Source organism: Salmo salar, chromosome 04, assembly GCF_965601325.2.
Source record: "Salmo salar chromosome 04, fSalSal1, whole genome shotgun sequence".
In the NCBI taxonomy this organism is placed as follows: Eukaryota; Metazoa; Chordata; class Actinopteri; order Salmoniformes; family Salmonidae; genus Salmo; species Salmo salar.
Window position 1 is genome coordinate 24,156,248 of NC_138294.1, and position 130,406 is coordinate 24,286,653.

Here is a 130,406-nt window from a genome sequence, read left to right on the forward strand (position 1 = left end):
CAGCTGGGCTGGGGATTTGAAGTTGTCAACTGGAGTGTTGCGGTATTCAAGGAGACTGAGGTAGGGGTCTCTCTTGTCTGCTTTTGCTTTGTCCATGAGTGATTTAGCAATCTGCACAGATTTTTCAGCAAGGCCATTACTTTGAGGGTAATGTGGGCTTGTGGTGACATGTGTGAACTCCCATGCTTTTGTGAAGGATTCAAACTCATTTGATTTGTAACAGGGCCCATTGTCAGATATTAAAGTCTCTACAATGCCATGCCTGGCAAAGGCTGCTTTCAGCTTGTGTATCACAGCTGCAGATGTGGTGCTGTGAAGCTTGTCGAGTTCGAAGTATCTGCTGTAGTAGTCCACTGTTACGATGTAGTCCTCGTTGTTCCAGGTGAACAGATCGGTTGCCACAACCTGCCAGGGTCGGTCTGGGATACAGTGAGGTAACATTGGCTCTTTGGTGTTTGAGGGGCGTCTTTCAAGACAGATGGTGCATCTACCAACAATGTCCTCTATTTGTTTGCACATTCCAGGCCAAAACAAAATGTCCGGTGCTCTCTGTTTGCACTTTTCCATGCCCATGTGTCCAGCATGGATCTTTGTCAAAATCTCTTCTCTGAGACTGGTAGGAATAATGATTTTCTCTCCTTAGAGAATTATTCCGTTGATCTGTGATAGTTCATCACGATGGTTCCAGAATTCTGAGACACTCTGAGGGCATTTTCTCCTTTCCTCAGGCCATCCATCCTGTATGACTTTCCTTAGCTGTGTGAGTTGTGAGTCCTTGTCTGTTTCTGCTTGGATCTCCTTCAGTTTCGTGTCACTAACTGGTAAGATGCTGTACACAGTGTGCACTTGCATGTCCATGCCCTCACTAAGGCTGCTGTCCTTGTAGGTAAGAAACTTCCTGGAGAGTGTGTCTGCAACAGGGATGTCTTTGCCTGGACGGTGAGTGATTGTGAAGTCGTATTTTTGTAGTTGAAGGATCATTCTCTGTAGCCTTGGCGGGGCTGCAGCTAGTGGTTTCCTAATGATTGACTCAAGGGGCTTGTGGTCGGATTCCACAATGACTTGTCGTCCATATACGTACTGATGGAAACATTTACATCCGAACAGAATGGCATAGAGCTCCTTTTCGATTTGAGCGTAGTTGATTTCACAGTCTGTGAGAGATTTGGAAGCGTAGCCGATGGGCTTTCCTTCTTGCAGTAGCACTGCACCTAGTCCATACTTCGACGCGTCCACTTGGAGTCTGAGCTCTTTGTTGGGGTCGTAGTAGGCAAGGATTGGTCCTGGTTCTCTCGTGATCAAGTCTTTCACATTCTGGAAAGCAATGTCGTGTTGCTTGTCCCAAAGAAACTCACTGGACTGCTTTAGCAGTTGATGCAGGGGTGCATTAGCATTGGAGAGGCTGGGTGCGAACTTGGCTAAGTAGTTGACCATGCCAAGCACTGTTTCCAGCTCTGCACGGTTCTTTGGTGGCTCCATTTCTTTTATGGCTGAGATCTTCTGTGGATCTGGCTTGATTCCATTCGCTGTGAGAAGATGTCCGAAGTAGCTGACCTCTGTAGCGCTGACTGTGCTCTTCTCGGGGTTGAGCCGGACTCCTCTCTCGCGGGACCTTTGCAGCATCGCGCGGAGGTTTCGGTCGTGCTCCTCTTTGGTTCGACCATAAACAAGGATGTCGTCCACAATTGCCACAACTCCGTCGAGGCCTTCATACACTTCGTCAATCTTTCGCTGAAACTCGTCTTGGGCTGAGATAATCCCAAAAGGCAGGCGACGGAACCTGTAGCGTCCAAACGGTGTGTTGAATGTTGTGAGCTTAGATGACTCTTCTGTGAGCTTGATAGCCCAGTAGCCTGATCTAGCGTCCATGACACTGAAGTAGTGTGCTCCCGCTAGCTTGTGTGTGATACCATCTAGCGTCGGTAAAGGGTAATGGGGCCGTTTGATAGCCTTGTTCAAGTCTCTTGGGTCGAGACATACTCAGAGCTTGCCTGTGCGTGGTTTCTCCACCACCACCACTAACGCGTTTACCCAGTCAGTCGGTTCTGTAACCTTGGTGACTATGTCAGATTGCTCCATGCTCTCCAACTCTTTCTTCAGACGGGCACGGAGAGCAAGGGGAATCTTTCTCTGTGGGTAGACCACAGGGGTTGCGTCTGGGTCAAGGTGAATGGTACATTCTCCTGGGAATAATCCTATTCCTGTAAAGACATCAGCAAACTCCTCCAGTACATTTTCTGTCTCTACTGGTGCTGTTACTGATAAAACTAGCTTGATGAGGTCCATGTCTAAACATGCTTTAAGACCTAGCACTGCAGGTGCTCTAGTGTCAACAACGTAAAAGTCCAACATCATGACACTTTCCTTGTATTTGCATTTGAAAGTGCATGTGCCTTTTACTGGGAGCTGTTCACCACCATAACCAGTCAGTCTGCGCATGGTGGGCTGTAGCTCGCACTCAGATGTCAAGCTGCGGTACTTATTCAGAGGAATAATGTTTACTTGTGCACCAGTGTCTAGTTTGAACTTTAGCTTTGTGCCTTGTGTTCCTATCTCAATGTCAGCAAAGGCTTGCTCTGTCTCTGATATGTGACTTTTCTGTGTCACTGAATCAATAAACAGTTCATCATCATTTGACTCTTTGATTGACATTTCATCTTCACTCACTGTGTGTACTGTTTTTCCATGGTAAGCTCTGCACACTTTTGCAAAGTGATTCCATTTACCACATTTAGTACACTGTTTGCCTTTAGCTGGGCAATTTCCTTGTTCGCCATGCACTTTGTATCCACAATATCCACATGTTTTGGGGCGTTTTGAGTCTGTGTCGCTCTGTTTTGGAGTTTTCGCTCTCTGGGCACCGGAGGTAGGCTTTGATGTCTGCCTGACTGCGTGCACTGCTTGTTCACGTGATGCGCTCGTGCTGCGGCGCGAAATGGTTTTCATCTGAGCCTGTGCTAGCTCGTGAGATATGGCTATGTCGATAGCTTTGTCCAGCGTTAGCTCAGACCCAACATTCAAAAGTTTCTCTCTCACTCGCGGTGAGTGTATTCCAAATACAATACGGTCCCTGACCATCTCATCCTTGTTTGCATAATCACAGTCTTTCACAAGCAGACGCAGCTCAGTCACAAACGGTTCAAAAGACTCGCTAGCTCCCTGTACTTTCTCATGGAATTTGTACCTAGCGAACATTGTATTAGTCTTCGGCACAACATATGCTTCAAAACGATCGTAGTATGTTTTCAGTAACTTTGATTCAGCCTCGGTAAGTGTCCATGTGTTGTAAATATCTCTCCCTTTTTCACCGATCCAGAGGAGCAGGTAGCTGCATTTTTCCTCTTCTCTTGCCTTCAGAGGACCCGTGAACATTAGCTCCACATGCTGTTTGTACTTACGCCATGCATCGCGTAAGTTTGTAGACTCCCAGTCCATTCGGGGTGAAGGAACTCCAGAAAAATCCATCTTTTAAGACCATTTACTCTGACACCATGTCTTGTTTTGTACGCTTTGTACAAAATAATACAACACAGAACTACAGGATGTTTCTTAACATAACTCTTTATTAACTAGCTACAACAGCATTTCGCCTATCTCCAACCATGATCAACTGGCCATGACCTAACCGTCTGGGTGGTCTTAACCAATCACTGCACAGTATGATACGGCGGTAAAATGCATCCAATTATAATTCAGTATGTGTTCACATTTAAATCCTGCATAATGGAACAACATTTCATAAACTTTTCTGTGGTAAAGTTGATATGTAGAAATGTTTCAGTACCACCATATGACTGGTTTCACATTTGTCTCCAGCGATTATTAGGTCAAATAGATCAAGATGCTATTATCATACTTAAGGGAATTACACCCATTTACACATGCTTAACTCGGGTCAGAATTCCCCCTATTATGCATTAGCTAGATTGATAAATATAATATGCTGCTAGTTAGCTGTGTAATTGATTAATCTAACAGTTAATGTAGTTAGGTAACAGATGATGTAATGTCTTAAACTTTTTCAGTATACCCAATGATGTCTATAGCCCTATACAATCACTGCAAATGGCAGATGTGCACATCTTGCGCACCGTTCCGTATAAGCTATATCTCAAAGCCATAGCCTACCAGACACTTTGGTTAAAAAACAGTGCTTCAGCGGTCCATATGGACAGTTGAGAAATAAATGTAATAACTACAGAAAGCTGAGACCACCCTCTCTCCAACAGTCACAACAGTAGAACTATTTGCTTTCAAAACTGTCATTTTCCTGCAATTTGAAATGTTGCAATCACAATGTAAACCACACTCTCTCTCTCTCCTCTCCCACTCACTCGGAGCCCAGAGAGAGAGAGAGAGAGAGAGAGTGTGGTTTGGAGGATGGATGAGACATTTCGGATAATAAACTCAGCAAAAAAAGAAACGTCAACTGCGTTTATTTTCAGCAAACTTAACATGTGTAAATATTTGTATGAACATTACAAGATTCAACAACTGAGACATAAACTGAACAAGTTCCACAGACATGTGACTAACAGAAATGGAATAATGTGTCCCTGAACAAAGGGGGGGTCAAAATCAAAAGTAACAGTCAGTATCTGGTGTGGCCACCAGCTGCATTAAGTACTGCAGTGCATCTCCTCCTCATGGACTGCACCAGATTTGCCAGTTCTTGCTGTGAGATGTTACCCCACTCTTCCACCAAGGCACCTGCAAGTTCCCGGACATTTCTGGGGGGAATGGCCCTAGCCCTCACCCTCCGATCCAACAAGTCCCAGATGTGCTCAATGGGATTGAAATCCGGGCTCTTCGCTGGCCATGGCAGAACACTGACATTCCTGTCTTGCAGGAAATCACGCACAGAACGAGCAGTATGGCTGGTGGCATTGTCATGCTGGAGGGTCATGTAAGGCAGGTCCTCACAGGTACCACATGAGGGAGGAGGATGTCTTCCCTGTAACGCACAGCGTTGAGATTGCCTACAATGACAACAAGCTCAGTCCGATGATGCTGTGACACACTGCCCCAGACCATGACGGACCCTCCACCTCCAAGTCGATCACCCTCCAGAGTACGCCTCGGTGTAACGCTCATTCCTTCGACGATAAACGCAAATCTGACCATCACCCCTGGTGAAACAAAACCGTGACTCGTCAATGAAGAGCACTTTTTGCTAGTCCTGTCTGGTCCAATGACTGTGGGTTTGTGCCCATAGGCGAAGTTGTTGCTGGTGATGTCTGGTGAGGACCTGCCTTACAACAGGCCTACAAGCCCCAGTCCAGCCTCTCTCAGCCTATTGCGGACAGTCTGAGCACTGATGGAGTGATTGTGCGTTCCTGGTTGTAACTTGGGCAGTTCTTGCCATCCTGTACCTGTCCTGCAGGTGTGATGTTCGGATGTACGGATCCTGTGCAGGTGTTGTTACATGTGGTCTGCCACTGCGAGGACGATCCCTGTAGTGCTGTCTTATGCGTCTCACAGTACGGACATTGCAATTTATTGCCCTGGCCACATCTGCAGTCCTCATGGCTCCTTGCAGAATGCCTAAGGCACGTTCACGCAGATGAGCAGGGACCCTGGGCATCTTTCTTTTGGTGTTTTTCAAAGTCAGTAGAAAGGCCTCTTTAGTGTCTTACGTTTTCATAACTGTGACCTTAATTGCCTACCGTCTGTAAGCTGTTAGTGTCTTAATGACCGTTCCATAGGTGCATGTTCATTAATTGTTTATGGTTCATTGAACAAGCATGGGAAACAGTGTTTAAACCCTTTACAATGAAGATCTGTGAAGTTATTTGGATTTTTACGAATTATCTTTGAAAGACAGGGTCCTGAAAAAGGGACGTTTCTTTTTTTGCTGAGTTTAGCAGTGAGTCTATTTAAATACAAAAATGTGGAACTTAAAATTGAATGCCATGGTCAATACACCTGTATTTTCATAATGCAACACTATCATTTTAACTAGAGCACTGAGTATCAGGCTATTAGCGAATTGATGCTGTTAGCAAGTTTGGCAGGCTTCTAACGCCCATCAGCGCCATTCATTTACAGAGCGCAGTTTTGGAGTAGCCTAGTTACCGTGAGGGACGTAGAATTAAACTGAGGTCATGACTCGTTACTGCTAGTCTGGGAGTAATACTGGGCCCACTCTCCTGTGTGGACCTTCAGGTGCATCTTCAGCTGGTGCTGGTGGGAGAACCTCTTCTCACACTGGGGACAGCTGTAGGGTTTCTCCCCTGTGTGGACCCTCTGGTGCCTCTTCAGGTTGCAAGTCTGGGTAAAGCGCATGTGACACTGGCTACAGCTGTAGGGTTTCTCCCCTGTGTGGACCCTCTGGTGGATCATCAGGTTCCAAGCCTGGGAGAAGCGCATTTGACACTGACTACAGCTGAAGGGTTTCACCCCTATGTGGACCCTCTGGTGGATCTCCACCTTCTGGGGGCAGTTGAAGCCTTTGTTACAGAACATGCAGAGGAACCGTTTCTCTTTACTACCGCCAGATGTTGCTCCCACTTCCCGAGCCTGGACTCTAGTCTTGTCGTTTGAGTTCAATACCTGATCAAAAATGATGCGGCCGTGAGAATCGGAAGGTGCCATCGACGTGGACACTGGGTCGCGATCCCTGAGCACGTGTAAAGGGGAGTGGGCTGCGATATTTGGATTTGGCTCTAAGCTTTCCCTGTAGTCTAAGAAGTCACTAGTGTTGCCCTGCGACTGTCCTCCTAAGTGAGTCTCGTCTTCATTCCATGTCAGAGGAGCGTCGCCCTCCTTTGTCACAGTCACCTCATCTACGACCAGACCCTCCCCTTTCTTATCTAGGCACCCTTCAGAGTATACATTACTACTGTACTGGTTCCAGTCCCCTCTTATTGGATTAGTCTGTGTATCTAAGCCCACAGGCACGTCACCAGGTATCATCTCTGTAGCGTATGAACAGGTCGGATCATTGCCAGTCTGTAACGCATCACCTGAGTCCTGATGGGACAGAACTGTCCTCTGGCTCGGGTTACCGTACAGTAAATACTCTGAGCGGGGAGTAGGAGGACAGCCCAGTCTCCCCAGCCTCATTAAAGTCTCTGTCTCAGACTTGAGGATGGCGTTCGACGTTCTACTGATGTCCCTGGGCTGCGCTGGGGTGGTGGTGGGGTCCCTCGTGACTACATGGTGCTCTCCAGTCTGGATGTCGCTGCTGTGTCGTGAATCCTCCTCTCCTTCAGACCTCTCCTGCTTGACTCCAGGACCTGCAGCCTCTGTATCTGCAGACTGACACAAGAGGAAAGAGGTTATTATCGGTACATCAGCTGAATTAGATAACAATGTCATAGGTAAGTCTCACAAGCTCTCCTATGGGCAGGGCCATGCAGAGACCCCCCAAATTTCCTCAGTAGCGAAAATAAATAACGAGCATAGGCCTATTTATTTCTGCAACAACTCACTCACTCATCATCACAAATTGTAAGCAAGCTAGTTACAGTGACTCCTGAAGACATGATTGGCATTGGGAAAAGAAGTTGGGCTATAGGCTGATCATTTGTGTTGATGATTGATGTAAATCTTTCTTTTACTGATTGTGGTTTACCTCTGTATTTTTGCCTCTCTCTGCTGCTTGTATCAGCCAACCAGACCAAATATTGGCGATGATGTAGGCTAAATCATGTGTTATCAAGTGTTAATAAAATGTTATGCTGCTGTGGCAACACTGTTGCTATTTAGTAGCAATCTCCGTACAGGGCAGACTGGGAAATAGGCATAACCGGGCGTGCGCAAGCTCCGTACAGGGCAGATCAACAGGAGCAACCAACAGGGTGGGGGGTGGCAAGCTTGACAACAACTTGCGATCAGTGCGTACTGAACAACAATGACAAAAAACTGTACAAACAAAAAAAAGTTTTGGAGGAAATTATACCACCACCCAAAAGGACACTTTGGAGAATTGAAGGGCTCTGCACAGGTGGAGCCCTATCTGTGTACGTGCCTGCTTATGGCAGATATATGAGGATGTACATGTAAGCAAGTGAATAGCTGAGGGGAGCCTTTCTGAAATAAACGGCCACATTTGATTTACATTTTCAATTCAACACTATTACACAAACCTCTATCACAATAATGTGCTGGGTTGAGGTTCCACTCCCCTCATCAACAGTGATTGGTAGGTCATCTCTCACTGGCTTCACAAAACTCCTGTGGCCTCCAGTGAGATGTCCTTCACCTGAGAGTGTGATTGGGGCAAAGGAAGTGGTTTGGTTAGCTACTTTCAATGCTTTCATACTCTCCACAGAGCTGGGCTTTACGGAAGAGTGGCCAGAAAAAAGCCATTGCTTAAAGAAAAAAATAAGCAAACACGTTTGTTGTTCACCAAAAGGCATGTGGGAAGACTCCTCAAACATATGGAAGAAGGTACTCTGGTCAGATGAGACTAAAATTGAGCTTTTTGGCCATCAAGGAAAATGCTGTGTTTGGCGCAAACCCAACACCTCTCATCACCCCGAGAACTTCATCCCCACAGTGAAGCATGGTGGTGGCAGCATCATGCTGTGGGGATGTTTTTCCATCGGCAGGGATGGGGAAACTGGTCAGAATTGAAGGAATGATGGATGGTGCTAAATACATGGAAATTCTTGAGGGAAACCTGTTTCAGTCTTCCAGAGATTTGAGACTGGGACGGAGGTTCACCTTCCAGCAGGACAATGACCCTAAGCATACTGCTAAAGAGAATACTCGAGTGGTTTAAGGGGAAACATTTAAATGTCTTGGAATGGCCTAGTCAAAGCCCAGACCTCAATCCAATTGAGAATCTGTAGTATGACTTAAAGATTGCTGTACACCAGCAAAACCCACCCAACTTGGAGCTGAAGCAGTTTTGCCTTGAAGAATGGGATAAAATCCCAGTGGCTAGATGTGCCAAGCTTATAGAGACATATCCTGTGACTTGCAGCTGTAATTGCTGCAAAAGGTGGCTCTACAAAGTATTGACTTTGGGGGGGGTGAATAGTTATGCATGCTCAAGTTCTGTTTTTTTGTCTTATTTCTTTCACAAGAAAAAATATTTTCATCTTCAAAGTGGTAGGCATGTTGTGTAAATCAAATGATACAAACCCCCCCAAAAAATCTATTTTAATTCCAGGTTGTAAGGCAACAACATAGGAAAAATGCCAAGGGGGGTGAATACTTTCACAAGCCACTGTATATAGGCTAAACACCAGTCATGTTTGACAAATATAATGTAGGATCATTATTAATATCTAAAGGCTCGATTCTGTCAAATACTTGACGCACTGTTCGTTTTGACAGGAAAGGCCAGTGCCTGTTGTGCACTGCAAAATCACCCACCTTGCAAACTTAGCTGAGGCAGTCAATATTTTGAAATGATTTAACCATAAAGGTAACTGTTTAAAGCCTGGATGTTTTTTGTCATTTTATGAGGCATGTCTTACCATGTTCCAACCATAGGAATGTTAAGGGGATTCTTTTATAAACACTTCCTCATATCCCATTGAAACCAGTAGGACCCATTTTACTCATGTTCTCAACGTTCTTTCATTGTCCAGCAGCCAAAGACACAATCCTAGTCATATTAACAACCCATGCTTGTTGTTGCATCTTTAGATCTTCCCTCTTTGTAAAGGAATTTTGAAGGATATTTTCATCTCTGTCATATGAAACCGCTCACATTTGCAGTGCACTTTGAGAACGGTATTTTTCTGCTAATTGCATTTGGAACATTCACGCTTATAGCCTACACATTGCTGCGTTCGTAATGTGAAGAAATAACCTAATAGTTCAGTAACATTTTAAACTAAACCTTCTGATCTGTTGCATCAGCCTCATTGCTTTTAAAAGGGTTTTTGATGTACAGGCGTTGTATTAATTTGGGATCCATCACGTCCCACAACATGTTCGGAATATATCTTTCTCGCACATAAGGACAAGATGGCCAATAGATTAGGTCAACTTCAGTACTATGGGGGATAGATTGGCATTGGCTGTTTGTTAGGCCTACTCATCTTGTTGGCTGACAAAGTAAATGTGAACAGTGCTAACATCTTCAATATGCGCCTTGGAATTCGATAAAAAGGACACGCGCTGTTGCATCCCAGATATGTCTCTCTGATGACCACCAGGACTGAGGTTGTTCAGTCCACCTGTCCACTGGTTGTGTTCTGTGTGCTGGTTGTGGTGGAGTCTGCCCCTCGTGGTTCAGTCCTGGTTCTGACTCCTGATCCATGGCCAGGGTTTGTGACCTGCCCGATTCAGAGGTCCAGTGTCTCCTGCCAGCAGCACCGGATATCAGCAGGTCCTCATGGACTGCAGACTGTAAATACAAATTGAACAGAAGAGAATAAAGGTTTATATAAGAAACTCTTTGCTGTACACACAGAAACATGACATTATAAAATGTTAATCACAGTCAAGCCTCTAACACTGTGATTCAAGTACCTAACAATATGGAGCCATTGGAGTTTATTATAAATAATGTCCATATGTGTTGATTCAAGAATTAAGTATAATATTTTGGTTTGACTGAGAGAAGGAAAACTCAGTCGCTGCAATGACACAAAAATAACCCAGTCAGTCAGCACTCCATTGTCCATTGTGTATTTAATTTCAACCAAATTGTCATACACTCGCATAACGTAGAACTACACAGGAGTAGAATAATTGTTCTCACTGTGGTAAGTTTTTTTTCCTGTAAATCTGGTACCCACGCTTTGATCAAATTTAATTCTAGAATACTTTGGAAAAGGTTCAACATTACACAGATCTTCAATACTTTGTCAAGTAAACATGAATTAAGGCACTATCATTTCCTCATTATAAAACACCAGCATCAAACAGGACAAAGTTGTCACTTTTCACCAGTGAAGCATTTTTATAGACACCATCACCATATCATATACTCTGCCTCATCATTGGGGGAGAAGGGCCTTGGTCAGTGAGATGACCAAGAACCCGATGGTCACTCTGACAGAGCTCTTGAGTTCTTCTGTAGAGATGGAAGAACCTTCCAGAAGGACAACCATCTCTGCAGCACTCCACCAATCAGGCCTTTATGGTAGAGTGGCCAGACAGAAGCCACTCCTCAGTATAAGGTTCATGACAGCCCACTAGGAGTTTGCCAAAAGGCACCTAAAGGACTCTCAGACCATGAGAAACAAGATTCTCTGGTCTGATGAACCCAAGATTGAACTCTTTGGCCTGAATGCCAAGCATCTGGAGGAAACCTGGCACCAACCCTATGGTGAAGCATGTTAGTGGCAGCATCATGCAGACTGGGGCGAAGGTTTACCTTCCAACAGGACAACGACCCTAAGCACTGGTTCGAATCCAGGCTGTATCACATCCGGCCGTGAGGTGCTGCCAAAGGTGCTTCAACAAAGTACTGAGTAAAGGGTCAGTTTCTTTGTATTTGTTTTTATAAATTTGCAAATATTTTTTTTTAAAAACAACAGTTTTTGCTTTGTCATTATAGGGTATTGTGTGTAGATGAATTAGGGAGAAAACAATTTAGTCAATTTTAGAATAAGGCTGTTAACAAAATGTGGAAAAGGTCAAGGGGTCTGAATACTTTCCGAATGCACTGTATTTAACCATGCATTTAGCCTATGCTATCAGATGTGGCTATAAAATGTACATACGCTGAAGCATTTTTCAACAAATGCCAAAACTGCTTTGAAAATACATTTGACAAAACTGCTTTCAAAAGTGTTTTCCCGCGATTGCATTAAGAATTGTTGTGCATTGACTGCTTGTCAGAATACATGTGGCCCTCCTATTGCTCTTAAAACTTGAATGAGCCTCGAGGAGGAATATTTATCTCGCATAGAAAGGGAAGGGAAAGGGGGATATACCTAGTCAGTTGTACAACTGAATGAATTCAACTGAAAATGTGGTATTTAACCCAACCCCTCTGAATCAGAACACAACAAGGTAAACAGATGTTCCTGCAGGAACAGGATCCGGCACCTCTCCGTTTTGGACTGTTTTGTTCCGGAACCTATTTGGCAGGATCCGGTACCTCTTTTGCCCTGGATTTCTCTCTCTCTCTCTCTCTCTCTGTTGCCATTGTTTATTCTCCTGCCCCCACAAAAAAACGTAATGTGAAAAAGTAGATTTTCAGCACGGGTCTAATATTCTAAGAGTTGATTTGGGTTGGGCCGGCCCAGGTTTAGAGTTTGTGCAACATTGTAACCTATGTTTGAGACCAACCCGAGGCGGTGGCTATGTGAGAAGCGCGCCTGTATCTCTCACATAACTAGAGTGAGATTCACTTTCTATGACCTCTCGCCCTCTGATCGACATGAGCCTGCAACTCATCTCTCCAGCGTTGCACTTCATCATTTATTTCCTTATAGAATCATAACCGTGCGAAGGGTTCTGGAGGAGCTGCAGCAACACTAATAAATTGAAATACATTTGTCAAAGTTATAGAATTATTGCCGTCTGTTCAGAAATAAATGAAATCATTCAGAATAGCCTACTACACCATGATAATTACAATAATTTAGCAACAGAGGATCAATGGCTTCTTTTTTAAATAGCCTAGCTGTCTGTGGATTGTAGCCCAATAACAAGGAATAGACTATAGTCGGGAACGCGCAGAAAATCTGTCAGTGAAAAATCAGCAGGCACACAAAACAGGCCTTAAGCAATATTTCAAATACAATCGAGGGAAAGCACAGGTTGGAAAGCAATGGCTCCTGCTGAAAAGAGAAGACTAATCTCTAAGCTGTAGATTACCAAAATATTTGATCAACTTCCAAATATAGTTTTTACAAAAGACTTTCGGCATGAGCGCATAGACAATCATCAGCGAGTAAGCTGCGCATCATTGGGTGAGTCAGTTAAACTGGAAAGCATTTTTAGGACTATAATTTCCTCATATTGTAGTGTACAATATGTCTCCACACACCTAGACCTAGTCTATTGACGGATTCAAGACAAGGTTGTTTTTATTGATCTCAGATTCTCGGTTTGTCAGTGACAAAGTAGCCTGGCATTTCGATAATTTGTGCAGTATTAAAAAAGATTCTGCCAAATTCTCCAGTCATATAAATGATGTATAATTGCATGAAATGCGTTTATAAAAAGGCCAACATTTTCCCGAACCCTAGGCTACTAAAAATGTTCCCCATGTGTGAAACTTCTGTAAGTGCCTCTACTCTACTGCTCTATGCCACTTCTCAAATGCGATGATATGCATGCAACGCTTTATTATAAAGGTGATTTTTTTTCTCATGCGTTCTAGTACCTCAGAACTCCCCAAGTCACCCCCCTCTAGGGCTCACTTTGTTCCAGCACCTCCTGATTTACAAAGTAAGCACTGAATAGGTACACTATTCTACTATTGGGCTGTCTGATTTGGTTTGAACAATAACATTACATAGAAAAAAAATTGTAGCACTGGAAAGTAACATCCTGAGTGATAAAGTAGAGGCGTTGAATTACTTTGCCAGCAGCTACAGTAAGTTACACACCACTGAGTTGAACGCTGCTGTGGTGCCCTTTACAGACCATTGAATTCCTTTTCCATCTGAACATTGGAGTGTCATCAACAATCATGCATGTCAGTTCAGTGCACACAGTTTAACAGTGAAAATTCTATATTTGGGAATATATTTCGTAGAACAGACATGCTTCTGTCTGTATTAGGCTATGTCATCTCTAAACCAGAATCCATATGACTGAAATCCATCGCAGTGACTGAGAACTTCATGTAACTATACATGGGCCATGTGCGTTTTCTGCTGGTGTATCCTGAGGTATCTCCTCTCTGAGAACCTTTTCCTGCAGTGCGTACAGATGAACGGCCTCTCTCCAGGTGCATCTTCAGCTGGTGGGAGAACCTGTTCTCATACTGGGGCAGCTGTAGGATTTCTCCCCTGTGTGGACTCTCTGGTGCCTTGTCAGGTTGGACAAGTGGGAGAAATTGGCCCAGCACAGATGGCAGCTGAACGGTTTCTCCCCTGTATGCATCCTCTGGTGGATCTCCACCTGTTTGGGGAAACTGAAAGCTTTCCCACAGAATGAACACGGGAAGCGCTTCTCTTTGCCACTGAATCTACTGATAGCATTACTACTACTTTAATTTGTGTAGCAATTTGGTGTTGAAGCACTGGCATTGTCTGAGGTCTGGTTTAACATAAGGAGAGTGTGAGGAGGACGAAGTCCAGGGAGTGTCTGTGTTGTCGCAGGGTCCATGTTCCAGTTGATAGATCCTATAGAAGGCAGGCTGAAGGCAGCACCTGTTAGGGGGTTAACCTGAGGCGCCATCAGTCTCTCTGAATCACAACTATAGGAGCAGGATGGAGCATCGCTAACCGAGTCTGTGTCTGCTCTCTCCCCCTGCATATGGACACCTCCCCGTCCCCACAGACAAAATCTACTCCTCGCACTGGTCTCAGCCTGTCGTCATGGAGATTATGTTCAGTTGTTGTTTGTGTTCCACTGTTTCTGGTTGTGGTGTTGATACCCAGACCAGAGTTGAGGATGCTGTCTCATCCACTGACCTCCACTATGTCACCTCTGGTCCTGGCCTGCTCAGTGATGTTGTCCCCTGGGCTGCATCCGTCTGGGTCTGGGAATCCAAGATGGCCGCCCAGTCTCTTCTTTTAGCCTCCAGCCAACCACCTGCAGGAAGAGGTTTAATTTAAAAAAAATACTTAAACATGGCAGAGAACTCTACATATGCAGTTGTCAATGGTAAAGTTCATACATTGTTTGTTTTAGTATCTAAACAAATTTTATTGATTTCATTGTATGCCCATTAGTAATATAATAATAATAATAATAAATGACATTTAGCAGACGCTTTTATCCAAAGCGACTTAGTCATTCGTGCATACAATTTATGTACGGGTGGCTCCGGGAATTGAACCCACAACCATGACTGTGCAAGTGCCATACTCTACAGAAAGTATTCATACCGCTTGTCTTATTCCACATTTTGTTGTGTTACAGCCTGAATTCAAAATGCTTTAATAGATTTTTTTTCTCTCACCCATCTATACACAATACCTCATAATGAATGACAAAATGAAAACTGTTTGCAAATGTTTTGAAAATGAAATACAAAAATCTCATTTACAGAAGTATTCACACCTGAGTCAATATTTTGTATAAGCACCTTTGGCGACGATTACAGTTTTGAGTCGTCTTGGGTAGGTCTGTATCAGCTTTGCACATCTGGATTTGGGGATTTCCCCCATTCTTCCTTGTAGATCTTCTAAAGCTCTGTTAAGTTAGATGGGGAGCGGCGGTGAACAGCAATCTTCAAGTCTTAACACAGATTTTCAAATGTGATTCAATCAAGGACATTCACATTCTTGTTCTGAAGCCATTACAGCGTTGTTTTGGCTGAAAGCTTGTAGTCATTGTCCTGTTGGAACGTAAATCTAAGGTTGTTTGCATTCTGAAGCAGGTTCTCATCAAGGATTTGCCTGTATTTGGCTCCATTTATTGTTTTCTCTATCCTTACCAGTCTCCCAGTCCCTGTCGCTAAAAAGCATCACCATAGCATGACGCTGCCACCACCATGCTTCACGGTAGCGATGGTGTTAGAGGGGGGAAGAGTTGTGCCTGGTTTTCTCCAAACATAGCGCTTTGCATTCAGGCCAAAGAGTAACATATTTTTGTCTCATCAGACCACAGAATCTCAGTCTTTCACATGCCTTTTTGCCAACTCCAGGTGTGCTATCATGTGCCTTTTTCTCAGGAGTGGCTTCCTTCTGGCCACTCTCCATTAAAGCCCAGATTGGTGAAGTCCTGTAGAGACTGTTGTCCTTCTGGCATGTTCTCCCATCTCAGCCAAATAACTCTGTAGCTCTGTCAGAGTGGTCATTGGGTTCTTGGTCACCTCTCTGAACAAGGTCCTTCTTGCATGGTTGCTCAGTTTGGTTGGACGGCCAGTTCTAGGCAGAGTCTGGGTACTTCCATATGTGCTCTTGGAAACGTTCAACACTCTAGAAACTGTTTTATAACCTTCCCCAGATACGCCTCATCACAATTCTATCTTGGAGATCTACAGACCATTCCTTGGGCGTCATGGTATAGTTTCTGCTCTGACATGCACTGTCAACTATGGGACCTTACACTGAGTGTACAAAACATTAGGAACACCTGTTTCCATGACATGGACTGACCAGGTGAAAGCAATTATCCCTTATTGATGTCACCAGTTTAATCCACTTCAATCAGTGTAAATGAAGGGGAGGAGACAGGTTAAAGAAGGATTTTTAAGCCTTGAGACATGAATTGTGTATGTGTGCCATTCAGAGGGTTAATGGGCAAGAAAAGATTTAAGTGCCTTTGAACGGTGTATGGTAGTAGGTGCCAGGCGCACTGGTTTGAGTGTGTCAAGAACTGCAACGCTGCTGGGCTTTTCACACTCAGCAGTTTGTGTGTGTATCAAGAATGGTCCACCACCCAAAAGGACATCCAGCCAATGACAGGCCATTGTTCGAAAACGGGTCATTGATGAAAGAGGACAAAGGAGGCTGACACAAATTGTGCAGAGAAACAGACGGGCTACAGTTAGTCAACTGACACTCCAGTACAACATCAGTGCCCAAAGACCCATAAAATAATGCACAACTCATAGTACCTTGACACAAAGGGGTTATGGCAGCCGACAACCTTACAGAGTTACATTTCTTTCAGCAAAAAACGAATAACTGCGGCTGCAGTGCGGCAAGGAACGAAAACACTGGACACTGGAGAAGTGGAAAAACATTGCCTGGTCTGATGAATCCCTGGTTCCTGCTGTTTTACACTGATGAGAGGACTAGCTTACGGAGAAAACCACGAGTACATGCATCCATCATACCGCGTGTCAACATTGCAGACTGGTGGTGGTGTGATGGTGTGTTTTCATGGCACACATTTGGGCACTTGATAAAAGTGGAGCAACGTTTGAATGCCACAGGATATCTGAACATCATAGCCAATCAGGTGCATCCCTTCATTTCCAGCAGGATAATGCCCCATGCCACAAGGCTAGGATTGTCCAGGAATGGTTCCACGAACATGACAGTGAATTCAGCTTACTGCAGTGGCCTGCCCAGTCACCAGATCTCAATCCAATTGAGCATCTGTGGGATGAGATAGAACAAGCTATTCAGAGTAGAGATCCACTACCAGCCAACTTGATACAACTGTGGGAAGCATTGGAGTCAACATGGGCCAGCATCCCTGTGGAACGCTTTCGACACCTTGTAGAGTCCATGCCCTGACAAATTGAGGCTGTTCTGAGGGCAAAATGGGGTGCAACTCAGTATTAGGAAGGTGTTCCTAATGTTTTGTACACTCAGTGTATATAGATAGGTGTGTGTCTTTCTAAATCATGTCCAAACAATTGAATTGGCCACAGGTGTACTCCAATCATGTTGTAGTGACATCTCAAGGATGATCGAAGGAAATTGGATGCACCTGAACTCAATTTGGAGTGTCATAGCAAAAGGGGTGTGAATACTTATGTAAAATTAGATTTCTGTATTTCTCTTTCAATAAATGTGAAGAAAATACTAAAACACATGTTTTCACTTTGTCATTATGGGGTATTGTGTGTAGATGTGGAATAAGTCAAGGGGTATGAATACTTTCTGAAGGCACTGTATATTAAGTTCTGTATATGTATGTCTCCCTTACCTTACCCTTACTTTACTATTCACATTGAAGATCTATTACTGTATGTAGACCATATTATTACTCCCTTACCTTGCTCCCCCATCTTTAGTCCACTCAGCAGATCAATGCTCTCTGGTCCATCTTCTATTGTCTCCTCTTTGACTAGTAGCAGATCAGGCTTCCCATCCTCCATGTCTACTGACTGTAAGAGATACAGAGTGAGAGGATGTTGGATCAAGAAATATGATATGAGCACCCTGCTATGGAGCATCTTCTGATTGGGCAATGAGGGATTGCTATGAGTATTACGCAAATGTGTTAGTTGATTTGATTACTTGACACTCTTTAATGGATTGATAATTCAAGGGCATGGTCCCACACTTAAGATAAATGTATCAAGACCTGGGCCTATATCCACAAATTGCTAATCGAGGATCAGTTCCCCGCCTGTCTTCATAGTCTTATTCATTATGATCTAAAAGGCTAAACTGATCCTAGACCAGCACTCCTACTCTGAGGCTTTGTGTATACGGGCCCTGACCTAATACAATGCAGACAGTATTTCACAGTGGGCTCACCTCAGTGAGACTGTGTGTGGTCCTGTGCTGCTCAGCTGGTTCCTCTGTGGGTACAGGAGGAGGTATAGTCTGGTTGTCCTCCCTGACAATGGTCCCCTCAGGGTTACCCAGACCCTCATACCCCTCCTCATTCACCAACAGCACCTCAGGACCCTCCTCCTCCTGGAAGAGAGATGTGATACAGATTACATAGAACACCTCTCCCTCAGGTACGTACACACAGATAATCAACACACTTTCAACATGGAGTGTTTACCCATCCCCACTATGTTTGAGTTCTATACTGTAGTTACAGAATTACTTCATTGTTGTTAAATCCATCATGGTGGATATAAATATGATGTGGGTAAATAGTCAGCTATGATAAGTCAAAAGTCAGACAGACCTGACTAAACTATTTTGACTTGTACAGTAGGTGTTTGTTAGTGTGTGTGTGCGCGTGTAGGTATATTTAATGTATATTGGTTATAAAGCGCTGTCGGGATGCAGAATAGGGTGAGATCAGTTACTGTCTTACCTCAGTTACGAAATCCCTAGTTTGAAAGCAACAAACAGTTTTCTGGAAGCTGTGCTGCGCCATTTTCCCTACATTTCCCCCCACACTTCCCCCCACACGGAACAGCCCCCTAGCAATTCAAGTTCCAGCCAATGACATTCACTCCCTCAACGTAGCAAGAATCACACACAGCAGAGCAAGAGAGAGCGCAATGACGTGAATTGAACATGCACTATATATACAAAAGTATGTGGACACCCCTTCAAATGAGTGGATTTGGTTATTTCAGCAACACCCGTTGCTGACAGGTGTATAAAATCGAGCACGCAGCCATGCAATCTCCATAAAACAAACATTGGCAGTAGAATGGCCTTACTGAAGAGCTCAGTGACTTTCATTGTGGCACCGTCATAGGATGCCAGCTTTCCAACAAGTCAGTTTGTAAAATTTCTGCCCTGCTCGAGATGCCCCGGGCCAACAGTAAGTGCTGTTATTGTGAAGTGGAAATGTCTAGGAGCAATAACGGCTCAGCCGTGAAGTGGTAGGCCACACAAGCTCACAGGACGGGGCCGCTGAGTGCTGAAGCGCATAAAAATTGTCTGTACTTGGTTGCAACACTCACTACCGAGTTCCAAATTGCCTCTGGAAGCAACATCAACACAAGAACTGTTCGTCGGGAGCTTCATGAAATGGGTTTCCATGACCGAGCAGCCACACACAAGCCTAAGATACCATGCACTATGCCAAGCATTGGCTGGAGTGGAGTGGTGTAAAGCTCGCTGCCATTGGACTCTGGAGCAGTGGAAACGGGTTCTCTGGAGTGATGAATTAGGCTTCACCATCTAATAGTCAAACGGAACGAATCTGTGTTTGACAGATGCCAGGAGAAAGCTACCTGCCCCATTGCATAGTGCCAACTGTAAAGTTTGGTGGAGAAGGAATAATGGTCTGTGGCTGATTTTCATGGCTCGGGCTAGGCCCCTTAGTTCCGGTGAACGTAAATTTTAACGTTACAGCACAATGACATTCTACATTCTTCTGTGCTTCCAAATTTGTGGCAACAGTTTGGAGAAGGCCCTTTCCTATTTCAGAATGACAATGCCCCCATGCACAAAGCGAGATCCATACAGAAATGGTTTGTCAAGATCGGTGTGGAAGAACTTGACCTGCCTGCACAGAGCCCTGAACTCAACCCCATTGAACACCTTTGGGATGAATTGGAACACAGACTGCGAGCCAGGCCTAATTGCCAAACATCAGTGCCCGACCTCACTAATGCTTGCAGGTGAATGGAATTAAGTCCCCGCAGCAATGTTCCAACATGGAAAGCCTTCCCAGAAGAGTAGAGGCTGCTATAGCAGCAAAGGGGGGACCAACTCCATATTAATGCCCATGATTTTGGAATGAGATGTTCGACGAGCAGGTGTCCACTTACTTTAGGTCATGTGAGGTAGTACGCAATTTTCGGGGACCACTTTTGGCTCGTGGGCTACTTTCAGAAGTACTGTCTAAAAAGAATAATGAAAGTCTTAGAATGAGATGTCCCATTTTGTGTTTATTAAACAAACGCATTTTAAATACTCCATATGAAAACCACAAATACACATCTCAACTAAAAATCTGCATGAACTTGATAAACTGCATACATTTTCTCATTAAAAGTGTCTTGGGATTTTTTATAGTAATTTGGGAACATCATATAGCCTACACCAGGACTCTCCAAACCTGTTCCTGGAGAGCTATTGTCCTGTAGGTTCACTCCAACCCTAATCTAGCGCTCCTGATTCTAATAATTAGCTGGTTGATAAGCTGAACCAGGCTCGATACAAGTAGGGTTGGAGCGAAAACCTACAAGAGACCCTTGACTTACAAAGTACAAACACAATATGTAACAGACTTTTTAGGCTTATATACTGTAAGCCTTATATAAATCACACAATGTCTGGATACAATATTCTACCCAGGAAAATTCAACACTGAAATGTGTTACTCTCGTTTTTTCCAAATGCATCTGTGGATCTTTCTGTTGACAACAATTAAAATTAATCTTTGTCTTTAATGCGGGGTTTGATCTAAACGTTAGAAGCTATCGGGTGGAATGGTTACTTTATATATTATAGAGTGGAATGGTTTTTCTGCTGGTGTATCCTGAGGTAGCTCCTCTCTGAAAAACTCTTACTGCGACGCGTACAAGCAAACGGCCTTTCTCCCGTGTGGACCTTCAGGTGCATCTTCAGCTGGTGTTGGCGGGAGAACCTCTTCTCACACTGGGGGCAGCTGTAGGATTTCTCCCCTGTGTGGACCCTCTGGTGCCTCTTCAGGTCACCAGCCTGGGCGAAGCGCATGTGACACTGGGTACAACTGAAGGATTTCACCCCTGTGTGCACCCTCTGGTGGATCTCCACCTTCTGGGGGCAAGGGGAGTGGGTTGAGACATTTGGATTTGTCTCTAAGCGTTCCCTATAATCTAAGAAATCTCTACCTTGTGAGTGTCCTTCTCCTGAGTGAGACTCGTCTACATTCCATGTCAGAGGAGCGTCGCCCTCCACTTTCACAGTCACCTCATCTACGACTATAACCTCCCCTTATCTAGGCACCATTCAGAGTACACACTACTACTGTACTGGTTCCAGTCCCCACTAGACAGATCAGTCTGTCTCTCTAAACCGAAGGATATGTTGCCAGGGTCCATTTCTGTTGTGTAAGAACAAGACGCATCATCACTGCCAGTGTCTAACGTGTCACCATCTCCACAGGAATGAACCATCCTATGGCTCTGGTAAAATACAGGTAGGTATTCTGAGCCGGGAACAGTAGGAGAGCCCAGTGGCCTGAGCCCTAGTCTCTCTGGGTCTGATCGATGGTCAGATCCTGTGTGTAAGAGCCTGTCTGTTACAGTCTTTGTATCTGTCGCTGACTTGAGGATGGCGTTCGGCGTTCCACTGACCTCCATGATGCTGCATCGAGTTATGGCCTGTGGCGAGACGGAGGTGGCGAGGTCCTCCGTGGCTACAGGGAGCGCCACTCCAGCCGCTGCGCCTGTCTGGATGTCTCTGCTGTGTCGTGAGTTCTCCTCTCCTTCAGTCTTCTCCTGCTTGCCCCCAGAATCTGCAGCCTCTGCTGACTGACACAAAAAGAGAGGAGGTTATTACCGGTACAGTGGAATTGGATAACAACGTCGTAGGGCTCTCACATCCTGAGGATGCACATGTAAGCAAATTAATAGTTAAGAGGAGCCTTTCTGAAATAAACAGACAAAATTTTATGAAGTGCCATTTTCAATGTCACCATGAAACAAACCTCTATCACGATAACATGCTGGGTTGAGGTTCCACTCCCCTCATCAACAGTGATTGGTTGGTCATCTCTCAATGTATTGTGTTCCGCTGGCTTCACAAAGCTCCTTTGGCTTCCAGTGAGACGTCCTTCACCTAAGAGAGTTATTGGGGAAAATGGGTTGGTTAAGTTAGGTGCTGCCAATGTGCAACGCTATATTGTACAGTCTACAATTGGCAAGGTAACACTTCTCATAACTTCTTGATATACTATTGCTGAATTGATTATGTTCCATGCATCACATTATTTTAATTGAGTATGATAATAGCAAACTCAGTAAATCAAGAATTTGGTTAGAATATGAGTCTTTGTGCAAGATGAATTTGTTCTTCACCTGGTAAAAAAAAGAAGCTAAACCCCCCAAAAAGCTAGATAATCTGGGGTAGTATTGGATACTATCCAAAAATGTAACAAAACCCAATTCTAGATAACACATCTGAACCCATGCACAGAGGGGAAAGAAAGGGGCATAGCCCTTGCCTTCTGCAAAATGTACCTCTTGCCGTTCCTCTGTATCGGTAGAGGATCTTGACACTACTAGGACGACTGGCGAGGACGCGCTCCCGTGCCACCTTCAGTTCCTGTAGCTGTAGTTTCCTCCGCAATGTCCTGTTTTCTTTCTGGCTTTGAGTTATTTCCAAACGAAACACTGCATAGTCGTCGTCTACGAGTTTACAGATCTCTGCTACGGCTGAATTCGCTACCTCCATGATGGAGGCTATTTGAGCATGAAAAACCATACAGTTTGTCGGGTTGCGTCAATTCGATTCTGGTATTGGAATAAAACAGTTAACTCAATAGAATTCCTTTAGTTATGTATTTAATGAAGCAAACATTTAAATGGTAAATATGAAGTTCGTATATACGGGCTCACTGTGACACCACGCAGGGCAGACAGAGAACTGGAATGACATCACAAGTTTTTCTTTAAATACTTCTTGACAGACTTAGTTCCCTCTCCCTGAGGGCCTGTCATAGTAGAGGCTTGGGTGTGGTTTAGACTTACTCCAGCCTATCGATGGCATGCAGGCTGGTCCCAGCCTCTAGACGCATCTTTGTTGCCAAGCATAGTTGTCTTCTAGCTTATCTTCGTGTGTGTACCCGAGAGTCAGACACCCAAGGACAGTGCCTGTTCTTATGCCACAGCCATTCTCCCCTCTATTAGTTCCTCACATACACCTGTCCTTGAGCGGCCCCACAACCAGGCATTGTGTGTGTGTGTCACGAGTCTACTCAGCCTACACTACTAGTCAGCAACCCTCCCGTTAGTCATGTCTATTATATGTTGCTCAATCTATGTTAATATAATATAAACCTCTTATGTTTAGCATTAGTTTTCATAAGTTATGCACCACAACTAGTTTAAGAAAATATAACCCAACAATCCCCCTTTTCACACCCACTGGGTGTGAACATTTCCCAGTAAGAAATTTTTGAGAAATTTAGGATTCCCCCTTTTGACACCCACTAGGGTGTCACTCACTAAAATACAATACATACACTTTTATTAATAGGCAATAACGATAACAAAAAACCTTCAGTCCTCCAGCTACACCTAAATTGTACTAGGTTGACTACCAGCCACCCAGGAACTTCAAACCTTCACATAAGGAAAGACAAATAGTACACAGGATAAATTCAGAACATTATTATTTAAAAAACGTATAAAAATAAGACCTTCTTGCGTCAGTGGCTACACCTAACATGTGTGGGACAGACTCTTTGTCCCAGAACTTAAAACCTTCACATCCACCTGCCGCTACATTCAACACATATGAGAACATTTCGGATAGGCTTTATTCAACCACTTCCTCAACAGCAAACCAAGGATCGTCCTCAGACAGACCCATCTTTTGCCCCGAGCTGGATTCAGTGTCCTCTGGGGTCACTTCCATCAAAGGCATCATTCCGGTTGCTCATCTGCTCCGTTATCAATCTCTCCAGAACCCTGGAAATGAGACCTCTCGCACACGGGACCAAACAACAACCACACAACACAAACACACTCATACAGGTGAAAGCAGCCCATAATACAGTTCTTACAACACTTTTCCATTTTCCATTTCCCAAACATGAGCTGTGTTATCAGGAATGTACGTACAGCAATGAACCTAATCATTCTACCTACACCGCCCTCTTCTGCCAATAACATATCGAGAGTCAATCTATTTTACCAGGTCATGAGGGAGGTGGCGGATAATTGGTCAGAGAACCTCTTTACTGCATCCCCGGTTTCATTCATGAATCTCTGATGATTATAAAATATTAAGTCATTAATCCAATCCACATTTTTATTTATTGTCCCCCACCAAAATAATGTAGTGTTAAAACCTTCACATATTTGATTCATAGCTTTGTATTCATCTGGAACTTCCCTGAGGATGCCAATAGCATCCATCTAGACAAAGCTACTCCCATCCTGGTCAAAACTCCTCCAGTGCCTACTTTAGCCTCTTAAAACTGGCCTCTGATGACTAACTTGACTTGGTTGGACCTATAACCCCAGGGCGCAAGCTCCTAACCACCCTTTGTGGTCATTTCTGTCGTATGCATCCTTTGCTGGTACTAGCCCACCCTTCATCAGTTATAGGTGCTGTGAGGTTAAGCATTTTCTATTTATCTTTCAAACCTAATTCAGTCACATTACGATTACTTTCAGCCATTAAAATCATCTAAGTTCTCGGTGCCATTTGTGTATCTATAACACTGGTACTCATCAGGAGTTAAGGTGAACCGAGGTGGGTTGGCTAAGCACTTCTATCTGGCCAACCCCAATTCCTGTACAGTAGTCTGTACAGTACCAGTTGTCCTGACCTTCCAACAGATAAACCACTCGTTTTGCCTATTCTGGAGCAGGAAGGATATTTCCTCCCTTAATACTGGCACTAAGGCCAGGAGAACAGTTGACGTGATGACGCCGCAAAACACGGGGGGGATTCGTACAAAGAATTGTAGCCTGTAGTCACTGTTCGCATGACCCAGGATGACAGTGCACATGTGCACCATTGGTTGGAATTGGCAGCGAGTCTCCTGTAAAGTGCCATCTGAGGGGGCATGACACCCCCAGTAGTGGCCTGGGAAAAATACGTTTCCACCACTCTCAACAAACTTGTGTCTGACTGTGGAGGAACATGTTTTATTGAACTCACATGTGGAATACACAACACTCTTGAAACTCACAAACAATGGGGTTGAAACAATGTGTTTAGGTGGAAACATTTGCCTGAGGTATCCTTCCCCGCGCCGTGGCAGGACCATGTCACCCCTGGCAGGCAGACTGACGTTGCGTCTGGCAATCAAGCCAGTCTGACCTTGTGCTGGGCCGGGCCCCCAGGACAGCCCACTTAGCAGGCCCAGCATCCCCAAAGGACTTCAGAGGGAGAAAAGCGCACTGCTCCTCTTCCTTCTGGCCTTGAACCAGGTGTGCATGGCCTCCAGGGCCGAACCGGACAACCTCGGAGGACATTTGTCTGTCCCTCTCTATCTGAAAACGTCAAAGACGACAGTGTGCCACCACAGTAGCGCCCCTGCTCTTCCCGAGTGCCATAACGGTGCACCGGGACGTGCACAGAATGAAGTCAGCCGTAACAAATCTCATCCAGGAGCTCTGCATGGGGCTCTCCTGCGGCCAAAGAAGTGCCCAGTCCGGCAGCAACTCTTTCTGGTAGATCTGCAGTACAGCTACAGACGACAGAGATCAGCCACCCCCTCTGCACGATACATCTTATCCAGCTGAGCAGCTGAAAAACAACAGTGCTTGTTAGGGAGTGTAGGATCTGTATTAGCCACACCCTTGTTATCCAACAGGCTAGGTAGCCAGGTAGCTTGCTATAAACTGGAGGTGTGTGCAACAGCCCCGTCCAATCCATCCCCTCCAGATCCATGAAGGGGGCATACCATGCAGCATCAGCTTAGCTGAATGCGGGTTGGACCAGGTTGTCGTAAATTCTTCGAAAATCCATAAACAGGGGTAGGTGGTACTTGACTGTGGCAGCCACAGGGGGCAGGTACTTCCCACCGAACCTTGATGACTTCTGCCACGGGTGTGAACATGGCCACTTCAACTCCAAATGTATAGCCACCCTGCAGCACAATTCTATGAACAATGTGTTGGATACCAGGGTTTCCCCCGCTACTCACGTAGCGTTAGGGGGTGGCTGTCCCGGAACTAAGTCCTCTTCCGAGAAACTCCTGGAGCATCCAGAACACCAAGTAATCATCCGAACCTGTGCCCTGTATGTCATCATGGGAGACAAACCAGCCAGCTCACTACCTCCTAGCTGGGAGGCTTGTTCCACCAAAGCCCCAAGTCTCTCTCTGCTTCTTGCACCTCAGTCCCAGGCGAGGTACCGGCATCCGGGAAAGGAAAGTTGCCATTGGTAACTCCAAGCTTCCTCAAGAGTGCGACGCGTCTTACCAAGGAGTTTGCACCCAGTATGTGGCAATGCGCACACGGACTGGTTCGAGCGAGGGCCACCTGAGCGTGCTCCAAGCAGAGACAAAATACACATAAATCGTGAGTATCTTTCAGAGAAATAGTATAACTGCATGACTGGGGGAATGTACACATCGTCGTCTCGGTCGCTTTCTTAACCGCTTTACTCATTTTCTTCTAGCAAATTGAAGCATAACTAATTGTTTGTGATTAGGAAACTTATGAGAACAAATACAAATTAAAGCACACAACGTCCAGGGGGTGAGCGCGCTCTACCACTATGGGACAGTTTAGTTGGTGCAACGTAAGTCTTGTTTTCCAATTGTTTGTTTTAGTAGTGTGAATCATTCCTGTTCACACCGAGGTGAAGAGCAGAATAATTGAAGGAAGGAATCTGTGCCTCATGCTTATCACCTGTGGAAGGCAGGGCTTCCAGCGAGGCACGTATTTCATTGGCCTTGTCAGGCGTGATTGTAGATCTTCAACCGAAGACGCGAGAGTGCGACTCCCCACATAGTATGTTGAACCAAAGTTGATGAAGGGAAACTCATTCATTTTTTTTGTCAATTACCTGGTCAAGTTCATACATTATAATATGTGTTTTTGTATATAAGCATAAGTTGTATTGGTTTCATTGTATAAATGAAGAATAATAACCAGGTGCATCACTATTCTATTATTGTATGTAGGCTATATGTATTACTATTCACATTGAAGGTCTATTACTGTATGTAGGCTATATGTATTACTATTCCCATTGAATATCTATTACTGTATGTAGGCTATATGTATTACTATTCACATTGAAGATCTATTACTGTATGTAGGCTATATGTATTTCTCCCTTAACTTGCTCCCCCATCTTTAGTCCACTCAGCAGATCAATGCTCACAGGTCCATCTTCTATTGTCTCCTCTTTGACCAGCAGCAGATCAGGCTTCCCATCCTCCATGTCTACTGACTGGAAGAGGTACAGATTGAGAGGATGTTGGATCAAGAAATCTGCTATGAGCATCTTCTGATTGGGCAATGAAGGACTGCTATGAGTACTATGCAAAATTGTTAGTTGATTTAATTGCATGACACTCATTAAAATGGTTTGATAATTCAAAGGCATAGTCCCAGACTTAAAACAAAATAAATTATGATCTGGGGCGTCTATCAATTCATTTTATGCTCTATCGTTTATTTCGTTGTGTCGCAAATCGCACTCTTTACGGCAATATTTTTGGTCAATTGGACGTCGCTTTGCCATGCGGAAGGAAATTTGCAAAACAAACAAACATGGAGGAGAGTGAACGCGACACAGAGCGCGGAGACCGTACCTAAAAGAGGGCAACTTCGGTTGCATAGACGTGGTTTGGGTATGAAAAGTCTGACACGGACCAGAAAACCGCCCTCCGCAAAATATGCCGCAGGCCGGTCACGACAAACAAGCTCAAACACCATTAACCTCTTTTACCACCTACCCAAGAATCATGTGAAACAGCACGGAGAGTCTACGGATGAGACCCAAAAAAGTACAGTCGAGTGCTCAAAACAAACCCCAGACTCAGATGTTGCAAGAGGCTTTTGACCGCGGCACACCATATGGCAAAGAATCACGAAGATGGAAGGAGATAACAGCTGCCGTTACAACTTACATCTGCAAAGACATGGCCCCAATTTACACGGTCGAGAAACGGGGGTTTCGTGAGTTGGTGCGTATAATTCAAAATGTAATAAGAAATAGGCCTTTAAATGTGCTTATTTTATATAAATTATTTATTCATTGAATTTACAGAAAATGTGTATATCGTGATATGTATCGTTATCGGGATACGAAATGACCTATCAGGATATGAGATTTTGGCCATATCGCCCAGCCCTAACCCAAGCCAGAAGACTCCTAAACATCTAATCAAATGGCTACCAAATGCATTGAACACTCCCCATTTTTACACTGCTGCTACTCTCTGTTTATTATCTATGCAGTCACTTTACCTCTACCAAAATATTACCTCAAATACCCCGACTAACCAGTGCCCCCGTGCATTGACTCTGTACCGTTACCCTCTGTATATAGCCTTGTTATTGTTATTTTGTTGCTCATTAATTATTTATGTTTCCATTTTCTTGTTTTTTTCGTATTTATTTACTGTTCACTTAAGTTTATTTAGTAAATACTTTAACACTTTTTTATTAAAACTGCATTGTTGGTTAAGGGCTTGTAACTAAAAATGTCACTGTTGTATTCGGCGCATGTGACAAATACAATTTCATTTGATCTAATACCATTCAGACAATAGTTCACAGTGGACTCACCTCAGTGAGACTGTGTGTGGTCCTGTGCTGCTCAGCTGGTTCCTCTGTGGTTTCAGGAGGTGTAGTCTGGTTGTCCTCCATGACCATGGTCCCCTCAGGGTTCCCCAGACCCTCCTCACACCCCTCCTCCTTCACCAGCAGCACCTCTGGACCCTCCTCCTCCTGGAAGAGACAGGTGATACAGATTACACAGACATACAGACACATGCACACACAGGAAATACACACTTTAATGATGAATGGGCCATACTCGTGAACATTAGAAACAGTTTAAATTCAAAACAGTTGCTCTGTCACAATGTGCATCAGCCAATTAAAATCGTCAATTTACTTGCACGTGATAGAACGCACACACAGATAATAAACACATTCAACATGGACTGTTTACCTATCCCCACTACATTTGAGTCCTGTACTGTAGTTACAGAGTGACTTCATAGTTGTTAAACCCATCATGGTGGACATGTATATGATGTGGGTAAATATAAGTCAGCTATGATAAGTAAAAATTCATCAGACAAACCTGACTAAACTATTTTGAAGTGTACAGTAGGTGTTTCAGACTCCTTGCAAATGTATTAAAAATAAAAAACTGAAATCACATTTACATAAGTATTCAGACCTTTTACTCAGTACTTTGTTGAAGCACATTTGGCAGTGATTGCAGCCTCAAGTGTTTTTGGGTATGACGCTACAAACTTGGCACACCTGTATTTGGGGAGTTTCTACCATTCTTTTCAGCAGATCCTCTCAAGCGCTGTCAGGTTGGATGGGGAGCGTTGCTGCACCGCTATTTTCAGGTCTCTCCAGAGATGTTCGATTGGGTTGAAGTCCGGGCCCTGGCTTGGCCAATCAAGGACATTCAGAGACTTGTGCTGAAGCCACTCCTGCGTTGTCTTGGCTCTGTGCTTAGGGTCGTTGTCCTGTTGGAAGGTGAACCTTCGCTCCAGTCTGAGGTCCTGAACACTCTGGAGCAGGTTTTCATCAAGGATCTTTCTGTACTTTGCTCCATTCATCTTTCCCTCGATCCCGACTAGACAACCAGTCCCTGCCGCTGAAAAACATCCCCACAGCATGATGCTGCCACCACCATGCTTCACCGTAGGGATGGTGACAGGTTTCTTCCAGATGTGACACTTGGCATTCAGGCCAAAGAGTTTAAATCTTGGTTTAATCTGACCAGAGAATCTGGTTTCTAATGATCTGAGAGTCCTTTAGGTGCCTTTTGGCAAACTCCAAGCGGGCTGTCATGTGCCTTTTACTTTTGAGGAGTGGCTTCTGTCTGTACACTCTACCATAAAGGCCTGAATGGTGGAGGGCTGCAGAGATGGTTGTCCTTCTGGAAGGTTCTCTCGTCTCCACAGAGGAACTCTGGAACTCAGTCAGAGTGACCATCGGGTTCTTGTTCACTTCCCTGACCAAGACCCTTCTCCCCTTATTGCTCAGTTTGGTCGGGCGGCCAGCCCTAGGAAGAGTCTTGGTGGTTCCCAACTTCTTCCATTTAAGAATGATGGAGGCCACTGTGGGGACCTGCAATGCTGCAGACATTTTTTGCCTCGACACAATCCTGTCTCTGAGCTCTACGGACAATTCATTTGACCTCATGGGTTGATTTTGCTCTGACATGCAAGGTCATCTGTGGGATCTTATATAGACAGGTGTGTGCCTTTCCAAATCTTGTCCAATCAATTGAATTTACAACAGGTGGACTCCAAGTTGTTGAAACATCAAGGATGATCAAATGGAAACAGGATACAACTGAGCTCAATTTCGAGTCTCATAGCAAAAGGGTCTGAATACTTATGTAAATGAGGTATTCATGTTTTTCTATTTTTAATAAGTTGGCTAACATTTCTAAAAACCTGCGATCGCTTTGTCATCACGGGCTATTGTGTGTTGATTGATGAGGATTTTTATTTCATCAATTTAAGAATAAAGCTGTAAATAACAAAATGTGGAAAAAAGTCAAGGGGTCTGAATACTTTCCGAATGCACTGTATATTGTGAACACCTCCACAGGACCCTGAACACTTCTACCCCCAAGCAATAAGACTGATATTACCACGTACCCCTGCACATTGACTCGGTACTTGTACCCCATGTATATAGCAAAGTTATCGCTACTCATTGTGAATTTATTCCTCATGTTATTATCTTTTATTTGTACATTTTTCTCTCTGCATGGGAAGGGCCCGTAAGTAAGCATTTCACTGTTAGTCACAAAGCACATTTTATGTGACATAACATTTGATTTGTAGGCCTTAAATGTAATGGTTAAAAAGCGCTGTTGGGTGTATGCAGAATAGGGTGAGATCAGATGTAATGTATAGTAAAAGAGCAGTAGTGTAAAGTACTTAAGTAAAACTACTTGAAAGTACTGCTTAAGTAGTTTTTTGGGTTATCTGTACTATTTATATTTTTGACTACTTTTACTCCACTACATTCCTAAAGAAAATAAATGTACTTTTTACTCCATACATTTTCTCTTGACACCCAAAAGTACTCGCTACATTTTGAATGCTTAGCAGGACAGGAAAATTGCCTAATTCACACACTTAACAAGAGAACATCCCTGGTGGACTCACTAAACACATGCTTTGTTTGTAAATTACTTTTGATACTTAAAGTATATTTAAAACCAAATACTTTTAGACTTTTACTCAAGTAGTATTTTAGTGTGTGACTTTCACTTGATAAATGTTCTATTAAGGTAGCTTTACTTTTACTACAGTATGACCTTTGGGTACTTTTTCCACCACTGCTAAAGAGAGCCTCATTCAAAGTCTTAGAAGTTCCATTTTGTTTTTATTAAAAATAAGCATTTTAAATACACCATATGAACATTGCAATGTGTTGGTCCCATGTTTCATGAGCTGAAATAAAAGCTCCCTGATATTGTCCTTATGCACAAAAAGCTTATTTGTCAAAAATGTTGTGCACAAATTGTTTACATCCCTGTCAGTGAGCATTTCTCCTTTGCCAAGATAATCCATCCACCTGACAGGTGAGGCATATCAAGAATCTGATTAAATAGAATGATCATTACAAAGGTGCACCTTGTGCTGGGGACAATTAAAGGCCACTCTAAAATGTGCAGTTTTGTCACACCGCCACAGATGTCAAAATCTTTGAGGGGGAGTGCGATTGGCATGCTGACTGCAGGAATGTAAACCAGAGCTGTTGCCAGATAATTGAATGTTCATTTCTCTACCATATGCCGCATCCAACGTTGTTTTAGAGAATTTAGCAGTACGTCCAACCGGCCTCACAACCGAAAACCACGTGTAAACATTGCCAGCCCAGGACCTACACATCTGGCTTCTTCACATGCGGGATAGTCTGAGAACTGCCACCTGGAAAGCTGATGAAACTGATGAGTGTTTCTGTCTGTAATAAAGCCCTTTTGTGGGGAAAAACTCATTCTGATTACCTGGGCCTGGCTCCCCAGTGGGTGGGCCTATGCCCTCTCAGGCCCATCCATGGCTGCACCCCTGCCCCGTCATGTGAAATCCATTCATCGGGCCTAATTTATTTATTTAAATTTACATATTTCCTTATATGACCTATGACTCTTTGAAATTGTTGCATTTATATTTTTGTTCAGTGTAAGTAGTTGAATGGAAGCAAAGAAATAGACATTTGTGAACATCATATAACCTACACAGTACAAACAATATGTAACAGACCTCTGGATACAATATTCTACCCAGGGATATTCAACACTGAAATCTGTTACTCCCGTTATTCCAAAGGCATCTGTGGATCTTTTCTGCTGACAACACTGAAAATTCATCTTTGTCTTTAATGCAGGGGTTGATCTAAATGTCAGAAGCTATCGAGTGGAATGGTTACTTTCTATGTTATAGAGTGGAATGGTTTTTCTGCTGGTGTGTCCTGAGGTAGCTCCTCTGTGAGAACCTCTTTCCACAGTGCGTACAGGCAAATGGCCATTCTCCCGTATGGACATTCAGGTGGATTTTCAGATGGTGCTGGTGGGAGAACCTCTTCTCACACTGGGGGCAGCTGTAGGGTTTCTCCCCTGTGTGGACCCTCTGGTGCCTCTTCAGGTGGGTCGATCGGGAGAAATGGGCCCGGCACAGGTGGCAGCCGAACGGTTTCTCCCCCGTGTGTACCCTCTGGTGGATCTCCACCTGTTTGGGGGAACTGAAAGCTTTCCCACAGAACGAACACGGGAAGCGCTTCTTTTTACTGATTCCGTCTCTACTACTGTCATTTGTCAATGGGCTTGTGTAGTCATTTAGTGTTGAAGCATTGTCTGAGGTCTGGTTTAACATTAGGAGAGTGTGAGGAGGATGAAGGCCAGGGAGTGTTTGTGTTGTGGCAGGGTCCATGTTCCAGTTGATAGATCCAATAGAAGGCAGGTTGAAGGCAGCACCTGTTGTGGGGTTAACCTGAGGTTCCATCAGTCTCTCTGAATCACAACTATAGGAGCAGGACGGAGCATCGCTAGCCGAGTCTGTGTGTGTTCTCATACAGACACCTCCCCGTCCCCGCTGACCAAATCTACGCCTCGCTGTGGTCTCAGCCAGTCTGTTGTCATGGAGACTAAATTCAGTTGTGGTTTTGTGTTTGGCTGTCTGTTTCTGGTTGTAGTTAACAGTGTTGATCCCAGGCCCAGAGTTGAGGACGCTGTCCCATCCACAGACATCTACTATGTCACCTCTGGTCCTGGCCTGCTCAGTGACGTTCTCCCCTGGGCCCTTAACTGCATCGGTCTGGGAATCCAAAATGTCCGTCCAGTCTCCTCTGTTAGCCTCCAGCCAACCACCTGCAGGAAGAAGTAAAAAAAATGCTTTTACAAACATGGCAGAGAAAACAAAGTTGTGACTATAACTACTGTTCCCTGTAGGAGTGAAACTGGATTGATTCCTTCCATTTAATACCGCTCTTTATCGAGCCCAGAAACAGGTGACGCGGGGCCAAACAGGTGTTGTACATAATTTCTCTCCTTCGGGGAACAGTATTATAGTCATAACATTACGTTCCCTTTCAGTCAGTCCACTTCAGTATAACATACTATGGGGAAATATAATCACGCCCCAAGCAGAACCCAACGGATACTAAATTAAACATCTCATGGCAGACCACCCAGACCTGGGTATTGCGCACACAGCGCGCTGCCTGGTTACTTCCTGTCCCAGCCGTAAGCACACTGTGGGCTACACTGGGAGCTGTGACATCCAAGCAATAAAATATCACGTGCGTGGTGATGCCCAACTCGCCAAAGCATTAATATCTCCTCTAGTCAACCTTTTAAACAACGCCCAAGACGCTGCCAGACCCCTTGTGAAGTGGGAGCTGCCACAGCTAGGTAACACTTGCCGCTATATGCCAGGGAGATAGCCTCCACAACCCAGTGGGAGAGACTCTGCTTAGAGAGCGCCTTGCCGCGAGCTGGATTAGCAACACATACAAAAAGCTGGTCACATAACCGGATATCCCAGGTCAGTTCAAAGTACGTGCGTAAAGCACACACCGGACATGTAACCTCTTTTGCTCTTCAGAAGCAAAACGAGGAGGCAAAAAGGGAAATAGCTCTAAAGCTAAAGGACATGACTTTCGGGACGAAGGCCACATTGTCACCTTAGTCGCCCAGGGTGAACTGAGTCCAGGAAGAGTGTACGGATAACGTGTGGAAGTCCAACAAGTTTAACTGAGGCCAAAGCCATGAGCAGAGACCTTTTGTAGGCGAGGATCTTCAGATCCACTGACTCCAGAGGCTCAGAGGGCAGCACATAGTGCCTCTAAAACCAGAGCCAAGTCCCATGTGGGCGCAATAGGTTTAGAGACCGGTCTGAGACGTTGTACACCTTTCAGGAACCGCACAATCAGGGGGTGGGCCCCTGGTGAGGCTCCGTCAATTCCCAAATGATACGCTGAGATAGCGACCATGTACACTTAAATGTTGAGGATGCCCGCCCCTGCTCGAAAAGCTCATGCAGGAACATAAGGATGTCCCTCCAAGAGCACTGATAAGGAACAAGTCCTTTATCTTGGCCCCATAGCTCAAACGCTTACCACTTACACGCATACAGCCCTGTCGTGGAGGGCGCCCTTGCAGACTAATGGTAGCAATAACATTTGACGGTAAACCTCTAGCCATCAGATTGGCCCTCTCAGGGGCCAGGCCCATTGGAACTGAATATCCGGCCTCACGCGCTAAACCTGCCTGTGCGCCTGAGACAATAATTCCCTGCGCAACGGGAGTTGCCACAGGTCCCCACCTAAAAGGTGAATGATGTCTGCAAAACCAAGGCTGCCTGGGCCAACAGGGAGCCACAAGAATCAATGGTAAGTCCTCCCGGCGCACCCTCTCCAACGTGTGCTGAACCAGAACCACTGGTGGAAATGCGTAAAGGAGGGTGAGGCCACTGGTGCACCAGAGCGATCGCTTCCAACTGGGCACTCTGGTCCCTCAATGAGAGAACTAGACGACAAGGTGCGTTTTCTGGCGATGCATAAAAATCTACGATGGTCCTAGTCTCCACTCTTGAGTGCCAAGTACACTGTCAGAAGTTACAGGTAATTGATATGCCGGGCTCTATGACACCGTCATCAACCCCTGGGGGGATAAGTCTTTTGTGACCACCTTGTGGGACAACACCAGGCCCATGAGAACCCCTTGCGACAGTAGCTGGGGATCCCTCCACTGGGCCAGTGCCCGAAGGCATGTCGGGGACACCGGAATTGACCGGTTTAGGTGACGAGATGCATCAAAGCGCGTTACTTGGACTCAGCACTGGAACAGCTGCATCAATAATAATCCAGAGGGAATGACCACCATCATAGAAGCCATCATCCCCAGTAGGCAGATGAAACTTACGAAAACGTACTGTGCACCCAAACCAAAATTGGGCCAGACAGAGCTGGAACCCGAACACCCTCTCCGGGGATAGAAAAGCACAATTTAAGGATGAGTCTAACTAGCTTCGATGTGGGTAACACTGCTTGTTCCTTTGACTGCTATCAGCCATCGTCCAGATAGGCCAACACACTCAGCCCCTGATGGGTACCAGAGCTGCCTCCACCACCTGTGAAAAGACGAGGCGAGAAGGACAAGCCGAACGGGAGTACCAAAAACTTGTAGGTTATAGCCTCGAAATGGAACCTCGGGAACTTTATGTGACGTATAGACCGTAACAGCCTGGAGCAGGAAGGATATTTCCTCCCTTAATTCTGGCACTGAGGCCTGGAGAACAGTTGAAGTGATGACGCCGCAAAACGCGGGGGGGATTCGTACAAAGAATTGTAGCCTGTAGTCACTGTTCGCATGACCCAGGGTGACAGTGCACGTGCGCCATTGCTTGGAGTTGGTAGCGAGTCTCCTGTAAAGTGCCATCTGAGGGGGCATGACGCCCCCAGTAGTGGCCTGGGAAAAATAAGTTTCCACCACTCTCAACAAACTTGTTTCTGACTGTGGAGGAACATGTTTTATTGAACTCACATGTGGAATACACAACACTCTTAACACACAAATGGGGTTGAAACAATGTGTTTAGGTGGAAACATTTGCCTGAGGTATCCTTCCCCGCGCCGTGGCAGGACCATGTCACCCCTGGCAGGCAGACTGACGTTGCGTCTGGCAATCAAGCCAGTCTGACCTTGTGCTGGGCTGGGCCCCCAGGACAGCCCGCTTAGCAGGCCCAGCATCCCCAAAGGACTTCAGAGGGAGAAAAGTGCCCTGCTCCTCTTCCTTCTGGCCTTGAACCAGGTGTGCATGGCCTCCAGGGCCGAACCGGACAACCCCGGAGGACATTTGTCTGTCCCTCTCTATCTGAAAACGTCAAAGACGACAGTGTGCCACCACAGTAGCGCCCCTGCTCTTCCCGAGTGCCATAACGGTGCACCGGGACGTGCACAGAATGAAGTCAGCCGTAACAAATCTCATCCAGGAGCTCTGCATGGGGCTCTCCTGCGGCCAAAGAAGTGCCCAATCCGGCAGCAACTCTTTCTGGTAGATCTGCAGTACAGCTACAGACGACAGAGATCAGCCACCCCCTCTGCACGATACATCTTATCAAGCTGAGCAGCTGAAAAACACCAGCGCTTGTTAGGGAGAGTAGGATCTGTATTAGCCACACCCTTGTTATCCAACAGGCTAGGTAGCCAGGTAGCTTGCTATAAACTGGAGGCGTGCGCACCAGCCCCGTCCAATCCATCCCCTCCAGATCCATGAAGGGGGCATACCATGCAGCATCAGCTTAGCTGAATGCGGGTTGGACCAGGTTGTCGTAAATTCTTCGAAATCCAGAAACAGGGGTAGGTGGTGCTCGACTGTGGCAACCACAGGGGGCAGGTACTTCCCACCGAAACTTGATGACTTCTGCCGCGGGTGTGAACATGGCCACTTCAACTCCAAATGTATAGCCACCCTGCAGCACAATTCTATGAACAATGTGTTGGATACCAGGGTTTCCCCCGCTACACACTTAGCGTTAGGGGGTGGCTGTCCCGGAACTAAGTCCTCTTCTGAGAAACTCCTGGAGCGTCCAGAACACCAAGTAATCATCCGAACCTGTGCCCTGTATGTCATGGGAGACAAACCAGCCAGCTCACTACCTCCTAGCTGGGAGGCTAGTTCCACCAAAGCCCCAAGTCTCTCTCTGCTTCCTGCACCTCAGTCCCAGGCGAGTACCGGCATCCGGGAAAGGAAAGTTGCCATCGGTAACTCCAAGCTTCCTCAAGAGTGCGACAGGTCTTTCCAGGGAGTTTGCACGCAGTATGTGGCAATGCGCACACAGACTGGTTCGAGCGAGGGCCACCTGAGCATGCTCCAAGCCGAGACAAAATACACATAAATCGTGAGTATCTTTCAGAGAAATAGTATAACTGCATGACTGGGGGAATGTACACATCGTCGTCTCGGTCGCTTTCTTAACCGCTTTCTTAACCGCTTTACTCATTTTCTTCTAGCAAATTGAAGCATAACTAATTGTTTGTGATTAGGGAACTTATGAGAACAAATACAAACTAAAGCACACAACGTCCAGAGGGTGAGCACGCTCTACCACTATGGGACAGTTTATTTGGTGCAACGCAAGTCTCGTTTTCCAATTGTTTGTTTTAGTAGTGTGAATCATTCCTTGGTTTCATTGTATAAATGAAGAATAATAACCAGGTGCATCACTATTCTATTGTATGTAGGCTATATGTATTACTATTCACATTTGAAGATCTATTACTGTATGTAGGCTATACAGTGGGGCAAAAAAGTATTTAGTCAGCCACCAATTGTGCAAGTTCTCCTACTTAAAAAGATGAGAGGCCTGTAATTCATAGGTACACTTCAACTATGACAGACAAAATGAGAAAAAAAAATCCAGAAAATCACATTGTAGGATTTTTTTATGAATTTATTTGCAAATTATGGTGGAAAATAAGTATTTGGTCAATCACGAAAGTTTATCTCAATACTTTGTTATATACCCTTTGTTGGCAATGACACAGGTCAAACGTTTTCTGTAAGTCTTCACAAGGTTTTCACACACTGTTGCTGGTATTTTGGCCCATTCCTCCATGCAGGTCTCCTCTAGAGCAGTGATGTTTTGGGGCTGTCGCTGGGCAACACGGACTTTCAACTCCCTCCAAAGATTTTCTATGGGGTTGAGATCTGGAGACTGGCTAGGCCACTCCAGGATCTTGAAATGCTTCTTACTGTTGGGTTATATTTTCTTAAACTAAATGTGATGCATAGGTTATGAGTAAATTAATGTTAAACATAACAGGTTTGTATTGTACCAACATGGATTGAGCTATATATAATAATGTGTGACTAACTGGAGGGTTACTGGAGTGTTGGCTGAGTAGACTTGTGACACACACAATGCCTGGTTGTGGGGCCGCTCAAGGACAGGTGTATGTGAGGAACTGATAGAGGGGAAAATGGCTGTGGCATAAGAACAGGCACTGTCCTTGGGTGTCTGACTCTCGGGTACACACACACACGAAGATAAGCTAGAAGACAACTATGCTTGGCAACAAAGATGCGTCTAGAGGCTGGGACCAGCCTGCACGCCAACGATAGGCTGGAGTAAGTCTAAACCACACCCAAGCCTCTACTATGACAGGCCCTCAGGGAGAGGGAACTAAGTCTGTCAAGAAGTATTTAAAGAAAAACTTGTGATGTCATTCCAGTTCTCTGTCTGCCCTGCGTGGTGTCACAGTGAGCCCGTATATACGAACATCATATTTACCATTCAAGTGTTTGCATTAATTAAAGTACAAAGAAATCAAAGTTACTCTGTGCTGACTATTTTTGTTCTGATACCAGATTCGAATTGACGCGAACCCAACATTACGAAGCCACTCCTTCGTTGCCTGGGCGGTGTGTTTGGGATCATTGTCATGCTGAAAGACCCAGCCACGTTTCATCTTCAATGCCCTTGCTGATGGAAGGAGGTTTTCACTCAAAATCTCACGATACATGGCCCCATTCATTCTTTCCTTTACACGGATCAGTCGTCCTGGTCCCTTTGCAGAAAAACAGCCCCAAAGCATGATGTTTCCACCCCCATGCTTCACAGTAGGTATGGTGTTCTTTGGATGCAACTCAGCATTCTTTGTCCTCCAAACACGACGAGTTGAGTTTTTACCAAAAAGTTATATTTTGGTTTCATCTGACCATATGACATTCTCCCAATCCTCTTCTGGATCATCCAAATGCTCTCTAGCAAACTTCAGACGGGCCTGGACATGTACTGGCTTAAGCAGGGGGACACGTCTGGCACTGCAGGATTTGAGTCCCTGGCGGCGTAGTGTGTTACTGATGGTAGGCTTTGTTACTTTGGTCCCAGCTCTCTGCAGGTCATTCACTAGGTCCCCCCATGTGGTTCTGGGATTTTTGCTCACCGTTCTTGTGATCATTTTGACCCCACGGGGTGAGATCTTGCGTGGAGCCCCAGATCGAGGGAGAATATCAGTGGTCTTGTATGTCTTCCATTTCCTAATAATTGCTCCCACAGTTGATTTATTCAAACCAAGCTGCTTACCTATTGCAGATTCAGTCTTCCCAGCCTGGTGCAAGTCTGCAATTTTGTTTCTGGTGTCTTTTGACAGCTCTTTGGTCTTGGCCATAGTGGAGTTTGGAGTGTGACTGTTTGAGGTTGTGGGCAGGTGTCTTTTATACTGATAATAAGTTCAAACAGGTGCCATTAATACAGGTAACGAGTGGAGGACAGAGGAGCCTCTTAACCTGTTAGGGCTAGGGGGCAGTATTGACACGGCCGGATAAAAAACGTACCCGATTTAATCTGGTTACTACTCCTGCCCAGAAACTAGAATATGCATATAATTATTAGCTTTGGATAGAAAACACTCCAAAGTTTCTAAAACTGTTTGAATGGTGTCTGTGAGTATAACAGAACTCATTTAGCAGGCCAAAACCTGAGAAGATTCCATGCAGGAAGTGCCCTGTCTGACAATTTCTTGCCCTTCTTGATTATCTCTATCCATTACAGAGGATCTCTGCTGTTACGTGACACTTCCTACGGCTCCCATGGGCTCTCAGAAGGCGGCAAAAAGCTGAATCGTGGCTTTGCAGGCTCTGGCTGAAAAAAAGTAGTGCGTTTGGGTAGTGGCTGGTTACAGTACTGTGAGACTCAGGCGCGTGCCCGAGTCGACCTCATGCTTTGTTTTCTTTCGTCTGTTTACCTAAACGCAGATTCCCGGTCGGAATATTATCGCTTTTTTACGAGAAAAATGGCATAAAAATGGATTTTAAACAGCGGTTGACATGCTTCGAAGTACGGTAATGGAATATTTAGAATTTCTTTGTCACGAAATGCGCCATGCTCGTGACCCTTACTTACACTTTGGATAGTGTCTTGAACGCACGAACAAAACACCGCTATTTGGATATAACTATGGATTATTTTGGACCAAACCAACATTTGTTATTGAAGTAGCAGTCCTGGGAGTGCATTCTGACGAAGAACACCAAAGGTAATCAAACTTTTGTAATAGTAAATCGGAGTTTGGTCAGGGCTAAACTTGGTGGGTGTCTAAATAGCTAGCCGTGATGGCTGGGCTATGTACTCAGAATATTGCAAAATGTGCTTTCACCGAAAAGCTATTTTAAAATCGGACACCTCGATTGCACAAAGGAGTTCTGTATCTATAATTCTTTAAATAATTTGTTTTTTGTGAACGTTTATCGTGAGTAATTTAGTAAATTCACCGGAGGTGAACGTCACATGCTCATGTAAAAAGCTGGTTTTTGATATAAATATGAACTTGATTGAACAAAACATGCATGTATTGTATAACGTCCTAGGTGTGTCATCTGATGAAGGTCATCAAAGGTTAGTGCTGCATTTAGCTGTCTTCTGGGTTTTTGTGACATTATATGCTAGCTTGAAAAATGGGTGTCTGATTATTTCTGGCTGGGTACTCTGCTGACAATCTAATGTTTTGCTTTCGTTGTAAAGCCTTTTTTAAATCGGACAGTGTGGTTAGATTAACGAGAGTCTTTAACCTGTTAGGGCTAGGGGGCAGCATTTGCACGTCTGGATAAAATTTTTTTACCCGATTTAATCTGGTTACTAATCCTACCCAGTAACTAGAATATGCATATACTTATTATATATGGATAGAAAACACTCTAAAGTTTCTAAAACTGAATGGTGTCTGTGAGTATAACAGAACTCATTTGGCAGGCAAAACCCTGAGACATTTTCTGACAGGAAGTGGATACCTGATGTGTTGTATTACCTTTAAACCTATCCCATTGAAAAACACAGGGGCTGAGGAATATTTTGGCACTTCCTATTGCTTCCACTAGATGTCACCAGCCTTTACAAAGTGTTTTGAGTCTTCTGGAGGGAGATCTGACCGAACAAGAGCCATGGAACGATGATGTCCCATTAGACACCTGGCGCGCGAGTTCATGTTGGGTACCCTCGTTCCAATACGTTATAAAAGAGTATGCATTCGTCCACCTTGAATATTATTCATGTTCTGGTTAAAAAAGGCCCTAATGATTTATGCTATACAACGTTTGACATGTTTGAACGAACGTAAATATATTTTTTCCCCTCGTTCATGACGAGAAGTCCGGCTGGCTTAGATCATGTGCTAACAAGACGGAGATTTTTGGACATAAATGATGAGCTTTTTTGAACAAAACTACATTCGTTATGGACCTGTGATACCTGGAAGTGACATCTGATGAAGAGAATCAAAGGTAATGGATTATTTACATAGTATTTTCGATTTTAGATCTCCCCAACATGACGACCTAGTCTGTAACGCAACACATATTTTTCTGGGCGCAGTGCTCAGATTATTGCAAAGTGTGATTTCCCAGTAAGGTTATTTTTAAATCTGGCAAGTTGATTGCGTTCAAGAGATGTAAATCTATAATTCTTTAAATGACAATATAATATTTTACCAATGTTTTCTAATTTTAATTATTTAATTTGTGACGCTGACTTGACTGCCGGTTATTGGAGGGAAACGATTTCCTCAACATCAATGCCATAGTAAAACGCTGTTTTTGGATATAAATATGAACTTGATAGACAATGCATGCATTTTTAGTTCTAACATAATGTCCTAGGAGTGTCATCTGATGGAGATTGTAAAAGGTTAGTGCATCATTTTAGCTGGTTTTATGGTTTTGGTGACCCTGTCTTTGAATTGACAAAACATTACACACAACTCTTGTAAATGTACTGTCCTAACATACTCTAAATTTATGCTTTCGCCGTAAAACCTTTTTGAAATCGTAAAACGTGGTTAGATTAAGGAGATGTTTATCTTTCAAAGGGTGTAAAATAGTTGTATGTTTGAAAAATTTGAATTTTGACATTTATTTGGATTCAAATTTGCCGCTCTTGAAATGCACCTGCTGTTGATGGAGTGCACCACGGGTGGCACGCTAGCGTCCCACCTAGCCCATAGAGGTTAAAATGGTGTAAAATAGTCATATGTTTGAGAAATTGAAGTAATAGCATTTCTAAGGTATTTGAAAATCGCGCCACGGGATTACACTGGCTGTTGCGTAGGTGGGACGATTTCGTCCCGCCGGCCCTAGAGAGGTTAAAGAAGTTGATACAGGTCTGTGAGAGCCAGAAATCTTGCTTGTTTGTAGGTGACCAAATACTTATTTTCCACCATAATTTGCAAATAAATTCATAAAAAATCCTACAACGTGATTTTCTGGATTTTTTTTTCTCATTTTGTCTGTCATAGTTGACGTGTACCTATGATGAAAATTACAGGCCTCTCTCATCTTTTTAAGTGGGAGAACTTGCACAATTGGTGGCTGACTAAATACTTTTTTGCCCCACTGTATGTATTTCTCCCTTACCTTGCTGCCCCATCTTTTGTCCACTCAGCAGATCAATGCTCACTGGTCCATCTTCTATTGTCTCCTCTTTGACCAGCAGCAGATCAGGCTTCCCATCCTCCATGTCTACTGACTGTAAGAGATACAGAGTGAGAGGATGTTGGATCAAGAAATCTGATATGAGCAACCTGCTATGGAGAATCTTCTGATTGGGCAATGAGGGATTGCTATGAGTACTATGCAAACATGTTAGTTGATTTAATTACATGACACTCATTAAAATGGTTTGATAATTCAAAGGCATAGTCCCAGACTTAAGACAAAATAAATCAAGATCTGGGGCGTCTATCAATTCATATTATGCTCTATCGTTTATTTCGTTGTGTCGCAAATCACACTCTTTACGGCAATATTTTTGGTCAATTGGACGTCGCTTTGCCATGTGGAAGGAAATTTGCAAAACAAACAAACATGGAGGAGAGTGAACGCGACACAGACCACGGAGACCGTACCTAAAAGAGGGCAACGTCGGTTGCATAGACGTGGTTTGGGTATGAAAAGTCTGACACGGACCAGAAAACATCCCTCCGCAAAATATGCCGCAGGCTGGTCACGACAAACAAGCTCGAACACCATTAACCTGTTAGGGCTAGGGGGCAGTATTGACACGGCCGGATAAAAAACGTACCCGATTTAATCTGGTTACTACTCCTGCCCAGTAACTAGAATATGCATATAATTATTGGCGTTTGATAGAAAACACCCTAAAGTTTCTAAAACTGTTTGAATGGTGTCTGTGAGTATAACAGAACTCATATGGCAGGCCAAAACCTGAGAAGATTCCATGCAGGAAGTGGCCTGTCTGACAAGTTGTGTTTCATCTTGGCTCTTTGCTATAACGTGACACTTCCTACGGCTCCCATAGGCTCTCAGAGCCCGGGAAAAAGCTGAACGATATCGAGGCAGCCTCTGGCTGAAACACTTTATCGCGTTTGGCAAGTGGCCGATCAGAGTACTATGGGCTTAGGCGCGTGCCCGAGTCGACCCCATGCTTTATTTTCTTTTGTCTGTTTACCTAAACGCAGATTCCCGGTCGGAATATTATCGCTTTTTTATGAGAAATGGCATAAAAATTTATTTTAAACAGCGGTTGACATGCTTCGAAGTACGGTAATGGAATATTTAGAATTTTTTTTTTTGTCACGAATTGCGCCATGCTCGTCACCGTTATTTACCCTTTCGGATAGTGTCTTGAACGCACGAACAAAACGCCGCTATTTGGATATAACGATGGATTATTTTGGACCAAACCAACATTTGTTATTGAAGTAGAAGTCCTGGGAGTGCATTCTGACGAAGACAGCAAAGGTAATAACATTTTTCTTATAGTAAATCTGACTTTGGTGAGTGCTAAACTTGCTGGGTGTCTAAATAGCTAGCCCTGTGATGCCGGGCTATCTACTGAGAATATTGCAAAATGTGCTTTCACCGAAAAGCTATTTTAAAATCGGACATATCGAGTGCATAGAGGAGTTCTGTATCTATAATTCTTAAAATAATTGTTATGTTTTTTGTGAACGTTTATCGTGAGTAATTTAGTAAATTCACCGGCAGTGTTCGGTGGGAATGCTAGTCACATGCTAATGTAAAAAGCTGGTTTTTGATATAAATATGAACTTGATTTAACAAAACATGCATGTATTGTATAACATAATGTCCTAGGGTTGTCATCTGATGAAGATCATCAAAGGTTAGTGCTACATTTAGCTGTGGTTTGGGTTTATGTGACATTATATGCTAGCTTGAAAAATGGGTGTCTGATTATTTCTGGCTGGGTACTCTGCTGACATAATCTAATGTTTTTCTTTCGTTGTAAAGCCTTTTTGAAATCGGACAGTGTGGTTAGATTAATGAGAGTCTTGTCTTTAAAATGGTGTAAAATAGTCATATATTTGAAAAATTGAAGTTTTTGTATTTTTGAGGAATTTGAATAACGCGCCACGGGATTACACTGGCTGTTGAGTAGCGTCCCACCTAGCCCATAGAGGTTAACCTCTTTTACCACCTACGCAAGAATCATGTGAAACAGTAGGGAGAGTCTACAGATGAGACCCAAAAAAGTACAGTCGAGTGCTCAAAACAAACCCCAGACTCAGATGTTGCAAGAGGCTTTTGACCGCGGCACACCATATGGCAAAGAATCACGAAGATGGAAGGAGATAACAGCTGCTGTTACAACTTACATCTGCAAAGACATGGCCCCAATTTACACGGTCGAGAAACGGGGGTTTCGTGAGTATAATTCAAAATGTAATAAGAAATAGGCCTTTAAATGTGGTTATTTTATATAAATTATTAATTCATTGAATTTACAGAAAATGTGTATATCTTGATATGTATCGTTATCGGGATACGAAATGACCTATCAGGATATGAGATTTTGGCCATATCGCCCAGCCCTAACCCAAGCCAGAAGACTCCTGAACATCTAATCAAATGGCTCCTGAACACCTCCCATTTTTACACTGCTGCTACTCTCTGTTTATTATCTATGCAGTCACTTTACCTTTACCTACATATTACCTCAAATACCCCGACTAACCAGTTCCCCCGTGCATTGACTCTGTACCGTTACCCTCTGTATATAGCCTTGTTATTGTTATTTTGTTGCTCATTAATTATTTATGTATCCATTTTCTTGTTTTTTTCGTATTTATTTACTGTTCACTTAAGTTTATTTAGTAAATACTTTAACACTTTTTTATTAAAACTGCATTGTTGGTTAAGGGCTTGTAAGTAAAAATGTCACTGTTGTATTCGGCGCATGTGACAAATACAATTTAATTTGATCTAATACCATTCAGACAATAGTTCACAGTGGACTCACCTCAGTGAGACTGTGTGTGGTCCTGTGCTGCTCAGCTGGTTCCTCTGTGGTTTCAGGAGGTGTAGTCTGGTTATCCTCCATGACCATGGTCCCCTCAGGGTTCCCCAGACCCTCCTCACACCCCTCCTCCTTCACCAGCAGCACCTCTGGACCCTCCTCCTCCTGGAAGAGACAGATGATACAGATTACACAGACATACAGACACATGCACACACAGGAAATACACACTTTAATGATGGATGGGCCATACTCGTGAACATTAGAAACAGTTTAAATTCAAAACAGTTGCTCTGTCACAATGTGCATCAGCCAATTACAATCGTCAATTTACTTGCACGTGATAGAACGCACACACAGATAATAAACACATTCAACATGGACTGTTTACCTATCCCCACTACATTTGAGTCCTGTACTGTAGTTACAGAGTGACTTCATAGTTGTTAAACCCATCATGGTGGACATGTATATGATGTGGGTAAATATAAGTCAGCTATGATAAGTAAAAATTCATCAGACAAACCTGACTAAACTATTTTGAAGTGTACAGTAGGTGTTTCAGACTCCTTGCAAATGTATTAAAAATAAAAAACTGAAATCACATTTACATAAGTATTCAGACCTTTTACTCAGTACTTTGTTGAAGCACATTTGGCAGTGATTGCAGCCTCAAGTGTTTTTGGGTATGACGCTACAAACTTGGCACACCTGTATTTGGGGAGTTTCTACCATTCTTTTCAGCAGATCCTCTCAAGCGCTGTCAGGTTGGATGGGGAGCGTTGCTGCACCGCTATTTTCAGGTCTCTCCAGAGATGTTCGATTGGGTTGAAGTCCGGGCCCTGGCTTGGCCAATCAAGGACATTCAGAGACTTGTGCTGAAGCCACTCCTGCGTTGTCTTGGCTCTGTGCTTAGGGTCGTTGTCCTGTTGGAAGGTGAACCTTCGCTCCAGTCTGAGGTCCTGAACACTCTGGAGCAGGTTTTCATCAAGGATCTTTCTGTACTTTGCTCCATTCATCTTTCCCTCGATCCCGACTAGACAACCAGTCCCTGCCGCTGAAAAACATCCCCACAGCATGATGCTGCCACCACCATGCTTCACCGTAGGGATGGTGACAGGTTTCTTCCAGATGTGACACTTGGCATTCAGGCCAAAGAGTTTAAATCTTGGTTTAATCTGACCAGAGAATCTGGTTTCTAATGATCTGAGAGTCCTTTAGGTGCCTTTTGGCAAACTCCAAGCGGGCTGTCATGTGCCTTTTACTTTTGAGGAGTGGCTTCTGTCTGTACACTCTACCATAAAGGCCTGAATGGTGGAGGGCTGCAGAGATGGTTGTCCTTCTGGAAGGTTCTCTCGTCTCCACAGAGGAACTCTGGAACTCAGTCAGAGTGACCATCGGGTTCTTGTTCACTTCCCTGACCAAGACCCTTCTCCCCTTATTGCTCAGTTTGGTCGGGCGGCCAGCCCTAGGAAGAGTCTTGGTGGTTCCCAACTTCTTCCATTTAAGAATGATGGAGGCCACTGTGGGGACCTGCAATGCTGCAGACATTTTTTGCCTCGACACAATCCTGTCTCTGAGCTCTACGGACAATTCATTTGACCTCATGGGTTGATTTTGCTCTGACATGCAAGGTCATCTGTGGGATCTTATTTAGACAGGTGTGTGCCTTTCCAAATCTTGTCCAATCAATTGAATTTACAACAGGTGGACTCCAAGTTGTTGAAACATCAAGGATGATCAAATGGAAACAGGATACAACTGAGCTCAATTTCGAGTCTCATAGCAAAAGGGTCTGAATACTTATGTAAATGAGGTATTCATGTTTTTCTATTTTTAATAAGTTGGCTAACATTTCTAAAAACCTGCGATCGCTTTGTCATCACGGGCTATTGTGTGTTGATTGATGAGGATTTTTATTTCATCAATTTAAGAATAAAGCTGTAAATAACAAAATGTGGAAAAAAGTCAAGGGGTCTGAATACTTTCCGAATGCACTGTATATTGTGAACACCTCCACAGGACCCTGAACACTTCTACCCCCAAGCAATAAGACTGATATTACCACGTACCCCTGCACATTGACTCGGTACTTGTACCCCATGTATATAGCAAAGTTATCGCTACTCATTGTGAATTTATTCCTCATGTTATTATCTTTTATTTGTACATTTTTCTCTCTGCATGGGAAGGGCCCGTAAGTAAGCATTTCACTGTTAGTCACAAAGCACATTTTATGTGACATAACATTTGATTTGTAGGTATATTTAGTAGGCCTTAAATGTAATGGTTAAAAAGCGCTGTTGGGCGTATGCAGAATAGGGTGAGATCAGATGTAATGTATAGTAAAAGAGCAATAGTGTAAAGTACTTAAGCAGTACTTTCAAGTATTTTTACTTAAGTAGTTTTTTGGGTTATCTGTACTATTTATATTTTTGACTACTTTTACTCCACTACATTCCTAAAGAAAATAAATGTACTTTTTACTCCATACATTTTCTCTTGACACCCAAAAGTACTCGCTACATTTTGAATGCTTAGCAGGACAGGAAAATTGCCTAATTCACACACTTAACAAGAGAACATTCCTGGTGGACTCACTAAAAACATGCATTGTTTGTAAATTACTTTTGATACTTAAAGTATATTTAAAACCAAATACTTTTAGACTTTTACTCAAGTAGTATTTTAGTGTGTGACTTCCACTTGATAAATGTTCTATTAAGGTAGCTTTACTTTTACTACAGTATGACCTTTGGGTACTTTTTCCACCACTGCTAAAGAGAGCCTCATTCAAAGTCTTAGAAGTTCCATTTTGTTTTTATTAAAAATAAGCATTTTAAATACACCATATGAACATTGCAATGTGTTGGTCCTATGTTTCATGAGCTGAAATAAAAGATCCCAGATATTGTCCATACGCACAAAAAGCTTATTTGTCAAAAATGTTGTGCACAAATTTGTTTACATCCCTGTTAGTGAGCATTTCTCCTTTGCCAAGATAATCCTGACAGGTGAGGCATATCAAGAATCTGATTAAATAGAATGATCATTACAAAGGTGCACCTTGTGCTGGGGACAATAAAAGGCCACTCTAAAATGTGCAGTTTTGTCGCACCGCCACAGATGTCAACATTTTTGAGGGGGAGTGCGATTGGCATGCTGACTGCAGGAATGTAAACCAGAGCTGTTGCCAGATAATTTAATGTTCATTTCTCTACCATAAGCTGCCTCCAACGTTGTTTTAGAGAATTAAGCAGTACGTCCAACCGGCCTCACAACTGAAAATCACGTGTAAACCTTGCCAGCCCAGGACCTCCGCATCTGGCTTCTTCACATGCGGGATAGTCTGAGAACTGCCACCTGGAACGCTGATGAAACTGATGAGTGTTTCTGTCTGTACTAAAGCCCTTTTGTGGGGAAAAACTCATTCTGATTACATGGGGTTGGCTCGCCAGTGGGTGGGCCTATGCCCTCTCAGGCCCATCCATGGCTGCACCCCTGCCCAGTCATGTGAAATCCATTGATCGGGCCTAATTTATTTATTTAAATTGACATATTTCCTTATATGACCTGTAACTCAGTAAAATCTTTGAAATTGTTGCCTTTATATTTTTGTTCAGTGTAAGTAGTTGAATGGAAGCAAAGAAATATACATTTGTGAACATCATATAACCTACACAGTACAAACAATATGTAACAGACCTCTGGATGCAATATTCTACCCAGGGATATTCAACACTGAAATCTGTTACTCCCGTTATTCCAAAGGCATCTGTGGATCTTTTCTGCTGACAACACTGAAAATTCATCTTTGTCTTTAATGCAGGGGTTGATCTAAATGTCAGAAGCTATCGAGTGGAATGGTTACTTCCTATGTTATAGAGTGGAATGGTTTTTCTGCTGGTGTATCCTGAGGTAGTTCCTCTCTGAGAACCTCTTTCCACAGTGCGTACAGGCAAATGGCCTTTCTCCCGTATGGACATTCAGGTGCATTTTCAGATGGTGCTGGTGGGAGAACCTCTTCTCACACTGGGGGCAGCTGTAGGGTTTCTCCCCTGTGTGGACCCTCTGGTGCCTCTTCAGGTTGCAGGCCTGGGCGAAGCGCATGTGACACTGCGTACAATTGAAGGGTTTCACCCCTGTGTGGATCCTCTGGTGGATCTCCACCTTCTGGGGGCAGCTGAAGCCTTTGTTACAGAACATGCAGAGGAACCGCTTCTCTTTACCGTCTGTTGTTGCTCCCCCTCCCTGAGCCTTAGCCCTTTGGACCTTTGAGTTCAATACCTGATCGAAAAGGATGCTGGCATGTGAATCAGATGGTGCCATCGATGTGGACACTGGGTCGCGATCCCTGAGTGTGTGTAAAGGTGAGTGGGTCGCGACATTAAGATTTGTCTCTAAGCTTTCCCTGTAGTATAAGAAGTCACCGGTGTTGCCCTGCGAGTGTCCTTCTCCTAAGTGAGTCTGGTCTGCATTCCATGTCAGAAGAGCATCATCCTCCACTTTCACCTCATCTATGACCAGACCCTCTCCTTTCTTATCTAGGGACCCTTCAGAGTATACACCACCACTGTACTGGTTCCAGTCCCCTCTCATTGGATTAGTCTGTGTATCTAAGCCCACAGGCATGTCACCAGGTATCATCTCTGTCTCTGTAGCGTATGAACAGGACGGATCATTGCCAGTCTGAAACGTGTCACCTGAGTCCTGATGGGACAGATCCATCCTTGGGCTCGTGTTACCATAAAGTAAATACTCTGAGCGGGGAGCAGGTGGACAGCCCAGTCGCCCCAGCCCCATTAAAGTCTCTGTATCTGTCTCTGACTTGAGGACGGCGTTCAGCGTTCGACTGACCTCCGTGATGCTACGTCGGGGCCTGGGCAGCTCTGGGGCAGTGGTGGGGTCCTCCGTGGCTACAGGGGGGGCTACTCCAGCCACTCCAGTCTGGATGTCTCTGCTGTGCAGTGGGTCCTCCTCTCCTTCAGACCTCTCCAGCTTGACCCCAGGACTTGCATCTTCAGACTGACAAGAAAAAAGGAGGTCATTACCGGTACATGAGTAGAATTGGATAACATTGTCATAGGGAAGTCTCACAAGCTCCCATATGGCAGATAAATGAGGATGTACATGTAAGCAAGTGAATAGCTGAGGGGAGCCTTTCTGAAATAAACTGGTCACATTTGATGTACTGTAATTTTGATGTAATACTATTACACTAACCTCTATAACAATAACGTGCTGGGTTGAGGTTCCACTCCCCTCATCAACAGTGATTGGTTGGTCATCTCGCCATGTATTGTGTCCCGCTGGCTTCACAAAGCTCCTGTGGCCTCCAGTGAGATGTCCTTCACCTGAGAGTGATTGGTGGAAAAGAGATGGTTAGGTAAGCTACTGTGTGCGGCTTTCCTTTATTTTCTAGGTAAGCTACTGTAAAATGCTCAATGCTATATTAAAAACTGAGTGTACAAAACATTAGGAACACCTTCCTAATACTGAGTTGCACCCCTTTTGCCCTCAGAACAGCCTCAATTCGTCGGGGCATGGACTCTACAAGGTGTCAAAAGCGTTCCACGGGGATGCTGGTCCATGTTGACTCCAATCCTTCCCACAATTGTGTCAAGTTGGCTAGATATCCTTTGGGTGGTGGACCATTCTTGCACAGTGTGTCAATAGACTTAATTAGATATTGAATTATCTTAATTTAGGATGATCCTAAATTAAGCAACTCACAGATTTGTACAATAATCATACATATCACTATTGGCAGTTTTGACACTGTAGAATTAGTAAGGATGTAATGTAACACTTTGCCTAACTTGTTGATATATTCAGTGGTATAGTGGGGGGGTATACGCAGGTATATGCTTATACCCACTTATTTTTCATTGGGCACTGCATATACTCACTTCGAAATCCCCACTGATACCTATCAAAGTAGTGTGGTGGAGGTATACGCCGTATCTATTAATAAGGCTGATGGAACAGATGTTTTATTTAGCCTTTATCTTAAAATGTTGATAAACTATTATTTCTTAACATTTTAGACGCAGCAATGTACACACGGTGGTAGGACCTATGCGTGAAAAGATCGAAAATGTAATTGCAGGAAAACACTGTTCTAAAATGTGCACCGCATACGTGAGTGGTTTCATGGACTGAGATAAAAATATCTGTTAGAAATGTTGAAAGAGGGGAGATCTAAAGATGCAACAACTATCATGGATTGCTAATATGACAAGGATAATGCCTTTGGCTGCTAGACAATGAAAGACAGGCAAACCAATAGAACAGGATATAAGGAAGTCTTTATAAATCTGTCAGAACATAATTATTTGAAACAATCCACTAGCCATTTATTCTCCATCTCATGTGAAACAAAAACACAGCTAATCAAACAGTGCTAGGTGCCTGCGTACTGAAATTAAAGGGTAACGACACTAAAAACAAAAACATCTTAGATTTTTCCCAGACTTAAAAAGTGGTCTCCTTATGTGGTTCAAGCATTGTTATGGACTTATAACATACAAATGTGTTGTTTTTCTGTTAAAAAAAAGTGTGACTTTGAGAGCAAAAACCAGAAGAAAAAAAATGAGGGGAAATCTGAAACCGGGGAATTTCTGACTCAGTTGACTTCCTAATTGATCTGTTTCAATAGTAGGCCTACTATTAGCCTACTTGCACAGTACAGCTAGGGTTGGCCTGATATTGAAAGACCAATATGGGATTCATGATTTTAGGTCATTCTGTCAGGGTTTCTCATACATTTTCACACTGGGCGCCTTTCCTTCGCCAGGCAGACCGTTTGGAACTGTTTGGGCAAAATGTAAGTATACCCACTTCTCTAAGCACTACTACACCACTGGAGATACTTTTTATAGATCAAGTGATTATGTTCCATGGATCACATTGTTTTCAATTAGCAAATAATAGGAAATGCAGTAAATATCATAGCTAGCTACAGTATCTTGCACAAAGACACTAAGTAATCAGGAGAATTATTGCAAACCTTCTCAACACTGACCAAGACCCCCACCCACGCAAAATGTACCTCTTGCCATTCCTCTGTATCGGTCGAGGTTCTTGACACTTCTGGGACGACTAGCGAGGACGCGCTCTCGCATTGTCTTCTCTGCGCGCTCCCGTGCCACCTTCAGTTCGATTAGCTGAAGTTTCCTCTGCAATTCCCTGTTTTCTTTCTGGCTTTGAGTTATTTCCAAACGAAACACTGCATAGTCGTCGTCTACGAGTTTACAGATCTCTGCCACGGCTGCATTCGCAAGCACCTCCATGATGGAGGCTATTTGAGTGTGAAAACCCGTGGCCATTGTTACAGCTAGCGTTACTTACTAGATATCATAGCGTTACTTACTATCATCCAAATCCTGTCTCCAACGCGAATTAAATATTATCTGTGGTAAGTATTTAGTGCTGTGCAGTTAAATTCGTCATATTTTAAATTCCATGGTTGTTAAAATGTCTAAATGACAAACGCAAAAGTGAAAATTGTTCTTGGTCATGTTTACTTCCGTTAAGCCTTTGGAATTTGGTTGGCGGATCGCATCCAAATTTTAGGTGCCTACACCGCCACCTACAGTACTGGAGTGTGAGGCCAGGCCTACCTACATAAAATGCTCTTTAATTTAACCTTTATTTAAATAGGCAAGTCAGTTAAGAACAAATTCTTATTTACAATGACAGCTTACTGGGGAACAGTGGGTTAACTGCCTTGTTCAGGGACAGAACGACAGATTTTTACCTTGTCAACTCGGGGATTCGATCTAGTAACCTTTCGGTTACTGGCCCAACGCTCTAACCTCTAGGCTACCTGCCGCCCCTTAATTAGTCCTGGTTCTCTAAGAAAGTTACATATAGCTGTAGACACCTACACTCATTAAAAACCCATTACCCCATTCCACTACTTTTACCCTATCGTCTCCTACACCATACCAACGGCCTGGGAGGACGGGACACCACCCCTCAACACACCCAGTAACTCTAATGAAGTCAAATCTTATATACCCAAATACATCTCTGCAGCTGCCACCAGATCTATTTTCTGTGATTTACTTACCATTTCTGAAGGTACAGTTGATAACCATCGCTAAGAAGCCAAGCTTACTGAAGCATAACTCACTCGTTACCCTATCCCTCTGTGCTGCACTACTCTCACTGGGATCCTCTCAGGGCTCTCACCGGGGACCCATCCTCCTACACTTTCTTCACTGCCTCAGAATACGACCCTCTGCACTACACTGACTCTGGCCACTTCAATCTGCCTCTCTCGCACCGGACACTCCCAATCCCCAGCAACATGGGCACCCCTACAGTTAACACACACAACTATACAATCCTCTGTCCCATGCCCTCCTGCACACTTCCCACATCTTGGAATCTCCCTCCTACACACTGCTGCACCTGAAACAATGCAGTGGATTTGGCACAAAGGCTCTAACAGGATGACTGATATATCCTAACATTACTTTGTCAGGTAGAGACAAACAGAGTAGTTTCACCACCCTCCCCACTTGGTCTGCGACGCACCAAATGGCAGGCGTCACAAAAACCAGGAATCTTCAACTTCAATTGCTCCATCTCTACACTTAAAGCTACCCCAGAAATCACTCCTTTCAGTGGTGCCCTCTTCCTAAGAGCAAAGCAAGAAACAGATTTTGACCCAAGTTGCTGACACGGAGCGCCTGCTCCCTCTAATCAGAAGTAACACAAACAAATATCACAAGTCCTCTACAGGTTACCTTCACTGATTCAACTGCACCCAACTCCTTTTACCATTGGTTGGCGTCATTGCTCAAAGGGTGTAGTTAAAATACGGTACTGTTTATTACATTATGGTCGTCACTAGTTACCACAATTCAAAGTCATAAACCCTGCCTATTTCTAGAATTTCTCTTTTTAAAATCCGATTTTAAACCTACTAACCTTAACCACACTCCTATTAACCTTATACATAACCCAGGAATATAAATAAATATGCAAGTATGTGAATTGTGCGTATAGACAGTATGGACAGTATATGACTAGAACAAACTTGTACAGCAGTAACTACAGTGCATTCGGGAAAATATTCAGACCCCTTCACTTTTTCCATATTTTGTTACGTTACACCCTTATTCTAAAATGGATTGAATTATTTTTTCCCTCAATCTACACACAATACCCCATAATGACAACGCGAAAACAGAAATACCTTATTTACATAGGTATTCAGACCCTTTGCTATGAGACTCAAAATTGAGCTCAGGTGCATCCTGTTTCCATTGATCATCCTTGAGATTTTTCTACAACTTGATTGGAGTCCACCTGTGGTAAATTCAATTGATCGGACATGATTTGGAAAGGCACACACCTATCTATATAAAGGTCCCACAGTTGACAGTGCATGTCAGTGAAAAAAACCAAGCCATGAGGTCAAAGGAATTGTCCGTAGACAAAAGTTCATCTTCCAACAGGACAATGACCCTAAGCACAGAGCCAAGACAACGCAGGAGTGGCTTCGGGACAAGTCTCTGAATGTCCTTGAGAGGCCCAGCCAGAGCCCGGACTTGAACCCGATCGAACATCTCTGGGGAGACCTGAAAATAGCTGTGCAGCGACGTGCTTCAACAAAGTACTGACTAAAGGGTCTGAATACTTAAGTAAATGTGATATTTCAAGTACATTTGCAAAATTTTCTAAAACTGTTTTTCCTTTGTCATTATGGGGTATTGTGTGTAGTTTTAAAAAAAAAATCAATTTAATCCATTTTAGAATAAGGCTGTAACTTAACAAAATGTGGAAAAAGTCAAGGGGTCTGAATACTTTCCAAATGCACTGTATTTTGCAGAATTGCCCATTGTTGATATGCTGTACGTGTGTGAGTGAGATTTAAACATGAACACACAATGAAAAGCTATTTGGCTTCAGCTTTTCAAACAGGCATGGCAGTGGCACTCAAAGTCATATATACCAAGAGCCTTATGAAACCCTTTTAAAGACTGAATAACACAATACAAAATAATAAAGGGCAATTTATAGTCAAATGGTATTATGGCAGCCATATTGGATTTTGTGGGTCCCGTGTAGCTCAGTTGGTAGAGCATGGTGTTTGCAACGCCAGGGTTGTGGGTTCGATTCCCACGGGGGACCAGTACGGAGAAAAAAAATTATGAAATGTATGCATTCACTACTGTAAGTCGCTCTGGATAAGAGCGTCTGCTAAATGACTAAAATGTAAATGTAATGTACCCATTGGATTTGAGGCAAAATACATGGAGGCCCTAAAGAAAATATTTGGTGGCCTGACTTTAATTACAAAACTAGGAGCTACAGATACAAAATCTTTCAAGCAACCTCAGAACCCAAAAAATCTAATTCCGATGTCTGAGTCCACTTGTTTTGAGCAGATTACAATAGCCACAACATAAAAAATTAACGTGTAACTATGTATTTTTGTCAGGCAGGACCATACAGCACTGAATGAGAGCACATGACTTGGAAAGTTGTCTATTAATCAGATACCAAAAAGTAAAGCTTACATTCATGAACGGATGATCTATGCATGTGTGTTTCCCACCATGAAGCACAGAGGTGATGGTGCTTTGCTGGTGACACTGTCAGTGATTTATTTAGAATTCAAGGCACACTTAACCAGCATGGCTACCACAGAATTCCGCAGCGATATGCCATCCCATCTGGTTTGCACTTAGTGGGACTATCGTTTGTTTTTCAACAGGACAATGACCCAACACATTGAGGTGGCAGGTAGCCTAGTGGTTAGAGCGTTGGACTAGTAACCGAAAGGTTGGAAGATCAAATCCCTGAGCTGACAAGGTAAAAATCTGTCGTTCTGCCCCTGAACAAGGCAGTTAACCCACTGTTCCTAGGCCGTCATTGAAAATAAGAATTTGTTCTTAACTGACTTGCCTAGTCAAATAAAGGTAAAATAAAAAACACTTCCAGGCTGTGTAATGGCTATTTGAACAAGAAGGAGAGTGATGGAGTACTTCATCAGATGACCTGACCTACACAATCACCTGACCTCAACTGAATTGAGATGGTTTGGGATGAGTTGGACCGCAGAGTGAAGGAAAAGCAGCCAACAAGTGCTCAGCATATGTGGGAAGTCCTTCAAGACTGTTGGAAAAGCATTCCTCATGAAGCTGGTTGAGAGAATGCCAAGCGTTTGCAAAGCTGTCATCAAGGCAAAGGGCAGTTACTTTGAAGAATGTAAAATAGTTTGATTTGTTTAACTTTTTTGATTACTACATGATTCCATATGTGTTATTTCATAGTTTTGATGTCTTCACTATTATTCTATAATGTATAGAATAGTAAAAATAAAGAACCTTGAATGAGTAGGTGTGTCCACACTTTTGACTGGTATATATAAACACATACATACATCCATCCACAAATACATACATACAGTTGAAGTCGGAAGTTTACATACACTTAGGTTGGAGTCATTACAACTTGTTTATCAACCACTCCACAAATTTTTTGTTAACAAACTATAGTTTTGGCAAGTCGGTTAGGAAATCTACTTTGTGCATGACACAAGTAATTGTTTACAGATTATTTCACTTAAAATTCACTGTATCACAATTCCAGTGGGTCAGAAGTTTACATACACTAAGTTGACTGTGCCTTTAAACAGCTTGGGAAATTACAGAAAATGATGTCATGGCATTAGAAGCTTCTGATAAATGACGTCAATTAGCCTGAGTCAATTGGAGGTGTACCTGTGGATGTATTTAAAGGCCTACCTTCAAACTCAGTGCCTCTTTGCTTGACATCAAGGGAAAATCAAAAGAAATCAGCCAAGACCTCAAAAAGAAATAGTAGCCTCCACTTTTCTGGTTCATCCTTGGGAGAAATTTCCAAACGCCTGAAGGTAGCACGTTCATCTGTATAAACAATAGTACACAAGTATAAACACCATGGAACCACGCAGCCGTCATACCGCTCAGGAAGCAGATGCATTCCATCTCCTAGAGATGAACGTACTTTGGTACAAAAAGTGCAAATCAATCCCAGAACAACAGCAAAGGACCTTGTGAAGATGCTGGAGGAAACAGGTACAAAAGTATCTATATCCACAGTAAAACGACTCCTATATTGTCATAACCTGAAAGGCCGCTCAGCAAGGAAGAAGCCACTGCTCCAAAACCGCCATAAAAAAGCCAGACTACCGTTTGCAACTGCACATGGGGACAAATATTGTACTTTTTGGAGAAATGTCCTCATGTCTGAGGAAACAAAAATAGAACTGTTTGGCCATAATGACCATCGTTATGTTTGGAGGAAAAAGGGGGAGGCTTGCAAGCCGAAGAACACCATCCCAACCGTGAAGCACAGGGGTGGCAGCATCATGTTGTGGGGGTGCTTTGCTGCAGGAGGGACTGGTGCACTTCACAAAATAGATGGCATCATGAGGAATTAACATTTTGTGGATATATTGAAGCAACATCTCAAGACATCAGTCAGGAAGTTAAAGCTTGGTCGCAAATGGGTCTTCCAAATGCACAATGACCCCAAGCATACTTCCAAAGTTGTGGCAAAATGGCTTAAGGACAACAAAGTCAAAGTATTGGAGTGGCCATCACAAAGCCCTGACCTCAATCCTAGAAAATTTGTGGGCAGAACTGAAAAAGCGTGTGCGAGCAAGGAGGCCTACAAACCTGACTCAGTTACACCAGCTCTGTCAGGATGAATGGGCCAAAATTCACCCAACTTATTGTGGGAAGCTTGTGGAAGGCTACCCTGAAACGTTTGACCCAAGTTAAACAATTTAAAGGCAATGCTACCAAATACTAATTTAGTGTATGTAAACTTCTGACCCACTGGGAATGTGATGAAAGAAATAAAAGCTTAAATAAATCACTCTACTATTATTCTGACATTTCACATTCTTAAAATAAAGTGGTGACCTAATTGGCCTTAGACAGGGAATTTTTACTAGGATTAAATGTCAGGTATTGTGAAAAACTGAGTTTAAATGTATTTGGCTAAGGTGTATGTAAACATCTGACTTCAACTGTATATATAAACGAGTTTTAGTGATTCCAACCTAAGTGTATAAACTTGTACATACATGTACTGTACATACACACATACATACATACATCACACAATGGCTGAATTCAATATTCTACCCAGGAATATTAATCACTGAAATCTGTTACTTTCGTTATTACAAAGGCATCTGTGGATCTTTTTTGCTGACAATGAAATAAAAATTCATCTTTGACTTTAATGCAGGGTTTCAGGTATTGAGTGCAATGGTTACTTTCTATGTTATAGAGTGGAATGGTTTTTCAGCTGGTGTATGCTGAGGTAGCTCCTCTCTGAACCTCTTCCCGCAGTGCGTACAGGCTAACAGCCTTTCTCACGTGTGGACCTTCAGGTACATCTTCAGCTGGTTCTGTTGGGAAAACCTATTTTCACACTGGGAGGCAGCTGTAGGATTTCTCCCCTGTGTGGATCCTCTGGTGCCTCTTCAGGCTGGACGAATGGGAGAAGTGCATATGACACTGTGTACAGCTGAAGGGTTTCACCCCTGTGTGGACCCTCTGGTGGATCTTTAGGTTGCCAGCCTGGGCAAACCGCATGTGACACTGGGTACAGCTGTAGGATTTCTCCCCTGTGTGGACCCTCTGGTGGATCTCCACCTTCTGGAGGCAGCTGAAGCCTTTCTTACAGAACATGCAGAGGAACTGTTTCTCTTTACTATTACCTGATGTTGCTCCGGCTCCCTGAGCCTTTGAGTTCAATACCTGATCGAAAAGGACACGACTGTGGGAATCCGAAGGCCCTATTGACGGGGACACCGGGTCGCAATCCCTGAACGCGTGTAAAGGGGAGTGGGTGGCGACATTTGGATTTGTCTCTAAGCTTTCCCTATAATCTAAAAAATCTCTGCCTTGTGAGTGTCCTTCTCCTAAGTGAGTCTTGTCTGCATTCCATGTCAGAGGAACATCTCCATCCACTTCATCTACAACTATAACCTTCCTTTTCTTATCTTGGCACCCTTCAGAGTATACACTACTACTGTACCGGTTCCAGTCCCCTCTAGACAGATCAGTCTGTGTCTCTAAACCCAAGGGCATGTTGCCAGGGTCCATCTCTGTAGTGTAAGAACAAGACAGATCATCACTAGTGTCTAACGTGTCACCATCTCCACAGGAATGAACCATCTTCTGTCTCTGGTGAAATACCGGTAAATACTCTGAGCCGGGAGCAGGAGGACAGCCCAGTGGCCCCTGCCCCAGCCTCTCTGTGTCTGATCTGTGGTCAGATCCTGTGTGTAAGAGACTGTGTGTTACAGTTAAAGTCTCCGTGTCTGTCTCTGACTTGAGGACCGCGTTCGGCGTTCCACTGACCTCCATGATGCTGCGTTGAGTCCTGGGCGGTGCTGGGGCGGTGGTGGAGTCCTCCATGGCTATAGTGTGCGCTCCAGTCTGGATGTTTCTGCTGTGCCGTGGGTCCTCCTCTCCTTCAGACCTTCCTGTTTGACCCCAGGACCTGCAGCCTCTGCATCTGCAGACTGACACAAGAAGAGAGGAGGTTATTACCGGTAAATTTGTTTAATTGAATAACAATGTAGTAAGGAAGTCTCACAAGCTCCCATATGGCAGATAAATGAAGATGTACATGTAAGGAAGTGAATAGCTGAGGGGAGCCTTTCTGAAATAAACCGGCAACATTTGATGACAGCCAACAATGACAGCCTAATAAACTGGCCACATTTAATGTACTGGAATTTTTTATGCAACACTATTACACTAACCTCTATCACAATAACATGATGGGTTGAGGTTCCACTCCCCTCATCAACAGTGATTGGTTGGTCATCTCTCCAAATATTGCGTCCCGCTGGCTTCACAAAGCTCCTGTGGCCTCCAGTGAGATGTCCTTCACCCGAGAGTGATTGGGGGAAAGAAAGAGGTGGTTAGGTTAGCTACTGTCAATGGTATATTGTACACTATAGACACTATCTAGAATTGACAAGGATGTAAGGTAACACTTTGCATAACTTCTTAATACACTACTTATAGATTGATTGATTATGTTCCATGCATCATATTGTTTTCAATTAGTAAATGATAGGAAATGTAGTAAATCAAGAAAGTAGTTAGAATGATAGTGTCTTTGAGCAAGATAGTAAACTAATCACGGGAATTATTGAATAATACCCCAAAACTGAACAAGACACAATACTGGTTAACACATCTTAAGTCACATATGGGGAAGGGGGCGATAGGCTCCGCAGCTTGGCCTTGTGAAAAATGTACCTCTTGCCATTCTTCTGTTTCGATCGAGGATCTTGACACTACTTGGACGACTGCCGAGGACGCGCTCTCGCATTGTCCTCTCTGCCCGCTCCCGTGACACCTTCAGTTCCTGTAGCTGTAGTTTCCTCCGCAATCCCCTGTTTTCTTTCTGGCTTTGAGTTATTTCCAAACGAAACACTGCATAGTCGTCGTCTACGAGTTTACAGATCTCTGCCACGGCTGCATTCGCTAGCTCCTCCATAATGGAAGTTATTTGAGTGTGAAAAAACATAGTTAGCCATTGTTAGCTAACGTTAGATAGCGTTACCTAGATAACGTCTATTAACCAAGTCCTGTCTCCAACACGAACTAAACATTACCTGGGAAAAGTATGTGATGCTGTGCCGTTAAATGAGTAATATTTGGAGTTACATGGTTTGAATAAACGCTAAAGTGGAAATTGTTCATGGTCAACGTTCACTTCCGATTAAACGGAAGAGAAAGGATCTATTGGTGGCGTCATAGCTCAAAGGGTGTGGTTAAATGTGCGTTTTGAGGTGTTTTGACTGATTTCATGTCAATACTAATATGGCCAAAATTCCTTAGCTAGCTAACCAACAACTTTAACGATGTATTTGAGATACAACAAGTGCTCATTGTACAAATGTATTTATGTTTTCAATAAACATTGGACACAAAATATACCTTACATGTTGTCAACAATCTAAGCCAACCCCATCTGTTTTTCCCCATAGTTGTGCATGTGTTGGTTTTGATGCTGATCAAAACCTTGTGGTTGGGATTGTGTGCTGTGTTATAGGCTCGGTACCTCTTGTGGTGAACGTCCATCCTTACCCTGTCTGTATTGGTTGGGTAACTCATAGGGAGGCTAGACCCAGGCCCAGGCTTTGTATGAACCCAGGCATTAGATGAGATCCTAAAAGAGAAGACGGACTTCCTGTTAAGTCTACAACCACTTTCTGTGAATCCTGGAGCCCAGGCCAGAGTGACCTGCTCGGTTCATCATGGATACTGTGGTGTTTGTATCATAGTAACAGGAGGGTCTATCTTTATCAGCTTCCCCCCTCCACTGTGAAGAGAGAGACTGCCATACATATTTGCCCAATGTAGAAGTGCTCAGAAAGTGACTTTTTGGACCTGAATGCCAAAACATTCAAGAGGTTTGGAACCGGTTCAGGGAATAGAACCAAAAACTGTTAAAGAATGAAACAGAACCGGGAACAAAAGTGATATCTAGTGTTCCGGAATAGAACCGTTATTTTCAAATCTTGAGAACCGGGTAATAACATTCTTTGAAGTTCTGAGCCTTTTTTTCATTCCCATAGATAATGCCATCATAGCATCTATGCTAATAACTCACTGATACTTCTCCTTCCAGTGTCTGCATATCAGCTTTTTCTCAGTTAAGGATACTATTAGTTATCAAGTTTGACAAAGTTCCTCCATATTAGCTGCTCCTCCGTAGGTAACTAGCTATTATATCCTGGGTGGTTCCAGCCCTGAATGTTGATTGGCTGACAGCAGTGGTATATTTAAGCATTAAAGCACGAGGGGGTGTGGTATATGGCCAATATAGCACGCATTGCGGTGTGCCTAGACACAACCCTTAGCCGTGGTATATTGGCCATATACCACAAGCCCCCGAGGTGCCTTATTGCTATTATAAACTGGTTCCCAACGTAATTAGAACAGTAAAAATACATGTTTTGTCATACCCGTGGTATAAGGTCTGTTATACCACAGCTATCAGCCAATCATCATTCAAGGCTCGAGCCACAGTTTATAAAAGACCATATACCATGGGTATGACAAGACATTTAATTTTACTGCTCTAATTACTTTAGTAACCATATTATAATAGCAATAAGGCACCTCGGGGGTTTGTGGTGTATGGCCAATATACCACGGCTAAGGGCTGTATCCAGGAACTCTGCGATGCGTCATGCATAAGAACAGCCCTAAGCCGTGGTATATTGGCAATATACCACATGGTCTTATATGGTCTTTTATAAACTGTGGTTCGAGCCTTGAATGATGATTGGCTGTGGTATATCAGACCTTATACCACTAAGACAAAACATTTATTTTTACTGTTCTAATTACGTTGGTAACCAGTTTATAATAGCAATAAGGCACCTCAGGGGTTTGTGGTATATTGGCAATATACCACACCCCCTAATGCCTTATTGCTTAAGTATATAATTATAATGCAAGTCATATCATGATGCTAAGCGCTTCAAGCCAATCCTCCTCATCTATGGCCACACCTCTCTCTTGCTCTCTTCTGTCCATCAAGCATGTAAACAATTAGCTTGCTTGGTCTATAGCAAGCTGCTCTGATTGTTGGAGTAATTTTAATGAGCTAAATGTAAAAACGATGTTGATTTCACAGGATGAAATGGAACAGAAAGGAACAATATAAACCTGTATTTTTCGGTGGGTTCATCATTTTATTTTGACCAGTTCAGAACTTTATATGTTGGTCGGAACATTGTTTGAGTATGATATGTTGGATAAAGAAATAAAGACAGACACCAATGTCAAGTTCAATAGCCTTGTTCATGCATTGTACAAATCCCTACACACGGAGTCCGGGGAACAGTCCGGTTAGTCGATTACCGATCAACTAGACTCCGTAACATCCCTTTCAATATGAAAGTGCAAACATAATGGCACAACTTTAAGTTCTTTTTTTTCAAGTTAAAATGTTTTTTATTTGATTGAATATCCGAAACATATATACTTGCAGTGAAGCCGCTCAACAACTACACCATACCAGTCATCCAACAGACTCCCATTCAGATCGACACACAGAAGCATCCAGGGTCAATGCCCTGCTCAAGGACATGTTGACAGATCTCCCACCAGGCAAAAAAATGTGAACCCGAACCCTCCAACAGTTCCCCAATTGCTGTCCCTCAACCATTTGAGACCCCTCCCACAGCCCCCCCTCCCCTCAGGAAGAAAAGAAAATACAATTAATTCCATTCCCCACCCCCAAGAATCCCCCAATGCACCAACAACCAACAGAACAAACTAAAGAGAAAAAAAAACAGAAAAAAACAGCAAACAACAATGAATAAAAAAGGACATCAAGGACAACTAAAATCATAACAGCAGTGCCAACTGTATATGTTTGTGTTCATGTCTGGCACTATTACATGTATGTGTGTGTTCTTGTATGCGTTTATTTGAATGAGTGTGTGTATATGCATGTGTACAAACACCTGAACAGCATCAGCCTCAGGCAAACCGGCTTTAGCAGTAAAAACACTGCCCCTCAGTGTCATTCAAGCATATTTTTTATTATGTTTTATTTTGACTTTATCTTTGACCATCATTCTATCTCCCGCACAGCAACTCCACTCTCACTTGTCTCCAATTCCACATCCCAACCCTCAGCCCATCCCACCTATCTCTGCTGGTCACTCTCTTCGGGTTTCTATGCAACACCTATCTTTCAACTATGCTGTGACGTTTAACATACAATTTCAATCTATCTAATCGAATCCACAGATTGCGAGTTGAAGATAAATACTTTTACTAAGAGTATTAGTAATTGACTGACCCGGTCTCTCCAAATCTCCTAACAATACTATTTCTAGGGTCAATTTTCGATCAGTCCTATGCATTTTCAGCCATTCCTGAACCTGAGACCAGAAACAGGCTACCTGAGGGCAATACCAAAATAAATAGTCTATTGATTCTGTGTCGTCACAACAAAATCTGCAGAGCTTCAATGATTTTATGCCCCAAATATTCAACATTTTGTCAGTGGTGAGAATTCAATATAATATTTTTAGCTGAAAAGCACAGTCTTGAATCTTGCGTTGTTTTATATATAAACTTATACACCCTGTACCATGGAATCGGTACATCCAAAATCTCTTCCCAACTATTTTGCAATCTGTATGGCACAGTTGTCAACATCCTGGTACTCAAATGAAACTTGTATACTTTCCTATTTATGCTATTTTTATTCCACCGCCAGTTTTGATCCTTTATATTGGGCAGACAGACCAGTTCCCTACTTCCTCCCGCTGCCACCTGCCTCCTCCATTTTTGGGGTAATGCTGTAATCAATTGGTTGTACTCTTGGAATGAGCAGACCTTCCCATGAAGGACATAACGCTACCATTCCAATTTCCAATATCATTTAAGAACAAAATACCCTTTTCAAACATCTTTCCCATAAATACATTTATTTTATCAACCAGCATATTTGAGTTCAGCCATAATATTTGTTCTATCTTTTCAGGGGGATGAAATTGAAATTGTAGCCAGCTCTGCAATGCTTGTTGGAAATTTTGCTTTTTTTTTTTTAAATGCCATTTTTAAACAATGGATGAGCTTTTCTTAGTAATCTACTTGAGAACCATTTATGGTTCAAGTAAAACTTTTGAATAAGTGAAGCTTTTAGAGAGAGGTTTAGTACTTTTATATTTATTAATCTCAACCCACCCAATTCATATTCATTATATAGATAGGCATGCTTTATTTTGTCTGGTTTAGCATCCTAGATGAAGCGAAATATTTTTTGGTCATATGATTTGAAAAATGAATCATCAGGAGTAGGCAGCGCCATAAGTAAGTGAGTAAACTGAGATATGACTAAGGAATTAATCAGGGCAATTTTTCCATAAATAGACAGGTATTTACCTCTCCATGGTTGCAGGATCTTGTCTATTTTTACAAGTTTTCTATTGAAATTCATTGTGGAGAACTTAATTATATATTTTGTGATGTAAATACCAATATGTCTACTTCACGTCAGCCCATTTTATAGGTAAACTGCAGGGTAATATAAAATGTGTATTTTTTTAAAGATCCAATACATAATATTGTAAACTTATAATTAGGTTTTAGTCCAGAGAGTACAGAAAAGTTATCTACAGTTGAAGTCGGAAGTTTACATACACTTACGTTGGAGTCATTAAAACTTGTTTTTCAACCACTCCACAAATCTCTTCTTAACAAACTATCGTTTTGGCAAGTTGGTTAGGACATCTACTTTGTGCATGACACAAGTAATTTTCCCAACAATTGTTTACAGACAGATTATTTCACTTATAATTCACTGTATCACAATTCCAGTGGGGCAGAAGTTTACATACACTAAGTTGACTGTGCCTTTAAATGGCTTGAAAATTCCTGAAAATTTTGTCATGCCTTTAGAAGCTGCTGATAGGCTAATTGACATCATTTGAGGCAATTGGAGGTGTACCTGTAGATGTATTTCAAGGCCTACCTTCAAACTCAGTGCCTCTTTGCTTGACATCATGGGAAAATCAAAAGAAATCAGCCAAGAACCTAGAAAAATAAATTGTAGACCTCACAAGTCTGGTACATCCTTGGGAGCAACTTCCAAACGCCTGAAGTATAAACACCATGGTACCACGCAGCCGTCATACCGCTCAGGAAGGAGACGCGTTCTGTCTCCTAGAGATGAACGTACTTTGGTACAAAAAGTGCGAATCAATCCCAGAACAACAGCAAAGGACCTTGTGAAGATGCTGGAGGAAACAGGTACAAAAGTATCTATATCCACAGTAAAACGAGTTCAATATCGACATAACTTGGAAGGCCGCTCAGCAAGGAAGAAGCCACTGCTCCAAAACCGCCATAAAAAAGTCAGACTATGGTTTGCAACTGCACATGGGGACTCATACTTTTTGGAGAAATGTCCTCTGGTCTGATGAAACAAAAATATAACTGTTTGGCCATAATGACCGTCTTTATATTTAGAGGAAAAAGGGGGAGGCTTGCAAGCCGAAGAACACCATCCCATCCGTGAATTAAGGGGGTGGCAGCATCATGTTGTGGGGGTGCTTTGCTGCAGGAGGGACTGGTGCACTTCACAAAATAGATGGCATCAAGAGGAAGGAAAATGATGTGGATATATTGAAGCAAAATCTCAAGACATCAGTCAGGAAGTTAAAGCTTGGTCGCAAATGGGTCTCCCAAATGGACAATGACCCCAAGCATACTTCCAAAGTTGTGGCAAAATGGCTTAAGGACAACAAAGTCAAGGTATTGGAGTGGCCATCACAAAGCCCTGACCTCAATCCCATAGAACATTTGTGGGCAGAACTGAAAAAGTGTGTGCGAGCAAGGAGGCCTACAAACCTGACTCAGTTACACCAGCTCTGTCAGGAGGAATGGGCCAAAATTCACCTAACTTATTGTGGGTAGCTTGTGGAAGGCTACCCAAAACGTTTGAGCCAAATTAAACAATTTAAAGGCAATGCTACCAACTACTAATTGACCCACTGAGAATGTGATGAAAGAACAAATGCTGAAATAAATCATGCTCTCTACCATTATTCTGTCATTTCACATTCTTAAAATAAAGTGGTGATCCTAACTGACCTAACATTTTTACTAGGATTAAATGTCAGGAATTGTGAAAAACTGAGTTTAAATGTATTTGGCTAAGGTGGATAAACTTCAGACTTCAACTGTATAAACAGACTTTTTAGGCTTATATATCTACTATGTCTGGTGGCAATATTCTACCCAGGAATATTCAACACTGAAATCTGTTACTCTCGTTATTCCAAATGCATCTGTGGATCTTTCCTGCTGACAACAATGAAAATGTATCTTTGTCTTTAATGTAGGGTTTTATCTAAACTTCTAACGAGTGGAAAGGTTACTTTCTATGTTATAGAGTGGAATGGTTTTTCTGCTGGTGTATCATGAGGTAGCTCCTCTCGGAGAACCTCTTCCCGCAGTCCATACAGGCGAACGGCCTCTCTCCCGTGTGGACCTTCAGGTGCATCTTCAGGTTGCCAGCCTGGGCAAAGCGCATGTGACACTGGGTACAGCTGTAGGGTTTCTCCCCTGTGTGGACCCTCTGGTGCCTTTTCAAGTCACCAGCCTGGGCGAAGCGCATGTGACACTGGGTACAGCTGAATGGTTTCACCCCTGTGTGAACCCTCTGGTGCCTCTTAAGGCTGGACGAGTGGGAGAAGCGCATATGACACTGGGTACAGCTGAAGGGTTTCATCCCTGTGTGGACCATCTGGTGGATCTCCAACTTCTGGAGGCAGCTGAAGCCTTTGTTACAGAACATGCAGAGGAACTGTTTCTCATTACTATTGTCTGATGTTGCTCCCACTGCCTGAGCCTTGGCCTTTTGGCCCTTTGAGTTCAATACCTGATCAAAAACGATGCTGTCGTGTGAATCGGAAGGCCCCATCGTCGTGGACACTGGGACACGATCCCTGAACGCGTGTAAAGGGGAGTGGGTGGCGACATTTAGATTTGTCCCTAAGCTTCCCCTGTAGTCTAACAAATCTCTGCCCTGTGAGTGTCTGTCTCCTAGATGACAATCTACATTCCATGTGGGAGGAGCATTGCCCTCCACTTTCACAGTCACTTCATCTACGACTATAACCTCCCCTTTCTTATCTAGGCACTCTTCAGAGTACACACTACTACTGTACTGGTTCAAGTTCCCTCTAGACAGATCATTCTGTGTCTCTAAACCCAAGGATATGTTGCCAGGCTCGATCTCTGTCGTGTAGGAACAAGACGGATCGTTGCCTGTCTCTAATGCGTCACATGAGTCCCGATGGGAATGAACCGTCCTCGGACTTGGGTTACCGTAAAGTAAATACTCTGAGCCAGGAGCAGGAGGACAGCCCAGTGGCCCCAGCCCCTCTGGGTCTGACCTGAGGACAGATCCTGTATGTAAAAGCCTTTGTGTTACAATTAAAGTCTCTGTGTCTGTCTCTGACTTGAGGACCTCGTTCATTGTTCCACTGTTCTCTGTGATGTTGCGTTTTGTCCTGGGCTGGGGCGAGGCGGTGAGGTCCTTTGTGGCTACAGGGGGCGCCACTCCAGCCGCTACTCCAGTCTGGATATTTCTGATTTGTTGTAGGTCCTCTCCTTCAGTCCTCTCCTGCTTTACCGGAGACGATCCTCCAGGACCTGCAGACTCTCCATCTGCAGACTGACTCAAGGAGAGCAGAGGTTATTTTCAGTACATGAGTTGCATTGGATAACAATGTCATAGGGAAGTCTCTCTATAAATTAGGATGTACATGCTAGCAAGTGAATAGCTGAGGGGAGCCTTTCTGATTTTTTAAAATTGTATTTTTAATTGAACCGTTATTTAACTAGGCAAGTCAGTTAAGAACAAATTCTTATTTACAATGACAGCCTACATTAATAATGACAGTCTACAATGACAGCCTAATAAACTAGCCACATTTAATGTACTGTAATTTATTATGGTACATTATGACACTAACCTCTATCACCATAACCTGCTGGGTTGAGGTTCCACTCCCCTCATCAACAGTGATTGGTTGGTCATCTCTCCATGTATTGTCTCTCACTGGCTTCACAAAACTCCTGCGGCCTCCAGTGAGATGTCCTTCACCGGAGAGAGTGATTGGGGGAAAAGAGGTGGTTAGGTACTCTGCTGTCAATGCTCAACACTATATAGTACACTATTGACAGTTTTGACTGTGGCCGTGTCCGAATGCCCATACTTGCGTCCTAAATAGTATGCTGTTTGAGTATGCGAAAACAAAGTGTAATAGTATGCGACATTTAAAAAAATCTAGTATACCTTAAATACTAATTCTGCCTTTGACAACAGCCGATCAATTAGATAAGCGGATGCGCTACCGAAATCAACGAATAGCGTGAAACAATGCAATCGCGCATTACACATTTTCAGTATGCGAAAATAGAATGTTCTATATTATGTGAATTTTTTTAAATCAAGATGGTTTAAATGCAAGGATGTTATAGTCATCTCAGCTCTTTATATAGTAGAATTAGATGCACACTTTTCCACAATGCATTGGAAGAGGTGGGCTGCAAGTGATTGGCTACTCAAAGAGAAATAGGGAAAAACAACAAAACTAAGCTACTTAATTGGGAAGATGTAGACTTTGTTCTCCTTAAAATAATTGAGTATTGAATCGTAGGCACTACATCATTGAAACGTGTTTATTGTTCTCTTGGCCATCGTCAGAGCTTTTAAACTAAATACTACAACATCTTTTGATTTCTGAACGTGTCGGCACTGGGGACTCGGGATGTGTCTGCGTTATTGATGTCATGTTAATCAGGCCGTTTGATTTTAACATACGGATTGTTTTCGTTTTGCAGGCTAGGCTACATATTTAATGATTTAATATATGGATGAAGCCTTACCAGTGATTCTGATCTCGTTCCCAATGATCAGTGCTTTAGTTTATGTTGATGTCCAGGGGTTCTGAATTTGCCATGCATCTGACTGTCCACGGTTTTCTGTGAAATAGCCTTTTTAATTGAACATTTGAAAAGTTTTGGTGTGTGTACTAGGCTATTTTGATTTCATGTATATACAGTGCATACGGAAAGTTTTCAGACCCCTCGACTTTTCCCACATTTTGTTACGTTACTGCCTTATTCTAAAATGGCAAAATCATTTTTGTTCCCCTCATTCTACACACAATACCCCATAATGACAAAGTGAAAACAGGTTTTTAGAAATTTCTGCAAATGTATTGCAAATAAAAAACTACCAAAGGTGCTTCAACAAAGTACTGAATAAAGGGTCTGAATACTTATGTAAATGTCATATTTCATTTTTTTATATTTTTTATATACATTTCCACATAAAATATATGTTACAGCATTTTGGTTTCACTAATAAATATGTTGAAATGGAACCAAATTCTGTTTTTGTCTTCAGTCCTTTTTAAATAGGACATATGGGCTATGGCAGGGGTAAGCAACCCTGTTCCTGGAGTGCTGCAGGTACTACAGGATTTTGTTCCAACTAGGCACCACACCTGACCAACTGAGCTCATTTATCAGTTCAGTGATTGCCTAAATTCAACACACATGGTCTTCCAGGTCAGTTAAAACAAAACCATGAAGTGCCTGTAGCACTCCAGGGTTGCCTAACCCCTGCAACCTTGTCTCAGAGCATTTCGTTTGATTCTGTACATAAATCCGAGACGCTCTATTTAGAATTATATGTTACATTTCGTATGGTATGTATTAATTTGTGGATGCCCATCACCCATTTTGTGTGATATGTTACGAATTTGCAGAACTTACAATATGTTACGAATTTTAGCTAGGGGGCTAGCTGGCTAAAGTTAGCTAGGCTAGGGGTTAGGGTTAAGTTTAGGAGAAGGGTTAGCTAACATGCTATGTAGTTGCAAAGTACCTAAAAAGTAGTTAAAGGTAGCTAAAGTTGTCCATCATGAGATTCAAACTCACAACCTTTGGGTTGCTAAATGTTCGCACTAACCGGCTAACATTTTTGCCTTAAATAACCATCTGCCATACCTAACATATCATACTAATTTGGTCTCCTGGATTTACAGTTACTATGTTATGTCTAGTCTATGAGACCAGGCTGACCCCTGGGCTACAGTGTAGGTCTAATGTGACAAGTTTCCTATAACCAGCCTGAGTAGGCCTTAATTAAGCTCTATTCCTATTCTATTTAGAGTTTAGAGAAATTAATCAAATTGGAAATTAGCCATTATCAGGTTGATTAACGTAATGTCTGTTGAATTTATAAAAATCCACCAGCACTCAGCCCTGCCCCACCTACTCAGCCAGTCAGAAGCAGTTACTGCGTTGCATATTGCATATTTCTTTACTAATGGTATTTGCTAAATAGTACGCGACAATGAGTACACAGTATGCAGTTTAAGTATGTAGTATGGGTATTCAGACATATACGCTGTCTAGAATTGGCACGAATGTAAGGTAACAAACACATAACTTCTTGACATACTATTTATTTATAGATTGATTATGTTCCATGCATCATCTTATTTTCATTGAGTAAATAATAAGAAATGCAGTAAAAAAATAAATCTGGTTAGAATATGATAATGTGTCTTTGTGCAAGATTGCTAAGTAATCAGGGGAATTATTGCATAACATCCCAAAACTGTCAAAGACCCAATTCTGGTTAATTAACTATGTGGTTAATAACGCATTAAAGTTACACATGCGCAGAGGGGAACGGGGCGACAGGCCCAGAAGCCTCGTCCTTCTGCAAAATGTACCTCTTGCCATCTCTCTGTATTGATCGAGGATCTTGACACTACTAGGACGACTGGCGACGACGCGCTCTCGCATTGTCCTCTCTGCGCGATCCCGTGCCACCTTTAGTTCCAATAGCTGTAGTTTCCTCCGCAATCCCCTGTTTTCTTTCTGGCTTTGAGTTATTTCCAAGCGAAACACTGCATAGTCGTCGTCTACGAGTTTACAGATCTCTGCCACGGCTGCATTCGCTAGCACCTCCATAACGGAGGCTATTTGAGTGTGAAAAACCACACAGTTAGCCATTGTTAACAGCTAGCTAACCGTTACCTAGATAACATCTATCAAAAAAGTCCTGTCATATTTTGAGTTCCAGGGTTAATAAACGCCTATAACCGTATAAATAACAACAAAAACGTTGAAATTATTATTGGCCGCTAGTCGTTCTTGATTCCGTTTACTTCTTCTTTGGTAGATTGGCGGTCTTAAACAAACGTTTAAAGGTGCATGCTGCCACCTATTGTGCTGGAGTGCGTGGTCAATTACGATTCCCAAAGCTCTACTTTGGTAAAAAAAAAAAAAGAAAACAAACCCATAAACCTAAATCCTCATACTACTAAGAAAATAAAAAAGAGCCCTACTAACTTCCAAAAGACCTTTTCCCATCCTCCAAACCTTAAAATCTCTCCCTCTCCTCAACATACTTGCAACAACACAACATTTAGTAGACACTCTTATCCAGAGCGACTTACAGTAGTGAATGCATACATTTCATGCATTTTTTTCTTGTTGTACTGGCCCCCCATGGGAATCGAACCCACAACCCTGGAGTTGCACACACCATGCTGGCATTGCAAACACCATGCTCTACCAACTGAGCCACAGGGAAGATCACATACTCCACCATTACATCAACCATGTATTCCAGACACAAAGCATTCATATGCTGACCAAACACCACCTCTAACTTCCTAATCTGACCTTTGAATCTTGGTCCACCGACCTTTCTTTAGAGGGCATATAAATCCTGGCCCTTGGGCTCAGAGTCACACCTCTTCTGCCACACATCTATCAAAACAGCTCTGAGCTTACATTTGGCCTCTCCTCTACCCAGTGGTAGAGTTAATCTGTTTGTCCTCTACATACATACATTTCTGGGATTTCCGCTCCATCAGTGCAGTGCAGTTGATCACCATGGCTATAAACGCAAGAAATCCAACCTTTCTAAAACGTATCCTCTCCGGATCTCTTTTATTCGCTCTAAGTTATTGTCTAAACTTGTTGGGAAAATGGTCAAAGTAGCTGATTTGTGTCAAAAGTTGAATGTTGGAAGTCATGTCACAATGGGCCATTTGGAATGATGTGTAAATCCCATGAAAGTAGATGGATAAAAAGCTTAATAGTTTAAAAAGTAGAAAATATATCAAACACTTGTTTTAAAGTTTGAGTGGCGTTTCTATCTTAAATGGTGTAAGAGGAGTAAGAGTGTTAAATAATAATAATAGCTAGATGGTAATTTTACATGAAGTAAAATTGTGGGACTTGCTTTACCTGTTTAAAAGTATTTTTGCAGTTTTAAGCAGTTAACTATAGTCAAAGTTAAATGTAGTAAAATAATTGGTCTGATTACTTTGATATACCACTGTCAACCTTATTACTTTGGATTGTGGGGCAATTAGATCACAAATTTCATCAGAAATATTTACTCTGACTCATAGACTTGTATACAGTCTCATACTAGAATACCACAGTACATGACAACTGTAATAATAGAGAAGAGAAGACAATGAGGCATTGTTGAAGCTAAGTAAATGAAAAAGCAATTTTTTCACAATGTATTTGGACAACAGCTGGATGTTCATGAAGTCCTCTCTGGGCTGTGCCTGGAACGGGGAAGCCCTTCCCTTGGGGCACCTCTCAGTTAACTGAGCAGAGCACACTGTACATCTGAGAGTCATTCTTTTAAATGCAAATGTAGATTGTTCATTTTATTTGGACTTTTGTTATTTATGCTAACATGAAGACAGAACTAATGCAAGCAGTGAAATGTGATACCAATGTTTTGGTCAAGAGTCATACCTGGGAGATGTCTGAAGTGGAATTGCAATACACTGGGTTGTGATAGCTTTAGTATCTCTGCAGCACATCTGAATGGAATCAACTTTGGGGTCGAGAAATGAACACTGGATCCAGCAGGGTATTCTTTTTTGTGGTAGCAGCTTGTATCAACTGTGCGTACCCTCTCTCATGAAAGAACGTCAAGATGGGCTTGTCGATCTAGACAGCAGATCCTTGTGGAAGGAGTGTGTGTGTACTGGTTTAAATGATTTTGTGACTTCTTACCTGTAGAAAACGATAATTGTGGCACTTCTAACAGACTGAGTAAGCAGGGCTATTAATGCAAAGTGAGACCAGATGGTAAAGTGAGACCTATGGTAACCAGGGAAATGTCACCAGCAAAGTTACATAAGTGGGAAGTTAGCTCAATGAAAGCAGTTGATGCGGTTACTAAAACAGCTCTCTAACCTTTGATTGGTAGAAGCTATTCCTGTTCTGATTTCATATTTGAAAAGCAGAGGAAGATTTCCCTCACTAACTTTTTGTCTAACTTCTTGGCAAAGTGTTCAGAATTTCAGTTGTTGAATTTTTTGGGGATGAGGTTACCAAAACAGCTGTGTAGTTCTTTTTGCTCTGATTTCAGATTTGAATAGCAGAAAAGTAGAAGAAGAGTTTATACACACTCCCTTTGTCTAACTTGTTGGGAAAGTGGTCAAAGTAGCAGATTTTTGTCAAAAGTTATTGTTGTTTACAGTGAACAGAATAGAATGTTGGAAGTCATGGTGTCACAATGGGCCCTTTAGAATGATGAGGAAATCCCATGAAAGTGGATTTCCAATGCCTCACAAAGAAGGGCACCTATTGGTAGATGGGTACAAATAAAAAAAAAAGCAAACATTGAATATCCCTTTGAGCATGGTGACATTATTAATTACACTTTGTATTGTGTATCAATACACCCAGTCACCACAAAGATACAGGCGTCCTACCTAACTCAGTTGCCAGAAAGGAAGGAAACCACTCAGGGATTTCACCATGAGGCCAATGGTGACTTTAAAACAATTACAGAGTTTAATGGCTGTGATAGAAAACTGAGGGTGGATCAACAACATTGTAGTTACTCCAATACTAACAGAAATTACAGAGTGAAAAGGAAGCCTGTACAAAATAAAACAATTCTAAAACATGGATTCTGTTTGCAACAAGGCACTAAAGTAATACTGCAAAACATGTGGCAAAGCAGTTAACTTTTTGTTCTGAATACAAAGTGTTAAGTTTGGATACCACTCCATATTTTCAATCATAGTGATGGCTGCATCATGTTGTGGGTATGCTTGTAATCTTTAAGGACTGGGGAGTTTTTCAGGACATAAAAAAGAATTGGAATGGAGCTAACCACAGGCAAAATCCAATAGGAAAACCTGGTTCAGTCTGCTTTCCATCAGACACTGGGAGATGAATTCACCTTCAGCATGACATTAACCTAAAACACAAGGCCAAATCTACACTGGAGTTTCTTACCAAGAAGACAGTGAATGTTCCTGAGTGACCGAGTTACAATCTATGGCAAGACCTGAAAACAGTTGTCTAGCAATGATCAACAACCAATTTGACAGAGCTTGAAGAATTCTGAAAATAATAATGGGCAAATGTTGCACAATCCAGGTCTGGAAAGCTCTTAGAGACTTACCCAGAAAGACTCACAGTTGTAATCGCTGCCAAAAGGTGCTTCTACAAAGTATTGACTCAGGGGTGTGAACACTTATGTAAATTAGATATTTCTGTATTTCATTATCAATACATTTGAAAAAAATGTCTAAAAACACATTTTTGAATTCAGGCTGTAACACAACAAAATATGGAATAAGTCAAAGGGTACTTTCACTGTATATTCCGGATAAGACTCATTCTAATATGTTTTAATTTCTTTATTTTTACTTTTTGGATTATGTGTGTATTGTTTTGTATTACTAGGTATTAATTACTGCACTGTTGGCGCTAGAAACACAAGTATTTGGCTGTACCTGCGATAGCATCTGCAAATCTGTGTATGCGACCGATTTGATTAGATTTGTTAACGCGCTGTCGGGTGTATGCAGAATAGGGTGAAAACCACACATACTTAGTTGAGGTCTGTGTATCTGCATTAACTTTATAAACTGCATTCATTTTCTCATTAAAAGTGTCTTAGAAAAAAACGAAGTAGGTGAATGGATGTAATAAAATAGGCATTTGTGAACATCATATAGCCTACACCAGTGGTCACCAACCAGTCGATCTTCAAGCCATTCCTAGTCGAACGCCAAACATTTCTGTAGAAAAGCAGACGATAAAGGCTTGTGCTCCTTTTTTTATTTGATTTGTGTAGCGCTGTTGGCGGTAGGTGCTGTGCACCGGTTAAGCAAAGTCTTCCCATTTTGAACCATTTAATTTGTCTGAAAAGACAAACCTACCAGACGGACGGAGAGATCTGTGGCTAAATCGAGTGCGTCTACTGCACTGGCCAATAGGATAGCTCAAATTACTGCGCCTACAGAGCTTCCACGACCCCGGCCACAGTAAAGTTTGATACTTGCCTACGTAAGATTTAATCACTTTTAAAACCATGACCACAGAGACTGTCAAATAATAAAGTGAAGAGCTGCTGTTATGAGTATATATATAAAAAAAATAATACTATTGCAAAACAAAACGCGCTTCTCTACTACTTCCACTCGCGATGCGGCTGCAATGAATGAGTAGCCAAGTGTATTGCTAGCCCTGCGTTTTTATTATTATTAGCCGTTCGTGGTGTCTATTTTAAGAGGAATATTTCACTTTCTCCGGTCATAGGAACAAGAATTTGTGCATGAGGCAGAGGTGGTGGGACTTAAGTTTCGCCATCAGGTGGACGTGTCCCCTCTCTGGTCAGTCTCACCAGAGGAAAGGTCGGAGAGAGCAGTTGTTTGGTGTACTTCCTCTCCAGCCTCTAGGTCATCAGGGTGCTGATTATCCCGCAAACCTGTCACTTCCGCCTGATGACACTCACCTGGACTCCATCACCTCCTTAATTATCTTCCCTATATCTGTCACTCCCCTTGGCTCTTTCCTCAGGTGTTATTGACCATGTTTTCATGTCGTTGCATTGTTTGTGTTCATTGTTTCTTTTATTTGTTAAAACACTCACTCCCTGAACTTTCTTCCTGACTCAGCACACTCATTACAGCAGGACTGTGAGAAGTGGAACCTATGCTGTTCTCTCCCTCCACTGAGACTAATGCTGTGTTCAAAACAACTGGGAACTATTGAGATCCAACTGGACATTTTTTTTTGGAACGGTCATGAATTCCAAGTCAGAAACTCTGGCATCTTTCTAGACCTCTGACTTTCCAACCTGAAAATCACTGACGTCCTGATTTGACCTCGTTTTTTACCCCAGTTCCCATTTGTATTGAAAGCACCATGACAATCAGTCCAGTAAAATAAAAAAGCAAATTATTTCAATTTATGCTCAGCAAGTTGCTACACCAACTGATCTATTTTGTAATCAAAGCTTGAGTTTTGAAATATGGTCTGAGAGGACCAATATTGGCAGGCCAGGCATATACTTAATATGCTGTGATAATGTATTAGGCCTACTGCACAAACCTCAGTCCTACATAACTGTTCAGTAATGTTTAAAAAAAAATCTGAGTGAGAGATCAGTGAAAGTGATCTTGACTCAGAATAGGTTGGTGACCACTGGCCTACACAGTACAAACACAATATGTAACAGACTTTTTAGGCACAATGCCTGGATGCAATATTCTACCCAGGAATATTCAACACTGAAATCTGTTACTCTCATTATTCAAAATTCATCTGTGGATCTTTTCTGCTGACAACAATGAAAGTTCATCTTTGTCTTTAATGCAGGGTTTGATATAAACGTCAGAAGCTATCGAGTCGAATGGTTACTTTCTATGTTATAGAGTGGAATGTTTTTTCTGCTGGTGTATCCTGAGGTAGCTCCTCTCCGAGAACCTCTTCCCGCAGTGTGTACAGGCAAACGGCCTCACTTCAGTGTGGATCTTCAGGTGCATCTTCAGATGGTGCTGGTGGGAGAACCTCTTCTCACACTGGGGGCAACTGTAGGGTTTCTCTCCTGTGTGGACCCTCTGGTGCCTCTTCAGGTCACCAGCCTGGGCGAAACGCATGTGACACTGGGTACAGCTGTAGGGTTTCTCCCCTGTGTGTACCCTCTGGTGCCTCTTTAGGTTGCCAGCCTGGGCAAAGCGCATATGACACTGGGTACAGCTAAAGGGTTTTACCCCCTGTTTTTTGCCTGATGTTGCTTCCCCTCCCCGAGCCTGGGCTCTAGCCCTGTCGTTTGAGTGCAATGCCTGATCCAAAAGGGCGCAGTCGTGTGAATCGGAAGGCCCCATTGACGTGGACACTGGGTCGCGATCCCGGAACGGGTGGAAAGTGGAGTGGGTGACAACGTTTGGATTTGTCTCTAAGCTTTCTCTGTAATCTAAGAAATCTCTGCCCTGTGAGTGTCCGTCTCCTAGGTGACTATCTGCATTCCACGTGGGAGGAGCGTCGCCCTCCACTTTCACAGTCACTTCATCTACCACTATAACCTCCTCTTTCTTATCTAGGCACCCTTCAGAGTATACACTACTACTGTACCGGTTCCAGTCCCCTCTGGACAGATCAGTCTGTGTCTCTAAACCCAAGGATACGTTGCCAGGGTCCATTTCGGTAGCGTAAGTACAAGACAGGTCATCAACGCCAGTGTATAACACCTCACCATCTCCACAGGAATGAACAGTCCTCTGGCTCTGGTGATATATTGGTAAGTATTCTGAGCTGGGAACAGGAGGACAGCCCAATGGCCCCAGACCCAGTCTCTCTCCTGTGTGTAAGAGCCTGTGCGTTACATTTAAAGTCTCAGTGTCCGTCTCTGACTTGAGGACAGCGTTTGGCATTCCACAGACCTCTGTGTTGCTGCGTCGGGTACTGGACTGCGCTGGGGCAGTGTCCTCCGTGGCTACAGGGGACACTCCAGTCGGTCCAGTCTGGATGTCTCTGCTTTGCTGTAGGTCCTCCTCTCCTTCAGTCCTCTCCTGCTTAACCTCAGGACGTGCAGCCTCTGCATCTGAAGACTGACACAAGAAAAGAGGAGGTTGTTACCAGTACATGAGTAAAATTGGTTTCACAAGCTCCCTTATGGCAGATAAATAAGGATGTACATGTAAGCAAGTGAATAGCCGAGGGGAGCCTTTCTGAAATAAACTGGCCACATTTGATGTACTGTAATTTTGATGTAATACTATTACACTAACCTCTATCACAATAACGTGCTGGGTTGAGGTTCCACTCCCCTCATCAACAGTGATTGGTTGGTCATCTCTCCATGTATTGTGTCCCACTGGCTTCACAAAACTCCTGTGGCTTCCAGTGAGATGTCCTTCACCTGAGAGAGTGATTGGGGGAAAAGAGATGGTTAGGTTAGCTACTGTCAATGCTCAACACTATATTGCACACTATTGACAGTTTTGACACTGATTATAATTGGTAAGGATGTAAGGTAACACTTCTCATAACTTATTGATATACTATTTATTGATAAATGTATTATGTTCATGCATAACAATGTTTTCATTTAGTTAATAATAGGAAATGCAGTAAATCATGAATCTGATAAGAATCTGGTTAGAATATCATATTGTCTTTGCTCAAGATTGCAATTACTTAGCTTACTATCCAAAAAATGACCAAGACCCAATTCTGGGTAATACATCTGAACACCTGTGCAGAGGTGAACGGTGCGACAGGCCGCGTAAGCTCGGCCTCCTGCAACATGTACAGTACCTCTTGCCATTCCTCTGTCGTGGTCGAGGATCTTGACACTACTGGGACGACTGGTGAGGACGCGCTCCCGTGCTACCCTCAGTTCCAGTAGCTGCAGTCTCCTCCGCAATGCCCTGTTTTCTTTCTGGCTTTGAGTTATTTCCAAACGAAACACTGCATAGTCGTCATCTACGAGTTTACAGATGTCTGCCACGGCTGCATTTGCTAGCACCTCCATAATGGAGGCTATTTGAGTGTGAAAAACCATACTGTTAGCCATTGTTAGCTAACGTTATCCGCTAACTAGCTGGCTAGCGTTACATCGATAACATCTGTCAGCCAAGTGCTGTAAGTATGTGATATTGTGCAGTTAAATTACTCATATTTTGAGTTCCATGGTGTTAATAAACGTATAAATAATAACAAAAACTCTAATGTGGAAATTATTCTTGGTCGCTGTTAATTTCCGTTTACACTTCTTCTTTGGGTTTCATGTCGAACTACACGCAAAAGGTGTATTGTCGCCACCAACTGTGCGGAATGAAATAAAATGTGAATAAAAATACTCATACCGACTACCCAAAAATCACTCATCAACATGCTCCTTTCTTCATCTGTTTAAATCAATAATCCATGTCTGATCCCTGCACAGGCTCAGGAGCCTGGGTGGGTGGCACACTTTCCATCACCAATAACCCTTGTAAATCTTCACTGTGAATTCCTAAAGACCCAGATACTTTTTCTATCGTAGTCACAATGAGTTCCTTTCTACTTGAGCCGTACAATTTATCACAGTTGCAATGAAAGCCCCAAAATCCACTTTCTTTACATACAGCATGTTCGGTTCTCTTGGTTGACAAATAGGCCTATTGACTATGGGCATTGGTGCATCAACTACAATTTCTTCAACTTCATTTGCTCACTCAATTATTTTGATTGCCTCCGCATAGGAGCTCTGATGTACCGCCCTAACTTTTGCCACCTCAACCTCCTTCACCCTTACAGGGCACTCCACGAACTCTGGGCCATGATCCCAACCACAATTGCAAAAAGGCCATTCTTCACCCCGATCTGTATACTCCACCCATTTGAAACATGGCCAAATCCTTTACAATTTTTACACTGTAATGTTTTGGAGACAAAAGCTCTTACTGCGTAACTCATATACCCCAGCTTCACATGCGTAGGGAGGTGCTCATCATCAAAAAACTATAGAACCGACTAACTTTCTTCCACTCTTCCTTCCACCATGCAGGTCAAGCGACGGGCATTAACCACACCTGCGATTCCAGTTGCAAGGTTTTCATCCTTACCTTCCATTGACACCCCGGAGACACCCTACTCCGGAGTTCAAAGCACGATACTTCGGGTGACTCGATTCTTGTGAGACCCACTGCCTTCTTCCTCTGTTCCACAGACACAAAATGAATTAAGCCCACTCCTGGTCACTCTGGTCTAACTTTTCCCAACATACGAATCACCCTCTTCGAGACCCCAAACGGATATCCCAGTTAAACATCATCATCAAAAAAATCTCATCCCAACAAGAAACGAATCCTTGTTGGATATATTATCATCCCCTTCAATTATTGACACTTTTTAATTTTTCATTCCATTCTTCGACACTACTGTTCAGAGTCCATTCCTCTTCTCCAACTCCACTCAATGTGCTTTTCATTTCACTTCTGCCATCACCGACGGTTACCTCTGTTTACTTCTTGTTTGGGATTGGGTTCTTCTTCTTCTATGATATAATGGCGGTCCGCAAACAAACATTAGCTCCACATTTCTAAATCCTCCTACCTAACTAAGTAATTCTAAGAAAATTAAAAAGAGTCCTACTAAAAAAAGAGCCCTTTTCTTCAGAGGGCATATAAATGCAGACCCTTGGTCTGAGTCCCATCTCTTCTGCCACACATCTATCAAAATGGCTTTGATCTTACATTTGGCCTCTCCTCTACTCAGTGGAACATTAATATCAATTATATCTTGTTTCAAAGCTCTTTTGGCTATCTGGTCTACAATTTCATTCCCTTCCACAACCGAATGGGCTGGGACCCAGCAGAATCTCACTACTATAACTAGGCTCTCAATTCTTCATAATAATATGAATGCCTCCAATAGTAGGTCACTCCTATTCAATTTGCCAGATGATAAACTATTCAATACAGACAGGGAATCTGTTCATACTATAATTCTGACAGGTTGTACATCCTCCACAGTTCAACTGAGTATATGGAAAGTTCATCTGTTAGTCTTCTACATTACTGCACATCAAATTCAGGAACGCAAACACGTGCTCCTGTGCGCCTACTATCTGGGTCCATCTGTGAAAAGCGGTAACAATTCATAAAAACGTATGTAATTGTCAACCAGTTTCCCTATATCACTGACTTCTGACCAAACTTTTATTTTCTCTACCGAGGTTAGATCAACAACAGGATCTGGGAGTATCCACAGAGGAACATCCCCTATCACCACAGAAGGGCCAACCTCCAACTCCCTCAGACCACTCTCATCAGCAAGCTTTCCAACTGTCCAACCAAAACCACTGCCTTGTCTACTAGTATATTCCCAACAGTAATCTAGAACAGTAGCAGTGGGATTGTCAACCTCACAGCCTTTCAGCCTAACGTGCTTCTACACCTGCATTGCTTGCTGTTTGGGGTTTTAGGCTGGGTTTCTGTACAGCACTTTGAGATATCAGCTGATGTAAGAAGGGCTATATAAATACATTTGATTTAATTAACCCAATAAGCTAATGACAATTTTTTTACACTGTATATCCAAAGGCATCTCACCTCCCTCCACTAATAAGGCACATACATATGTTGATTTAAATGCACAGTGGTAAACCATGGGGTGTTGGGTTGAGCGTGCAGAGATTGACACAGAGACGCTTTAGTCCGCAAAAACAACTTTACTAATACAGAAAATAAACATAACAAAGAAAATCACTGAAGTTTTGCTAGGTCCTTCTTCTCTCCTTTCACTTGATGTGTCAGTCTCTCCCTGTTCTCTCTCATGGTGTGTCACCGTGCTCCTTTTAGTTGGCCTCCACGGCTGGTTGGCACTTTCCTCTAATTACCTCCACTTAGAGTTGTCCGTGTCGGGGTGCCCAGCTCCCGTATTCCCAGCAGAGGGGGCCAACGTCGCCTCACGTACCTCCCCTCTATTACCATCCCCCCGGGGTAGACCTCCTGGGATACCACAGCCTCTGAAGCCAAGTCTTCGCCGCTGTTCCATAAACTATACACCCGTAATCAATTGTTGTCCGGATCAGAGCTCTATAAATATCCATAAACAATTATCTGTCAGCACCCCATTCATAATCAGAGACCGAGCGCATAACATTCCCCACCTTCTAACACTTTGTTTCAACATTTATGACATATGATATTTCCATGTATATCGCTCATTGAACCATAGACCCAAATATTTGAACTTAGAAACCCTCCCCATAGGCTGTCCATACAGAAACAACTGTATGTTATCAGCAACTTTCTTCTTAGAGAAGAGCATACAGCAAGACTTTCACCACTAACAATTTAAATCCTCAGTCAATTGACCATCTTTCAAAATCCACTATAGCTTGTTGAATAGATTTGGTCACGAGAGACATTCCTTGCCCCCTTCCAAATAGCTCTATCATCAGCATATACAGCAGATAAGCCCCAATACCACTACTTACATTAAAAAACACATTCTTAATCATAATATTGAACAAAATAGGACTGATAGAACTGCCTTGAGGAATGCCATTGTCAACTCCACAGGCATCAGATAAAATGTATCCTATTTTAACTCAAAAAGAGTGATTAAATAAGAACACCAAAACTCAGTTGTATGATCTCCCAGAAATACCAAGTATGTCCATCTTAATCACAGAGTCATATGCCTTTTCAATGTCAAAAAAGACAGTAGCCATTTCTTCATGACCAGAGTTTTTTCAACTTCATTGCTCACCTTTACTAATGCAGCCAAAGTAGATCTACCTTTATGGAATCCACTATACCATTGACTCAATAAACCTCTATGTTCCAGTAAATATGACAATCATCTTTTCCATCAGTTTACACAACTTAGAGATCAATGCTATTGGTCTGTAACTATCAGCGCATGAAGGGTCCTTACCAGGCTTTACAAAAGTTAATATTACTGCACGTTTCCAACCAGATGGTATAACCCCCTCACTCAAAATTGTATGAAATAATCCCAGCAGAACATGTATGACCTCATCAGGTAGATGCTTAAACATTCCATAGCACAACTGATCATGACCTGGGGCTGTATATCCAAAGCCTATTAAGGCTGAACGCATCTCATGTGTGGTAAAAACTGCATCCAAAGAAGAGTCAACAGTATCCCTTTTCTTATACACATTAACATGAGCATTTAAAATCTCCCACCTGTGTTGCTTATATACTTCATCCAAAGTAACCCCACTAGGTACCCTAGAAAATGTCTTGCCAAACAAGTCAGCTTTGTCTTTATCAGTTACAGCCATTTTTTGACCCACAACCAAAACTGTGGACTTGCTTCTTCCTGTCATCTTCTTTAACATAGACCATACATCCCCCAGCTCGGTAACCCTGTCTCTTGTAGAGCAGAACTGTCTCCATGCATTTCTCTTGACAGATTTAATGACCCTACGTACTAAAGCTTTCTTCCTTTGGAAACCAAATAGATTCTCAGGAGTCATATTCCTACACAACACTCTGTAAGCCCTATTTCTTTCTCGAATACCCACAGTGCACTCTTCAGTCCACCAAGGAATCACCTTCCTTTTCTCATCCACTTCACTCACTGGCACATGCAGTGCCTTCGGAAAGTATTCAGACCCCTTGACTTTTTCCACATTTTGTTACATTACAGCCTTATTCTAAAATTGATTAAATAAAACAAACCCTCAATCTACAGACAATACCCCTTAATGACAAAGCGAAAACACGTTTTTTTACATTTTTGCTAATTATTACAAATAAAAACAGAAATACCTTGTTTACATAAGTATTCAGACCCTTTGCTATGAGACTCGAAATTGAGCTCAGGTGCATCCTGTTTCCATTGTTCACTCTTGACATGTTTCAACAACTTGATTGGAGTCCACCTGTGGTAAATTCAATTGATTGGACGTGATTTGGAAAGGCACACACCTGTATATATAAGGTCCCACAGTTGACATTGCATGTCAGAGAAAAAACCAAGCCATGTGGTCAAAGGAATTGTCCGTAGAGCTCCAAGACAGGATTGTGTCGAGGTACAGATCTGGGGAAGGGTACCAATAAATGTCTGCAGCATTGAAGGTCCCCAAGAACACAGTGGTCTCCATCATTCTTAAATGGAAGAAGTTGGGAACCACCAAGACTCTTCCTAAAGCTGGCCGCCCAGCCAAACTGAGCAATCGGGGGAGAAGGGCCTTGGTCAGGGAGGTGACCAAGAACCCAATGGTTACTCTGACAGAGCTTTAGAGTTCCTCTGCGGAGATGGGAGAACCTTCCAGAAGGGCAAACATCACTAAAACACTCCCCCAATCAGGCCTTTGTGGTAGAGTGGCCAGACGGAAGCCACTCCTCAGTAAAAGGCACATGACAGCCTGCTTGGAGTTTGCCAAAAGGCACCTAAAGAGTCTCAGACCATGAGAAACAAGATTCTCTGGTCTGATGAAACCAAGATTGAACTCTTTGGCCTGAATGCCAAGCATCACGTCTGGAGGAAACCTGGCACCATCCCTACGGTGAAGCATGGTGGTGGCGGCATCATACTGTGGGGATATTTTTCAGCGGCAGGGACTGGGAGACTAGTCAGGATCGATGAAAAGATGAACGGAGCAAAGTACAGAGAGATCGTTGATTAAAACCTGCTCTAGAGCTGGGGCGCAGGTTCACCTTCCAACAGGACAACGACCCGAAGCACACAGCCAAGATAACTCAGGAGTGGCTTTGGGACAAGTCTCTGAATGACCCTGAGAGGCCCGGACTTGAACCCGATCGAACATCTCTGAAAATAGATGTGCAGCAAAGCTCCCTATCCAACCTGACAGAGATTGAGAGGATCTGCAGAGAAGAATGGGAGAAACTCCCCAAATACAGGTGTGCCAAGCTTGTAGCGTCATACCCAAGAAGACTCGATGCTGTAATTGCTGCCAAAGGTGCTTCAACAAAGTACTGAGTAAAGGGTCTGAACGCTTATGTAAATTAAACATTTGTAAAAACCTGTTTTTGCTTTGTCATTATGGGGTATTGTGTATAGATTGATGAGGGGGGAAAAATGATTTAATCAATTTTAGAATAAGGCTGAAATGCAACAAAATGTGGAAAAGTTAAGGGGTCTGAATACTTTCCAAAGGCACTGTATACATTTGTAACACTCAAAATCAGAGAGGTCACAGAGGCAGCACATACATCAACCGGCCTCTCCAAAGACAACTCTCCAACAGACTTTAAGCAATGATCACCAAACTTTTCCCAGTCTGCTTTATGAAAGCCCCATCTTCTGAATGGTGCTCTATCTGGAATAGGAACATCACAGTTCATGGTACACCATATCAGGAACAAATCATGGTACACCAAATCACTTCCAACAGTAGAATCATACATTCCATTCACACATAGATGCAATAGAGTTAGAAGCCAGTGTGAGGTCCAGGCAGGATGTAACCCCTCTAACAACATCAACTCTTGTACCACATCCATCGTTAAGACATGCTAATGCTCTTGTTTCCATCATATCTTCCACAATAGTGCCATTAGAATCTGTATGTGTGCTTCCCCATAAACTGCTATGTGTATTAAAGTCACCGTACCATATCTCTCTAGAACTCAATTCTCCTGATATTTCATCAAACATCGCTACAGATGGTTGACGACAAGGGTTGTACATTTTTTTTAACTTAAAGATCAAACCTGATGTGATATGTGTTCAAGAAATGTGGCTTAGACCACATCTTGTTTTTATTATTCCTGGTTATTGTTAAATCAGATCTGACAGATCAATTGGCTGTGTTACGTTCATAAGGGAATGTCTATCGTAAAATACCTGTCCCATCTGAATATGAATGTGTGATGGTGGAAATCTACAGTGCAGGTAGTACTGTTAAATCAATTACATATATCTTAAAATCCAGACCATTAGAAAAAAGGTTTCTAGCATTCCACTGAAGGATGACAAAAACCATAACTCTAATTATCATCATACTGAGACATTCCATCATTAGTATTAGGAGTCAACATATCAACAATCATGGCGACATTAAATCAAATCAAAGCAAATTGTATTGGTCACATGCGCCGAATACAACAGGTGTAGACCTACAGTGAAATGCTTAATTACGAGCCCCTAACCAACAATGCAGTTTAAAGAAATACAGATAAGAATAAGAAATAAAAGTAACAAGTAATTAAGAGCAGCAGTAAAATAACAATAGCGAGACTATATACAGGGGGGTACCGGTACAGAGTCATTGTGCGGGGGCACCGGTTAGTTGAGGTAGTATGTACATGTAGGTAGAATTATTAAAGTGACTATGCATAGATGATAACAACAGAGTAGCAGTGGTGTAAAAGAGGGGGAGAGTGGGGGGCCTGGCATTGCAAATAGTCTGGGTAGCCATTTGATTAGATGTTCAGGAGTCTTATGGCTTGGGGGTAGAAGCTGTTTAGAAGCCTCTTGGACCTAGACTTGGCGCTCCGGTACTGCTTGCCATGCGGGAGCAGAGAGAACAGTCTATGACCAGGGTGGCTGGAGACTTTGCCAATTTTTAGGGCCTTCCTCTGACACCGCCTGGTATAGAGGTCCTGGATGGCAGGAAACTTGGCCCCAGTGATGTACTGGGCCGTTCGCACTACCCTCTATAGTGCCTTGCGGTCAGAGGCAGAGCAGTTGCCATACCGGGCAGTGCTGCAACCAGTCAGGATGCTTTTGATGGTGCAGCTGTAGAACCTTTTGAGGATCTGAGGACCCATGCAAAATCTTTTCAGTCTCAAGGGGGGAATAGGTTTTGTCATGACCTCTTGACGACTGCCTTGGTGTGCTTGGACCATGTTAGTTTGTTGGTGATGTGGACAACAAGGAACTTGAAGCTCTCAACCTGCTCCACTGCAGCCATGTCGATGAGAATGGGGGTGTGCTCTGTCCTCTTTTTCCTGTACTCCACAATCATCTCCTTTGTCTTGATCACGTTGAGGGAGAGGTTGTTGTCCTGGCACCACACGGCCAGGTCTCTGAACTCCTCCCTATAGGCTGTCTCGTCGTTGTCAGTGATCAGGCCTAGCATTGTTGTGTCATCGACAAATTTAATGATGGTGTTGGAGTCGTGCCTGGCTGTGCAGTCATGAGTGAACAGGGAGTACAGGAGGGGACTGAGAACGCACCCCTGAGGGGCCCCTGTGTTGAGGATCAGCGTGGCGGATGTGTTGCTACCTACTCTTACCACCTGGGCGCGGCCCGTCAGGAAGTCCAGGATCCAGTTGCAGAGGGAGGTGTTTGGTACCAGGGTCCTTAGCTTATTGATGAGCTTCGAGGGCACTATGGTATTGAACGCTGAGCTGTAGTCAATGAATAGCATTCTCACATAAGTGTTCTTTTTGTCCTGGTGGGAAAGGGCAGTGAGATTGCATCATCTGTGGATCTGTTGGAGCGGTATGCAAATTGGAGTGGGTCTAGGGTTTCTGGGATAATGGTGTTGATGTGAGCTATCACCAGCCTTTCAAAGCACTTCATGGCTACAGATGTGAGTGCTATGGGTCGGTAGTCATTTAGGCAGGTTACCTTAGTGTTCTTGGGCACAGGCATTATGGCGGTCTGCTTAAAACATGTTGGCATTACAGACTCGGACAGGGAGAGGTTGAAAATGTCAGTGAAGACACTTGCCAGTTGGTCAGCGCATCTGGTAGGCTCGTGTCACTGGCCAGCTCGCGGCTGTGCTTCCCTTAACCTGTAATGGTTTGTAATGGTTTACATAGGGCGGCCCAATTGTGTGCCGCCCTATGGGACTCTCGGTCACGACTCACCGACACGTTTTATCTATACTTTGTCTTCATATGACAAGGATTGAAAAGGATTTGCCAGTAGATTGTCGACGTGATTCATGATGACTGCTTGTCTTGCTTGAAAGTATGATGTTGACATGATCAGTCTAATCATAGCTATGGTAGATATAATGTGATTTGACGTTATTTTATCTGTGGCCAATGACCTTGAGCCTTCTTGGATGGGAACTTCTAATGTAACTCTATGGCATTACCTAAGGGGCTTGAATTTTCGAGCTCTCCCCTTAGATTTTGCGTCCCCATGAGTGACAGAACACTGAGCCAATCACGGCACAACTAGAGAACATTACCAACAACTACACTCTATATGTTCTGCTGGCTGCCCCACCACCACAGAAAGTACTGCATTTTGGAACTGCCTTACTCAAGAAAGCAAAAAAAGAGACCATGTTTGTATGCGGCTTTATTAGCTCAATTATTATTATTATTATTTTTTTTACATTGTTTGCAAACTGATGTGTGACATATATTAATGCCAAAATAACATGCAAAACAGGCAATTTTTTAATATATATGCCCTGAATGACAGGTTGCCACTGCATATTAAGACATAGTTATGACCATCTCATAATGTGTTATGACACTGGGTGTCAAGTACAGAAATTGTTTGCTCAGTGGGAAATTAATATCCAATTAGTCAGTGACAACTGTCTGGAGTTTGTGGCAGCAACTATGTGAGCTTATTACAGTATAATTTCCCATGATCTTCTATGTAGAAGAACCCCTTACCTTTTAACAACTCTTGTGTAGCTTGTGAGCGTCATAAAACATGTTACATGTGTGTGTCTGTGAGTCTATAGCTCACACTGTCTGTGTGAAGGGACCATTTCAGCTTGTCAGTGATGTGCACGCCGAGTAACCTTCTCCACTGCGGCCCCGTTGAGTTGGATGGGGGGCCTACAGTGGGGGACTACAGTAGGCCTACAGTGCCTTGCAAAATTATTCATCCCCCTTGATGTTTTTTCTATTTTGTTGCATTACAACATGTCATTTAAATAGATTTTTATTTGGATTTCATGTAATGGACATACACAAAATAGTCCAAATTGGTGAAGTAAAATGAAAAAAATAACTTCTACAAAATAAATTCTACAAAATAAACAGCGGAAAAGTGATCCGTGCATATGTATTCACCCCCTTTGCTATGAAGCCCCTATGAAGCCCCTAAATAGCCCTTAAATAAGATCTGATGTAACCAATTACCTTCAGAAGTCAAATAATTACTTAAATAAAGTCCACCTGTGTGCAATCTAAGTGTCACATGATCTGTCACATGATCTCAGTATATATACACCTGTTCTGAACGGCCCCAGAGTCGGCCACACCACGAAGCAAGGGGCACCACCAAGCATGCGGCACCATGAAGACCAAGGAGCTCTCCAAACAGGTCAGGGACAAAGTTGTGGAGAAGTACAGATCAGGGTTGGGTTATAAAACTTTGAACATCCCACAGAGCACCATTAAATCCATTAAGCTGAAGAGGAAGTTCACCTTTCAGCACGACAACGACCCAAAGCACACATCCAAATCCACGAAAGCATGGCTTCACCAGAAGAAGATTAACATTTTGGAATGGCCCAGCCAGAGCCCAGACCTGAATCCAAATGAACATCTCTGGGGTGATCTGAAGAGGGCTGTGCACAGGAGATGTCCTCGCAATCTGACAGATTTGGAGCGCTTTTGCAAAGAAGAGTGGGCAAATATTGCCACATCAAGATGTGCCATGCTAATAGACTCCTACCCAAAAAGACTGAGTGCTGTAATAAAATCAAAAGGTGCTTCAACAAAGTATTAGTTTAAGGGTGTGCACACTTATGCAACCAGGTTATTGTGAGTTATTTTTCATTTTTCCCCCTCAAAGATTTCAGTTTGTTTTTCAATTGAATTGTTCACATTATAGGTCACATTAACAGTAGAAAAAGTTCTGACATGATTTATCTTTGTCTCATTCTTTTACATCACAAAAACCTGGCATTTTAACAGGGGTGTGTAGACTTTTTATATCCACTGTACATATGAGTTGAGTAAAGCAGTATGTAAACATTATTAAAGTGACTAATGTTCCATTATTAAAGTGGCCAGTGATTCCATGTCTATGTATATAGGGCAGCAGCCTCTAAGGTGCAGTTGAGTAACCGGGTGGTACCCGGCTGATGATGGCTATTTAACAGTCTGATGGCCTTGAGATAGAAGCTATTTTTCAGTCTCTCAGTCCCAGCTTTGATGCACCTGTACTGACCTCGCCTTCTGGATGATAGTGGGTGAACAGGCAATGGCTCGGGTGGTTGTTGTCCTTGATGATCGTTTTGGCCTTCCTGTGACATCGGGTGCTGTAGGTGTCCTGGAGGGCAGGCAGTGTGCCCCCGGTGATGCGTTGGGCAGACCGTACCACCCTCTGGAGAGCCCTGCGGTTGCAGGTGGTGCAATTGCCGTACCAGGAGGTGATACAGCCCGACAGGATGCTCTCAATTGTGTGTATCTGTAAAAGTTTCTGAGGGTCTTAGGGGCCAAGACTCATTTCTTCAGCCTCCTGAGGTTGAAGAGGCGCTGTTGCGCCTTCTTCACCACACTGTCAGTGTGGGTGGACCATTTCAGATTGTCAGTGATGTGTATGCCAAGGAACTTGAAGCTTTCCACCTTCTTGCCAGGTGGAATGCCCATTCAAAACTATTTTTCCCAGTCTGTTCCCAGTTGTCTTGAACGAACTGAAGTCTGAGATTTCCGAGTTCCCAGTTGTTTTGAACAAAGCATTAGTCTGAGCGGAGGGAGGAAGAGAGCAGCAGAGGGTGTCCGCCTCTCACGGTCCCTGCTCTCTCCTTTTCTCTGGTGAGACTGACCAGAGAGGGGACCCCGTTCTTCCACCTGATGGCAAAACTCGAGTCGCACCGCATCTGCCTCATGCACAATTTCATGTTCCTATGACCAGAGAAAGTTAAATATTCCTCTATATTAAAATAGATACGGCGAGCTGCAGGCCTATCACTTTGCTGACCCGATGCGCAGGGCTTCTGAATCAAGTGCACCTACCGCCAACAGCGCAACACTTAAGCAAACGAAGCACAAGCCTTTATTGTTGGCTTTTCTACAGAAATGTTTGGTGATGGACTAGGAATGCATTGAAGATTCGACCAAGGACTGTAGACTAAATACAGTGACATACACTGTCCTACATATTTATTTGGACATTGAAGCTAAAACTTTTAATTTGGCTCTATACTCCAGCATTTTGGATTTGAGATCAAATGTTTCATATGAGGCTATTATGTTGTGCCCAATATAAATTAATGGTAAATAATGTATTGTATCATTTTGCAGTCACTTTTATTGTAAATAAGAACATTATTTGTTTCTGAACACTGCTACATTAATGTGGCTGCTACCATGATTGCGGAAAATCATGAACGAATTGTGAAAATTGATGAGTGAGAAAGTCAAAGGCACAAAAATCCTACCCCTAAGACATGCTAAGCTCTCACCATTACCAATAACAGGGGAGGTTAGCCATTTCTTTTTGCAGGGGGGGGGGTGTATGATATTTATGCCTCTGTAACCTTCTCACTCTTAAATATCTCCAGTTGGCTGCCTGAAATTGGCAGTTTGGTGAACGTTTTTAAGGACACATCTCAAATAGATCCCTTAATGTCTTATTCAGCCGACTGTGTCCCACCCTTAGCCTTGTAAAGACGGTCTCCTCTCTTCTGTTTCTTCCTGCCGTCCTCTGTAGCCTACTTGGAATAGATGCCCACCCTTATTGTCTCTAAGCAGTTCCACTGCTCCTGCCATCTCTGCACCACCACTGTCCATATCAGTCCCTTAGCCTCTGCCTTCCTCATGGGGACCTCCACCTCCTCCCTCCTAAGGGCCTGTCTAGCTAGCACATCTACTTCCTCATTCTCTTCCACCCCCACACGGGGACACAAGCTAAATTAATCTGTACACCCATCTGCCTCAGCGGGAATGAATTGGAGTACCTCATATAGCATGTCATGTCTCCTCCGTGATCTGAAGGACTTCACTCATCAATACTGCACACGAGTCAGAACACACAACAACCCTGTCCGGCTTCATGCCCTCCACCCACTGCAAGGCCAACAGTACTGCCATCAGCTCTCCCGTGTATACAGCCAGTTGGTCTCTGTGATACGTCTGCCGATTGCCACCCCACGTTCTTTCACTACAAGTGTGGTGGATACATTACCGTAAATTACCTGAAATGAATGGCTGGCTAGATCCCATCAGTGTCAAGGACAGAAACCTATATGTTTGAGGAAGCCATTGAAACCAAGGCCAATTTAAATTCTAAATGATAAACAAGCAGAGTCAACATAACAAAAGGACAACAGGATTGATCGCCTATTTTACATTTTTTTGGTACATAAAGAAACAGGTACCACATAATGTTGGGGTATATTTGTTATGAATAGAACATCTGCAAAACCAAATTGAGGGAAAATATAGTGTTATACTTCAATGACAGTGTTTCGGTTATGCCAGCACACCAAACAACAAGTCTGTATCATCTGAGAATGTGAAAGGACACAGAAAAAACTCTTACCCCAAGACACTTCACATGATAACTATAATATGTCAGCTAAAGAATGGTTCGCAGATATCCCCTGTGTACATTTCAAGCCACACTGATACGATTTCTCCCCTTTGTGGACACTTCTATGTCTGGTAAGGTTATTCTAGAAGGAGAAGCTCTTGTAACATAGATTGCACTGAGGAAGGCTAGATCCAGGATCAAGCCTTCTATGAACCCATTCACCAGGCATTAGACAAGACCCTGAAGGAGAAGACAGACTTCCTGTTAGACTATCACCAGGAGGGTTTCCCACCACTCTCTTTGAAGGCTGAAGCCCAGGGGACCTGCTCTGTTCATCATGGATACTGTGGTGTTTGTATCATAGGAACAGGAAGGTCTATCTTTATCAGTCCCAGGCCCTGCTTCATCCCTGCACTGAGACTGTGAAGAGAAGGGTCTGGTCTGCAGACTGGATCCCTGACTGGAGCCTCTGTCTCTCTGATGACCACCAGGACTGAGGTTGTTCAGTCCACCTGTCCACTGGTTGTGTTCTGTGTGGTGGTGGAGTCTCTGTCCCTTGTGGTTCAGTCCTGGTTGTGACTCGGGAAGGAAGAGCGATTGCTCCTGATACAGGGTACTGATCCAGGGCCAGGGTTTGTGACCAGACAATTTCAGAAAAGCATAAAGGTTTATATAAGATACTCTTTCTTGAACACAGAAACATGACATGATATTATAAAATGTTAACCACAGTCAAGGCCATCTCTATGACTGTGATTCAAGTACCAAACAATTTGCAGCCATTGGAGTTTATTGTAAAAAATACCCTCGCTTTGATAAAATACACTTCAGAATACTTTGGAAAAGGTTCAACATTACACACATCTTTATGTTCTTATCTCTATCGTTCTTTATCTTAACTTCCTGTCAAGTAAACATGAATTAACGCACTATCATTTCATCATTATAAAACACCAACATCAAACAGGACAAGGTTGTCACTCTTCATCAGTGAAGCATTTTTACACACACCATCACACCAACCACCACCATATAATCTATCTGCCTCATCATACTCATTATTTCCTCAGTTCACCTCATCCAGTTCCCTCCTACATCCAAAACCAACAGAATTAACTAATTAGTTCTACATTACATACACTATACATGGTTCTTGAGCATTTTCTGCTAGTGTATCCGGAGGTAGCTCCTCTCTCCCATGTGGACATTCAGGTGCATCTTCAGCTGGTCCTGGCGAGAGATCCTCTCCTCACACTGGGGGCAGCTGTAGGGTTTTTCCCATGAGTGGACTCTCTGGTGCCCCTTTAGGTGGTGCTGGTGGGTAGTGCTGAGCGATTACTTACACTTTTATGACTGATGATATTTGGTATTCAATCTTAGATAATGTATTTTTTGACTAACAGCAGATCAGGCTTCCCATCCTCCATGTCTACTGACTGTAAGAGATACAGAGTGAGAGGATGTTGGATCAAGAAATCAGATATAAGCATCCTGCTATGGAGCATCTTCTCATTGGGCAGTGAGGGATTGCTATGAGTACTATGCAAACATGTTAGTTGATTTCATACTATGCAACGTGTACATTGATTTGATTATTTGAAATTCTTTAATGGTTTGACAATTCAAAGACATGGTCCCACACTTACAGATCCACAGAAGCAGAAATGCTATTTTTTTTTCCTCTGTGGGTTCAGGAGATGTAGTCTGGTTATCCTCCATGACCATGGTCCCCTCAGGGTTCCCCAGACACTCCTCCTTCACCAGCAGCACCTCTGGACCCTCCTCCTCCTGGAAGAGACAGATGATACAGATTACACAGTTATACACTCCCTCAGGTACATACGCACGCACACACCGATAATAAACACACTTTAAACATAGTGTTTACCCATCCACACTACATTTGAGTCCTATACTGTAGTTATAGAATGACTTCATTGTTGTTAAACTCATCATGGACATAAATATGATGTTGTGGGTAGAAATTGCCAAAAGTCATCATCAGACAAACATGACTAAACTATTTTGACGTATACAGTAGGTGTTTGTTAGTGTGTGGGTATGTGTAGGTATATTTAGTAAGTGTATATTGGTTATAAAGTGCTGTTGGGTGTATGCAGAATAGGGTGAGATCAGATGTGATGTATATTAAAGACAGTTTCAATGAAAGTCTTAGAATGAAAAGTCCCATTTTGTGTTTATTAAACATAAACAAGTGTTAAATACACCATATGAAAATCACACATACAAGTCTCAACTAAAAATCTGCATGAACTTGAAAAACGTAATTCATTTTCTCATTAAGAATGTCTTGGGTGAAAAAAATAAAGTAGTTTAATGGAAGTAATGAAATAGGCATTTGGAAACATCATATTGCCTACACAGTACAAACACAATATGTAACAGACTATTTAGGCTTACATATCACACAATGTCTGGATGCAATATTCTACCCAGGGATATTCAACACTGAAATCTGTTACTCTCGTCACTACAAATTCATCTGTGGATCTTTTCTGCTGACAACAATAAAAAGTATTATTTTCTCTTTAATACAGGGTTTGATCTAAACCTCAGAAGCTATGGAGTGGAATGTTACTTTCTATGTTATAGAGTGGAATGGTTTTTCTGCTGGTGTATCCTGAGGTAGCTCCTCTCTGAGAACCTCTTCCTGCAGTGCGTACAGGCGAACGGCCTCTCTCCTGTGTGGACTTTCAGGTGCATCTTCAGCTTGTCCAGGCGGGAGAACCTCTTCTCACACTGTGGGCAGCTGTAGGGTTTCTCCCCTGTGTGGACCCTCTGGTGCCTCTTCAGGTCACCAGCCTGGGCAAAGGACATGTGACACTGGTTACAGCTGAAGGGTTTCACCCCTGTGTGGAATCTCTGGTGAATCTCCACCTTTTGAGGACAGCTGAAGCCTTTGCTACAGAACATGCAGAGGAACCGTTTCTCTTTACTACTGTCTGATGTGGCTCTCCCTCCCTGAGCCTGGGCTCTAGCGCTGTCGTTTGAGTTCAATACCTGATCGAAAAGGCTGTGTGAATCGGAAGGTCCCATCGATGTGGACACTGGGTCTCGATCCCTGAGCGTGTGTAAAGGGGAGTGGGTCACGTTATTTGGAATTGTCTCTAAGCTTTCCCTGTAATCTAAGAAGTCTCTGCCTTGTGAGTGTCCGTCACCTAGGTGACTATCTGCATTCCATGTGAGAGGAATGTCACCCTCCATTTTCACAGTCACTTCATCAATGACTATAACTTCCCCTTTCTTATCTAGGCACCCTTCAGAGTATACACTACTACTGTACCGGTTCCAGTCCCCTCTAGACAGATCAGTCTGTGTCTCTAATCCCAAGGGCATGTTGCCAGGGTCCATCTCTGTAGAGTAAGAACAAGACGGATCATCAACGGCAGTTTCTAACGCATCACCATCTTCACGGGAATGAACCGTCTTCTGGCTCTGGTGAAATACCGGTAAGTATTCGGAACCGGGAGCAGGAGGACAGCCGAGTGGCCCCAGCCCCAGTCTCTCTGGGTCTGATCTGTGGTCAGTTCCGGTGTGTAATAGCCTGTGTGTTTCAGTTAATGTCTTGGTGTCGGTCTCTGACTTGAGGGCGGAATTCGGCATTCCACTGACCTCCGTGATGCGGTGTCGGATCCTGGACTGGGTAGGCGATGTGGGGTCCTCCGTGGCTACAGGGGGCACCCCAGATGCTGCTCCAGTCTGGATGTCTCTGCTGTGCCATGAGTCCTCTTCTCCTTCAGACCCCTCCTGCTTGACCAGAGACGATGCTCCAGGGCCTGCAGCCTCTGCATCTTCAGACTGACACATGAAGAGAGGAGTTTATTACCGGTACATGAGTTGAATTGGATAACAATGTCAAAGGGAATGCGCTCTAACCTCTATCACGATTACGTGCTGGGTTGAGGTTCCACTCCCCTCATCAACAGTGATTGGTTGGTCATCTCTCCATGTATTGTGTCCTGCTGGCTTCACAAAGCTCCTGTAGCCTCCAGTGAGCTGTCCTTCACCTGAGAGAGTGATTGGGGGAAAAGAGGTGGTTAGGTTAGCTACTGTCAATGCTCAACAATATATTTATTGATACTGTCTAGAACAGACAAGGATGTAAGGTAACACTCATAACTTCCTGGTATACTATTTATTGATTGTATTATTTTCCATGTGTCACACGGTTTTAATTGACTAAATAATAGGAAATGCAGTAAATCAAGAATCTGGTTAGAATATGATAATGTCTTTGCACAAGATAAGTAATCAGGGGAATTATTTATTACTATCCAAAAACTGACCAAGACCCAATTCTGGTTAACACATTTGAACACATGTGCAGAGGGGAACGGGGCGACATGTCCTCGCGACATCGTGACGTATTTTATTACACCGTACGTCATCTTCACGCAATCTCGTTCGGCTACTGGACGGAGACAAAGGCCTTTCTAAATGTTCCGGAGTCCTCTCGCCTCCTTTTGAAATAGGCCAAAGGTAATCGAGGAGAGCCGGCGAGGAGATTGAACGTGGACGAAAATGTGCTTGTATGAAATGAGAATCTGCTTCTCCACAATTTCCATCAGGCAAATGACAGGTAGATCCCAAAATAAATATGTAATGCGATAAAAACAAATGAAGTTAGCTGCGCAAGACATTTAATCGATAAAAGGACAAGTAGCATATCAAACGTAATGTGTGCATGCTTTTCTCCTCTGGAAGTACAACAGCTGATTCAAAGGGGGTGTGGCAGATTAAGGCAATTTCCATAGGAATTGTCTAATCGCACTTCTCTAAAACACTTTAGTCCCAAAACATCCATTGAATTATATAAAAAAAATATAATAAATCACTCACAGCCAAAGATAAACATTTTATATCCACCCAATGTCTGCCATGTTTTGGGGTGACGTCGTCGCTGCTACCTGTGCCCACTGAGTTCTTGTGCGCATCTAACGTTAGTCTGTATAAACCAGATGCAACCCAGATATAGACGGTCCAGGAGTCGGCGTATGCGAACATGAGTTGATTACCTTAAACTGCGGTCAGACATTTTAAATGCAGTCTCCAGTTCTTATTTTACGTCAGTGATTGACACGCTCCTCGACCACTTATCGGTTTCCGGATCACGGAAGAGCGACAAAGATTATGGATATACTGACAAGAAACACGTCTCTCCGCCCTAACAATGGGAGTTGTTGTCCACAAAGCGGCACGGAGGGCTGTATAGCACCCGACTATCCTTTCTTTGGATTGGTGGATACGTCTCATTATTGTAATCCTTTTTTGAATATTCCTCATGACAATAATAGCCATCTAGAGACAATTCCGATGTCAAATGGGTTTTTTTCTCCAAAGTTGCCGTGATGTCACGTCCTACTTACACTCGTAACAACTTAAGCATTACGAAGCTTCTATTCGATCAAATAAAGCTCACGTAGAAAATAAGCCATAACATTTTTTGTTGGCAAAATTCAACTGACGTCCCTACAAAAAATTCCTTGCTTGGTGGGCGAAAATTATCAAACGCCACCTGCTGGAGGGAGTCAGATTTTCCTCGGGGTTGGGCCTTTCTTCCTCCCTGGGTCTGATGCCAAGCAGCTGCCATATCAAACGGTGATGCAGCCAGTCAAGGTTCTCTCAATTGTGCAGCTGTAGAATAGTGCAGCTGTACTATCTGAGGGCCCATGTCAAATCTTTTCAGTCTCCTGAGGGAGAAGAGGCGTTGTCGTACCTTCTTCACAACTGGGTTGGTGTTTGTGGACCATGCTAATTCCTTAGTGATGTGGACACCGAGTTACTTGATACTCCAACTACTGGGCCTCGGTTTCCTGTAGTCCGTGATCAGGTCCTTTGTCTTGCTGACGTTGAGGGAGAGGTTTCCAGGTCACTGACCTCATCCCTATTAGCTGTAGTGTTGTCACGATACCAACATTTTACAAACGATACCAGGCCAAGTATCGCAATACCACGGCAGAAAGATTCAGTGGCCTAGCGTCCTGTTCGCTCCGTCCCCTCCAACGCTTGTTCCTGTTTTTCTAAACGCTATGCACGTGCTACACAATAAACCTGTCACTGATATTCCTTCTTTAGGAATACACATGCATAATGATCTGCATGTCATTGTGGCAGTAAGGAGGAAACACTGCATGAAACCTTCTTTACTCTTCAGTTGTAACTCACTCACACTCTGTCTCTCTCCCACAAACACATACTGCTCCCAACTTTAAAAACGTTAGCCGCAAAACAACGTATCGAGCACCAGAAGGGTAATCTATTTTTTTAAATATATTTTAGGGTTGCATTAGGCCCATATGAATCCTACCTTTGAAGCAGATCTCATGAGTAGCAGACCCTTTTCCTTTCTTCCAGTGCCGATCAAATTTGCCTAGACCTACTGTCAAGTTACCAGGTTGTTAGCTAGCTAGGTAACATGACTGAACAATGTTTGTTATCAAACCAGTAATTATCGGCCAAGGACTAGTTTAACACGGCCCACGACATGGTTTGTGAAATTACATCAAATGTGCACGAAATCGCAGGTCATATTTTTATTTTTTTTACCATTTGAGCTTAGAGATGAGCAGTTTTATTTGCTGTAAATCTGCACACATGCTTGTTACAAAGCTGTTTTTCTTCTCTGGCACTGCTGCGTGACAACGAACTTGCAAAGCCTACCCAGACTGGCCTGTGCACTGGTTATACCAAGGATGAAAAGATATACAATGTATCAACTTTGCTCACTCTAGGAGCTGCTCCAATGTATCAAATGTAACAACAGATAACTGATCAGGGACTGCATCCCTGCTCGGCATCACAGCTAAATTTTACTTTTTTGAATGATGGAGGAATAGATGAGCATGAAGGGCGGACGGAGAGAAGCAGGTAAGTGATGGCTGGAATGGGATGCGGTTGGCTGATTACAAGAGACTAGTTGCTAAATTCCTTTTGCCACTACGCTATATCTGACTGGGTAAATAACTTTTGAGTTAATGTGGACCCAGTGACTCAGACTTGAGCACTTAAAGTCCCAGTGCCCGAGTCCTGGTCCAACTTCAGCCATAGGGACTTGTGACGTGACTTGAGCACAGGGGACTCAAGGTTTAGTGACTCTACTACATCACTGGGCGAAACACTACTCTCGCTCTGCACTTGTGTGTGTCTTTTTGTTTTGTATGTAATGTGTTATCTATGTAGCCTGAATTAGGAATTTACATGGCCAGATAATTCTTATATAATCAGGGGTGAAAGTAGATTTAATTTATTCCCGGTATGGACGAGCTTAATCATAGAATCGCTATTAATTCAACAGGATCTCTGTGGACCTAGTCGTAAAGATTTGCTATTTAACTTTTAAAATGTATTACATTTTATTGTGGTATAAACACAACCAGTCATGTTTTCATCTGATCGGTGGAGGTTCATCACGAGGAAGGGGAGGACCTCCCTCAGTGAATTTCATTAAATAAAGAAAGTTAAACCTGAAAAAAGTTATCCTTTTAAGATAAAACTATACTAAATATATTCACATTTGACCAAATAATTGACTTCAATACAAAACCTAGGAAGCTCTTGGTTCTACCCCTTTCCATAGACTTTCACAATAATCATGACAACTTCTGGAGGCAGTCCTCCAACCTATCAGAGCTCTTGCAGCATGAACTGACATGTCCACCCAATCAAAGGATCAGAGAATGAATCTAGTATTGAAAGCATAAGCATCAGCTTGCTAGCACTGCAGTGCATAAAATTAGTTGACTCAGAGAGAAAGACAATAGTTGGAGAGTTTTGAACAAATTCATTTGCTAGCAAATGCAGCTAGCTAGTTTAGCCTACTCAAACACCCATCTCAAACAGGGAGGGATGCCATGTTAGCTAGCTGGCTATGGCTAGCCAACACTAACTTTCCGAAGTCAAGGTAAGCTTTTGGTTTTCATTTAATGCCACCGGGGCCTGACAGTGTAACTGCTAAACTGCTTGCTAACTGTACTGCATGATTGTAGCGGGTTTATTAACATGATAGTTCTAGTAGCTAAGTTGACAACGATGTAGGCTGTGTGTAGCGATTATGATATGAACGTTTGGCTTGGAAAGGTTTTGTTGCCTGGTCACACAGCCTGGGTCACAGACAGCTGATGTGTTGTGCACTAAAGGCCGCAAGCGAAACGCGTAGATGCGAGAAGAAATTAACGAGAAAAGTGATTATGCTGTTTGTATGTGGCTGCTATGAAAGTGAACTGTGTTTGCATGTGATCAGGGGTGTATTAATTCCGCAGATTCTGTTGAAAAACGTTTCTTAAACGGAACGGGGATAAACATACCAGAAATTGTACAATAGAAACTCTTGTTTGCGACTGTTGGATTACACCCTAGATCAGCTAGATGCAGGCAAGAGTGTACAAGGCAGTATTGAATGTGTCACTGTCTGTCACCTTGATTACTCAAATGTTTCTCTCGACCTGTGCACCTACATTGTAAACTTTCATTCATAGGCTAGGTTGTAGCAACCTCATGATGGGTATAGGGCAGATTTGAGTATCATGTAGTAACCTAAACCTATCAAAGTTACATTGAGCTGGGTGAAAGGAATATTAATGACTGTCACCCAATATGCTGTAAAATAAATAAGGTAATGCTCAACAGTTTCCTGTGTGTATAAAGAATGGTCCACCACCCAAAGGACATCCAGCCAACTTGACAACTGTGGGAAGCATTGGAGTCAACATAGGCCAACATCCCAGGGGAAAGCTTGGCACCTTGAGTCCATGCCCCAACAAATTGTTGCTGTTCTAAGGGCAAACATTTGGAAGGTGTTCCTAATGTTTTGTACACTGTCTATGTTTGTCATATTTCTGCTGTTGGGAAGAGAATAGGATGTTGTGCAGAAAAATATATGTTGGTAGGACAAGGCTATGTATGTGTACATGGAAGTCAGTGATTTATGTTTACTATAGGTTAATGAGACAATACAAATGTGATGTGACTAAAATGAAAGGGAATTTAGTTGTCAATAACTTAACTAAATCATTCAAACGACAAAAATGCGACTTAATTATATTTTATAAGGCTAAATGGTTTGTCAAAATGACTAGACCAAACCAAACATTAACACTGCTCCGCCTGCAAAATGTACCTCTTGCCAGTCCTCTGTATCGGTCGAGGATCTTGACACTACTGGGACTGGCGAGGACGCGCTCCCGTGCCACCTTCATTTCCAGTAGCTGTAGTTTCCTCCGCAATGCCCTGTTTTCTTTCTGGCTTTGAGTTATTTCCAAACGAAACACTGCATAGTCGTCGTCTACGAGTTTACATATGTCTGCCACGGCTGCATTTGCTAGCACCTCCATAATGGAGGCTATTTGAGTGTGAAAAACCATACAGTTAGCCATTGTTAGCAGTTAAATTTTGTAAGTAACGCTTGCTAGCTATCAACCAAGTCCTGTCTCCAACGCGGATTAAACACTACCTGAGGTAACTAATGTAATGCTGTGCAGTTAAATTAGTCATATTTTAAGTTCCATGGTGTTAATAAACGTGTAAATAACAAAAGCGCTTTCGGGGAAAATGTTCTTGGTCACTGTTCACTTCCGTTTACACTGAAGTGAAAAGGATCTTATGGGTTGGCGTCATAGTGCAAAGGGTGTGGTTAATTGAAAAAGGTATGCGCGCTGTTCTCTGAAATACGGTACTGCTTATTATAAATCTAATCTCCTATTCATCAGTATCTTTCAAACTCAGGCCAGACTTGTTTAGAAAGAATAGAGTAGAAAATAATGACTTTATTACGTCTAAGTAAGCTTACTATTTAGTTGTGTGTGAACAACTCTCTAAAAACAGGTATTTACACAAGCCTGTTTCAAATGACAAGTTAACAAAGGGTTATTGAGGGGTATGTGGTTAATTACCATCTTACCCCAAGACACTAGACATGATAACTATAATATTTTAGCTAAAGAATAGTTCAAAGAAATCCACTGCGTACATCTCAAGCCACACTGCTACAATTTGTCCCCATTGTGGACACTCCTATGTCTGATCAGGCTCGTCAGGAAGGCGAAGCTCTTGTAACATAGTTTGCACTTGAAGGGCTTGTCCTTGGTGTGAACGGTTTGATGCGTCTTCACATAGTTTGCATGGGCAAAGCACTTCCCACATGTGGGGCACGCGTACGGCTTGTCTGAGTCAGTTCTAATGCTCAACTTCCCACATTGTGACGCAACGACACCGGGGGTGGTAGCAGCAGGAGCCACCACACTCAGGTGGTTAGTCTTTGAGCTCCCTCCTTGACCTCTAGCCATTGTTTGGGTGTTGTTGGGATTGTGTGCTGTGTTATACGTTAAGTACCCCTCGTGGTGAACACCCATCATGACCCTGTCTGTATTTGTGGGGTAACCATGAGATGACCTGGGTCTAGTGTTTCTCAGTTTTCTATGAACCCAGTCACTAGACATTAGATGAGACCCTGAAGGAAAAGACAGATTTGTTGATAGACTACCACCAGGGGGGTCTCCCACCACATTCTGTGAAGGCTGAAGCCCAGGGTAACCTGCTCTGTTAATCATGGATACTGTGGTGTTTGTATCAAAGGAACAGGAGGGTCTATCTCCATCAGCCCCAGGCCTTGCTTCATCCCTGCACTGAGACTGTGAAGGGAAGGGTCTGGGCTGCTGACTGGAGCCTCTGTCACTCTGATGACCACCAGGACTGAGGTTGTTCAGTCCTCCTGTCCACTGGTTGTTTTCTATGTAGTGATTGTGGTGGAATCTCTGTCCCTCGCGGTTGGGTCCTGGTTCTGACTCGGAAAGGAAGAGTGACGGCTCCTGATCCATGGTCGTGATCCGGCGCCAGGGTTTGTGACCAGCCGCTTCACTTGTCCAGTCTCTCCCGCCAGTAACACCGGATATCAGCAGGTCTTCATGGACTGCAGACTGCAAACAAAGATTGTTCAGAAGAGCATATAAAGGTTTATAAAATAAACACTTTGTTGTTCACACAGAAACATGACATATTATAAAATGTTAACCACAGTGAAGCGTAACTAACACTGTGATAAAGGTACCTAACAATATGGAGGTATTGGAGTTAATTTTATATATACACACACACTACCGGTCAAAAGTTTTAGAACACCTAATCATTCAAGTGTTTTTATTTATTTTTACTATTTTCTACATTGTAGAATAATAGTGAAGACATCAAAACAACACATATGGAATCATGACGTAACCAAAAAAGTGTTAAATCAAAATATTTTATATTTGAGATTCTTCAAATAGCCACCCTTTTCCTTGATGACAGCTTTGCACACTCTTGGGATTCTCTTAACCAGCTTCACCTGGAATGCTTTTCCAACAGTCTTGAAGGAATTCCCACATATGCTGAGCACTTGTTGGCTGCTTTTCCTTCCCTCTGCAGTCCAACTCATCCCAAACCATCTCAATTTGGTTGAGGTCGGGGGATTGTGGAGGCCAGGTCATCTGATGCAGCACTCCATCACTCTCCTTCTTGGGAAGGTAGCCCTTACACAGCCTGATGGTGTGTTGGGTCATTGTCCTGTTGAAAAACAAATGATAGTCCCACTAAGCGCAAGCCAGATGGGATGGCATATCGCTGCAGAATGCTGTGGTAGCCATGCTGGTTACGTGTGCCTTGAATTCTAAATAAATCACAGACCATGTCACCAGCAAAGCACCACCGCACCATTACACCTCCTCCATGCTTTACAGTGGGAAATACACATGCAGAGATCATCTGTTCACCTACTCTGCGTCTCAGAAAGACACGGTGGTTTGAACCAAAAATCTCCAATTTGGACTCCAGACCAAAGGACAAATTTCCATCGGTCTAATGTCCATTGCTCGTGTTTCTTGGTCCAAGCAAGTCTCTTCTTCTTATTGATGTCCTTTAGTAGTGGTTTCTTTGCAGCAATTCGACCATGAAGGCCAGATTCACAGTCTCCTCTGAACAGTTGATGTTGAGATGTGTCTGTCACTTGAACTCTGAAGCATTTTGGGCTGCAATTTCTGAGGCTGGTAACTCTAATGAACTTATCCTATGCAGCAGAGGTAACTCTGGGTCTTCCATTCCTGTGGCGGTCCTCATGGGAGCCAGTTTCATCATAGCGCTTGATGGTTTTTGCGACTGCACTTAAAGAAACTTTCAAAGTGTGGAAAGCTGTGGCTATTTGAAGAATTTCAAATCTATAATATATTTTCATTTGTTTAACACTTTTTTGGTTACTACATGATTCCATATGTGTTATACAATGTAGTTAAATAGTAAAAATAAAGAAAAATCTTTGACTGAGTAGGTGTTCTAAAACTTTTGACTGGAAGTGTATAAAAAAAAGTCCAAACAGTCTCTGCAATGATACAAAATAACCAAGTTAGTATTTAATTTAAACAAAATGGCATTAGAATCATTTTTATTGTTCAAAACGATACATGACAAGTAGAATAACTTCTCACTATGGTAACACTTGACCTTTTCTGTAAATCTGGTACTATCATAATAATAAATGTTGATTCACATCAACCAAAAATAAAAGTTTAAGAATAAGATTAAATCAAAATTTTGATCAAATTAATTTTACAATACTTAGTTAAAGGTTCAATATTACATTACACAGCTTCATGTCAAGTAAACATGAATTAAGGCACTATCATTTCCTCACTATAAAACATCAGTATCAACCTAAAGGCCCAGTTTCACTCTTCATCAGTGAAGCATTTTTACAGACACCATCACACCAACCATCACCACATCATCTACTGTCTCATCATACTCATTCTTTCCTCAGTTCACCTCATCCAGTTCCCTCCTACATCCCAAACCAACAGAATTAACTACAAACTAACTAGTACTATATTACACCTCACTACCCACTGGGCACAAACAGGTTAAATCAACGTTGTTTCAACGTCATTTGTCAACGTATTGTGACGTGGAATCTGTGGCAAATACTTTGCATTTGAAAAAAGTCAAACGAATAATCTTTTTTATTTTTACCTTTGAAACAACTTCATCTTCAAAGTAATATCCACTTTAAGAAAAAAAAAACAATAGGCTAGAGAGTTGATCTATCTACAAGCCCTGCTTAGCTTTGATATTCGTCATTGACTGTTACCAATGTGCTATCGTTAGAATGATTGTTGAGAAATGTCCACTTGATAGATTCACTGTTGCTATGGAAGTCATTCTAAAGGACAGGTTACACAGAGCAAATGAAATGTAACCATAGTTCATCAATCATATCATCAATGATGCTATTTACTGTAGGCCTCTAATATAGCATTTGGAAAGTCATCAACGGCTATTGTTTCAATTCAGCCCAGTTTTAAACTAGAAATAGACAATACATATAGGCCTCGAGTTTTCAAACTTCGGTTGGTTTCAAATGGAATCTATAAATTAATAATAAATGTTGATTCACATCAACCAAAAATAAAAGTTTAAGAATAAGATTAAATCAAACTACTTAAAATACCTTATTTGATTTAGATCTATTTACAAAATATATACATATGTTGGCAAATGTTTTATAAAATAAATAAGGCATGAGAACCCGGGAATTATTGTGTGACAACTCCCTCCTAAGGGCTGTATTCCCGGCCCTTGGCTTCATCTTGGGCATAAGAACAGCCCTTAGTCGGGAGTTAACACACGATAACCCCCAGGTTCTCATGCCTTATTGCTGAAACAACATCTAGGTTGCTAAGAGAGATATCCAAATAGTCATCACCAATTTCAAGTTAAGATAGTTGTTTTATGAGATCGCCAGTGTCTCAAGTATGAGGGCAATTGCACCGCTACAGTGCACCACTACAGGACAGCCAGCCGCTAGATCTGCACTATCGTCTAGGACTGATGTGCATTCCCAATAATACACTAGATTCCCCAGTGGACCAGCTTGTACATAAAGCATCCTCTATTCAGGCTGCAAAGGCATCATTTTCCTCCTTAACTAGCTTTAAATGGTCAGCAACGGGGGTGGATTTAAAAAAAAAAAAATGTGTACTGTCGTAATAAAACAACATTTTCCACCACTAGTTTCCGACACCTTAGGATGTTGCACACACTTGGCTGAATGTGGTGGGCAACACCTTAAGTTGTCGGAAACTCCAGGTCATTTGGTTGTGCTATTAGATCAATCATATTCATTACACATTAAGTTATTGTATAAATAAACAAAATATCTGACAATGTATTCCCATTTTAACTTTAGTGTGATTTTAAAAGGTTGAAAATGCAGTGATAACACATAGATAAAAACTAAACCAAAAATCTGACATAGAATTTGGTTTTACTTTTAGATGGTTGAAAGCATAGTGATAACATTGGGAATTCAACAAACTTTTAGCAGTCATTTTGAGTGGGTGAAAATAGGTTGGAATCTCATTGATCAACGTATCTACCAAATATTACCCAATTATCCATGTTGAAATGATGTGGTGTACCCAGTGGGTATACAGTATTCGTGGGCCATGTACAAATTCTGCTAGTGTATCCTAAGGTAGCTCCTCTGAGAACCTTTCCCCGCAGTGTGTACAGGTGAACGGCCTCTCTCAAGTGTGGACCTTCAGGTGCATCTTCATATCGTGCTGGCGTGAGAACCTCTTCTCACACTGGGGACAGCTGTAGGGTTTCTCCCCTGTGTGGACCCTCTGGTGCCTCTTCAGGTTGGATGATTGGGAGAAACTAGCCCGGCACAGGTGGCAACCGAATGGTTTCTCCCCTGTGTGCATCCTCTGGTGGATCTCCATCTGTTTGGGGAAACTGAAGGATTTCCCACAGAATGAACATGGGAAGCGCTTCTCTCTGCCACCGGATCTACTGATAGCGTTACTACTACTGTCATTTGTCAATGGGCTTGTGTAGCCATTTAGTGTTGAGGCACTGGCATTATCTGAGGTCTGGTTTAACAGAAGAGTGTGAGGAGGATGAAGGCCAGGGAGTGTCTGTGTTGTGGCAGGGTCCATATTCCAGTTGATAGATCCTATAGAAGGCAGGCTGAAGGCAGCACCTGTTAGGGGGTTAACCTGAGGCGCCATCAGTCTCTCTGAATCACAACTATAGGAGCAGGATGGAGCATCGCTAACCGAGTCTGTGTCTGTTCTCATACGGACACCTCTCTGTCCCCGCAGACCAAATCTACGCCTCGCCCTGGTCTCAGCCAGTCTGTTGTCATGGAGACTAAGTTCAGTTGTTGTTTTGTGTTCGACTGTTTGTTTCTGGTTGTGGTTAACAGTGTTGTTCCCCAGCCCATAGTTGAGGACACTGTCCCATCCACTGACCTCCACTATGTCGTCTCTAGTCCTGGCCTGCTCAGTGACATTGTCCCCTGGTCCCTTGGTTGCACCCGTCTGGGTCTGGGAATCCAAGATGGACGCCCAGTCTCCTCTGTTAGCCTCCAACCAACCACCTGCAGGAAGAGGTTAGAAAATAGACTTTACAAAGAAAAACAATTAGTCAAGTTCGTACATTATAATGTGTGGTTTTGTATGTAAACATAAGTTCTATTGATTTAAGAAAAAACTATCTAGGCAAATGTCTAATCCCATTGAAGATCTATTACTGTATGTAGGCTATATGTATTTCTACCTTACCTTGCTCCCCCATCTTTAGTCCACTCAGCAGGTCAATGCTCTCTGGTCCATCTTCTATTGTCTCCTCTTTGACCAGCAGCAGATCAGGCTTCCCATCCTCCATGTCTACTGACTGTAAGAGATACAGAGTGAGAGGATGTTGGATCAAGAAATCTGATATGAGCACCCTTCTATGGAGCAATGAGGGATTGCTGTGAATACTATGCATACGTGAATACTATGCAAACGTATTAATTCATTTGATACTATGCAAACGTGTTAGTTCATTTGATTACTTGACACTCTTTAATGGTTTGATCATACGAAGACATGATCCCACACTTAAGACAAAAATGTATCAAGACCTGGGCCCGTATCCACAAAAGAGTCTGAGTAGGAGTGCTGATCTAGGATATTTCCATATAGTCTTATTCATTATGATCTAAAAGGCAAAACTGATCCTAGATCAGCACCTCTTCTCTGAGAGGCTTAGTGAATACGGGCCCTGACCTAATACCATTCAGACAGTAGTTTACAGTGGGCTCACCTCAGTGAGACTGTGTGTGGTCCTGTGCTGCTCAGCTGGTTCCTCTGTGGGTTCAGGAAGAGGTGTAGTCTGGTTGTCATCTATGACCATGGTCCCCTTAGTGTTCCCCAGACCCTCCTCACAGCCCTCCTCCTTCACCAGCAGCACCTCTGGACCCTCCTCCTCCTGGAAGAGACAGGTGATACAGATTACACAGACATACACTCCCTCAGATACATACACACAGATAAACACACTTTAATGATGGATGGGCCATACTTGTGAACACTAGAAACAGTTTACATTCAAACAGTTGCTCTGTCACAAAATGTGCATCAGACAATTAAAATTGTCAATTTACTTGCACGTGATGGAACGCTGCATTGTAGCTGGTCCCATCAGATAATCTGGTACATGTTAGCCCTATGCTAACATCACCAGATGACTGATTATTTTCTGGAACAAAATGCCACATCAGCCTATCAAAAGATCTTAGACTTTATATCCAGCAACAAATGGTATTTCTTAAAATAGGTCAACCCTGGCCACCAGAGGGATATTTTAAACCGACAAATTCAAGGTTGCCTTATGTTCCGTTGGTCTGTAACAAAATGTTGTGTGCCAATATTGCATTGATGCATCCTTGACAAGGCTACTAGCTAATAGTACTAATGTTAGACAATGTTCCGCAATGAAGATGTAGGAGGATTATACAACATGTACGTTTATATTCAAAGTCGAAGACTCGTGGTCTTGTCAAATAGTCGTAATTTACCCTTACTGCCATCACTAACTGGTGGTGTGATCCACTAAGGCAGTAAGCCCAGAGACGGCAAGGTACGATGGCTGCTAGTTTGAATCCCCCTCGAGGCAAGGATTTCATTTTGAGGAAAAAGCGCTCCACTGTGGGCCCTCGACTCAAATAACACAATGTGAAAAAGTAGATGATTATAAAAATGCATCTAAAACATTGTACATGGAAATGTAGCCTACAATTCTATGTAATATAGCCTATAGTAGCAACAGGCTTTATGTAGCAGTGCCAGTAGCCTGTGTGTCAGTCAGCAAGAGGGACTCTAACAAGAAGCTACTCATAAAATGTTTTGCCTGCACTTCCCTTCACACAATTAGTGTAAGCCTAATATCTAGCTTCTTACTTTCAGTTGTCTCTATGACTATGGACACCCTGAAAGCACTGAATGGTCTTGTGTTACCACCTTATTAATAGGCCTACGGCGTGCAGTAGGATGCGTTGATCTGTTGATTGACAGGTGTATTGTAGAACAGTGCCGGTCCAAGGCACAAGCGGCATACACCCCATGGCAAAATGTGTAGAATTGCAGGAACTTTAAAACTGAAATTCTCTCCCTGCCGTCAAAGGGGACCACTAAAATGTTTTGCCGTGAGGTGGTGGGCCCCCCCCAACTAAATCTCGCTTAGGGCCCCCAAAAGCTAGGACCGGCCCTGCTTTAGAAGACACACTATAAACTTTCCTCAAGTGTGGATACACGCCAACGTGGGTTTGAGTCCGGACTCGTGATCACATTTTAAAAAACTAACCAACACTGTTACTGCAATACTGCCATTTGTAGGATAATAACGAGAGTGCTTGACTTCAAAGTCACTCTTATGGTAGTGTTTGTTCACCTCAATCTGTGTCAACATTTATAATTGGCTGATGCAGAACTTGTTCCAGGAAATAATGACTGTGATCTGGTGAGGTTAGCATAGGACTAACGTGCAGCAGATTATCTGATGGGACCAGTTACAATTTTGGGCTCCCAAGTGGCACAGTGGTCTAAGGCACTGCATCTCAGTGCTAGAGGAGTCACTACAGACCCTGGTTCAATCCCGGGCTGTATCACAACCGGCCGTGATCGGGAGTACCATAGGGCGGCGCAACAATTGGGCCAGCGTCGTCCTGGTTAGGGGAGGGTTTGGCCGGGGTAGGCCATCGTTGTAAAATAAGAATTTCTTCTTAACTGACTTGCCTAGTTAAATAAAGATTAAATAAAAAATATTTTAAATCACATGCAAGTAAATCAATTATTTTAATTGGCAAATGCACAGAAACAGAGCCATTTTTTTTTTTTTTTACAATTAAACAGTTTCTAATGTTCAAGTATGGCCCCGGAGTATTTACCCATCCCCACTATGTTTGAGTCCTATACTGTAGTTACAGAATGACTTCATTGTTGTTAAACCCATCATGCTGGACATAAATATGATGTTGTGGGTAAATATAAGTCAGCTATGATAAGTCAAGTAATCATCAAACCTGACTTAATTATTTTGATGTATACAGTAGGTGTTTGTTAGTGTGTGGGTATGTGTAGGTATATTTAGTAAGTGTATATTGGTTATAAAGTGCTGTCGGGTATATGCAGAGTAGGGTGAGATCAGATGTGATGTATATTAAAGAGAGTCTCAATAAAAGTCTTAGAATGAAAAGTCCCATTGTGTTTATTAAACATAAACAAGTGTTAAATACACCATATGAAAATCACACATACACGTGTCTCTCTACGTACCTGGCAGACATCTCAGCTTGGATGTCTGCCCACCACCTCAAGCTCCACAAGCCGGAACAGCTCTTCCTTCCGGGGAAGCCCTGACCCGCTCCAAGGTTCATGCTCTACAACATCCGTAGAGTACGACCCTTCCTCACTCAAGAAGGGGAACAGGCCCTAATCCAGGCTCTTGTCATCTCCAGTCTAGACTACTGCAACTCTCTGTTGGATGGGCTCCCTGCTTGTGCCATCAAACCCCTGCAACTTATCCAGAACACTGCAGTCTGCCTGGTGTTCAACCTTCCCAAGTTCTCCCAGGTCACCCCACTCCTCGGCCCACTCCACTGGCTTCAAGTCAAAGTTCTCATCCACTACAAGACCATAACGGTTGCCTACAGAGCAGCAAGGGGAACTACCCCTCCCTACCTTCAGGCTATGCTCAAATCCTACACCCCAACCCGAGCACTCCATTCTGCAACCTCTGTTCTCTTCACCGTCCCACCCCTACGAGGGATCAGCTCCCGCTCAGTCCAGTCAAAACTCTTTCTGTCCTGGCACCCCAATGATGGAACCAGCTTGCCCCTGAAGCTAGGACAGCAGAGTCCCTGACAAAAAAATAAGGCTTCTTCCTACTAGCACTGACTTTATTTAGGGAAAATGTACTTGCTACGACTGTGTTGTGGTTGTTGAACCCAGCTTTCTTAAAATGAATGTATTAACTGTAATTCACCCTGGACAAGAGTGCCTGCTAAATTACTCAAATGTAAATTTAAAATGTAGTGTCTCAATCTGTATGAACATAGCCTACACCGCACAAACACAATATGAAACACACTTTTTAGGCATATATATCTATCTCACACGTCTGGATGCAATATTCTACCCAGGAATATTCCAACACTGAAAAATGATAGTCTTCCTATTCTAAATGCATCTGTGGATATTTTCTGCTGACAATGAAAATGTATCTTTGTCTTTAATGCAGAATTTGATCTAAACTTCGGAAGCTATTGAGTGGAATGGTTACTTTCCATGTTACAGAGTGGAATGTTTTTTCTGCTGGTGTATCCTGAGGTAGCTCCTCTCTGAGAACCTCTTCCCACAGTGAGTACAGGCAAACAGCCTTTTTCCTGTGTGGATCTTCAGATGCACCTTTAGCTGGTTCTAGTGGGTGAACCTTTTCTGACACTGAGGGTAGCTTTAGGGTTTTCCCTTGTGTGGACCCTCTGGTGCCTCTTCAGGCTGGATGAGTGGGAGAAGCGCATCTGACACTGAGTACAGCTGAAGGGTTTCTCTCCTGTGTGGACCCTCTGGTGCCTCTTCAAGTCACCAGCCTGGGTGAAGCGCATGTGACACTGGGTACAGCTGAAGGGTTTCTCCCCTGTGTGGACCCTCTGGTGGATCTCCACCTTCTGGATGCAGCTGAAGCCTTTGTTACAGAACATGCAGAGGAACCGTTTCTCTTTACTATTGTCTGATGTGGCTCCCCCTCCCTGAGCCTGGGCTCTAGCCCTGTCGTTTGAGTTCAATACCTGATCGAAAAGGACACGGCCGTGTGAATTGGAAGGCCCCATCAATGTGGATACTGGGTCTCGATCCCTGAACGCGTGTAAAGGGGAGTGGGTAGCGACATTTAGATTTGTCTCTAAGCTTTCCCTGTAATCTAAGAAATCTCTGCCTTCTGAGTGTCCTTCTCCTAAGTGAGTCTCATCCACATTCCATGTGGGAGGAGCATCACCCTCCACTTTCACAGTCACTTCATCAATGACTATAACCTCCCCTTTCTTATCTAGGCACCCTTCAGAGTACACACTACTACTGTACTGGTTCCAGTCCCCTCTAGACAGATCAGTCTGGGTCTCTAAACCCAAGGATATGTTGACAGGGTCCATTTCTGTTGCGTAAGAACAGGACAGCTCACTGCAAGCCTCTAACACGTCACCTGAATCTCGATGGGAATTAACTTGAACCGCCCTCGAGCTCAGGTTATTGTAAAGTAAATATTCTGAGCCAGGAGCAGGAGGACAGCCCAGTCTCCCCAGCCCCTCTGGTTCTGACCTGTGGTTAGATCCTGTGTGTAAAAGCCTTTGTGTTACAGTTAAAGTCTCTGTGTCGGTCTCTGACTTGAGGACGGCGTTCGGCGTTCCACTGACCTCCGTGATGCTGCGTCGGGTCCTGGGCTGGGGTGCGGTGAGGTCCTCTGTGGCTACAGGGGACGCCACTCCAGCCGCTTCTCCAGACTGGATGACTCTGCTGTGCCGTGGGACCTCCTCTCCTTCAGTCCTCTCCAGCTTGACACCAGGATCTGCAGACTGACACAAGAAGAGAAGAGGTTATTACCGGTAAATTAGTTTAATTGGATAACAATATCTCAGGGAAGATTCACAAGCTCCCATATGTTAGATATATAAGGATGTACATGTAAGCAAATTAATAGCCGAGGGGAGCCTTTCTTAAATAAACTGGCCACATTTGATGTACTGTAATTTTGATGTAATACTATTACACTAACCTCTATCATGATAACGTGCTGGGTTGAGGTTCCACTCCCCTCATCAACAGTGATTGGTTGGTCATCTCTCAATGTATTGTGTCCCGCTGGCTTCACAAAGCTCCTGTGGCCTCGAGCGAGATGTCCTTCACCTGAGAGAATGATTGGGGGAAATGGGTGGTTAAATGAGGTACTGACAATGCTCAATGTTATATTGTACACTATTGAAACTGTCTAGGATGTAAGGGATCACTTCTTGATATACTATTTATTGTTCCATGCATCATATTATTTAAATTAAATATGACAACAGGACATTCAGTAAAATCAAGAATCTGGTAAGAATATTATATTTTGTATTTGTGCAAAATATCACTAGCACTTTGTGAAGCCTGGTCAAATAAAAATAAAAACATTTTCAAGATGGTTAAGTATTGGTAATCAGGGTAAGTATTGCATACTATCCAAACAGTGACCAAGATCCAATTCTGGGTCACACATCTGAACACATGCGCAGAGAGGAACCGGGCGGCAGCCTCTGCCTTCTGCAACATCAAAATGTACCTCTTGCCATGCCTCTGTATCGGTCGAGGATCTTGACACTACTGGGACGACTGGCGAGGACGCGCTCTCGCGCTGTCCTCTCTGCGCGCTCCCGTGCCACCTTCAGTTCCTGTAGCTGTAATTTCCTCCGCAATGCCCTGTTTTCTTTCTGGCTTTGAGTTATTTCCAAACGAACCACTGCATAGTCGTCGTCTACGAGTTTACAGATCTCTGCCACGGCAGCATTCGCTAGCACCTCCATGATGGAGGCTATTTGAGTGTGAAAAATCATACAGTTAGCCATTGTTAGCTAACGTTAGCAGCTAGCTAGCTAGATAACATAAATCGTCCTGTCTACAACGCGAATTAAAGACTACCTGGGGGTAAGTATGTGATGCTGAGCAGTTAAAGGATTCATATTGAGTTCCAGGGTGTTTATAAACGTCTAAATAACAATAAAAACGCTACCGTAAGAAATTGTTCTTGGTCAATGTTAACTTCCGTTTACACTGGCGAAAAAAGGGTTTTTAATTATTCTTTTCTGGTTTAATGGCTTCCGCAACACTTATGTGCATGTCGCCACCTACTGTATGGGTGGATAAGTCAAACGATCAAAAATAAAATTCAACTGTTCAAAATCAACCTGCTTTTCTGTTAAAATCAAACATTGGAATCAGAAAAGAGTCTCGAAGGTCGTGCCATCTTCCAACGACAGTATCCTTGCCGTGCTTCTACCTTGAAATATTGATGCCCCTAATACTTATCAGCAACATGATTTCTTGGACACTTGAACAGTACAATTAATAACTGTGGCAATAAGCGTTACAAAATCCACCTTCACAATGACTGTATCCAGATCTCTTGACTGATGAGGAACATTTACAACGGGCTGTTGTGCATCCACCGCCATTTCTTAGCGCTGTGGCCACTTGCCCCTTAGACTCTCTCCCCAGCTCCACATAGGAGATCTGCTGGACAGCCCTGATCCTTGACACCTCAACCTTTCACCCTAACAGGGCACTCAGGGAAGTCGGGAATATGATGCCCACCACAGTTGCAACATTTTACATTCAGACCCAATAACATACACCTCCCGGTTTTACATGAACGTTCTCATGGTGTATCTTTTTTTTTTATCCTAGGGGACTAAAATCCACGGTGAAGTTTGTTTCTGATGAACAGTGGTGTAAAGTACTTAAGTGAATATACTTTAAAGTACTACTTAAGTCGTTTTTTGGGGGTATCTGTACTTTACTATTTATATTTTTTGACAACTTTTACTTTACTACATTCCTAAAGAAAATAATGTACTTTCTACTCCATAGATTTTCCGTGACAGTCGAAAGTACTCAGTACTCGTTACATTTTGAATGGCTAGTATGACAGGAAAATTGTCAAATTCATGCACTTATTATCAAGAGAACATCCCTGGTCATCCCTATTGCCTCTGATCTGGCGGACTCACTAAACACATGCTTCGTTTGTAAATTAAGTCAGTGTTGGAGTGTGCCCATAGTTATACGTAAATAAAAAAAATGGTGCCATCGTTTTTTAATATAGGGAATTAGAAATGATTTATGTTTACTTTTCCTTTCAATACTTAAGTATATTTTAGCTATTACATTTATTTTTGATACTTAAATATATTTAAAACCAAATATTTTGTCTTTTACTCAAGTAGTATTTTACTGGGTGACTTTCACTTTTGAGTAATTTTCTATCAAGGCATCTTTACTTTTACTGAAGTATAAAAATTGCATACTTTCTCCACCACTGCTGATGAACTTCATCACCTTCGAGCCGAGACCAGCCCTGACTACATTGATTCGACCAAGGTCAATACTTTCAACAACAAAAAATATTCAACGCCCACCTAAGTATGTTTGTCCTCTGTAGTTGCGTGACTTACTTTGGTTTGCTGAAATCAATACTTTTTCAATAAATGTTAATCAAATACAACCACTGACTGTTTTCTCATTGCTGTTGCTCTAATATGGTAACTAGTGGTGAAGTTCATTAGAAAACTTCCTTCACCGTGGAGTGGTGTTTAGTCCGCTAATAAACTCAGCAAAAAAAGAAACGTCCTCTCACTGTCAACTGTGTTTATTTTCAGCAAACTTAACATGTGTAAATATTTGTATGAACATGACAAGATTCAACAACTGAGACATAAACTGAACAAGTTCCACAGACATGTGACTAACAGAAATTTAATAATGTGTCCCTGAACAAAGGGGGGGGGGGGTCAAAATCAAACTTAAATCAGTATCTGGTGTGGCCACCAACTGCATTAAGTACATCTCCTACTCATGGACTGCACCAGATTTGCCAGTTTTTGCTGTGAGATGTTACCCCACTCTTCCAACCAAGGCACCTGGACGTTCCCGGACATTTCTGGGGGGAATGGCCCTAGCCCTCACCCTCCGATCCAACAGATCTCAGACGTCCTCAATGGGATTGAGATCCGGGCTCTTCGCTGGCCATGACAGAACACTGACATTCCTGTCTTGCAGGAAATCACGCACAGAATGAGCAGTATGGCTGGTGGCATTGTCATGCTGGAGGGTCATGTCAGGATGAGCCTGCAGGAAGGGTACCACATGAGGGAGGAGGATGTCTTCCTTGTCACGCACAGCGTTGAGATTGCCTGCAATGACAACAAGCTCAGTCCGATGATGCTGTGACACACCGCCCCAGATCATGATTGACCCTCCATCTCCAAATCGTTCCCACTCCAGAGTACAGGCCTCTATGTAACGCTCATTCCTTCGACGATAAACGCGAATCCGACCATCACCCCTGGGTGAGACAAAACCGCAACTCGTCAGTGAAGAGCAATTTTTGCCAGTCCTGTCTGGTCCAGCGACGGTGGGTTTGTGCCCATAGGCGACGTTGTTGCCAGTGATGTCTGGTGAGGACATGCCTTACAACAGGCCTACAAGCTCTCAGTCGAGCCTCTCTCAGCCTATTGCGGACAGTCTGAGCACTGATGGAGGGATTGTGCATTCCTGGTGTACCTCGGGCAGTTCTTGTTGCCATCCTGTACCTGTCCCGCAGGTGTGATGTGCGGATGTACCGATCCTGTGCAGGTGTTGTTACACGTGGTCTGCCATTGCGAGGACGATGAGCTGTCCGTCCTGTCTCACTGTAGCGCTGTCTTAGGCTTCTCGCAGTACGGACAATGCAATTTATTGCCCTGGCCACATCTGCAGTCTTCATGCCTCCTCGCAGCATGCCTAAGGCACGTTCATGCAGATGAGCAGGGACCCTGGGCATCTTTCTTTTGTTTTTCAGTGTCAGTAGAAAGGCCTCTTTAGTGTCCTAAGTTTTCATAACTGTGACCTTAATTGCCTACCGTCTGTAAGCTGTTACTGTCTTAACGACCATTCAACAGGTGCATGTTCATTCATTGTAAATAGTTCATTGAACAAGCATGGGAAACAGTGTTTAAACCCTTCACAATTAAGTTAATTCGTAAAAATCAGGGTAAAAATCAAAGCCAGGGTCCTGAAAAAGAAAATAAAAAATGCTGAGTTTATGTACACTGAACAAAAATATAAACGCAACATGTAAAGTGTTGGTACCATGTCTCATGAGCTGAAATAAAAGATCCCAGAGATTTTCCATACACACAAAAAGCTTATCTCTCATTCTGTACATACATTTGTTTACGTCCCTGTTAGTGAGCATTTCTCCTTAGCCAAGATAATCTATCCACCTGACAAGTGGCATATCAAGAAACTGATTAAACAGCATGATCATTACACAGATGCACCTTGTGCTTGGGACAATAAAACTCTACTCTAAAATGAGCAGTTTTGTCACACAACACTGCCACAGATGTCTCAAGTTGAGGGAGCGTGCAATTGGCATGCTGACTGCAGAAATATCCACCAGAGCTGTTGCCAGATAATTGAGTGTTCATTTCTCTATTATAAGCTGCCTCCGTCGTTTTAGAGGATTTGGCAGTACGTCCAACCAGCCTTACAACTGCAGACTGTGTAACCATGCCAGCCCAGGACCTCGACATCCGGCATATTCACCTGCGGGATAGTCTGAGGGGGTGCTGAGGAATATTTCTGTATGTAATAAAGCCCTTTTGTATGGAAAAAACGAATTCTGACTGGCTGGGCCGATGCCCTCCAAGGTCCACCCATGGCTGCACCCCTGCCCAGTCATGTGAAATCCATAGATTAGGGCCTAATTCATTTATTTAAATTGACTGATTTCTGTAACTCAGTAAAATCTTTGAAATTGTTGCATGTTGCGTTTTATATTTTTGTTCAGTGTATAAATGACTTATACACTGTGTACAAAACATTATGAACACCTGTTCTTTCCATGACAGACTAACTAGGTGAAAGAAATATGATCTCTTATTGTCGTCACTTCAATCAGTGTAGATGAAGGGGAGGAGACTGGTTAAAGGAGGATTTTTAGCCTTGAGACAGTTGAGTCATGGATCGTGTTTGTGTGCCATTCAGAGGGTGAATGGGCAAGACAAATGATTTAAGCGCTTTTGAACGGGGTATTGTAGTAGGTGCCGGGCGCAACAGTTTGTGTCAAGAACTGCAATGCTACTGGGTTTTTCACGCTCAACAGTTTCCCATATGTATCAAGAATGGTCCACCAGCCAAAGAACATAGACAATTTGACACAACTGTGGGAGGCATTGGAGTCAATATGGGCCAGCATCCCTATGGAACGCTTTCGACACCTTGTAGAGTCCATGCCCCTACGTGTTGAGGCTGTTCTGAGGGCAAAATGAGGGGGGTGCAAATAAATATTTGGAAGGTGTTCTTAATGTTTTGTGCATTCAGTGTATATCACAAAGTCTGGATGCAATATTCTACCGAGGAATATTCAACACTGAAATGTCATTCCAAATGCATCTGTGGATCTTTTCTGCTGACAACAATGACACTTATTCTTTCTCTTTAATGCAGGGTTTGATCTAAACCTCAGAAGGTATCGAGTGATATGGTTCCTTTCTATGTCATAGAATGGAATGATCTTTCTGCTGGTGTATCCTGAGGTTGCTCCTCTCTGAGAACCTCTTCCTGCATTGCGTACAGGCGAATGGCCTCTCTCCCGTATGAACCTTCAGGTGCCTATTCAGCTGGTGCTTGCGGGAGAACCTCTTCTCACACTGGGGGCAGCTGTAGGGTTTCTCCCCTGTGTGGACCCTCTGGTGCCTCTTCAGGTCACCAGTCTGAGCGAAGCACATGTGACACTGGGTACAGCTGAAGGGTTTTACCCCTGTGTGGACCCTCTGGTGGATCTGCACCTGTTTAGGGAAACTGAAGGCTTTCCCACAGAAAGGACACGGGAAGCGCTTCTCTTTGCCAGCAGATCGACTGACAGCATTAATACTACTACTGTCATTTGTCAATGGGCTTGTGTAGCCATTTAGTGTTGAGGCACTATTGCCTGAGGTCTGGTTTAACATTAGGAGAGTGTGAGGAGGATGAAGGCCAGGAAGTGTCTGTGTTGTCGCAGGGTCCATATTCCAGTTGATAGATCCTATAGAAGGCAGGCTGAAGGCAGCACCTGTTAGGGGGGTAACCTGAGGTGCCATCAGTCTCTCTGAATCACAACTATAGGAGCAGGACGGAGCATCGCTAGCCGAGTCTGTGTCTGTTCTCTCCAGCTGCATACGGACACCTCCCTGTCCCCGTGGACCAAATCTACGCCTCGCCCTGGTCTCAGCCAGTCTGTTGTCATGGAGACTAAATCCGGATGTTGTTTTGTGTTCCACTGTCTGTTTCTGGTTGTGGTTAACAGTGTTGTTCCCCAGCCCAGAGGTGAGGACGCTGTCCCATCCACTGTCCTCCACTATGTCACCTCTGGTCCTAGCCTGCTCAGTGATGTTGTCCCCTGGGCCCTTAGCTGCACCTGTCTGAGTTTGGGAATCCAAGATGGCCACCCAGTCTCCTCTGTTAGCCTCCAGCCAACCACCTGCAGGAAGAGGTTAAAAAAATGACTCTACAAACATGGCAGAGAACTCTACATATGGAGATTTTAAGTCAATTACCTGGTGAAGTTCATACAAAAACACACAATGTATGTAAACATAAGTTGTATTGATTTCATTTTATGAATGAATAAAAAAAGGATAGCCAGGTGCATCACTATTCACATTGAGGTATATCTATTAGCAGTGACTACTTTTTGACCATAGCCGTGATGGCATTCTATTCACTCTAATTATACTAAATTCTCTGAGTAAATCGTCCAACATTTGAGCCATATGGTAGAGATGTTTTTCTGCTGTAAATCATTATGAATTGACATTTTATTACCATGAAAGAAAAAAATAATTGTATGGGTGAGCATGTCATGTCAAATAGTGTCCCGCAGCATCACAATGGGATTCCATGAGTTCTAGCTTCCGTTGCTAGGGCTGTTGCTCGGGCTGTTGCTCGAACTTGCAAAATTTTGACCGGCCTACAATAGCATAGCAACGGACTATTGCTATGCTATTGTTTTTCTGATGTCATGTACTATTGAATGGACATCTTGTTATAAACCTTGAATGATTATTAGTGAACATCCAATATTATGTTCTAATATGTAGTCACCTCATTATTGGCACCCTTGATAAATATAAGCAAAAAAGACTATATAATAAAAATACTGAGCTTTATTATATGCTCAAAAAATTGGGAAAATTATATTTTATAATAACACAATTGGTCAGAGATTTTGTTTAACAAGTAATACAAAAAAATCTTATAAGCGTCAAAGTTAATTGGCACCTGTTTTCAATAGTCCAGCACCCTCCCCTTGCGAGGATAACGACGCAGAGATTTTTTCTAAAATGTTTTATGAGATTGGAGAACACATTGGGAATGATCTTAGACCATTCCTCCATACAGAATCTTTTCAGATCCTTGATATCCTTCGTCTGTGCTTATGGACTGCCCTCTTCAATTCAAGGTTTTTGGCAAAAATGTCCTGGGACTTCGTAAGGTTCATGATGCTGTTGACCTTAACAGGGGCCCCAGGACCAAAGGAAGCTAAATACCCCCATAACATCAAAGATCCACCATCATATGCTTCTGTTTCTCAACATCAAACCCACCACTGGTGTGCGTGGCCAAAGAGCTCTATTTTCATGTCATCTGACCACAGCACTTTCTGGAGTTTGCTAAATGGGATTGGTACTTGGATTGACACCGGTACTATGAGGAACTAGCGTCTCGTAGGAGTGGCACCACCTGGCAGAAGAAAATGTGCTATATGTATTTCTCCCTTACCTTGCCCACCCATCTTTAGTCCACTCAGCAGGTCAATGCTCTCTGGTCTGTCTTCTATTGTCTCCTCTTTGACTAGCAGCAGATCAGGCATCCCATCCTCCATTTCTACTGACTAAGAGATACAGAGTGAGAGGATGTTGGATCAAGAAATATGATATGAGCCCCCTGCTATGGAGAGGCTTTGTGGATACGGGCCCTGACCTAATACCATTCAGAGAGTAGTTTACAGTGGACTCACCTCAGTGAGACTGTGTGTGGTCCTGTGCTGCTCAGCTGGTTCCTCTGTGGGTTCAGGAGGAGGTGTAGTCTGGTTGTCCTCCATGACCATGGTCCTCTCAGGGTTCCCCAGACCCTCCTCCTTCACAAGCAGCACCTCCAGACCCTCCTCCTCCTGGAAGAGAGAGGTGATACAAATTACACTGACATACACTCCCTCAGGTACGTACACACGGAGATAAACACACTTTCAACATGGAGTGTTTACCCATCCCCACTACGTTTGAGTCCTATACTGTAGTTACAGAATGACTTCATTGTTGTTAAACCCATCATGGTGGACATCATTATGTTGTGGATAAATGAGTCAGCTATGATAAGTCAGACAAACCTGACTGAACTATTTTGACGTGCTTGTTAGTGTGCGAGTATGTGTAGGTATATTTAGTAAGTGTATATTGGTTATAACTGCTGTCAGTGTATGGAGAAATCAGATGTATACTAAAGAGTTTCAATGAAAAGTCCCATTTTGTGTTTATTATACAAAGAAGTTTTAAATACACCACATGAAAACCACACATACACGTGTAAGCATGAACTTATTCAAATTAAGTAGTTGAATGGAAGTAATGAAACTGACCATCATATAGGCTACACTGTAAAAACACTATGTAACAGACTTTTTAGGCATATACATTAAGTGTACAAAACATTAGGAACACCTTCCTAATATAGAGTTGCACCCCATTTTGCCCTCAGAACAGCCTCAATTCGTCGGGGAATGGAATCTAAAAGGTGCCGAAAGCGTTCCACAGGGACGCTGGCCCATGTTGACTCCAATGCTTCCCACATACGGGAAACTGTTGAGCATCTTTTGTCGTACCCAGCAGCGTTGCAGTTCTTGAAACACTCAATCCGGTGCACCTGGCACATACGACTATACCCCGTTCAAAGTCACTTAAATCTTTTGTCGTACGGGTTCACCCTCTGAATGGCACACACGCACAATTCATGTCTCAAGGCTTAAAAATCCTCCTTTAACCAGTCTCCTCCTCTTCATCTACACTGATTGAAATGGTGATATTGTGAAATGGTGATAACAAGTGATATTAATAAAGGATCGTAGCTTTCACCTGGATTCACCTGGTCAGTCTGTCATGGAAAGAGCAGGTGTTTCTAATGTTTTGTACACTCAGTGTATATACCTTATATCATAATGTCTGGATGCAATATTCTACTCAGAAATATTTAACATTGAAATCTGCTACTCTCGTTATTCCAAATGTATCTGTGGATATGTATTGCTGACAACAATGAAAATTATAGTTTCTCTTTAATGCAGGGTTTGATCTAAACGTCAGAGGCTATCGAGTGGGATGGTTTTTCTGCTGGTGTATCCTGCGGTATCTCCTCTCTGAGAACCTCTTCCCGCAGTGCGTACAGGCAAAGGGCCTCTCTCCCGTTTGGACCTTCAGGTGGATCTTCAGCTGGTGCTGGTGGGAGAATCTCTTCTCACACTGGGGCTGCTGTAGTGTTCTCCCCTGTGTGGACCCTCTGGTGCCTTTTCAGGTTGAATGAGTGGGAGAAACCGGCCTGGCAAAGGTGGCAGCTGAACGGTTTCTCCCCTGTGTGGACCCTCTGGTGCCTCTTCAGGTTTCCAGCCTCAGCGAAGCGCATATGACACTGGGTACAGCTGAAGGGTTTCTCCCCTGTGTGGACCCTCTGGTGCATCTCCACCTTCTGGAGGCAGCTGAAGCCTTTGTTACAGAACATGCAGAGGAACCGTTTCTCTTTAGTATTGCCTGACTTTCCTCCCCCTCCTTGAGCCTGGGCTCTAGCCCTGTCGTTTGAGTTCAATACCTGATCGAAAAGGATGCGGCCGTGCGAATCAGAAGGCCCCATCAACTTGGACACTGGGTCGCATTCCCTTAATATGTGTAAAGGGGAGTGGGTCACGACATTTAGATTTGTCTCTAAGCTTTCCCTGTAGTCTAAGAAGTCACCGGTGTTGCCCTGTGAGTGTCGTTCTCCTAAGTGAGTTTCGTCTGGATTCCATGTCAGAGGAGCATCGCCCTCCACTTTCACAGTCATCTCATCTACGACCAGACCCTCTCCTTTCTTATCTAGGCACCCTTCAGAGTATATACTATTACTGTACCGGTTCCAGTCTCCTCTCATTGGATTAGTCTGTTTATCTAGACCCACAGGCATGACACCAGGTATCATCTCTGTAACATATGAACAGGATGGATCATTGCCAGTCTGTAACGCGTCACCTGATTCCCGATGGGACAGAACTGTCCTCGGGCTCAGGTTACCGTGAAGTAAATACTCTGAGCGGGGGGGAGGAGGACAGCCCAGTCGCTCCAGCACCGTTAAAGTCTTTGTATCTGCCTCTGACTTGAGGACGGTGTTCGGCGTTCCACTGACCTCCGTGATGCTGCGTCCGCTCCTGGGCTGCACTGGGGTGGTGGTGAGGTCCTCCGTGGCTACAGGGGGTGCCACTCCAGTCTGGTTGTCTCTGCTGTGTTGTGGGTCCTCCTCTCCTTCAGACCTCTCCAGCTTGACCCCAGGACCTGCAGCATCTGGAGACTGACACAAGAAGAGAGGAGGTTATTATGAAAGTCCTGCCTACTTCCTGTTTCCAGTCCCATATGGTTTTTGAATGGGCTTCAAGCTTATATCATCAAATTCATGAAAACGCGGTCATAAGTTAAATATAAAATGGTATTCGTATTCATTTGATCAAATCCGAAAACATTTGACGCTCAAGAAGACACATTGGCGAAAGTTAGAAAAGTCTCATTTGAACTACAACTCAGCAGCCTTGTTAGCATGCTTGCACGAGTTGAGGACTCACAGGACAATAAAACCCTGTTAGTTACAGTCAGTTTTATGTATTTTATATTAGATTACACTGGAACCTTTTTACTGAATGTTGCCAGCCAGTACTTTTTTTAAAAGGCAAAAAAATATGTTTTTGTAGACCGGCAAACTGTTGAAAGACAAAGACTCGTACAGCTGGTGGGAGTTGTAGTTCTAATTAAACAGTTCTAACTTTTCGGCTTAGTGCTTCTTGACCGTCAAATAAGTTGAAAACCGGTATATGGTAACTAAATTCACTCGGAAACACATTTTTATGTCTTATATGACTGCGTTTTATGAATTTCACGATGCAAATTATTAACCTACAAAACAAGGAACAAGAAAGTACAACTTTCATGGTGCATTAGGCAACAATGGGCTTGTTTGAGTGGTAAGCAACCCACTAGACGTAAGTCGAGAAGTGAAATCGGGAGGTGCATCTGCCACAGCCAAAAGTCAGGCACTATAGTGGTTTTCCAACAACAAGGCCCAGATCAAAATGGCAGTGTCCAAATAGCTGCTATTGTTTCTAAAAGTTTGTCTGTATGAATGTCAAAATAAACTTTTATATAACCCCATATCACACACTCAAACTGGAAACATAACGCGTGTACAATTAGAGACGTCTCATATCACTTTACATTTGCATCTTTGAAATATTGCGAACTTAGTTCCTTATTTGGCCACATTTGCGTGGGTCAAACAAAAACCCCCTAATGATTGCTTGACAAATAGTGCCTCCCACAATGTATGTGACGGCTTCATGGCGACTTGAAGTAGAGAGGAAGAGGCGACGCGAAAGGGATAAGTGGCCATTTTGTTTCTTTTTTTGCTCACTAAGTGTGGAGTTTTTATATGGAGTTCAATGCGTGTCGAATTTGGTTAACAAAAATGGCTATGCCTTATTTGCTACATGTGGCTTATTTGATTGAAAATAATTTTTGTATTAGGTTGTTTTGAGTGTACTGATATACACTGGACAAAAATATGAAAGCGACATGTAAAGTGTTGGTCCCATGTTTCATGAGCGGAAATAAAATATCCCAGAAATGTTCCATACACACAAAAAGCTTCTCTCTCTCAAATGTGGTGCACAAATGTGTTTACATCCCTGTTAGTGAGCATTTCTCCTTTGCCAAAATAATCCATCCTTTTGACAGGTGTCATTGCACAGGTTCACCTTGTGCCGGGGACAATAAAAGGTCACTAAAATGTGCAGTTGTCACACAATGCCACAGATGACTCAAGATTTGAGGGAGCATGCAATTGGCATGCTGACTGCAGGAATGTCCACCAGAGCTGTTGCCAGAGAATGAAATGTTAATTTCTCTACCATAAGCCACCTCCAACGTTGTTTTGGAGAATTTGGCAGTACGTCCAACCAGCCTCACAACCGCAGACCATGTGTATGGCATCGTGAGGCGAGCGGTTTTCTGTCAATGTTGTGAACAAAGTGCCCCATGGTGGGGTTATGGTATGGGCAGGCATAATCTATGGACAACGAACACCAATTGCATTTTATCGATGGAAATTTGAATGCACAAAGATTTTGTCATGAGATCCCGAGGCCCATTTTTTTTAAAGGTATCTGTGACCAGATCTGTATTTCCAGTCGTGAAATCCATAGATTAGGACCTAATGAATTTATTTCAATATGCCACACCTGTCAAGTGGATGGATTATCTTGGCAAAAGAGAAATGCTCACTAACAGGGATCTAAATAAATATGTGCACAAAATTTGAGAGCGAATTTATTTCAGCTCATGAAACATGGGACTAACAGTTTACATGTTGCATTTATATTTTTGTTCAGTGTAAATATTATTGGCAACAGAATACATAGCAAAAGAATAACTGCAGATTAAATAATGCTGTAATTGGAAATTGTACACCCAATGTAGGCCACTGACTCTTAATTGGATAACAATGTCGTAGGGAAGTCTCACAAGCTCCCCTATGGCAGATAAATAAGGATGTAAGCAAGTGAATAGCCGAGGGGAGCCTTTCTGAAATAAATGGGACACGTTTGATTTACAAAGTAACTGTAATTGTTAATGCAACACTATTACACTAACCTCTATCACGATAACTTCCTGGGTTGAGGTTCCACTCTCTTCATCAACAGTGATTGGTTGGTCATCTCCCCATCTATTTTGTCCTGCTGGCTTCACAAAGCTCCTGTGGCCTCCAGTGAGATGTCCTTCACCTGAGAGTGATTGGGGCAGAAGAGGTGGTTAGGTAAGCTACTGTCAATGTTCAGTGGTATATTGTACACTATTGACAGTTTTGACATGGATGTAAGGTAACCTCTCATAACTTCTTAATATACTATTTATCGATTAATGTATGATGTTCCATGCATCATTGTTTTCATTGAGTAAATAATAGGAAATGCAGTAAATCAAGAATCTGGCTAGAATATGATATGTCTTTGCGCAAGATAAGTAATCAGAGGAATTACTGTACACTATTCAAAAACTGACCAAGACCCAATTCTGGGTAACACATATAAACACGTGTGCAGAGAGGAAATGGGAGACTGGCATTAAACTATATATGAACTGCGACAGGCTCTGCCTTCCGGGAAACGTACCTCTTGCTATGCTTCTGTATCGGTCAAGGATCTTGACACTGCTGGGACGACTGGGTAGTATGCGCTCCCGTGCCACCTTCAGTTCCAGTAGCTGTAGTTTCCTCCGCAATCCCCTGTTTTCTTTCTGGCTTTGAGACATTTCCAAACGAAACACTGCATAGTCGTCGTCTACGAGTTTACAAATCTCTGCCACGGCTGCATTTGCTAGCACCTCCATGATCGAGGCTATTTGAGTGTGAAAAACCATACAGTTAGCCATTGTTAGCAGCTAGTTAGCGTTACCTAGCTAGATAACATGTATCAACCAAGTCCTCTATCCAACGCGAATTAAAGACTACATGGCCTAAGTATGTAATGCTGTGCAGTTAAATGAGTTATATTTTGAGTTCCATGGTGTAAATAAACGTCTAAATAACAACAATAAAAATGCTAACGTGGAAATGTTCACTTCCGTTTACACAGAAGAGAAACGGTGTTATTGGTTTGGCGTCATAGCTCAAAGGGTGTGGTTAAATGAAAAGGGGACGCTCGCTGGTCTTGTGTGGTTAAGCCGTTTGTTCACCCGCACCCCCAATTGCTAATAACTTATCTGCAACCGCCCGACTATATGTGATAACGTGAAAATCGGAGGCCTGCACCCGAACCTAACCCGCAAATATAAAAAGGTGGCGAAACGATTTTGACAGGGGCTGCATTTTTTTGTTGTTGTTGCCTAATTTAGATATGTTTCTGCTTATCATTTCCGACATTTTTGTAGGCTATTTGTTAGTCAACGTATAATGATATACATGTAGCTTGTCTCCTGTCATATTACAATCATTTCGCTACACCCACAATAACATCTGCTAAAAATGTGTATGTGACCTAAACTTGATTTGATTTTGATATGTTGCCCTAGAAGACGAAATAAACCCTTGCTCAACAGAATGGCATAAATGATGGAATTAATGTTTCAATGGGTGAAGTTTTCACTGACATCTCTACTTCTTTCGCTGAGCAATGACGTTTATTGGCCAGGAAGAAAATGCAAAATCAAAAACATTTTCTGTGCAAAATTTCCAAATGACATCCGTTTGACCGGTTGTAAGGAAATAGAAAGCAGTTTGGTCGTTTTCACATGTTTCTGATAAGATTTCAGTTCGGCTTGGATGCATATTTTTTATGTGATTTATTAGGATCCACATTAGCCAACGCCAATGGCGACAGCTAGTCTTAATGGTGTCTGACACATAAGGAAAAATACATTACAGACAAGTCTTAACAATTTACATACGTTTAAAAACATTAACATGTACATACATGTAAGTACAAACACAAGTAGGTCACATAGGGGTGAGGCGTTGTGCCGTGAGGTGTTACTTTATTTGTTTTTTGAAACGTGTTTTAAATCCTATCAGCTTTTATGATGCTAAAAAAAATAACACCTCTACAGACAGTATTTAACTATATTTCTCCATTCAGGTTCCAAAGTCAAAATGTACTTTTGATGTATAATTTTACTGCAAGAAATGCTTAATTCTGTAGGGGTTAATATTAAGACTATGTGAGCAGCCTGCTCTCATAGACTAGACGTAACATAGTAAATGTAAATACGGAACACACAAATTAGTATGATGTGTTACGTTTGGTATGGTTACTTAATGCAAAAACAAACCCAAAGGTAGCAATTTAAAATGTCATCACAGACAATTTTAGCATTTTTAGCTACACTGAACAAAAATATAAACTCAACATGTAAAGTGTTGGTCCCTTGTTCCATCTTCTAAAATAAAATATCCTAAAAATATTTTATACGCTCCAAAAGCTTATTTATCTCAAATTCTGTGCACAAATTTGTTTACATTCCTGTTAGTGAGCATTTCTCCATACTTTTATTTCTACATTTTTGGGTTTTTTTCTCGCCAATTTCGTGGTATCCAGTTGGTAGTTACAATCTTGTCCCATCGAGGCAACTTCTGTACGGACTCGGGAGAGGCGAAGGTCGAGAGCCAAGCGTCCTCCGAAACACAGCCAAGCCGCACTGTTTGACACAATGCCGCTTTACCCGGAAACCAGCCGCACCAATGTGTCGGAGGAAACACT

General features: G+C 43.0%; 6 protein-coding genes and 1 long non-coding RNA gene across 12 annotated transcripts; 1 reads left to right on the forward strand and 6 right to left on the reverse strand.

The window, feature by feature from the left end:
* The first annotated feature begins 27,653 nt into the window (after positions 1–27,653).
* Positions 27,654–39,023, forward strand: LOC145878613 (uncharacterized). Its single transcript, XR_014392106.1, has 2 exons — positions 27,654–28,164; positions 28,825–39,023. It is a non-coding gene; the product is annotated as an uncharacterized LOC145878613 (long non-coding RNA).
* Positions 31,554–72,735, reverse strand: LOC106602487 (uncharacterized). 4 transcript variants are annotated; one of them, XM_082974195.1, is made up of 6 exons: positions 72,290–72,735; positions 51,184–51,314; positions 50,818–50,985; positions 45,964–46,125; positions 43,098–43,209; positions 31,554–33,557 (listed from the first exon to the last, which is right to left on the reverse strand). In XM_082974195.1, exons 1-6 carry the CDS (start codon positions 72,570–72,572, stop codon positions 32,629–32,631), a joined length of 1,785 nt encoding a protein of 594 aa, XP_082830321.1. In that variant the 5' UTR covers positions 72,573–72,735; the 3' UTR covers positions 31,554–32,628. The 4 variants fall into 4 exon arrangements, with proteins under 4 accessions (XP_082830321.1, XP_045573505.1, XP_082830320.1 ...); XM_045717549.2 differs by lacking the exon at positions 72,290–72,735 and adding an exon at positions 53,012–53,525; XM_082974194.1 differs by lacking the exons at positions 31,554–33,557; positions 43,098–43,209; positions 45,964–46,125; positions 72,290–72,735 and adding an exon at positions 53,012–53,526 and having other exon boundaries at positions 48,762–50,985.
* Positions 58,873–60,500, reverse strand: LOC106602475 (uncharacterized). Its single transcript, XM_014195144.3, has one exon. The coding sequence runs from the start codon at positions 60,396–60,398 to the stop codon at positions 59,403–59,405; it is 996 nt and encodes a 331-aa protein (XP_014050619.3). The 5' UTR covers positions 60,399–60,500; the 3' UTR covers positions 58,873–59,402.
* Positions 72,736–78,190: 5,455 nt separating the features above from the next.
* On the reverse strand, positions 78,191–80,614 carry LOC145878612 (uncharacterized). Its single transcript, XM_082974198.1, has 3 exons — positions 80,160–80,614; positions 79,631–79,761; positions 78,191–79,450 (listed from the first exon to the last, which is right to left on the reverse strand). Exons 1-3 carry the CDS (start codon positions 80,416–80,418, stop codon positions 78,269–78,271), a joined length of 1,572 nt encoding a protein of 523 aa, XP_082830324.1. The 5' UTR covers positions 80,419–80,614; the 3' UTR covers positions 78,191–78,268.
* A 13,892-nt stretch (positions 80,615–94,506) lies between these two features.
* Positions 94,507–103,351, reverse strand: LOC145850165 (uncharacterized). Of its 2 annotated transcripts, XM_082974197.1 has the most exons (5): positions 102,871–103,348; positions 97,632–97,762; positions 97,368–97,553; positions 95,381–95,522; positions 94,507–95,170 (listed from the first exon to the last, which is right to left on the reverse strand). In XM_082974197.1, exons 1-5 carry the CDS (start codon positions 103,124–103,126, stop codon positions 95,142–95,144), a joined length of 744 nt encoding a protein of 247 aa, XP_082830323.1. In that variant the 5' UTR covers positions 103,127–103,348; the 3' UTR covers positions 94,507–95,141. The 2 variants fall into 2 exon arrangements, with proteins under 2 accessions (XP_082830323.1, XP_082830322.1); XM_082974196.1 differs by lacking the exons at positions 94,507–95,170; positions 95,381–95,522 and having other exon boundaries at positions 95,913–97,553; positions 102,871–103,351.
* Positions 103,352–103,496: 145 nt separating this feature from the next.
* On the reverse strand, positions 103,497–117,342 carry LOC106602404 (uncharacterized). 2 transcript variants are annotated; one of them, XM_045717558.2, is made up of 7 exons: positions 115,413–117,342; positions 114,870–115,000; positions 114,511–114,669; positions 109,869–110,033; positions 109,343–109,454; positions 109,031–109,158; positions 103,497–104,665 (listed from the first exon to the last, which is right to left on the reverse strand). In XM_045717558.2, exons 1-7 carry the CDS (start codon positions 115,693–115,695, stop codon positions 103,736–103,738), a joined length of 1,908 nt encoding a protein of 635 aa, XP_045573514.2. In that variant the 5' UTR covers positions 115,696–117,342; the 3' UTR covers positions 103,497–103,735. The 2 variants fall into 2 exon arrangements, with proteins under 2 accessions (XP_045573514.2, XP_045573512.2); XM_045717556.2 differs by lacking the exon at positions 103,497–104,665 and having other exon boundaries at positions 106,100–109,158.
* A 136-nt stretch (positions 117,343–117,478) lies between these two features.
* Positions 117,479–128,960, reverse strand: LOC123723705 (uncharacterized). Its single transcript, XM_014195019.3, has 6 exons — positions 128,325–128,960; positions 127,807–127,937; positions 125,297–125,458; positions 122,889–123,041; positions 122,651–122,762; positions 117,479–121,349 (listed from the first exon to the last, which is right to left on the reverse strand). Exons 1-6 carry the CDS (start codon positions 128,581–128,583, stop codon positions 120,388–120,390), a joined length of 1,779 nt encoding a protein of 592 aa, XP_014050494.3. The 5' UTR covers positions 128,584–128,960; the 3' UTR covers positions 117,479–120,387.
* Positions 128,961–130,406: the final 1,446 nt, after the last annotated feature.

What these genes read in the sequence shown, in the direction of transcription:
- LOC106602475 (XM_014195144.3), bottom strand. Translation starts at nt 60,398, where the DNA reads ATGGAGGACTCCACCACCGCCCCAGCACCGCCCAGGACTCAACGCAGC.
- LOC106602487 (XM_082974195.1), bottom strand. Translation starts at nt 72,572, where the DNA reads ATGGCTAACTGTGTGGTTTTTCACACTCAAATAGCCTCCGTTATGGAG. An exon ending in AGCACGTTATTGTTATAGAG is followed by an intron (nt 50,986 to 51,183) that starts GTTAGTGTAATA and finishes TTTTCTTGTCAG; the next exon opens with TCTGAAGATGCAAGTCCTGG. An exon ending in ACAAAAGATGGGGCAGCAAG is followed by an intron (nt 33,558 to 43,097) that starts GTAAGGGAGAAA and finishes TTCTTCCTGCAG; the next exon opens with GTGGTTGGCTGGAGGCTAAC.
- LOC145878612 (XM_082974198.1), bottom strand. Translation starts at nt 80,418, where the DNA reads ATGGCTAACAGTATGGTTTTTCACACTCAAATAGCCTCCATTATGGAG. An exon ending in CGACAGAGGAATGGCAAGAG is followed by an intron (nt 79,762 to 80,159) that starts GTACTGTACATG and finishes TCACTCTCTCAG; the next exon opens with GTGAAGGACATCTCACTGGA. An exon ending in AGCACGTTATTGTGATAGAG is followed by an intron (nt 79,451 to 79,630) that starts GTTAGTGTAATA and finishes TTCTTGTGTCAG; the next exon opens with TCTTCAGATGCAGAGGCTGC.
- LOC145850165 (XM_082974196.1), bottom strand. Translation starts at nt 103,126, where the DNA reads ATGGCTAACTGTATGGTTTTTCACACTCAAATAGCCTCCATTATGGAG. An exon ending in ATACAGAGGACTGGCAAGAG is followed by an intron (nt 97,763 to 102,870) that starts GTACATTTTGCA and finishes TCACTCTCTCAG; the next exon opens with GTGAAGGACAGCTCACTGGA. An exon ending in AGCACGTAATCGTGATAGAG is followed by an intron (nt 97,554 to 97,631) that starts GTTAGAGCGCAT and finishes TTCATGTGTCAG; the next exon opens with TCTGAAGATGCAGAGGCTGC.
- LOC106602404 (XM_045717558.2), bottom strand. Translation starts at nt 115,695, where the DNA reads ATGGCTAACTGTATGATTTTTCACACTCAAATAGCCTCCATCATGGAG. An exon ending in ATACAGAGGCATGGCAAGAG is followed by an intron (nt 115,001 to 115,412) that starts GTACATTTTGAT and finishes TCATTCTCTCAG; the next exon opens with GTGAAGGACATCTCGCTCGA. An exon ending in CTAGAGACGACATAGTGGAG is followed by an intron (nt 104,666 to 109,030) that starts GTCAGTGGATGG and finishes CTTTGTTTGCAG; the next exon opens with TCTGCAGTCCATGAAGACCT.
- LOC123723705 (XM_014195019.3), bottom strand. Translation starts at nt 128,583, where the DNA reads ATGGCTAACTGTATGGTTTTTCACACTCAAATAGCCTCGATCATGGAG. An exon ending in GCGGACGCAGCATCACGGAG is followed by an intron (nt 123,042 to 125,296) that starts GTCAGTGGAACG and finishes TCTCTCTTCCAG; the next exon opens with GAGGAGGAGGGTCTGGAGGT. An exon ending in CCACACACAGTCTCACTGAG is followed by an intron (nt 122,763 to 122,888) that starts GTGAGTCCACTG and finishes TGTATCTCTTAG; the next exon opens with TCAGTAGAAATGGAGGATGG.